General features: G+C 41.5%; 1 protein-coding gene, 1 long non-coding RNA gene and 1 pseudogene across 3 annotated transcripts; 2 read left to right on the top strand and 1 right to left on the bottom strand.

The window, feature by feature from the left end:
• Positions 1 to 37,628: 37,628 nt before the first annotated feature.
• NPR3 (natriuretic peptide receptor 3) lies at positions 37,629 to 102,698 on the bottom strand. Of its 2 annotated transcripts, none has more exons than XM_036848710.1 (8): positions 101,417 to 102,698; positions 92,039 to 92,161; positions 78,152 to 78,318; positions 49,721 to 49,856; positions 44,234 to 44,328; positions 42,263 to 42,398; positions 40,640 to 40,724; positions 37,629 to 39,631 (listed from the first exon to the last, which is right to left on the bottom strand). In XM_036848710.1, the coding sequence occupies exons 1-8, from the start codon at positions 102,171 to 102,173 to the stop codon at positions 39,520 to 39,522; spliced, it is 1,611 nt and encodes a 536-aa protein (XP_036704605.1). In that variant the 5' UTR covers positions 102,174 to 102,698; the 3' UTR covers positions 37,629 to 39,519. The 2 variants fall into 2 exon arrangements, with proteins under 2 accessions (XP_036704605.1, XP_036704604.1); XM_036848709.1 differs by having other exon boundaries at positions 40,640 to 40,727; positions 101,417 to 102,697.
• On the top strand, positions 55,857 to 72,307 carry LOC118891925 (annotated as a pseudogene).
• Positions 102,699 to 103,192: 494 nt separating the features above from the next.
• On the top strand, positions 103,193 to 103,998 carry LOC118893309. The gene is made up of 2 exons (XR_005019449.1): positions 103,193 to 103,570; positions 103,682 to 103,998. It is a non-coding gene; the product is annotated as an uncharacterized LOC118893309 (long non-coding RNA).
• Positions 103,999 to 144,179: the final 40,181 nt, after the last annotated feature.

Genomic DNA, 144,179 nt, shown 5'->3' with positions numbered 1-144,179 from the left:
ACCTTGTAAATAATGATAATTTTTCACTGGGTTGTTTTGAAGATCAAGTGAGGTTATGTCTGTAAACATTTACTGTAAATGCTGTTTTGGGACTCGTGTTTTTGAATATATGAAATTAAAAAGTTATGTCATTTTTATCCAAGAACCAAGAATAAGTACTGTTAATCCAAGCCACTTTCAGTGAACATATAAACCAGGAAGGCTAATATTTAAACAAATTAAGATAAAAACTAACGTACTTGAAAGGGTATTTTTTTAAAAAGACAGGTTTAAATTCTGAAATCAGCTGTAAAAATGACTTAGCATCTGTTCAGGCAGTTACGTACAAGTAAAAATAGCCCTTTTTATTCTTTATATCCATTATTATGAAGTGTCAACTATTTTTAAATAATATGACATCAAAAACAAATAATATTAATAAAAATCATCCTTTTTTCTCTTCTTAACTGAAAAGTTACCAAAACACAATTACACAGAACAAAGATTTCATTAAAGATGCTAGCAGACAAGAGTAACATGGGAAGAGGAAAGTAAATACGTTATATACATACACGGTGATAATGAAACAATGATTTTTGAGTGATTTTTTTTTTTTTTTTTTTTGGCTGCATTGGGTCTTCGTTGCTGCGCACGGACTTTCTCTAGTTGCGGCGAGCGGGGTCTACTCTTCATTGCAGTGCGCGGGCTTCAGTAGTTGTGGCACGTAGGCTCAGTAGTTGTAGTTCGCGGGCTCTAGAGCGCAGGCTCAGTAGTTGTGGCGCACGGACTTAGTTGCTCCGCAGCATGTGGGATCTTCCTGGACCAGGGCTCGAACCCTTGTCCCCTGCATTGGCAAGCAGATTCTTAACCACTGTGCCACCAGGGAAGTCCCTGAGTGAATATTTTAATTTACCAACATTTTTCAGTTTTTTGCTCAATTCTTGCTTTTTACACAAGTCTTGTTTTTTTAAGAAACCTCCTTCATCCTGTAAATGGGAATTTTGACTGTTCTGTTCAGAAGGAAACATTTTTCTTGAAAACAAAGAAAACACCTCTGAAGAAAAGTTAATTGAACAGAAGACTCAAATATTCAAGTTGGACTGATCAGCAGAGGCAATCTCTTCCCCAAAATTCCTTTGTAGACCAGTAGCCCTCAGTCTGATGAGGGTTAGACTATTTGAAATATAACTTCTTCTAATAGAAACTTCTGAAAGAGTTTTAAGAAACTCTAGGGAGTTTGAAGAGAAATGATAGAGCTATAGAGAAGAGGGAAGTAGCTGAAGCTGGTGGACCAGAATGTAATCTTGTGGCTTCAGAGAGTAGGCAGCTGAGGAGATAGGGTTGTAAGGAAGAGAATATAAACCTTGTGAGGCAGGAAAATCTGAATTCTTGTCCTACTTCCACTACTAACTTGCTGTGTGATGCTGGGCAAATCACTCAGTTCCTCTGAGCCTCCATTTTCCTATCTTCAAAATGCAGATGGTAATACCTCACAGGGATATTATGAGGAGGAAATGAGATCATGTGGCATAAATGTACTTATTTAAAGTTGATAAACGGTTGTTATAAAGAGTGTTCTTGCATTACTTATAAGGGAGTAGAACAGGAAGCCTAGATCCTCAGGAAAGAGGGGATTCAGTGAGGAGAGAGATAAGAGGCAGAATTCAAAACTTTATAGAGTTCATGTGGGTACAGGGAGAAGAAACTGAGGATGAAAACATAGATGTAGAGGCCAGAAAAAGAATTATAGTTCCTGAAAGTTCTGATGTTAACTGGGACATAGACCTGGAAATTGTTGTAACAACCTCCACTGTCTGTGCACTCATAACTAAAGTCATTGTACATGTAGCTGGTCCTACAAAATCACTTCACACAATAATAACTCCCATTTGTGCTGTGCCTGAGGGTTGAGTGGAGACAACCCAGAATGGGAGCAGTGACTCAGGAGAGTAGAGAAGAAAGGTCATGAGTTTGAAGGAGAAATACATGATTGGATGCGATAGAGGAAGGTTTCCCAAGTGTCAGCCAAACCAGATAGATGCATTCTGCCTGGATGAGTCATGTTTTGCATCGGTTCCAAATTGGAAACAGTTGGCAGTCAGAGAGGAAATCAAGTCAAATCAAATCAAATTATGAGTTCAGTTTTGCTCTTTCCCCTGCTGCCCTGCAGGTAGGAATGAGGAATTAATGAGGTACCAGATACCACGTCCCCCAGATTCCAGTGGATGCAGTGAAGGTCATCGGAGTGATTTTCTTGAAGTCCCCTCCCCCCACTTGGCTTAGGGTGAAAGGGAGTGTTCCCTGCCGCCACCCCAGGGTCATGCTGAGAATCTTCTCCAGAAATGTGCTCCTATTAATCTTGTCAACCTCCTCATTAATTCATAGCCTTTAAAAAAGATATAGGCTTCCCTGGTGGCGCAGTGGTTGAGAATCTGCCTGCTAATGCAGGGGACACGGGTTCGAGCCCAGGTCTGGGAAGATCCCACATGCCACGGAGCAGCTGGGTCCGTGAGCCACAACTACTGAGCCTGCGCGTCTGGAGCCTGTGCCCGGCAACGGGAGGGGCCGCGATAGTGAAAGGCCCGCGCACCGCGATGAAGAGTGGCCCCCACTTGCCACAACTAGAGAAATCCCTCGCACGAACCGAAGACCCAACAGAGCCAAAAAGAAATAATAAATAAATAAATAAAGTAGCTAAAAAATAAAAATAAAAAAGATATAACCTCTTACATGAGCTAATAACAGCAGATCTGGATCACTCACTTTGCAAGTCCTGCAAAAATGGTCTGATAATCTCACTCCATAATATAGGTATTCACACTTATTGGGGGTTTTTTAATATAAATTTATATTTTATTTATTTATTTTTGGCTGTGTTGGGTCTTCGTTGCTGTGCGCAGGCTTTCTCTAGTTGTGGCGAGCGGGGGCTACTCTTCGTTGTGGTGCACAGGCTTATTGTGGTCGCTTCTCTTGTTGTGGAGCATGGGCTCTAGGCGTGCAGGCTTTAGTAGTTGAGGCTCGCGGGCTCTAGAGCACAGGCTCAGTAGTTGTGGTGCACGGGCTTAGTTGCTCCGCGGCATGTGGGATCTTCCTGGGCCAGGGCTCGAACCCGTGTTCCCTGCATTGGCAGGTGGATTCTTAACCACTGCACCACCAGGGAAGCCCACACTTATTTTATCCTTGATTTTTTGTGCCTCTAGAAAAAGTGAGACATCAAGAAAATTCTCAGTTAACATCCTACTTCATTAGTGTATTGATAGAAAAATCTAAAGGAATATGCACAAAACCATATAGTATCATGATTTTCAAGGAAGTGGGAGTGATCAAAAGAGACTTTAAATTTCTACAAGACACAGTTCTTCTAAGTTCAGATTGGTATGTGTATTTCTTACTTTTGCAAAAAGAAAAAAAGTCATTGATATAAACGTCCCCAGGATCTTAGGATAAGGTATTCACAGGGAATGTTGAATTGAATATGAAGTCCATGGAGAGAGCAGACTCTGGCTTCAAGTCATGGTGAAGCTCTAGATTCAGAAGATGACATCAGCTCCCTGCCCTCTCTCCCTCCAAAACTTGGCTTTGCCTTCCTCTGAGTTGGCTTCATTCCCGGGCAGACTGTCTCCATGTGGAAGGAAATATACCTCCCAGAAGTTCCAAGTTCATCTGTGAGCACCAGGGGCACCAGGTCTCTTGATGCTCACAAAGTCAGGAATAGGGAGAGTCTCTCCTTCATAGAGTTCATGTTGCTGTCTCCCACCCCGAAGATTCTCAGTGGCCCTGCTGGGACCAATCGCTATGTCCAGGGAGTAGAACACTTTGATTGGCCAGCCTGGGTTAAGTGGCTACCAAGTGACAGGTGAGATAAGATCCACTTGATTATTGGCCCTATCTGTAATATAAGTTAAAACAAAAAAAAAAAAACTGATGTGGAAAGAAATCAAGTCAGATGCAAGAATTTCTGGATTGTGGAATGAACAAGAGTTACTAAGAGAGATACTGAAAAACAAACAAACAAAAATAAATAAATAAAATATACATAAAGGGGAAGAGCATGTCCTCTAAAGTGACGTAGGGCAGAAGAAAAAAAGAAAGGAAGGAGAAGGAAAGAAGGCAGGAAGGAGGGGAGAGAGGAGGGAGGAAAGTAAAAGATGACTACTACCTCAGAGATGCAGCATCTATCGGGAACATTTATTGACTGCCTACTACATGCATAGTACTGAGGATCCTTGGAAATCTAGCATTTAACTTTGAAAGTTTTAGCTATAAGGGACTTCAAAGATCCAATATATGATAGCATATAATAAATTCTATAGTCATAATGTGTCCTACATCAGTGGTTCCCAAACTTTAGTATGCATCAGAAGCACTTGGAGGACTTGCTAAAATACAGATGGCTGGCCCAGTAAGTCTGGGGTGGGGCCCAAAGATGCACATTTCTAGCAAGTTCTCAGGTGATGCTGATATTGTGAAGACCATACTTTGAGAACCACTGCCCTACATGAAAGGGTTTCATGAAGACAAATTAGATAATGTAAGTAAAGCGGCTACCACTGATTTGAATCTCTGGTTCAGCAAGAGTGGTAACCTTGTGTGAAGAGCAAGTCAATTCAACTTCTGCATCTCAACTAGTGGTGTTCATGAGATAGAAAAACCATAAATTCTATTAGTATATTCTTCACAATTACCAAAGGTTTGGTGTTCAAAGAAGCTTAACCAAGGGCACACCTTGGATAACAGTGAGATTCCATGTCAGATGCTAGTTCTCTGACTGAAGCTAAATCTGGAAGCAAATGGCCCCCCTGACCTTTCCCTGTTGCTGCTCCATCCTATGAAAAACAGTGCACGTCATGGCCAAGTCAAGGGCACCATCAGAAAGAAACCAGCAAAACAGGCAGAAATGACAAGATGCTTTAAACTCAAGGTGCTTTCATCTCCAAAACAGCATGTTCTTTCTCTTTGGTTCACCCACTCTTTCTGACGGAAGTGAAATGCTTCTCTGGCTTCCAAGAAAGATTTATGACTGAAAAAGAACAGATTTTACCTGGCAGCGGGTGCATGCGAGGTTTGCTCTCTTTTATGGCAGGCCCAATTGCTCTTTATTTTGCAGATGCTAATATTAGACTCGGTTAATCGTTGCACATTCCTTTTATTAGGTGAGGAGCTACATTCTTGAAACCACTCTCGGGAAAACAATCCGTCACTTCCAGACCACCCTGAGTTGTAGGCTTGGGGTTTCGGCAGCGGTAGCACTGCTAGGCCATGTGGCAGACGTCTGGGCAGCCCAGAGACATCTGTTCCTCAGCCTCAACCCTTTGCAAGTGGTTCAGGAACTTCCTCTTTTCTTGTTCGCTTGGTCCAAGGTTGCTCCTTCTATAAACATCCAGAAGGTGTTAGTACCACCAGAATATCAAACTTTATTGCCTCTTTCCCTATGAGCAAACCAGCCTGTAATGAGGGCAAGAATGTTGGAAGAGGATGTATTCAATCTACTTTATTTGAAGGCCCTAATTCAGACAAGTTAGAGCCATCTGAGTTTTGTGCAAAATCTGAAATAGTTAGGTTAGCTCTCAGTGAATATGTCTTGATTCTAAAAGTCATTTCTAAGTTGATTATTGGCAAATTAGTAGTCAATTTGCCATGGAAACATTGTGGTTAGATTCTGAGCCAACCCCCAGAATGCTTCCTTAACTCATTTTGTGCCTGGAGTGTAGCAGTCCACTAAGAGTACCATGAAATCTCATCACCACTTTCAACTCTGCTTTTGAAATTAAAACATTCCAAGTTCCTACTCAGGACATCAGGAAGTGGTTGCTGGGACTGTCCTGTTCCAGCCACAGTAGTCTGCAGGATTCCCAACAGTGAGATGGGGATCCCAGAAAGCAGAAAGAGGGTTCCAGGGGGAGACTTGGGGTGATGGCAGCAACAGAAGCTGAGGTCTTCACTGAACATCAGCAAGCAGTAGCAGCTGTCCACATTTCACATGGTGGTCCCCATCCTTGCTGAATGACAACAGTGGAGGAAATGGGGAGTCAGGAAACAGGAGGAGGAAAAGGTGGCCCCTCACAGAAGCAGTGATGCCCGTAGGGAGATGAGCCTCTGGCTTGGCCTCCAAAACAAGAAGTAAATACTTTAGAGTCTTGAATTAGGAAAGTGGTCCATATGAAGACCACAGCAGAACAAAAGAACGTGTTGCCAACAAGATCCTGTTTCACATTAAAAAAAAAAAAGAAAAAAAATGATTTATAACTGGCACATCAATTCAAAACATAAATGCTTCCAATATGCTTGAAAGTAATTTATTCCCTTAAGTCTTTTAGCACCTACTTCTCTGCCTACCCCCAGTTTCCATCATCAGACCTCACCCAGTGACATTTACAGACTACCTACTCTGTGCCAAGACCAACCTCATGTATCTACTATTAGTTTGCACAACGTGCAAAACATTTGCTGTGCATCGGAAATAAACTCACTTGCTTCGTTTTTTTCCCGCCTAACACCTCTGGGCCTTTTTCTCTCCTTTGCTTCTTCTTCTTACCTCTTTAAATTCATTCAATCTGACCAGCCCTCCTAGGGGGACTTGTGGGTACTGCTCATTCTATGAATCCCACTCCTGGTCATATCCCAGATGGACAAGATCCCTGCTGCTCCCCGGACAAGGAAGCAGGCATCAGTCCTGGCTGCAGCCTAATGGTCAAACAGGATAAACAAAGCCTGCCTCTATTTCTGTCTGCATTCTCTTTTCTAGGCTCTAATAGGACTTGCTTCTTTTACTTTCTTTCTTTTCCTTCCTGCCATTTTTTCCCTTGTATCCCTTGCCTTGTACTCCCTTTCCCTTCCCTTTCTTTCTTCCTTCCTTCCTTTCAGCCTTTATCCATAGAACCCCTGCATCCTGCTAAGCAGTGTGGGGAAGTGGGAGAAATGTTACATATACACATATCCAACTCACAGAGAGGAGAGATGGACAGGTTAGGCTCCCAGTGAAGAAAACAAGAATGCAGGATTACATTCCCAAAATAATCCACCTTGAAAGACTCCTCACAGGCATTCATGGAAGTCTTCAGCCTCTTAGACTTCATTTACATTTCATAGCTTTTCCTGAATTTTCATCAACTGTCTCTCCGAACACGCTTCTCTGGTCCATAAATCATTTCCAGGGAAACTTGGATCATATTTGATGTAATTCCTGTAACTTTGCTAGAACCGGAGACAGACCATTCATTTCTAAGCAAACCTCTACTTAAAAGATCACCTTTGCCATTTCTCAGTCAGCATTGTTAGTCACTCCATCCTCCCTCCTGATAATCATGATGGTCTGTATCTCCCTAAAATAGTGGTTACTGCGACCCTTGTTGCCACTTTTAATTTCATTGCTTCTTTATAAACATTTATTTATTAAACTATGAAACAAGTCTTTTCAAATTGCATGGGGCCAAATGTGAGAGAAATGCTGTAACATTTGATATTCCCAGCCTTCCCCAACCTTGTCCTTTTAAGTAAAAAACCTTTTATACTAAAATTTAGATAACAGGTAAGGCTCAGAGGTGACTTCTTCCAGTATATGAAATTTTCATTGGGGCTAATGTAAGGTGGAACTCCAGGGAGAGAGCATCCAGGCTATGTTCTGAAGCTCTTGAAATATTGATATTATAGCATTAAGGTAAGCACTTACTCCCCTGGGTCTGAGGGCTCTGAGAAGTCAGAGGAATTGCTCACTGTGCCACTGCTACCTGGAGTTTCACTGTTTTTTAAAAATGTTTATTGGAGTATAGTTGACTTAAAATGTTGTGTTAGTTTCAGGTGTATAGCAAAGTGAAACAGTTATATATATATATATATATATCTCCATTCTTTTTCAGATTCTTTTCCCATGTAGGTTATTACAGAATATTCAGTAGAGTTCCCTGTACTATACAGTAGGTCCTTATTAGTTATCTATTTTACATATAGCAGTGTGTATATGTTAATACCAATCTTCTAATTTATCACTTCCCACAACGTTTCCCCTTTGGTAACCATAAGTTTGATTTTGTGATCTGTGAGTCTGCTTCTGTTTTGTAAATAAGTTCATTTGTATCATTTTTATTATATTCTACATATAAGTGATATCATATGATATTTGTCTTTCTCTGGCTGACTTACTTCACTTAGTATGATAATCTCTAGGCCCATCAATGTTGCTGCAAATGGCATTATTTCATCCTTTTTATGGCTGAGTAATATTCCATTGTATATAGGTACCACATCTTCTTTAGCCATTCCTCTGTCAATGGACATTTAGGTTACTTCCATGTCTTGGCCATTGTAAATAGTGCTACAATGAACATTGGGGTGCATGCATCTTTTTAAATTATGGTTTTCTCCAGATATATGCCCAGGAGTGGGATTGCTGGATCATATGGTACTTCTATATTTAATTTTTAAGGAACCTCCATACTGTTCTTCATACGGTTGTACCAATTTACATTCCCACCAACAGTGTAGGAGGGTTCCCTTTTCTCCACACCCTCTCCAGCATTTATTGTTTGTCGATTTTTTGATGATGGCCATTCTCACCAGTGTGAGGTGATACCTCATGGTAATTTTGATTTGCATTTCTCTAATAATTAGTGATGTTGAGCATCTTTTCATGTGCTTTTTGGCCATCTGTATGTCTTCTCTGGAGAAATGTGTATTCAGATCTCCCAGCCATTTTTTGATTGGGTTGCTTGGTTTTTTGATATTGAGCTGCATGAGCTGTTTGTATATTTTGGAGATTAATCCCTTGCCAGTCACATCGTTTGCAAATATTTTCTCCCATTCTGAGGCCAATATCACTGAGGAACATAGACGCAAGAATCCTCAACAAAATACTAACAAACCGAATCCAACAATACATTAACAGGATCATACACTGTGATCAAGTGGGATTTATCTCAGAGATGCAAGGATTCTTCAACATATGCAAATCAATCAATGTGAAACACCACATTAGCAAACTGAAGAGTAAAAACCATATGATCATCTCAATAGATGCAGAAAAGGCTTTTGACAAAATTCAACACCCATTTATGATTTTTAAAAAACTCTCCAGAAAGTGGGCATAGAGGGAACCTAAATCAACATAATAAAGGCCATATATGACAAACCTACTACTAACATCATTCTCAATGGTGAAAAACTGAAAGCATTTCCTCTAAGATCAGGAACAAGACAAGGATGTCCACTCTCACCACTTTTATTCAACATAGTTTTGGAAGTCCTAGCCATGGCAATCAAAGAAGAAAAAGAAATAAAAGGAAACCAAGTTGGAAAAGAAGTAAAATTGTCACTGTTTGCAGATGACATGGTACTATACATAGAAAATCCTAAAGATGCTACCAGAAAACTATTATAGCTCATCAATGAATTTGGTAAAGTTGCAGGATACAAAATTAATACACAGAAATCTGTTGCATTTCTATACACTAAAGAGGAAAGATTAGAAAGAGAAGTTAAGGGAAAAAATCCCATTTACCACTGCAACAAAAAGAATAAAATACCTAGGAATAAACCTACCTAAGGAGGTAAAAGACCTGTACTCAGAAAACTATAAGATGCTGATAAAAAAAAAAATCAAAGATGACACAAACATATGGAGAGATATACCATGTTCTTGGATTAGAAGAATCAATATTGTCAAAATGACTATACTACCCAAAGCAATCTACAGATTCAGTGCAATTCCTATCAAATTACCAATGGCATTTTTCACAAAAATAGAGCAAAAAATTTCACAATTTGTATGGAAACACAAAAGATCCTGAATAGCCAAAGCAATCTTGAGAAAGAAAAATGGGGCTGGAGGAATCAGGCTCCCTGTCTTCAGACCATACTACAAAGCTACAGTAGTCAAAACAGTATGGTTCTGGCACAAAAACAGAAATATAGATCAATGGAACAGGATAGAAAGTCCAGAGTTAAACCCATACACCTGTGGTCACCTAATCTATGACAAAGGAGGCAATATACAATGGAGAAAAGACAGCCTCTTCAATAAGTGGTGCTGGGAAAACTGGACAGCTACATGTAAAAGCATGAAATTAGAACACTCCCCAACACCATACACAAAAATAAACTCAAGATAGATTAAAGACCTAAGTGTAAGGACGGATACTGTAAAACTCTTAGAGGAAAAGAGAGGCAGAACACTCTCTGACATAAATTACAGCAATATCTTTTTTGATCCACCTCCTAGAGTAATGAAAATAAAAACAAAAATAAACAAATGGGACCTAGTTAAACTTAAAAGCTTTTGCACAGCAAAGGAAACCATAAACAAAATGGAGTTTCACTTTTTAAATGATCAGAGTGTAGTTAGGAAGCAGCCTGATCCGTAAAGACCACCTACGACAGGGAACTCCACCGTAGGAGAGGCATTCACTTTGCCCTCACCCCTCCTGGAACACAGAGAACACACAAAGGCAAGCTCCTCTTTAAGTCCCCTGGAAGAACAAAGTCTCTCTCCTGGGAGTCTAACCAAAGAAAAGAGCACTTTGTCAATCATTACTCATCATCAGTTTGGCCAAAGAATTGGGGGTTGGGGGGAGTTGTGGTTTTTTGTTTTGGAGTGAGTTTCAGGGGGTTTTATTTGGGGGGGGTTGTTTGGTTTTCAGTTTTGGTTTTTTTGTTTGGTTGGTTTTTGGGGGGGCTGTTGCATCTGGGTGGCACAGAATCTGGGCAAATTACATCACGTAAACAACCAGTTTACAATTCTGGGTGGTTTCCCTGAGGCAGAAACTCTCAAACGTGTCCTTCTAAATTTCCAGTGGGATCTATATCACCTTAAACCTAATAGAGTTAGCATTTTCAGTCATCCTCTTGACCTGGTGAAATGGAATTCTCTGTGTACCTCTTCAGAGCTCACGAGGCTTCTCTGGAAAAAAAAAAAAAAAGTTTCTACAGGCTATCATTTCCAGGTGCATTTACCTTAAAATAGAAGAATGAATAAAAACACTTCTGTGCATTCTTCTTCTCCCATCACCTGGTGCTGTAGACTCAAGAGCTCAGCTTGCCTTTGCCTTTGGGGACAGGGGAATGCTTTGTGATACTCGTAGTGGGTCTAGCTTTTCTTCCTCGAGATTAGTTATTCAGTGACCTTGTTTGATTTAAACAAGCCCCATTGATTCTTTTGCCTTCGACAAATGGAAAAGTCCAGTAGGAAATCCATGTTTACTCTTGCGGATGGTAGATATGCATTATTGACTCTAATCTTCAAAGGCTCTTAGAAACACTGAGTCAAATTTTCATTTCTTATGATGGTCCCTGGGGAAATCTCAGGCAAAAATCATTTGCTTAGATAGTCAGGAAACAATTGTTAGTATTTCATTTTGATTCATTTCCTGAGAGGACTTGGAAAAACTGAGAGACTTCCGCTCCTCTGATACAGGACATAGAAAAAAATCAAAATATTCTGCTTAGAATCCACAACAAGGCAAGCTGCACTAGCCAAGACTGTCCCAATTCTAAGAAAAAGCCAACAACTCATTCAAACAAAATCAAATTGTAGTTTCTAGAAGGTAAATCTAAGACAGCATTTTTCAAACTTTTGTTTTTACTATAACCCACAGCAAAAATATATTTTTTTACATCACTTATACACACGTATATATTTGCCTGAAATATATTTTGTTAAACATAACTTACCCTTATTACATGCTGTGAACTCTGATATTCATCTCCTTTATTCCATTCTATTCAATTCTTTAAAAAATGCTAGCTGTGACCCACAAAATTGATTTCCCAATCCACTACCCACAGTGTGAAAAGAAACTCTCAGGGTGGGGGATAAAGAAGTTAATCCCTATCACAAATCCTCTTAATCCTCTCACTTCTGTTAGATATGTTCAAAATTTCCCATTGAGGATGTCACTGGTTTGGCTAAAACTATTCTCTCTGATTAAAATGTAAATGAACACTATATGGGTAAGAGATTAAATCTGGTTCATCATGTACATCTTTACGATTCTGAGTCTATTACATTACATCATCTCACGGCCATCACATCACATCCCACAGCAGATGAAGGAGGTCAGGTTGGAGAAGGGAGGAGGTGGGAGTGAGGACACGAATGCTCCAGGGAAGGAGTGGGTAAAGGGCTTCTTCTGAGGGCACCTTGGTGATCCCAGACCTTTGCACTCTCCCCGTATGAAGGTGAGGAGAAACCAGGCTGAAGGCCTCCTCAGCACATCCGGAGTTCCCTGGCTGCCCCGCTCCTCTCCAGCATGCATCATGGGGCAGGAACGGGAAGTGCAAGGCAGAAGCGGAAAGAGCAGAGCCAGCGCGCCGTGGGGGCTGCAGTGAGGCTTCCATTAGGCTGTGGAGCAGCCCAGGAGCAGGCGCCACCCACCCCACCCGTGGCCCCACCTCCTTCCCTTCGCTCCACTCTTTCTCCCTCTGGGAATGTCCTTCCCATTCCTCTCCACCTTGCTTACTTTTTCCAATAAGAAGTTTCCAGCTCTGCCAGCCCTTCTCTGGGCGCCAGGAGCACTTTCTGCCAGTACCAGTCCTCTGCCCTTTCAAAGCAGCACGTGCATACCTCCACCAGACCGCTGTGTGCAGGGCGTCACCACTGTTTGATCAGCTGCCTTGGTTGTGAGATTGTCAGCTCGGTGAGGGTCCTATGACCATCTCTAGTACCTGGCTCAGTGACCACACCTATTCGCTCATTCATGTATTCTTTCATTCATTTAACAGATATTAATATAGTGCTAGCACTCTGGGCCAGGTATAGGTAGTACAGTGATGAGCTGCCTTGTAGAACCTGTTGTCTATTTGTTAATGTTGTCTGTTCGTTAATGAATAAATATTTGCAGAATAAATGAAGGGTCGAAGGAGCAAATAAATGAACCCCATACTGCCTTATGTTGTTGTCTCACTGCTTCATCATATACCCCCAGCCATCCGGGACAGCTTTAACTGTGAGGAAGTCCTGATGTTGAATCAAAGTCTGTTGCCCTGAAGCTTCTATGTATTAGTCCATAAAGAATAGGAGCAGGGCCTCCCTGGTGGCACAGTGGTTAAGAATCCGCCTGCCAATGCAGGGGACACGGGTTCGAGCCCTGCCCCGGGAAGATCCCACATGCCGCGGAGCAACTAAGCCCGTGCGCCATAACTACTGAGCCTGTGCTCTAGGGCCCGCGAGCCACAGCTACTGAAGCCCGTGCGCCGAGAACCCGTGCTCTGCAACAAGAGAAGCCACTGCAATGAGAAGCCCGCGCACCGCAACGAAGAGTAGCCCCCGCTTGCTGCAACTAGAGAAAAGCCCACGCGCAGCAACAAATTCTCAACTCAGCCAAAAATAAATAAATTTATAAAAAAAGAAAAGAATAGGAGCAGCTGACGACAGCTGCTATGTCCCTGGGCCTTCTCCTCTCCAGTCTACACATCCTCAGTGTCTTCAGGGGCTCCTTGAGATAGCTACAACAGGAATAGCATGGAATGGATTGAGTTGCCCCACTAGTCTCCTTGCTTCCCTCAAAATTCTCTCCACTTGGTCTACAAGCTCCTCTGAGCGTGATCCCCATAACAGAACCCCCGCCTCCAGGTGTGCTGACAGCTGCACCTGCAACTCCACATTCACAGACCCAGTCTCCGGCCACATCAGCTTCTCTGAAAAACACATTCTCTTGCTGACTTAATATTAACAGTGTTGACCACACGCTTATGCTTAGACTATAGGGGGCTGTTTATCCAGAAACTCCCTTTACTTCTTGAAATTTTGGAATTTCAAGGACATTTAAATGGCTCTTTCGAGAGCTGCCCTTTTTTATATGGTTCTGTTTCCCTGGTTACAGGAGAGATCTTACCAGGTTTCCTATCAGAAATCTTCCACAGAATTTTTCTGAGCCTCTCTCAAGTCCAATAGCAAAAGTCAGAAGACGTGAGACTCATAAGCATTTAAGGGCCATGACCCTGCCTAGTGCAAAAGGATGGTCTGTAGTGAGAGAGAAGAAAACCCAAAGGAGAGAATGCCACCCAAAGGGAAGCTGAGACTAGAATGGAGAGAGCCCCGGGGCTCTTGTGTCCCTTGCCCCATTTACCCCTGAAACCCAGCAGCCTCCTTTCCTTCCCTCGGTCTGGTTGTTCTTGGATTCCAAGAGCCAATCAATTCCCTTTCTGCCCTTTTGCCTAATTCCAGTTGGGTTTCTGTAAGTTTGCAACCAAAAAATTCCTGACTAAAACAACCCCTAATTTTTTCTTCCTGAGTGCTGCTGTGCTGTTCCTAAACCAAATATTCACAACCTGTACTTACAGATTTTTGAACTCAAAAGCAGGATCTTACATTCACTGCTATGGAACATCATCTGGTTTTATTTGATTCATAATTCTAGTGTAGCTGGTCACAAATTTGCACACACTACCTTCAGTTGTGCTAAGAAAATGTGGCTTTTGTAAACTTGGTAACAGAGCTAGTCACCCTCATAAGACCCTGCTGGGTGGCAGGAAAAAAAATAAATTTTCCAGTAATGATGTCTCATTAAAGAAGACTTTTAAGCCAGAAGAAACTGACTCAGTTCTTTTGAGTAAATTTTCAGTCTGTTGGGGCACTCCAGCCCTTCTTCTCCAAGATGTCAACTAGCTGAAGGAGGGAATCATGAGACCTCATGACGATGGAAAAGGGTCCCCAAATCCAAGTGGCATCCTCTGGTTCTCACTGGTCTAACCATGGAGCAGCTTGTCCAGTCTCATCCCTGAGAGATCAATGGCCCCAACTGAGCCTTGGGTTATCATACTGGCACCCACGGCTGGATCAGTAGCCCTGGCCATTTGCCTCTGGTCACAAACTCACTGTATGCTGTTGTCAAATAAAAACAAATCCAGACTTAATAAGATGAGACTTTATCCAAAGGATTGTTGCAAAAGGGGGAAAGGCTATTGCAGAAGGAGGAGGGGCTATTGTAATAGGAGGACTCTGTGACCATAGGTCTGCCAGCCTCTCAAGAATTCAGCAAAAAATAATTTTTCTTTTATAGAGAGGAGTAAACAGGGCTAAAAAGAACTGGATGTGGGGAAGTAGGATGAAAGGATGGTGTGATGGAATAGTAGAGCAGAGAGAGTATATTGTACTCTGAGACCAGCCTATTCTTAGGAGGGGTTGTATGCTGGCTCAGGCTGAGGGTAGGCCAAAGTTCAGAGACCTGGGAGAAGGAGAGAATCCTAACTCTAACTAAACCAGTTTGCTTAACAAGTTATTTTGTTCCAATTGATCAGTATACACAAGCAGTTTAGGTAATCATTTATGAGGCAAAAATGGGAATTTGGAGACTGTGTGTCTGGTCTTGTCATAGGTAAAGGAGGTGGCATCAGAAACTCTTTTCTAGGTCCTATGAGGGAGGGTGGTTCTTTGTGGTGATCCCTTTCCTGGAACACAAAAGGATGGGGGATTTCTTATCCTTCACTTGTTTTCCAGGATCACAGGGTTCGGGTAAGGTCTAACACTATAACTGTGAACTTTTGTTTTCATTCTAAGTCCTCTCAGCTTCTCCATGTGCCCTCCTTGGGGCACGGGAGAATGTCTGGGCTCTAAAAATGAAATAAACAGATCATAGGAGGCCGGAAGTGGTGTGTCTGGTCCTTCCATCGACCTGCCTCTCTGTCAGGGATACACCACATTGGAAACTGTGACTGCCCAACCCATTGAGAGGCCAGTTCCAGAATTTTGCAAGTTATCTCAGTCTGCATCTAAGGAAACTGACCAATTATCCCAATATGACTGGGTTTATGGAAACCTATCTGGATATTTCTTCAGCCCTTGCATTTTTGGTCTTGAATAAAGTCCCCAAAGCCCTTACGCCTGACTTCCATATCTTACTCTAGCTCCTTCCTCCTTCCCACAGCCCTCTGAGATTGCAAGGGATGAGCTTTCCTTCCTTCTCTAATGGCAGAGGCTTCTGAGACATCATACCTAAGTTCCCTCTGCTCTGTTACTTATAATAAACCTCAATGGTCTGAGACCAAAGAGGAGCAATGTACTCCTAGTTATATATCCAGGAGAAATAAGACATATGTCCACACAAAAACCTGTTCAGGAACATTCAAGCAGCATTATCCATAATAGCCAAAAGTGGAAACAACTGGAATGTCCATCGATTGATGAATGGATAAATCAAATGTGGCCTGTCTTACAAAGGAATATTATTTGGCAATAAAAATGAATGAAATACTGACCCATGCTACAACATGGATGAACCTTGAAAATGCTATGCTAAGTGAAAGAATCCAGTAACAAAAGACCACATGTTGTATGATTCCTTTTGTATGTAATGGCCATGATAGGCAAATCTATAGAGACGACAGTAGTGGTTGCCAAGAGCTAGGGGAGGGAGGAAGGGGGGTTGCCTGCAAATAGGTACAGGGTTTCTTTCTGAGATAATGAAAATATTCTAAAATTAGATTATGGTGATGGTTGCACAACTCTGTGAATATACTAAAAGCCATTGAATTGTACACAGTGTTTTGTGAGCTGTCTTCAATATATTTGCCATATTGTAGTGTAATCTGTAACCTTATTTACTAAAGGTGAGGATGGCCTCTAGGAGCTGAGGATAGCCTCTAGCCAGCAGCCAGAAGGAAGCTAGGGCCCTTAGTCTCACAGCCACAAGGAATAAATTCTGCCAACAACCTGAGAGAGCTTGAAAGAGGATACTTTTCCAGTCAGGCCTCCAAATGAGAACACAGCCTGGCTGATACTTTGATTGTTGCAGCCTGAATCCAGAGAATCCAGCTAAGCCTTGATCGTATTCTTGACCCACAGAAATAGTAAGATACATATTGTATAGAATATATATAGTATGTAAATATATACATATAATAGTGACATAGTAAATGTATACTGTTTTAAGATACTATGATTGTAGCAATTTGTGACATGGCACAGAAATCTAATACAGGGTCACACAGTGAGGGAACAAACTGTTCAGACATGTGCCTTTGTTCTGCTTCAGATTATATTGCCCCTTTAGTCAGGTGGCTGAATCAGAACTCAGAAGAGCTAGGATCCCATTAGACAATTTCCATTAAATTGTGACCAGCAATTTCTTTCCCTTCTCTATGCCTCATTTTTCTCACCTGTAAAATTAGGATATCATAGTGGTTGAACTCTAAGGAACATTACAGCTCAAGTATTTTTTGCCCTATGGCCCAAAAAGAGGAAGATACCCTTGAAATGCATTTGAGCTGAGGTGAAGCAGAAAAGAATGAAGTTTGGACATAATGGAACAGAAATGAGCAAGTATTGAAGACTAAAAGGAAATTCAGCAGAGAATAGAAAGTTTAAAAAGCCCATATACTGATGGCTCCATAGAAGTCAGTGAAACGACCCAGACCAATTACAGACACGATGCTGGCACATCCCGCCAAGTGGGCAATGGGACCATTAGTACTTCCCACCTTTGGTTTTATGGACTTCATTCTGAAGACATCCATCGTTTGGGTGTTTTTTTAATCTAGCTCAAATCTTTTCCAGTGAAAGAAAAAAGAATTTACCTTTAACCCAACTCTGAGAAACTCTGTGGAAATCCTCTTCATGTTCTCCACCCCTAATAACAGGCATTACTCAGTTATTAGACCACTGTCATGACTTCTTGTTAGTCGGAAGAGCAGAGCCAATGTTCCTAGAAGTAAACTCATGTGAAATAGTTTTGTGGGTCTCCATTTTCTAATGCTACATAAAGAAAGGCTTTGAATAGTGCCGGATTCTGGGAAGAACCATGGTGAGTATTTTCTAAGATTTCAAAGTCAATGGGGGTAAAACTGAGAACATAAATGCTAAAACCATCATAAGCTGAATGTTGGAAAAAGAGAAGCAAGTGTTCTTTTCAGTGTGAAAAAAAAAAAAAAGCCCTGCTCATTAAGGCCTTAGCATGAATCTACTCTTACAAGTCTAATCCATGAATAAACTAAGAAATAGAACTTTGCTGAAAAATTCCTCATGGATTTACAAGTTGCTATGAGTCCCCAAGGAGTAGGGTTTGAGCTATAAAGTTGCCTGAGGTACACAAGTCTGTACAGTGTAGTGAGAATTTGGAAACTGACATCTGTCCACAACAAAGACACTACTGATACCAAAAACCAGACCTATCTGGCTTTCTGTCCCCTGTGTTACATAGCACTTAGTGTGGGTTTAAGAGTAACTTAATGGTTGTTATCTTAAGAAAGAGGGAATTTTGAGGGATTGTTGGATGTATGAAAGCAGAAGAGCCAACCTAGATTTCATAAAAATCTAGGACTTTAAATCATTTAATTTAATTTTTATCTTAAATTTATCATATAATTGGTCTAATAATATTCAAAATTCTTAACTACTTAGAAACATATAGGTAAAACCAGAAAACAAATGTACATATACCTTTATTCCTCTTGTCAAATGAAATAACAATATTAAAGAGCCCAGCAAATAGAAGGTATCAATAAATGTAGGTTTCCAACAAGGATCTACTGTATAGCACAGGGAGCTATATTCAATATCTTGTAATAACCTATAATGGAAAAGAATCTGAAAAAGAATATATATACTTATATATATCTTATATATTCTTATATATATTCTTGAATAAATACATATGTACCTTTGCTGGACGCCTGAAACTAACACAACATTTTAAATTAACTATACTTCAATTAAAAAGGTTAAATTTTTTTTAATTTAAAATTAAAAAGTAAAAATAAATATAGGTTTCATTTCATCTTCCATTCTGTGCTTCATTCAAATGTCCCATGATAATGGATGAATTCTTTGCCAACTCTTAGATTTTGTAATGAACTAAGCTGAATGTTAAATGTGTTGTTTTGGATGAACATCAGTTAAAAACACAGTCACAAAACTGGACTATAGTAAGACTAAGCTGAGAATATTGACTATCCAATCTCTGATGCTACAGCCATTTGTGAAGCTTGCTTTGGTCAAATGCAGCATTCCTTTCTTCCTCAACTGAGGAAGGATCTAAATTGGAAGAACTATGGGAGATAGGAAAATGAGTAACTTTGGGGACATAAGAATGCCTAGTCAGAGTAAGGATTATTTTATCTTCTGTATATTTTGCTAATTAGACTGAATCAAAAATCTGGAAGGGGCTTCTCTGGTGGCGCAGTGGTTGAGAATCTGCCTGCCAATGCAGGGGACACGGGTTCGAGCCCTGGTCTGGGAAGATCCCACATGTCACGGAGCAACTAGGCCCGTGAGCCACAATTACTGAGCCTGCGTGTCTGGAGCCTGTGCTCTGCAACAAGAGAGGCCGTGATAATAAGAGGCCCCCGCACCACGATGAAGAGTGGCCCCCACTTGCCACAACTAGAGAAAGCCCTCGCACAAGAAACGAAGACCCAACACAGCCATAAATAAATAAATAAATAAATAAATAAATAAATAAATAAATAAACCCAAAGTTAAAAAAAAAAAAATCTGGAAGTCAGTGATTGGTAGTGATCTTACCACCTTAAACAGATAACTGGATGCTCATCAGATGGAGGACTTCTGGGAAATGTTTCGTGACCCTTAGATCTCTTCAGGATGGGCTTTTTACTTACCTTGGAGTTCATTCAGACTTCCTAGTTCACATTCAAGAATTCAATAAAAGAAAACTTTTAGTAATTTAACTCAGTGTATTTAATTACATATCAAATACTCATCCACCAAAAAATGTATTGGTGTCCAACTACATTCAAAATGTCTTGCCAATTAGGGAGAGCAGTTTGGAGAGAAACATAGGAAATAAATAAGACATAATTCCTGGCCTCTAAGAATGCCTAGTCCTGGTGGAAGAAATGAGACATAGTCACGTACAACCACAATACAAGGTAAGATATGCCATAAGAGGAATACAGGTAATATAAAATGTGAGTTTGAAGGCAGAAGGATTATTTGGGATTGGCAGGAGTCAAAAAAATATTCAGTAGTATTTGCCATTGACTTCACAATAAGGAGCAATCAGATTTATCTTAGAGTCAAGAATCTCTGAGAAATCTTCAAGTCCAATCCTTTATCCCATGGGTTCTTAAGTAGAAATCCATGGACTGACTTTAGGGTATTTAGACCTTCTACATTGCTTCTCATTCTCTGTCTGCTTTGGAGACTCACCCTCTTCTACCCTGTCATTAAATATTGAAGTCCCTCAAATATTCATCTCAGGCCCATTCATCCATACCCATGACTTCAGTAGCTATAAATATCAATGATTCCTAAATTTATCTCTCTAGTCAAGATCTCATCTCTAAGTTCCATATATTTCACTGCCTACTAGGCATCTCCACTAGGAAAACGCAACACTTCCAAGATGTACCTCATAATCTTCCCCCTTAAACCTGGTCCTCCTTTATAGTTACTCCCTGCATCCATCCTTAAACACCTACAACCCTATCTCCACACACTGAAATTAGATCATCTTTTTTCCAACTCAGAGCTGACCATGTCACACTTTTGTTAAGATCTTTTAACAGCTTCTCATTGTTCATTAGTTAAAGACCAAACCCTACACAAGGCTTCATGATTTTGGATGCTTTTGGATGCAAATAACAGAGAACCCTCACTCAACTAGCTTAACTAATAATGATGTCACTTAACAAGAAGTCCTTAAAATGGTGGCTCCAGATGGATCATCAGCATCTTCAAGGACCCAATTTTCTTCCATCTTTTTTCTCTGCCATTGAATTTTTTCAAGATTTCTGGTTTATGTTCACCATACTTTGGTCATGAAGGAAAAATTTTCTTCCCATATCAATCCTTCATTGAACTGTTATTTAAAGTGTCTTCATTTTGTCTTTTAATTATGGTGAGGGCATTTTGCAAGGCACTTTCAAGTGTGATTAGGTAGGGTCCATGGGATACGTTGCTTCACCAAGGGGCACATTTTTGAGAACAACCACCCTGGTCACATGACCAAAAAGGGTCATGGTCCCATACTAACTTATCTGTAAAGCAGCAGCAGCCAATGAGTTTCAAGGTCAGAAGCATTCAGTTGTATTGGACTGAAATGTTTAACAGTGTTCAGTCATGAATAGGTTGGCACACTGTGTTTCCTTCAGGCTACCTCCCAATAAGAGAAAATATTCATTGATTGTGAGTCATAAATTCTCCCCTTGCCATGTACTTTGCTGTGTTAAATGGGTACAGGGCTGTAACTCAAAAGATAATAAGGAAATAAAAGGGAATGTAAGAAGTACAATTTCTTATTTTAGAGCCATGCTCTGAGGAGAGGCACACCAGGCAGAAATGCACCATGAGATACCCTCTTTGGGAATGGCATAATGCTGACAGGAACTCAGCTTGCAAAGCTAAATACACCGGGTTCTAATCCAATATTAACTGCAAATAAAATCTGATGAACAGAAAGTCATTTGCAGTAAAAGTTCTATGTTGCTTGTAGTCATTAAAGGTAGTCAAGGCAACCTTTGCGACCTCCAAAAAGAAGCCAACCACCCTAGCTTGAGGAGAGACCGAGACTGAAAATCAGAAGGGAATGGACTCCTATAGTTCTAGTCTAGTCTGTTCCAAGCATATAAAAGACATGGCACAATGACCCTAGCATGAGCTCACAGAAGAAAAGCAGAAGCCAAGATGAAGTGGTCTTTCCATCATTAGGAAAACACACAGAAGGCTTATAAGGAGAGCTCTATAAAGCTTATGTAATGAACCCAGGTGGAATTTGGTAGTGAACATTAATTGAGTGATAATTTTGGATGGAAAGCAAACATGAACTTTCTGGATGTTTTCTACTCTTGATCAGAATCTTAATTTGTAACAACTTCTTTTAATTTTGAAGATCATTTGAATACCCATCGCCATTGAAAACTGAACTAAGCAACTAGAGATTTACTGATGGGATATTTTCAAAACATCCATAATTCCAGGAATCTTATGAAGAAATATAAGAAAGATATTACCATCTCACATCCATTAGGATGGCTACTGTCAAAAAAACAGAAAATAACAAGTGTTGGCAAGGATGTGGAGAATTTGGAACCCTTGTGCCCTATTGGTAGGAATGTAAAATGGGCAGCTGCTATAGAAAATAGTACAGAGCTTCATCAAAAAATTAAAAATACAACTACCATATGATCCAGCAATCCCACTTCTGTGTATATATCCAAAAGAATTGAAAGCAGGATCTCAAAGAGATATTTGCACACCCACGTTTATATCAGCACTATTGACAATAGCCAAGAGATGGAAACAACCCAGATGTTCATCGACAGATGAAACTAAAAACAAAATGTGATGTATTCATACAGTGGAATATTATTCAGCCTTAAAAAAGACAGAAATTCTCACACATGCTAAAACATGGATGAACCTTGAGGACATTATGCTAAGTGAAATAAGTCAGTCCCAAAAAGGCAAAAATACTGTATGATTCCACTTATATGAGGCATCTAGTAGTCAAATTCATAGAAATAGAAAGGAGAATGGTGATTACCAGGAGCTAGGGGTAGGGCGAAAGGGGGAGTTGTTTAATGGGTAAAGAGTTTCAGATTGGCAAGATAAAAAACGTTCTGGAGATACATTTCACAACAACGTGAATATGCTTAACACTACTGAACTGTGTACTTAAAAATGGCTAAGAAGGTAAATTTTATGTTATGTGTTTTTTACCACCACCATAACAAAAAAGACACTGCCAATTCCTTCACTGGCAATTAACTTTCAGGAGAGACTGGGTGAGAGACTTCCTCACAGGTAATGGGAAGATGGATGGGAGAAAGAATACAGAGAGTTTAAGGGGTCTGGATTTGTCTGTCCTTCCCAGTAACTTGGGAACTATTGAGGCTGCAGAGCGTAAATGAAGAGAGAGCTGAGATAATAACCTTGGGATACAAAAGGGATTGAAGAGGCTTATGCAAGACCTCCTTCCTGCTAACTTCAGGTCTCCTCAATTCTGAATCTCTTGATAGATCTGCATATTTTGATAACACACACCCACTCACTCTGTGCTCCTAAGAATCTGTACTACCTGAAATTCAAAGCAGAGTCTTCATATGATTTGCCTCTATCGTGCTGGGGAGAAGACTCAGAGAAAGTACTGCATCCTGAGAGCTACAGCACAAGAGGCAGGTGAGCCATCTAAGGGTGGAAACACATGGTTCTTTAGGTTGGATCAAGGCAATAGTTCAAAACCTTCAGGCACAGGCTAACACAATAAACCACAGGATTACAAAGAAATGAAAAGAAGGCCAGCCAGTGGGTCAGAGCCTAAGAAACAGAGACCAGTAGTCTGGACCATAGACATGACTAGGAGCCTCCCTTCCCCAGGTGGGAAGTATGACCAACAGAGGTTTAGGGACTCAGTCAGGTGGTCCAGGCAGCAGATGCAGAAGCCCTGCAGCAAAATGTAACTGATGCCCCTGTCAGAGAGCTCTTCCCAGGAGTAATACAAATCACCCAGCACAGAAACTCACCTATACCCCTGTCAGGAAGATCTTCCCAGGAGTAATACAGACCACCCAGTACAGAAACTCACCTCACCTCGAAGACCCTGATTCAGGACTTCACCAATGCCTGACACTTTCTACTAAGGGTAAGAAGGTGCATCTGTTGTTGATCTGTTTCCATTCTTTCTACATTAGATTTCAAAGACTTCACTTCTGGCAGTATGGAGGATGGGATTACCTAGAAACTGCCCACTGCAGAATAGCTAGAAATGCTGGATAACTCTAACAAACATTCCTTTAAATGCATACCTGAGCTCACCAAAAAATCAATGGAAAGCTCAGGAACCCAAAATGCATAAGGAACGAAATGAACACTAGAGCAGTAAAAGCATGAGCCCTGGTTCAAAGCAGGTGGGGATTTGTCAGTTTACAGAAACCAGGACTTGGGTTTTAGCCAGACAGGAACAGAGAATGAATGTTTCCGAGAAAATGTGCCATGACTAGGTGTCTCTCTTAGGTGACCCTGGGTGACTTCTAGCCTTCTAGTTAGAACCAGTGCCCAGATCTTTCTTCCCATTGACTGGTCCTGAGAAAGAACCTGGTGAACTTTCTTTGGTGGTTCTTCTGGATATGTTTATCTCTATCAGAAAGCAGAGGACACTGAAGCTACTTAAGTACAATTTTAAAAACTCTGGAGACCCTGAGAGTCCTCCAGCTCTGGGCATTTAGTCACCTGAGAGCCTTTAGCTCCTCATTTTCTCACCCAGGTTCACAAAGTTTAGGGCTACATCATCCACTCTTCCTGCCTGCCCCACTCCCAGGCACCTAGAGTCTAGAATCTCTAGCCCAGAGGATCCTGAGTTCAGAGCCTGCTTTGCCTTAAAATGAGCAGTCAAGCCTAGAATGTTCTTTCTGAAAAATTAAACAATTATTCCTTTTAGAAGGCGGGAGCCTGTCTTTTTAAAGCCAAATATGATGCGTTTACTTTAACAAGTCTCCATAGTGACAACTTTGGTCATGGCCACCTCAAGTCTGGAACCAGCATCTGGGAGAAAATTTGGAGGTCTCAGGACATGGCACCAAACTGTCAGGTCAGGAGACCAGTAGGCACCTTGGAAGGAAAAAAGGAGCGCACAGTTACAGTAAAAACAGAACTCCTTATCGGTGATGTTCGTTTTTAAACAAGGAATTCCGTGTTTTCCTGAGAAGGTAAACATGAGAAGTTTATTAGCCCTGAGATGACTCACTGAAACGCACCCAGAGTAGCTGTACGTTCACTGGGAGACCCCCACTGGCATTGCAGGCTGTAAATTATGGTCATTCCTAAGAGGTAACAAGAGAGGTTCTGTCAGCTGTGCAATTACTTTGTTTTGGCAGGACACTTTGGAGTCAAGAAAACATTGGCTGGAGTTCAAGGCCAAGATTTTGGATCAGCTGCCTCCATAATTTTTCAGAAATGTGATGACTGTTCCTCAAGAAATAGTTTCCTAAGAAAGCTGCAGGAATGTCTCCTGTACATGTTCAAATGGGATTTAAAGAATGAAGCCCTTGGGGACTGACCAGTTCAACTGAGTTGCCATGGGCTTCTCAAGCAAGGGGTGAGAAGGCCAGGTCACATCAGGAATCCTGCTCACCAAGTGGAGTGAAAGAATTAGCGATTTTCATTGAGATAAGGCATGCCTGGATTCTGTATCTTCTACATGATATATGAGAACAGCAATATAAAATCTATTGAGGTTACCCAGATAGATCTTCTCTCTTCGAGTTCTGTGTTAAACTAACAGTGTACTACGCTTCCTACGCTTCTCCATATCCTGTTTGGATGTAATAATTGTAAAGAGGAGAATCATGTGAACATCTACCTGGCCCCCAGCCCTCCAGAGGGCCACTGGATGCACTCACTCTTTCTTGCCTATTCATAGTCCTTGATTTATATAGCAGAAAGAGTCATTCATACTTTAAAAATTCAGGTAATCATTGCAATTTGAATACCTGAGTCTATGGCTTGGTGTGAAGAACATTCCCTGCTCTTTTTTATTTAGCATAACATTGCATCTATGTAAACACCGTATTAACACTGTATATTGGGTTCATCAACAGAAACATTTACAATGTATCTGAGTTCCTAAGATAGAAAAGAAGATAAAGTTTGGGTTGTCGGAGGTTAGGTATGAAATTGAGAGTCGAATATTGAGTCAGAAATTCCATCATGGAAGCATAGATATGATGCCTGAGGACTGAGCATGCTTAGCAGTGAGGACAGAGAGAGGAAAATGCCGGTCCTTTGAGGCAGTAGCTGGGCCATGCAGATAAATAACCTGAAAATTAGCTTATTATCAGCTATTACAGTCATTTTATTGATTTTATAGGAGTAAAATTAAGTGTATTAAAAATACCGTTTGCTCTCTAAGAGATTAAAAAAAGATGTTAGCCGGTCTCTGAGAGTTTATATAGTTCACACAAATGGTTTCCAAGATGGAGGCTGATGATGGATTTCTCATTCTATTTAGGAAATTATATTCATTTCTCTTGGGGAAGCCTGTAAAAATTTCTCTGCTCTACTATGAGTGTGCTTAGATCGTTTCTACATTAGAATACAATATTTAAAATGTCACAAGATAGTGTTATGCAAATGGTATGAACTGAGATCTTACTTGGAAGGCCTACTATATTTCAATTTTTTTGAATTGAGTTATTTATTTATTTATTATTTATTTATTTATTTTTGGCTGTGTTGGGTCTTTGTTGCTGCACGCAGCCTTTCTCTAGTTGCGGTGCACAGGCATCTCATAGTGGTGGCTTGTCTTTGTTGTGGAGCACAGGCTCTGGGCATGCAGACTTCAGTAGTTGTGGCACAAGGGGGCTCAGTAGTTGTGGCTTGTGGGCTCTAGAGCGCAGGCTCAGTTGTGGTGCACAGGCTTAGTTGCTCCGCGGCATGTGGGACCTTCCTGGACCGGGGATTGAACCTGTGTCCCCTGCATTGGCAGGAGGATTCTTAACCACTGTGCCACCAGGGAAGTCCCTTGAATTGGATTTTTATTTTCTATATTTTTTATCATGTTGCCAACTTTACCATGTGTGCCATGTGGTGAGTGGGGTTGGGTGTACATTTAAGGAGGTGGGAGAGTCTAAAAAGTTCAACAACGAAGCTTCCAATTATCAGATCCCCAGGGATTCTCATCCTTTTGTGCCATTCTCCCTTTGCCATCCCACAACTTGCAATCCATACACAAACCTCACTAAAATACTAAGGGTTTCTTGTGAGACAACAATTTGGGAATATTAGCTGAGGCCGCAAAAACATTTTCATGTTTTAAGGATTTCTGTTATAAGAATCGAAATCTTTACTCTCTCAGCAGACCCTTAGGGCAGAACTCTCTCCAGGTCTCTTGTTAAGCTGGGAAGTTCATCCTAACACTCAAGATTCTTTTTAGGGTCTGAGGTGTCTTTCATCCGCTAGTATAAAAAAAGCACTAGACTTTTGAAGCCCTGGGTTCTAGACCTGAGATTATTGTTTGTCAGCTGTGAGATTTTGAACAGATCATTTAACTTCTCAAAACATCAATTTCTTTATCTGTGAAAGAGAAGTGTCATTGCTGGGTTGAGTTCTGGGTTCACCTACTAGGAAGACAAGAATGGCAGACAGTGGTATGCTGGTGAGCATTTAACAACCGTGTCTCTGAAGGGAACGTGCCATGGTTCGCAGTGTTTGTTGATTTCCGTGGTGTAAATACTCGTACCATGGCCCATTTCTAGCTACCTGTGTGACATCGCTGAAGGTGGAGCTGGGAAGAGATGTACATCTACTGGAGCTGGGAAGAGATGTACACCATTATTCTATATTTCCGTACAGATACCTTACAGATAGAGTAATGTAAATAACCTCAAATGCATAGGTAATGGGAAAATGTAGTAATTAGAAAGTGATGGTTTGAGTCTTTATTTCCTTTGCTTTTAATAAGATTTATTTAATTGTGATCTGGTTTTTAAGAATGGCTTTGTTTACCAACCAGCTCACAGAGTTCCTGAAAATGTAATAAATTGTTCTTACAAGCCAGTAGGAGCCAGCTCCAACACACCACCAGTGGGTTTGGTTTCTTTATATGACAGAGATGAACCAGAGAATGGCAATTAATTCTTAAATAAAATCTAAGAAAGGCTTTCAGCCAAGGCTTACTTGAATGAGAAGATGGGTAGAAATGAGAATAAAATGCAAAAAAGCATCCACAGTGATATGCAGGACTTGGGCATCAGGGGCTATTCTTTTTTCTCTTAAGTCAGAGCAGCTAAGTTTACAAGGGCTTGAAGTAAGAAAAAACAGTTTCAGTGTGATGGTTTGGAAGGACACACTAAGTGGAGGTCTCTAATGTGTTGTCACAGTATTGTCACTATCCTTATTGTTGTTATTATAATAAGCTGATAAGTAGTGATCTGTCTCACTATAGAAGCTGCTTATAAGGTAGCTAAAAGTTCAACATTGGGGACTGGTTTTGAGAAACAGCTATGAAATCTTTGAAGGAAAGAGCTTCAGTCTGAGATGTTTGTTCTGCCAACAGTTTTGGTTTGAAGATGACTTAATCGTGACTAGTCAGAATGTGAGGGATCGCTCAAAGAAGGGCAAAGATAAACTATTAAGAATCTGGGCTGGGACACAGGTTTTGTGTGGCCCTTAAAAGAATCAGCCAGCAGGGATTTACTCAAAAAATATCTCTAAGCTCCTGGGATACACAAAGGGGGGAAGGCTGGCCCAGAAGACAAGATACAGTCTCGTGTAACAATGAATAAACAAGCGGACATTTTGTAATTCCATCAGACAACAGACTATGTTTCTAGACTGGTGGATTTCAGGAATTTCAACCATTATTTGCCAACTTTTTATTTTGTCTAATAAAGACATTAAACAAAACAAAACAAAACAAAAAACCTGGGGCTTCCCTTGTGGTGCAGTGGTTAAGAATCTGCCTGCCAATGCAGGGGACACTGGTTCGATCCCTGGTCTGGGAAGATCTCACATGCTGCGGAGCAACTAAGCCCTTGCGCCACTACTTCTGAGCCTGCGCTCTGGAGCCCTTGCGCCACAACTACTGAGCCCGCATGCTGCAACTACTGAAACCCGTGCGCCTAGAGCCTGTGCTCTGCAACAAGAGAAGCCACTGCAATGAGAAGCCCACGCACCGCAACGCAGAGTAGCCCCCGCTCGCCACAACTAAAGAAAGCCCGCACGCAGTAATGAAGACCCAACACAGCCAAAACAAACAAGCAAACAAAAAAAAACCCACTACTAGTGTCACTACCATTTTATAATAGAAAAGGTATTTTTTTCACAACTCAGACACAAAATCACTAAGTTATAATCTCAGAAAAAGAGCCAGTGCTTTAAATACTGAATCAACTTGTATTTATGAACATTTCCCTATTATTGCCCTAATTTTTCTTATTTCAGCACAAACTGGTAAAACTCCATGGATTGACACCAGTCTGCAGATGGTATTGATACTTGGGAACCTCTGAGCTACAGTCCTAAATTCTGCTATAAACATACTATCCTTTTCTTATCATAGTGATTGATATGTGGTAGGACAGGAGGTGACAGAGAATTAAAGGTGGAGGGTCTTTGGGGGTCTTGTAGACATACTGAGGACATCAGGACACCGAGTGTGCCTCTGGTGTATTTCAGAGGGAGGAGAGCTCGGGTTCTAGAACCAGATTTGCTACTTTCATGCCTTGGTGCTGTCATTTCCTGACTGGGGATCAGGGCAAGGTGTTGAAGCACTCTGTGTCTCAGAGGTGACCACAGTGCCAGCCTCGTAGGGCTGTGGTGGGATACAGGACTGCATAAGATACAGGACTTAGAACAGCCTCTGGCAGAGGGTCTGTGCAACAGACGCGAGCTATTGCAGCTGCTCTGCGCCAGGAACCTCACAGCCACAATCTTGGTACCCCCCCGCATCCTCATCTATGAAATGAGGATAAGGTTAGAAGGATGCTTGTCTATCACAAGGTTCATGGCAAAAAGACCCCACGTCCTCTGTTTGGGACCAGGCTTGACACCAGGAACCCAAGAACTTGAGGCAATAAGTAAAGCTGCCTCATGAAAATAGTAACAGCTCCAATTTATTGAGCTGCTGCTGCATATCAGACATCGCTTGAACCCTACAAAGTAGTTAATATTCTCCTGATTGTACAAAGGACGAAACTGAGGCTGGGAGAGGCCTGTGGTTTGCTGGGCCCCAGAGCTAGTAAACAGAAAAGCAGTGATTTAAGTTCTAGAGTCCTCCTTGTGGGAAGACATTTAAGAATATCACAGTTTTAAGAAAATTTCACAAAGCAGAGAGATTATGGATTGAGTATTAACATTACAAAACTACATGGAGTCTCTTTGGGTAATAATTCCCCTGGGGCGGGAAATATTTTATTTTGGAATCACTTAGCACTTGACAAAGATGATAAAGGAAGAGAAACAAATCTAAAGTGTCAGAGAAATCTTTGAGGACCAGCAGCTTGGAAGTTATGATGTTGAAAAGATAAGTAAGGTGGCAGTAGAAGAAATGGGGCAAAGCTCCACGTGAGATCGTCCAGTTAGCTGTACATGCAGAGTTTGCAAGCCCCAAAGCCCTGATGTAAATCAGCCCTGATGTAAATCAGAAAACTGGGTGTAAGAACATCAAGAGTGTAGGGATCTGGCAAACTGGAGAGCATTTGCCCCATCCAAAAACATTCAAATTCCTTTTGTTTTTTTTTCCTTTCTAAACACTGGCTGACCAAACAAAACACATCTGCAGACCACCCATTCATAACCCCTGCGACAATAAATGCCACAAAATAGAGCAGCGCTCATCCGAGACGAGGGTGGATGAGGAAGCTTACAGAGGAGTTGGGATGTGAACTGCAGATAAAGGATGGATGGACCTGATTAGAAAGCAAAGGGTTTTCCAGGTGGGAGGAACAGTGGGAATAAAACGTTGCTGGCAGGAAAGTGCCGGGGATGTTTAGTGGATGACAAGTAAATCAATTTGAGTAAGTCAATTTCAGCATAATTTGACTGAACAAGGAATAGTGAATAATAAGGCAATAAAGGAAGACTGAGGGGGTAGGGCTGTGACACCAGGAACCGAATATGGAAGCTGACCTCTGAGGATTGGGAGTCATTATAGGTTACTGAACAAGAGAGAAGCGTTATCACAGCAGTATTTTAGGGAGACTGACACGGCAGTGCTGAGACAAATGAGTTAAAACAGGAGAGCTTAGAAATAAGAGTTAGGAAGCTGCTCCCTGCTAATTTGGGGTGAGGTGATAAAGGCCTTGTTTAGTGGCAGTAAAAATGGAGAGGGAGAGATGGATGAGAATCTGACTGGATGTGGAAAGTGAAAAGGGCGCGAGGTCTACTGATAGAGACTGAACTGACCACGAGCCACGGGATTCAGCAGTTTGGCGTGGTTGCTAGAGCCACCAGTCTGCCTTCAAACCCCAGCCCTGCCGCCTAGTAGCTGGGAGGCCTTGGGCAAGTTACTTAGCCTCTCTGTGCCTCAGTTGGCACACCTCTAAAGTGAGGAGGATGACCGTAGTCCTGCTCCGTAGGGGTGACGTATGGATAACCACGTCCGGTGAAATAAACGAGCACAGTTTAGGTGCTGGCGCAGTCTTGGCATGTAGGGAGCTCTCCATAAATAGCCACTGGGATTGGATTGAGGTGGGCACACGCTCCTTCTCATTCTTCATTTTCCTTCCGAATAAAATGCTGAGAATAGTCCTCAAGGGTATACGACTAAGATACCAGGTGGCAAGTTCTATTCAGATAGGGCCTCTTGCTGGATTTTTGCCTGAAAGCATAAAATACCTTTGACGGCACCCAAGACGGCCACTGCTGGGGGAGCACAGCCCTCACGCACAGCTGGTGCTTCTCAAGCATTTTATGGAGCTGGTCCACCCCCGCCAGAGGGTGCCCAGCACTGGCCCCTGTGAGAAGGGATGTGGAGGAGGGGCCACAGCCTGGAATGCAGCCTCCCAGACCTGCCTCACCCGACCCTCTGCACTGTGGCAGGCTTTCCAGAAGAACGCTCTGTCTTCATCTGGTCTCTGGGGCCGCTAGGTCCCGTGGGGAGAAGCCCCACAAGCACCAGGGATTTCATGGCTTTGATGAGGTCACTTTCCAGCAGGCTGCATAATGCCTGGTCTCTCTTGGCCCACTGGAGTGGCCGTGGAATAAGAACCCCCTTTTGTCTACACTGGAAAATCCCCCCCATCCACTAACACACTTATGAGGTGCCACTGTTGCATTTGGGACAAAATCCCAGCATTCTCAGGGGAGGCCTGGGGTGAGGGCAGCCCCGGGTGGGAAAGATGCTCTTTAGGGCACACGAGAGTCCCACATGTTGCAGGGGAGAATGTGCTGCTCTGACTGATCACAGCTGCTAGCGTCGTTGCCCAGGGGGGATGAGGTCCAGGGAGCGGTCCTTAAGGTCCTCTCAGCCAACGGCGGAAATCAGGATGTGTGTGGCAGGTGTGACACACTGGTCCAGCTGAGGAGAAAACAGATTTGAATGAAACTGCTCACGCCCTCTGAGAGCTTCGGAGGCAATGTGGCCATCACTGTCCCCTCCTGGCCCTTGTCTGGACCTTTTGGCAGGTGGGGGAGACAGTGTACAGAAAAGGGACCTCTTTCTCTTCATAGTCTCTCATTTCATCCTCTAAGAAGGCAGGACTAGGTGTCATCAAGCCAAATTGTCTTGAAAAGGCTCAAAAATGGCCAACTGAGAGTTTTGTCTCCTTATCCAAGGAAACAGGAGAGTGTGGTAATCGTTCTATTGAATGCTTCACTGTGTGGCAAGTTTGAAGTCCTCCCAGCAGCCTGATGAACTCGGCACTATGATTATCCCCATTGTCACACAGGTTACACAGCCGCAAGGATCAGAGCCAGGATATAAACCCCAGGAGTCTGGCTCCACTGTGTCATCGTCTATGAAATGGGAATGATAGGGCTTTGGCAGCTATGACAGTCAGGGATGCACAAAGCCTGCAAAAGGAATTATTTTTCTTGGTTCTAGTTCGGTGATGATAGATGGTTTATTAAATTGCTATTTTTTTAAAGACCCGCAGCCATTGGTACCTCTCCCAATAGTAGATGCTATTTAAGTCAACCTCATGCCCATGATTTAGGGTTAGGGTGAGGCCCTAAATCAATGGTATTTGGAGCTCCCAAGGGTTCTTCCAGGGACATACCCCCCGCTAGTCACAGTCATGAGGCATCTTTGGCCTATTGTGGGGTGTTGGGTGTTCATGAAGAAATTCAAAATGGGTAGGATGTGGAATGGAAAGATTCAGGGAGGCCATGGTCCCCAAAGTGATGTAGGAAAGTAGTGATAATACTCTGTGCTATGGACTGAATATTTGTGTCCCCCTTAAAATTCATATGTTGAAGTCCAAACCCCAGTGTGGCTGTATTTGCCTCCAAGGAAGCAATTAAGGTTAAATGAGGTCATAAAGATGGGGCCCCATCATAGGATTAGTGTCCTTATAAGAAGAGACACCAAAGAGCCTCCCTCCTCCTTCTCTCTCTCTCCCTCCCTCTCTCTCTCCACACACACACACACACATACACACACACACACACACACACACACACAGGACAGGCCATGTGAGGATGCAGGAAGAAGGCAGCCATTTACAAGCCAGGAGGAAAGCCCTCACCAGGAACCAAACTTTCTAGAACTGTGAGAAATAGATTTCCGTTGTATAAGCCCGAGCCTGTGGTATTTTGTTACAGCAGCCCAAGTAGACTGAGACACCTGTGTTTCCTGGAGGTTTCCTGGCCCCGCCCTTCATTCCTGCCAGGACTGCCCACATTCTGCCCCCCACTCCAACCTGCAACCCTAGAGTCAGCATCCTGATGCAGAATCTTCTCAAACTCCAGTACCCAATGTGTCATTGGTGGTATTGCCAGGGGACCTCACTGGCAGTGGCAGCAGCAGCAGCAGGGCCCGGGGCACCTTGATCCAACCCTAAGGATTGGTATGTGTTTCTTGGGCTTAAAGTAAATCATGACTAACTTCCCAGAGAGTTAAGCAGCTTTTTACAAGCCAGAGGCACCTGTAGATGCTCCAGGCTATTGACTTGTTTAGTACCCTAGAAACTGAGGAGCTCTTTAGAATGACAAAACTGACTTAGGACCTCTTCAGAGTGGGCAAGGGACATAATAATATGAGGCCAACGTGTAGCTACATGGTGTCCTCAAGCTGTAGAGACTCAAGATATCATTCACAAAGATTTCTCCCCTTACCTGCCAATTCAAGGTTTACTCCTCATTTTAATAATATATTCTTTTCTTATTTCTGCAAATTTCCCTTTCCTGGGAAGAAATTCTTGAGTCCTTTCATGGGTACCATTCAGACAGCACAATTCATCACATCTGCTAATTAATCTTTTACTTAAACTGGTCCTAGGAGAACAGAAAGTCCTCGGAGAATATGGATATGTGCAGTGTATGTTGGTTGAATTAAAAACAGGAAAAGGTTTCTGTGGGATGTATTTTTTTAATGAGAACACATTGTTATACTGTGAGCATGTGGCATTCTTGCTTAACAGAAACATTTACAAGAACACATACACATTTATATCCAAACACCAAATGAAGATATCTTAAATGACCAATTTGCACCAGAAATAAAATATATTATACAAAACAGGGGTTATATCCATAGTCATTAATTCTCATTTTCTACACAAAACAACAATAAATTAAATCACATTATATGCAGATAGTTCTACTTACATTAGAATAATAAACTGTATGTAGTTGTCAGCTTTTACTTTTACTTTTCTACCAGACTCATGGTAGGTGTGTATTGTTCGGTAGTCCTATATGTAAATTATCAGTGAATAATATGGCCCAGAAGACAAGGGCTGCAGAAGTAATCCCCCACGTGTCTGTTCTGTGTCCTCTTGGATTCAATTATGCACCATGCACAGGGAACAAAGCTCAGATTCCCAGGACCCAGCAGAAAGATGTGCAAACTCACAGCATCTCCAGGCTGTTACGGTCACCTCATTGCTGTCTTGTAAGACACACCACACTGAACATTTTAAGATCTTGGCATTGAATAATAAATAGGACATCCTGTCTCAAAATCCAAATTTTCCTCTTTCTCAACCTTCTCTGTGTAATTATTATGTGCTATGACAGCTTTGTTCTCCTAGCAAATAGAAAACACTTTGGTAGTCTATGTTGTGACTTACCCTGGTGAATGGGTCCTTTATTCCTTGCACGTAGAAATTTAGGTCTTTAAACATGTGAATCAAAGCAATGCAGCACTTTTGCTAACTCTTAATTCTGCTTGTTCAAATATGTCCCCTAGGAATCATCCCACACCTGATACATCAAAGAGCTATTGTAACATACGGATTTTTACTTCTGAGACTCAGCTCCCACTGAAACCCTTTCACTGTGCTTGAAGTGGCTTAGAATATGCACATTAACAGCATCAGCTGGTTTAGAATTGCTTTGCCTTTGGTATGAATTAACATTAGTGGTTAATGAGAAATTTGAACAAACTCCAATCCAGCACCTTTTGAAAGTCGATTTAATCCTGGAGTCTAGCTATGGGGGCACACCTGCAAGCTCTACATGCTGCAAACCGAAGCCAGGTTTGTTGGAGTATATGCACATCAGAGGCTTGAACTGCCCTGGGAGCATGTGGTCAAGTTAGGTGAGGGTTCTGATCAAAAGCCAGCTACATTCTTACAGCCAGCACGTTGTCTTCTTCTCCCCTGAGGAAGCATGGAGGCTCTACTCGCAAGCTGCTACCTGCGTCGGCACGATGCTGATGCATCTTTGGAGCCATGGTGGGCAATGGATGGGGGGTGGGGGGAAGGGTGGCAAAGATGCTGGCAGCTGGCAACACTACCCTCTTCTGTTTCTTTCGGAAGAGCTTGATCCTGAGTCTTCTTGCTGGGTGTGTCCCAAGCTTCTCACTGAAGAGGAACTAAATTCTAGGTCATTCTATAGTTCTAAAGATCACTGAAAAAGAAACAGATTCCTCTGAACAGCACCATCTCATTCTCTGTGCTTCCGCACTGCCCCCAAAACATAAGCCATGTTATTAGTTTCCATTTTTTCTACTGAAGAAGAAACTCAGCTCATCTTCAGCTTCCTTATGAAGCACTGAACCACACGGCATAACTAAACAAAACCCATGAAATGTAGACCGAGGGACCTGATTTTGGTTGTTGTTTGGCTTTATGACTGCATCCACTCAGGATCTGAATGCTTTGTGTCCCAAGAAACATAGGTATGTCTTTCTTTCAGTTTATAAACACTCCCTTAATACCAGTGGCATAATATTCTATTTGGTCTCCTAAGAGACTTCCACAAACAGCTACTTTATGCTCGCTCACAAGAAGGTGGTAAGCCCACTGGACCTACTCTGAATCCCTGTCTCTGTCTGTATAAGGTCTATACAATGGCCTTACTTTCACGGTCAACAACAAATCTCCCACTCCCCAAATCAGCGGCAACCAGAAGGAAAGTGGTCAATTAGGGGAGCAAAGGGCACAGGTGCCTTGAATAAGTGAATGATACCAGGAGCATGTGAATAGGGAGAAGTGCCTGACATTCCAAAGCAAAAGACTGAATTTAAGGAAGAAGAGAAAAGGAGGCATTAACTTTCCATACCTTTCTCCCCTTCCTCCATTAAATATAGCTTCTGAAGTGTAAAGAACCATTTTAAAGCCTGTGGAACCATGTCTGCAGTTCAGGAAAGGACAAGCTGATGGTTCTTCCAAGAAATGTAGTGCTTACAGGGACTTCCTTGTGGAACCTGTGGTCATTCTGGGGAAAGCTCCACACTCTACACAGAAAGTTCTTCCTGGATAGAAGTGATCACTTAGAGAAAGCTTTTATTTCTGAGTCCAGAAAAGAAAAGATCTAAGATGATGATGATGACCATAAAAACCTATACTTATTTCCAACACCAAGAGTATACACACAAAAATATATACTCATTCTGACCTGTATCAATGTCAGCTTATGTTTGGCCAGATAAGAAAATCCTGATAAAGTATCCCTTTTGAAATCTGAACGCCCTGGATTTCAGGATAATAATTTATAGAACGATTTAAGAACTAAAGTCCTATTTATTTTACCATATGATATGTGGCTACTGGCGAAGTTGCCACATGAATAACTAGTTGTCAAACATGTTAGCAGTTAAGAGTTTCAATCCCGAGTTATAATCTCCAGAAGTCTTAACCCAGGGTAACCTTGGGCCAAACACCTACACTTTTAGCAAAGGTTTCCCAACTTAAGGGAGCTTTCAAAACTTAATAGAGTTTTGTAACTCATGTGACAATTTCAAGGAAGAAAGGATAGAAAACAGACATGTAAATAAACAATCTTAAGAACCCTAGAATAGCTTTAAGATTGGAAGAGAATGGCGTCCACATATCAGAAACCTCATGATTTGCTCTACCATTTTTAAAAGACTAAATTCTCACTTAAAATTTTTAAGATTTTACCTGGGAATATAATATTAAGTTTAGAACTATTCCTCTACCTGAAGTAGAAATAAAAGATATTTGCTTTAAAAAGGTTAGAGTTAACAGCCCTTATATAAATTCTAGAAAGGTTAGAAATGTTTCTACCCAAAGACTGCAGCCAGGTAAGAGTGTTTTTTCCCTGTAATAAGCACATAGGCTCAAATTTTTAATGTTTTTTACAAACACAAGATAATAGAGAATGAGTATCTCTAAAATACATGGAAAACATCACTGAAAAACATAAATGAGAGAGAAATAGTCTGTCAACTCACAAAAATAAGATGGATGCAACTCTTCCATTCTGTTTTCACATTGAGGAGTCCTGAGATGTTACACGCGTCACTTTCCTGGATTTTACTTCCCAAACTGTCTTCCTGTGTCAGAATTTCTGGAGCTGGCCTCTCTTGCCTTCTTTTTCCATCCTGTTTTGAATTCAGCACTTTTTTCATTCACGCCCAGCATGGAGAACTGCAACTCTTTGAGTTGATCAAAGTTCATTCTTTTATCATGTTCTCCAACTGCCTGCATTCCATTCTTCTTTTTTTTTTAATTTTATTTATTTGTTTATTTATTTATGGCTGTGTTGGGTCTTCGTTTCTGGGCGAGGGCTTTCTCTAGTTGAGGCAAGTGGGGGCCACTCTTCATCACGGTGCGCGGGCCTCTCACTATCGCGGCCTCTCTTGTTGCGGAGCACAGGCTCCAGACGCGCAGGCTCAGTAATTGTGGCTCACGGGCCTAGTTGCTCCGCGGCATGTGGGATCTTCCCAGACCAGGGCTCGAACCCGTGTCCCCTGCATTGGCAGGCAGATTCTCAACCACTGCGCCACCAGGGAAGCCCTGCGTTCCATTCTTAAACAATGGAGGGGAAATATGCCTCACGCAGAAATAAGCCATTCACTTTGACTGGCTGAAGTAGGAGTGGCGGACGCCTCCAGGGAAGCAAGCTCAGGCCAACTTCCAGGACACGCGGCTCTCACTCGCCCTGCCTCACCTCCACCATTACCAGTGTGAGCCACAGCCTCCATCACTACCTAGGAATTGCTCCAATTCCGGGATTCCCCTATTTTCTTAAACTGCCCTATTTTCCTCCTATAGATGGTCTTTTCCAGACATTAAGATAATTTTTAAAACTATTTTCCAGCTGCTCAAAACATTATTGAGGAAAGACCCTCGCGACGTCATGATAAGGTGGTACACTGATCTGGCAACTTCCCATTCTTCCCTCACTGTCTATATTCTCCACAAATTATACATGAAAGCAGCAACCTGAGTTTAAACCTATGAGCAGAGAACTAGGCACAAAGTAGAGATTTGGTATATACTTATTCAACCCTGGCCAAATTCCTCATATCCCTACCCCTGTTACATGGGTTATTAGTGGACGACTGCGAGGCTCTCTGGAGTTTACTAAAAGGGAATATAGTAGCTATTTAGATTCCCTCTTTTAACCAAAATCATCATTGTGAATTTTAGTAAAATGTCATTTATTAAGTGTGTCGTTTCTATGCTTACTGTCAAGTTCTAACTCTAGAAAGTTCTTCTTGAGAAAAAAGGACCGCCTCCCTTTTATAAAACCTGACTTAATTCTATTAAATTTCATCCTTGGTCTTGATACTCATCATTGGCCAGAACTGGAAGGAGTCTATCCCTAAAACAAGTTGCATTTAAAACAGGTAAATTGATGTATTCCTGTAGAGTCTATAATCTGAATACATTTCCAGATCTCTGTAATTAAAGCAGCAATTCGTATTGGGCTACAGCCACGGGGAAGAGGAAAACAGGGAGAAAAAGAGAGGCATCTTTCATCATTACTGGTTTGTTGTACACTTTACCCATGCTTTTAAAATATAAGTGAAATTTAATCTTCAAAATGAAAAAATAGACACATTTTCTAATAGTAAAATATAAGATTAAAATACTTAAAAATAAAGTGTTAGTGTGAAATAGGGCTTTTTTATATTAAAAAATGAAACATCTTAGATTTGCTTTTCTTGTATAAATCCTCTTAACTTATTAATAGTTACAACTTTCCAGAGTAGCTTTTATGAGATGCTGAAGGAGACAGGGGGCAGAGGGGGATTCTTTTTCGAGATATGAAGTCAAGACCTGAATGTATACATCGGACAGAGCAGTTTTCAACCTCAGATCTGTCCACCAGCGCTAGAGAAAGGAATGATGTATTTCCTACCTTGAGATTTTTCATTACGTTTTCTTCTTCTTGGGGTTAAATTCTTTTCAAGAATATTCTACTTGTAAAAATTATTTTATTCTAGCTATAAAACATTTCATTTAAGAAAAACACATTTTATAGCCTTGCATAAAATCCCCCCAAAAGCCATCAAGATATGGAGACATCAGACCTTCAAAACATAAATCTGATCATGTGCCCTTGAAACAGTATGAACATTTAACAAAGTGACCTTATATTCTTATATTTGTTTGTCATGAGATGAAAGGCCGGGAGGCATACGGTGATTAATAACAGTTCCTGAGCTTCTAAAGAAGTTTTACAACAAAATGACTAACTGCTTAAAAGAATGAGTTTTTCAAGAGCGCCCCTTCTGTTCCATTGATGTCTTTCATCCCATTTATCTCCTCAAAGAATCTCAAGCCAAAAGAATAGGCTTCCTTTTAAGCCACCGAAAAATGGGATCTGATGGAATCTTCCCGTAACTCCCGATGTTTTCCAACGTTGCTTTCTTCTTGCTGGTTTCGCCTCTCAATGGTTATTCTGTATTTCTTCCTGGGTAAAGGGAAAGTGAATGTAGTAATAAAACCTCGCTTGGCTACAAAATACTATGGTTTCTCTTACAAAGAATGCCCTCAAGGGACATCTGGGTTTGGGTTAATAAATGAGAAGTGACACAATATGAAACCCTGGTCAAAGATTAAAGTAGTGTGCCCTAAGGCATTGTGCCCTTATTCAAGGAGGAAAATTGGCCTGCTTTCCCAGATGCCATAGAACAAGCCTTCCCCTTCTTCCTGTGTGCCTCGTGGGTTAAGTCTTGTCTATTCTGCCACAGAGGCTCTCCCCAGCTCCCAGGATATGCCCTAGATAAAGATCAGATGAAGCGTACAGGAATACAATTGTCCCCACAAAGAGTCACATACACCCGGAGTTACAGTTCCAGGCAGAAATGAAAAAAATCATGGTCCACTGACTTAAGAATAAGCCACAAACTCAACCACCAAAGATTGCAAAGGAATGAACTGGTCTCAAGATGCAAAACTATCGGTATCTTGAACACACATAAATATTACAACTTTACAAGACTCGGTGCTTAACCACAGTGGTCACTAAGCATGCGGGTTCTCAAATACTGAGCACAGACGTCCTGAGAGCATAGACTGCTTGGAGCCACTATGTCCTCTACAGTAGGTGAGCCCAGCACCTGTTTCTAAACTGGAGGAAGCCTGAGACTGGGGAAGCTGATTCTCCCTTTGTCCAGATTCCCTCTCCACTTACGCATGTGGTGGGTGGTAGGAATTGGGTCAGAATATTTGTGAGCCAAGGACAGCAGTGGCTCTGTGCCCATAGGGGGAGGCAATAGAAACCCTGACCCACTGCCTGGTATGCTAACCCACTGACCACCAAACCAGCGTCACACCAAAGGAATGGCTCAGTTCTTCTCACCACATGCTTTTTGGGTAAAAGCAAGATAGGCACAGGTCACAAGGAGGATCGTTCAAAGGCAAGTGGCAAAGGCAGTTAAGGGGAGTGAATTTTAAAACTTTATAAAGTGGTCCTAACCTGAAAAAGTAGAAGGCCATTAGCAAACCAGCTCCTAGTAAAGCTCCCACAACAATTCCTGTCACCGCTGACTCTTCTAGGCCACCTGCTTGAAAAAGAAACAGAGATAATCTGAGTTCATTTTGAGAAATAGCTAGAAATCCCTCATTCTGACGTTTCATTCATTGAAAACTTTCATTCATTGGAAGGTGTTTCTCAATTTCCCACTTGGGGCAAATTTTCCAATTTTCCTTTCTTTTTCAGAACTATTTTCTAGGGGATCCTCTTCGTTGTTGTGGCAGTGGTGGTTGCGGTTTGGTTTTGGGTTTTGGGGTTTTTAACCAAGTGCAAAGCTTAAAAAGCACTTAAGAAAATACTAGATGAATGACTGTTACAAAAACAAAAAGTGAGCACAGTGGGAATAAAGCAGGTTCAAGGAGGATTTGAAGAAAACTGGAAACTGAAGTTTTCAGATCTAGCCACACTCTTTTGAGTTTACAGTCAGAGAAGACAACCATGCGGACCATGGGACTGAGCGGGCTCTTCTCAATTTCAGTGTCACTTGGATGGTGACACTTCCAAGTGCTGGAAGATTTGGTGAAAAAATTCATTGGGTTAATGTTCTGTTTTTAGATGTTCTCTCACCAAAGCCAGAGTTTCATGTCAAAATGTCTTATATAGCTTTGTGAAAATGTAACAGTTTGAAACAATCAAGTTCAGTAGTGTCCCAGTTATTATATAAAAATGATAAATAGCTAGCTTGTGTAGAAAGAGTTTAGGACACAGTCTTATATGCATTCGTGTTTAATCCTCAAAGTACCCTCCTAAGAGTGGGGTACATTTCTTTCATTTCACGTATGAGAAAACTGAGGCTTAAAGAAATGGAAGGAACGCTCCTGGGTTCACAAAACCAGTAAGTGACAACGGTGGGATTCCAAATCCAGGCCCAATAACTCCAGAGACTGTGTTCTTAACATATTTCTGCCTTATGCTTTCCCATAATTATTGAATATACACAAATACCTCATAGTTTAAAGAATGTTCCCAAAACATAAGGAGCACACATACATTAGCCTAAAGTGAACAGGTTCCCTGAAAGGTCTATACTCACTTTGCCCTCCCTCAATAGCTTATCAAAGGGTCTCGCTAAAGCAATGATTTCCAACCATTTTCCTACTTTTAAGCTCCTTATGAGATCCTCCACTTGCTTCTATATTTATGACAAAGCTGCTCATAAATAACAGATTTCACACTTATTTGCCAATTTGTAAATTTTCAGGTGCCTAAGGGAACACTGGTTCTGAGGGGTAAGAGGATAAATACAAACTTTGAAACTAGAGATGAATAAGTGAGTGACATTTAGTATTTGATATTTTGATCTTCCCTAAAAGTGTAAACCTCAAATACTAAGAAATTATAGTAAGAGATGTAAAAATAGGGAGATGCCTTCTACCATTTTGGAAAAGGATGGAAGGGAAGAAGGCTCTGCTGAAGCCTCTGCTTTAGGCAGATGCCAGTTTGTGAATTGTTCCCATGGGTTTTACCACATCAGAAACAGGAATCTGCACTTTCAGGGCATGACCCCTGCATTATACTGATACCATAGATGATGAAACACAGAGCGAATTAAGTCTCTACACTTACATGCTTTGCAAGGAGAGCTGCTTGAGTGCTCCACCATCCTGGTTTCATCTATTCTCAGCTTTAAAGGCCCCCAAGGGTATTTGACGTTCGGCCGCATCTCAAAACGACCTTCTTTTCCAAAGTAATCACCAATAACCTATATAAAGGCAAAAAATATATACATATACACACTGAAAGGTCAAAGTTATCCGGTTCCAAAGGAGGCACAGAGTGGGCTCCCCTGTCCTTCACACTGACTACAATGGTGTGTTTCTGAGGACTTTGTAAGTCAAGATTTGCAGGCGCCAACAGCGCTCCTAAGGTGAGCGTAATTTATGGAGAGCGGGCTCCGCATGGCAGGGAAGGTGGTTATACAGAAAGCAATAAGCAGGGAAGGCACGGCTTTTCCCTTGCTCGCGGGAGAGGGAGCTGCTCCTCCCACCTGCCGCAGAGCAGCCCACGTGGTCAGCCATCCGTCAGGCCCCAGTTCCTTTCAGGGATGAGTGAGGTCAGGACCCATCTTAAGGGTCCCAGGCTAAGTGGGCCTCACACCACTCAATGAGCTTGGCATCTAGTTCAAGCATTAAAGAGGGTCTTTAGGAACTGCCCACTTCACCCTCCGCTGGTTGCAAAATTATTCCGCATCCTGACTTCGGGGGTTACATTCTCCTCTCTGATGAATTTACCCTATTTATACCCCACTTCCAAGCTGAACTCCTTTTCAGTTAGTTCCTGTGGCCCCTGAAAAAAATCAGTATTCTTTTATGGGTCAGTTCAAGGTTCACGCTCAGTTTCTGGTTCAACAGCCCTTTCATCAGCTCCCTGAGCCCTGACCTAGAAGTACCCTCGCACCCAGCTTCTCGGGATCCGTCTCCCTTTTGTCTGGGCACCGGCACCCTGCTCCTGAGCGGCTGTGACACTCCCTCCCCCTCTCTCTCCTGAAGGAGGCCCAGCAAGCTCTCGTAGCCCATTTCACGTCAGAATGAAAAGAATTCTAGATAATCGCCAAACTAACAATCACTGGCATGTCCTGAGCACATACCAAGTACTTTACACACATGCACTCCTGAATCCTCACCACAGCCCTATCTATAATAGACTGTTACTCTCCACCTTTTATAGAGGGGGAGACTCGAATATACACGAGACCCAGACCATCGAAGAGTAAAAAACCGTGCAGTAAATGCAGCAAGTGCGGGTCCTGCCGGCTCAGCCCCTCCCACAAAGGCCAAGTATGTGTGGACTAAGAGAAAAAGAGCCAGTCCTTTATGCAGGGTCGCATGAAGTGTGACAGGAGCGTCAACTCTGGGTGAGAGCCTTCAGAGAAGCAGAGAGGGAGCAGCTTATGTGACCTGAATCACTGCATATTCCTATCATCTTTATTTATAGATTTATCATGTAAAGTTTATATAGTACTTTTCTAGGTTCCATTTTATCTGGTGCTCATGATCGCCACGTGAGATCAGCAAGGGAGAGATTATGATTTCCTCATTACAGCCAAGGAAGCGGAGGCAAAGAGCTTGCACCCCAGGAAGTATCAGAAACTCATCTTGGTGTCCAGGGCCCCCTTTTCTCTTCGTGATGCTATCCTGAAACTCCATCATCTTTTGCAATACTAATGCATGTCCAGTTTGTACACACCCCCTGCCAAAAACAATTTTTTTTTCAAATTTTTAGGGAGGAAATAAATACACAATTTCACTTTACGTCTCTCAGCTGTTGATGCTGTCCTGCATCTTAGGACTGAGGTGTGATTCTTGGCCACTTTTGAAAGGTAGGATTTCCCCACTTAGGATAAACGTGGAACCATTTCCTGAAGTCTTCCCTGATACCCTCAACCAGAAGGAAGCCCTCTCTTGGAAACGCCCTGTGTTCAGCTCATTTTTATTTGGAGGCTGCTTTGGGGGCAGCTATTTGGACACCAGGACAAATACATTCCTTGGAATCTCAACAAGCAGAGGAGCGGCTGTGGCAGAAGTCCTGTTTGCTTACCTCCTGCGTGCCCGCTTCCGTGTCGGTCATGGCAATCACGGAGAAATCCCCGTACCGGTCTCCGTTGGCATCTATGGACACCTGCCCGGCAATACCTAGAGGATGAGATGTAAAGAACCCAGTTGGTTACTTAAAATGCCTCTGTCCGCCAACAAAAACAAGAAAATGAATTGACGGGACTTTTTTTAAACAAACTCATGCCGCAGGGAATCTCATCAAACTCGGAGCATTTTTGTTGGCATTTGAAAAGACATTGTAATTTCATCTGTGTCTGCATTCCTAAATTCTTAACATTTCTCCATTTAAAAATGAAAAGAAAAAGAAACAAATGACCTTCTTTGGGGAATATGTTAAAGAAAAAAAAAAGATTAAGGCTAATCCTGAAAGCAGTATGCTTATCCCAGAGTTTTGTATTCATTTTTTTGAAAAATGCAGAGCGAGAAGTGGAGTTGTAGTACAGTTCCTAGACTTGTCATGGGTTCACATTATCACTGGGCAAACATTATAAAAGAAGACCCATTCCAGGCCCAGGACTCAGTGAATGTGCTTGCCTATGGGCTCCTTGGACGCCCAGGAGAGCAAAGGGCCTGCTTCGCAGGTCATGGGAGCCAAGAGCAAAGACGATCGAGTTTTATCGCACTTGTGTTCATTCATTCATTGCTTGGGGGGTTTTGTTTTTGTCTTCCAGTTTAATGGAGATGTAACTGACATATCTCACTGTGTGAGTGTCAAGTGTACAGCATAAAGGTTTGACTTACAGATACTGTGAAATGAGTTTAACATTCATCACCTCATATAGATACAATAAAGCATTCATTGTTTACCCAGTGATAACTAGGGGCTGAATTTAATGCTAAGGCAAAGATGATCTGGACACAGTGTCTGCTCAAGAGAGAGGCAGCCTGGACAAGGGGTTTATTTTGGTGGCGCTGGAATCCAACTGCCTGCATCTGAGTCCCAGCTTTCACATTTCCTAGCCTATGACCTCGGGCAAGGATTTAGCCCACTGAGCCTCGGTCTCCAGGGCTGTAAAGGAGGCATAAGAGTACCTCCCTGCCAAGAGGCTGCTGAAAAGATTAAGTGAGCTAAAAGAGGTAAAGTACTTTCAACATGGGTTTAAGAGAAGTTGGTCATCTTCTTATTTTGTTATTACTTCTATCGCTATGCCTGGAATCTGGGAGAGGACATCTGACTATGCCCACAGCACTCAGAGAAGGAGCTGGCACATCTAGCTGGAGACTCCTGGACGACTCAGTAAAAGAGCAGGTCTTTTATAGGAATGTTGGTGAAGCCTCTGATTCGGACAAGCAGCCTGCAGAGTGCGGGGGTGTTCTAGGCAGAAAGGCAGCCCTGTTAGTGTTTACAGAGACACAAAGCTGAAAGGTACCCAAGGGATGGTGAGGTTTTGGGGGAGGTGGCCCATGTGTATGGAAGGGAACGGTGAGATGTAAAGCTGGAACAGCTGGAACAGGGTGGCCAGAGCATGGAGGGCCTTGAGTGCCACACAAAGGGTTTGGATTTACTTTGGTTAGCAATGGTGGCTTACAGCAGCTAATCAATAAAAGCAAATACGTATATACTATTAGTTGATATTAAATATGTCTATATTGCAATTTTCATTAACTGAGAGAATTTACATGTCAGCCACATTCTAAGTATTTGTTTTCTTTCAAGTTAAACTGTGGCAAAGTTCAGTGTAATTCTTAATTGGCACCTCTACTGATGTGGTTCTCTCCGGAAGTAAAATGAATGTCTGGGAAAAGGGATCCCAAGGGAAAGCTCCATCCTCTAGTGTGGTTTGGAGAGGGCAAGTATTTGGGTTTACTGTCCTCTGGGTTGCTGTTTGAAGGCCCACTGATTTTTCCAGACTTTGGTCTACTTTGCCGGAAATGGAATGGAGCTACTATTTATCTTGATTTCTTTGTCTTCTTAACGTAGACTGATTACAAAGGATACACCTATCTCAAGCTAGCTTATCCTTGACAGTCTAAACAACTTTTAAGTAATTAATGTCATTTAAATATATATACATTTATCTCCAAACATATTGGCTGTCCAAAACCATATGCCATTCTGTTCAGAGGTGTTTATGATGGTGTGTTCTGCTACGTGTTTTGCAGAGTATTTTATAAGGCAAGGTGGCCCTAGTAATCCAAGACCTCATTACACTTTAAGCTATTACAATTCTGCCAAGAAATGGAGTGTGAACCCTCAGGGTGGCCAATTAGCAAGTGAAACTTCACCTGAGCATATTGTACATAAGGTGAGATCGTCAGGCTGACAGCAGAATTTTCCTGTACATAAGTAATGAGACTTTCCACCCTCATTTCTATTGGCCTGTAGCAGAGCTCAAGGTTTGAGCCACAGTCCTATTTACCTTGTCACTCTGACCTCTCACACAGAGAGGAAATTCAGCTTCTTCCCAGGCCATTTATTGAAAGCCTTGAGATTTGGTCATAGGTTTCACGGTAATAAAATCCAAATCTGTCAAATAACGTCCAGAGTATTTTTCCCTTGACAACTTTATGGTCACTTACAGTGACCATTAAAGTTTAAATTGTTTTTAATTTTAGAACAGTTGGGGATTTTTTTATAGTTCTTTTGGGGACTACCCTCAGATTGATCATTGTTTAGCAAATAAAATGGGCTCTTCAAACAATTCAAGGTCAAAACTTACCTTGGCTTCAATTATCTTTACATTTGGACAAATGAGATTCTAAGTTTAGACTGAACTATACAGTTGATTGTTTTGGGACTCATTTCATATTGCCTGTGTAGACCCAGCCCTAGAATGGAAGCATCAGGTTGGCCTATGGGAAAATTTAGTCCATGCCCTCTAAACAAAACTGAGTTCCAGCCATTGTGGGCACCTGCCCTTCCCTTAACAACATCCCTCAGATGACCAAGAGCAAATGACCACGTCGTGTAGTGAGGAGTAACTAGGAACAGGATGTGGCCTACCAAGGTCGTGTCCACACATGCCGGCTTCTCAGTGCACAGGACACAACTTCTGGGAAATTTGACTCAGTCCTAATATGCCCCCGACTTATCCTATTTGATTCCAACTCCTCAGCTGAAGCAGTCAGAGGTTGAGCAAGATAATCCTGGAGGCTTATTTTATTCGTTCACGTCCTACAATCTGTCCAAAGTTAAAGCAGATGTCACTCTAGTTTGGAGTAAGACGTGGCATCCACTGAAACCACCAAGGAGAAATGAAATGCACCAAATGTCACCATAGCTGCTGCCCAGACAATTCTCGCTGGAACTTGACCTCTCTGTACCGTCCTACCCTTTCTAATAACCAAGGGCAAGACGAGGCAGTGGAGTGGATGGGAGTCCCAAAGGGAAAAAAAAAAATATGTGCCCCAAATCTAGTCTTGATAAATACATATAGGCATAGCCCCAGTGCATTAAAGGGCTCAAAGGACGAGTTGGCATGATGCAGAACTGATAGGGTCTTTGTCAGTCATCAGCTAGTCCAACCCCCTTAGTACTGGTGACAAAGAAGAAGCCCAAAGGACTGAGGTCACAGCCAGTGGCTAGGTTGTGGGTTTCCTGGCCTCTGGTCAGTGACCTGTATGGCAGTGGTCCTCAGATGATACCCACCAGCATACTACAGTTTATTTTCCTCAGCCCCCAGAAAGCCCCCATCTAAAAAAGACTCAAGACAGATCCTGTCCCTCGACACCCTCTGGTGGCTTTCCATCTCACTCAGGTGGAAAGCCAAGGTCCTCAGTGCAGCTTCCAGGCCCACAGGATCTGGCCCCTCTACCTCTCTGACTCTGGCTACCATCACACTGAGGCTCACATACTGCTTCAGCCACACCTGCCTCCTTGCTCTTACGGGGGCCCTCAGCACTCTCCTGCCAGATACACTCAGGGTCTCTGTGTTTGCTGCTGCCTCTGGAATATTCTCTCCTAAACATCTACATAATTTCTTTCACTACTCTGAGGTCTCTACTCAACCACCGCTTATCAGAAAGACCTTCCCGGACAACTCTATTTAAATTAGCAGTCCTACCACACCCCTCCCATCACTTTCCAGCTCCCTAACCTGCTTTACTTTATAGCCCCTGAAGTGGTGTATTTATTCGTTTATCGCCAGTTCCCCCTACTACCATGGAAGCTCAGTTGATTGCAGGGAATTTCCTTAGTTCACTGCTGAATCCTCAGCACCTTGACCGGTGCCTGGCACATAGTAAGTGCTCAAGAATATCTGATGAACGAATGAATGAGTGAATATGAAGTTGATATCCACAGGGCTCCAGCAGCTGGATCATTCTCATATTGAGTCTCATGTTCATTTTTTTTTTTTGACTGATGGGGAGGTGAGAGGAAACTAGCACTCCACATGCTGTTAGCAAGAATATGGACTGGTAGACCTTTCTGGAAGATATTTGGCAATACCTAATGCACTTTAAAAGGTACCAACATACTTTTGGACCCAGATAGGCCATGACTAAGCATGTTCCCTATTGGATGTACTCACAAAAATTCATCAAGATGTGTAAGATCATAATAGCATTTTGCATAATAGCAAAAACTGTAAACAACTGAAGCGTCCATCAATAGGAGACTGGCTAAAGAAATACTTGTACAGCCAAACAGTGGAAAACTATGGAACCATCATTTAAAAATGTGCTGAATCTATGAGCACTCATATGGAAAATTCTTCTACTTGACATACAAGTGAAAAAGCTAAGATGAGGAATGGCATTCATAGTATGACCCTTTTGTGTAAATTTTTTAGATAAGATATACAAATGCATGTGTGCTGGCAGAAGGCATAAAATATTTTTAGGCTGAATCATAGGAAATTGTTAATAGTGATTACACTGGGGACAGGGGACTAGGGTGTGAAGGGAAAACTTTCACTTTTCATTTTGTACATTTTTGTAGCATTCAAATTTTCCAGCCAAGAATGGTCTCATTCTTGTACAATGTTTAAATGTCAATGGAGATTGCTTGAGTGATGAGATGACGAGCCATTTTGTTGTTGTTGTTGTTCTTATACTTCTCTGTTCTTAAACAACAGCTAGTATTCACCATTTTAAAGAATAAAATATAAGCAGAGAGCTCAAATGGACCTGCTTATCATCTCAAACCTCCCAGTGTTGAACAGAGGAATGTATATCTGGGATTATTCCTTTTAAAATTGATCACAGAACTCTTCACAAACTGATTATTTGCTGTGCATGAGGCTTGTGATTGATATTAAGAAGCCTAGAGTTGTCGTCTAGTAATCAGGAGACAAGGCACTTCCTATTTCAGTGGGACTCTTTCAAAGCACTTTCACAAGCTTTATCTCATTTAATTTTCACAACAAGCCTGTGAAGTGGGTTGATCTTGACTTATTATCCTTCTTGTACAGCTGAGAAAAGTAAGACACTGGCAAGGTCCCAAAGTTGTAAGAGAGAAAAACAGAACCAGGAAAGAAGCAGCTTGATCAGCTGCAGAGTGTTGTTGTCTTGTAGACTGAAACCTCACCTTCAAATGTTCTGTTCCAAGTCTGCTGGATAATTTTCCCTCCATCCTTCTTACTGTAACCAGCTCTGAGTACTTCATGTAAAGCCAGGACGTAGAGGAGAATGGCATCGTGGAATCCTTCAACAAACATGTTAACCTGGAAAGGAAAGCCCAGCTGGGTGAGCCTGGACAACAAATGACTCACATTCGGGAATAATGTGGGCAAATCCAAGTTAGACTCAAGGCCTGTAAGCGATGGCAGAGGTGTGCAAAAGAGTAGCTAACAAGACTCATGCCACAATTTTCCTGGCACTGGCTTAGTCAGGAAAACCCTTCCCCCGTTTGGGAGTTTGGAGAGCAGACAAGATATTACAGAAGTCAAGAACATTGTACCTGTGGGCCAGGTTAAGTATTCCAGGTGCATCAGCCTTTGCCCATAGATGCCTCTGCACACGTGCCCTCCTTCTTCCCACATCTGTTCTCTACCTCAAGCCAACTAGAGTCCAACCTTCCCCCTGAGGTCTTCTCCATCTTCACCAGCCCCTGTGATCTCCATGCTCTGAATGTGGAGCATGGCTAAAAAAACAGTAGGGATCCATTCATTCATATTCAAATACTACTGAACGCCTAGTAGAGCGCAAAGGGGGCAAAGAGGAATGGACGCTGCCATCCCTGCCTGCCCAGCATTTCTGTCCTCTCCTCTACCAGCATCAACATCTCATCTCAGTTTCTCTTTCCAATTTGTGTTCTGAGTAGTTCCAGGGCATCTGACCACTCCCTACCTCCAGTCCCTGCCAAGCTCCAAGGACAAGAATGGAAACAGGCCCTTGGTTTATCTCAGTTGAGTCCTGGCTCAAGTAAGATAGCCCTTGCGCTCAGAAACATACAACTTCATGTGAAATTGGAGAAGTCACTTAATCCTTCTGAGCCTTGTGTCCTTCTATAAGCACCATTTGGCAAGTTCTGACACCACATTTAAACCCACTGTAACGTTCATTGAACATGAACTGAGCAAATACAATCTTGAAACACTTAGTAGCTTACAGATTAGGTATAAGAGTACCCCCAAATTCCAGCCTTCTTATTTCAGAAGAAAACATCAAGAATGGAATTCCATGCAGCAGAGTGAATTGGGCATCCCACAGACAACCACGGTGAGGCATTGAGAGAGGCATTCCTGCCCCAGTCCTAGAAAGAGACCCCGGAGGAAGAGAGCCACCTGGTTCAAATACACAAACATTCACAGAAGACATGGCTCAACATCCAGTTCTTCTTGGCCTCATCTCACCCTGAAGGACAATAAGACCTGTTTGCATCAGAGGAGCGAATATTTCAGAATTGCCAAAGCCTAGTGCTGAGAGGCAGGCTAGAATAATGGTTAAAGAGCCTGGGCTCGCTACCCAGCTCTGCCACTTCCTGGCTGTGTTTTTGCACCACTCTGGGTCTCAGTTTTCCCCATCTGGAAAATGAGGGAAATATTCGTGCCTATCTCAAGGGGTTGCTGTCATGTTTAAGTGAACTAATAGACGTAAAATCTGTAAAAGTCAGCACTCACTGTTAGCTTTTGTTGTTATTGTCTAGAGACAGAGAATTATAAACCTAGGAATCCTGCTTAGCTTCTAATTCCTAATAGCAGTGTTCAAAAAAATAAGGGATCTACTTACTATTACAACATATCTTACTGACCCACTTTACACTTAATGGAAACTAAGCCTCCTTGTTCATGCTTTCATATTCCAAACAGTTCTCTTCCAAAAAGTCACGTCCTTAATTCCACCCAACTGCAATGGGTGCAGCCCAAGCTAGTCAATTCCACTGACCCTCTGGGAGAGGCAGAGGACAGAAGAGTATGGTTTACAGGAGACCCCTCAGCTAGCTGCTAGACCCAAAGTCTAATCCTGGCCCTGACATGTTAGTTGATCTCTTTAGTCTTCAATTTCCTTATCGACTAAATGGGAGTTTAGTATCTACTCATCTCATAGAGGTCTTCTGGGGATTAAGTGAACGAGTGCATGTAAAACATCTAAAACAGTTCTTGGGACTGTGAAAGCAAATGGTAGACATTAGCTCTTACTGTTAGCCATCAAGCTTAAGTCTCAGAGTCATTATTTTTTTAGGCAAAGCAGAATGGTGTAGAAATAAAATCTACTAGTCAAAGATAATTTTCTGCTGATTGTGCTATGCTAATTCAATTTTCCAGAGGAATATGAAATTTTCACTTAGGACACGAAGTCATCATGACTTGAGAAAGTAGCATGCTGATGAGTTAATGAGTTTTAATGAGTGGACTTTAGCTGTGTAACTTAATCCTCAGGCCACAATAAAAACTATTTTTTCAAAAGATCAATCTTCCCTTTGATAATTGTATAAAAACCACCCTGCTACAGAGAGAGGCATCATAGAATTGTGGAATATGGGAAACATACGATGCCTTTGAAAAGCCCTGGTCCGATCCACTCCTTACTTTGAGAACCTAAAGACATCGCTCACGTGCCATCTCCCTGCATTCTGTAAGTGAGAGTTGTTCCATCTATATTCCTTGTTCTGAGGGAGCCTAAGACAGCCCCTACTTAGACTGTGAAGTACCAGCTGCTGGACCTCACCTGTCCACCTCTTTCCCTCCTCCTTCTCAAAATCCTAACCCTGGGCCGCCACACTGCCATTGGCCACCCAAAGCACTGGACACGTGTCCCAGCACCACCCCCTGTCTGGCTCTTGAGCTTCCTTCCTTCTTGATATGCCCTCTGAGCTGCCCCTCTACAATCAGGATGGGAAGAGTAATTATCTGGCTGAAAAACATGAACTTGGATTACTTCTGTCCTAACAGGCTTAATGGTAGAAGAGAATAGATAGGCTCTCAATACATGCCCGCGTCCGAAAACTCATTTTATCTGGGTTTGCAAATGAATCACAAAATTTACCTTCTTTCCTCTCAAAGTGGCTGAGTGTCTCCCTCTCCTGCCAAAATTAGCAGGAGAGCTGCTGGCCCCCACTGAGGTTCACTCACACCCCAGCCCGCTGTGGGGGACGTTTCATAACATCTACCTCATAGGACCTCAAGCCAGAAGCAAAACCCCAGAGACCGTCTTTTCTCGAGTAGAACATTCTCACATCCACACATGTTTTTTAATGGGAGGAAAGCCCATTAGCACATTATAGACACTGAAAATTGGAAGTGCCAATTTTTAAAAAATGAGGGAGAAAAATAAATCCAGAGTATTAAGTTGACTTTGGAACACTTTCCGCTGACCCCCAGGCTGAAAGGAACGAGGTCATCTGGTCCGTCCCCCTGCCTCTGGCCAGAACAACACTGGGACCTCAAACTCCTGCCTGACAGATCAGGCGGTGGTCACTAAAGGAAGAAAACAGGGTTCCCTCTTCTGACCCACCTGTTCTAGTAGTAAGCCTCATTTCTAGCCGGATAGCCCTTCCTTACTGTCACTAGCCATGAGTCTTCCTTAAATTCCTAAATGCAGCCATTCCCCTGCTCGATGCCAGAGTTAAGAGAACAAATACAGTTCATGAGCCCTAGGAGTTTCGTCTCCACCAAACAGCACCGCCGCCCCCCACTGGCGTGTAGATGGACTCCACACAAGGCAGCTGGTGAAGTCGACCCCCATGAGGGACCAGCTCCAGGGTGATAATGATTTGTGCTGTGCATCAAAGTGTCTATCGTTCAAGCAAGATGGAAATCGTTCACCATCTTCCGCTCATTCTGGGGAGTTTGCCCAGAACAAGGAAGCATGCTCTCCCGCCATTTCATCTCAGTTCCCTTGATTTTGTCCTCTGGTGCTGGCCAGTGGCAGCTATTCCACGTAAAAGAAAGCCATTTTTGCCTTTGGTCTTTCTCCCTGATAGCACCTGTCAGCCATGTCTATTTGTTAGTGTGGTTTCTTTTTAATTCTCTATCATGGGAAAAGCTGAATACAAATCTAGTTCTTTTCCAAAGCGGACTCACAGATATAGAGAACAAACCAGTGGCTACCAGTGGGGAGAGGGAAGGAGGGAGGAGCAATATAGGAATAGGGGATTAAGAGGTACAAACAATTAGGTATAAAATAAGCTACAAAGATACATTGTGCAATGTGGGGAATATAGCCAGTATTTTATAATAACTATTAATGGCATATAACCTTTAAAAATCATGAACCACTATATTGTACACCAGTAACTTATATAATATTGTACATCAGCTATACTTCAATTAAAAAAAAAAAAAGAAATCTAGTTCTTTTTTAACTGAGCGTAAAGAGTTGCCATTCCTGACATGGCTCCTATCTGTGACGGTGAGCAGAGTCTTTCTCATTTCTCTTTGGGGAGACAAATTTCTCATTTCTCTTTGGGGAGACAGATTCATAGGTGAATTCCTCAATGCTTGTGCTCCAAACAAGACAGCAGAGAATGCTACATGCCTCAGCTGTTCTTGTAAAGTAAGAGTGGACAACCCGGCAGTAATCTCACCACCAGGGTCGTCTGGCTATCTGAAAAAGCCTGTAAAGCTCTCAGATGGAGACTAGTGGGAGAAAGCTACCAAAGTTAAGCACAAGGCTAGGCTATCCCAGGGCTTCACTGTGGTATTCACATGTACTCAAGCATATCGTAAGGTGGTTCTGTCTTTCTCACCACAAACCAACAGTTCCAAATGCAAATGAGGAAAGCAGAGGGTTTGGGGCAGTGTTTCTCAAGAGTCTTTTGAAAAGACATGACCCTTAACGTCCCCATCAGTTAAAGGGGAGATCAGGGACAAGGACATTTTGATGGCAGGCAGGTAAGAGGAGAGATGGTCCAGGACCTGCCTCTCCCTATCACAGCAGAAACAATGGCAGCTTCATCTTGAATGATTAGTAATAAGACCCTGAAAATGAACCTTGTCCCACCCTTCTAGGCCACTGGAGATGGTAGACGCAGAAGAAAGTGGCCTGGCCATGCTGCATGGGGAGGCAGAAGGTTAAAGGACATTATGCATTTGATGAACACTGCACACATGACCTCCATACAATGAAAATATAGATCCTATCTGTTTTCATTCCATTTTCTTTTGAATCATAAAATTAAAAATCTACAATATAGAGTAACAGCAGGAACTTCCATAAATCAAGTGATATCACCAATTCTTCAGCAACAAAAGAGGGGTTCTCACTCTTACGGGCATACACCCCAATGTCTGCTCTTCTATACTGGGCCTACCTTCACGGAATTCACACTTGGTCACTTGCTGACTTATTTTAGCCTTGAGGAAAGTGAAGTTGAAAATTTTTACCCTTATCCTAGTAACTCTGAGGAAATGCAAAGGGCAAGTGGCTTACCAACAGTCAGGCAGGAGACCTGGGAGAGAGCCAGGGTCCGGCCCTGTGCTTGGCCGAAGAATTGCCATATCGTCTGGCAGACTTCTTTGGGGTGGGGATGGGCCCTAAGTTGCCCAAATGACTGTCTGCATCCCAGGCTCAGCTCTGCCCCTATAGTAATGCCCTAGACTGGGAAACTAACTTGGGTCTCCTAGCCTAAAGTGTGGCTGCCTGCAAATAGAAGCAGAATTTTTTCTCTCTCTCATCACCTAAAACAAAATGGATCATTAAACAAAAGCAGTCCTGGGAAGATCATTCAGTCAAGTTCTGACCCCTCAGGTGTCTCCCATTCTACTGCAATCGGCTGCCCTTCTAATGACGGGAATGGCAGTGCAGGCTGCGCGCAGGTGCCGCGGTGCTGGTGGACGGCATCCACTTACATGAGGCAACCTCAGCCAGGAGAGCCGCCCCGAGAAACGAGGTGGAGGAGAACTCCGTGGAACTGGACTCCTGGAATTAGTGGGTGTGGAGCACAAGCACGAGAATGACTTTTTAAAGTTCTCCCAGCGCTCACACAGGGAACTCGGTCATCTGATACATGTGCCCTTTGAATGTGTCCCACACACACGTCACATAAGGATGCTTCTCATCACCTATCACTCTTGAAGGCTTAGTTGAGAAATGCACATACCTAATGACATAATCGTCTCTGGCTTTCAGATGATCAGGTGAGCAAAGTCTGTCCTTGGCCTTGATGTCCCACCAGTGCCCGACCAGATGTGCCTCCGGAAAGCCTGGGGACCCGACCCCCATAGAATGCTCTGGACACTTGCTGGCCTTCTTTCCAGGGGTCTATGTTCCTGTCGGGCACAATGTCGAGGTGGGTAAACACACACACCAAACCCAAGGGGGAAGGGCCGAGGCAGGCAGCAAGTGCCCTGCTCACTCTGCTGGACGGTGAGGCAGCCCCAAGACTGCAAGTGGGGTGACCAAGCCAGAGTGAGATGGAGATCGGGGAACACAGGGGGACAATTTCTGGCCTCACTCCTTCTGAAAGGCCAAAATCAGAAGACGCATGTAGACTCTACTTTATCCACCTTGACGACATCCTTGAAAGCTGATCCTGAGAACTTCAGATAGCTTTCCTTAAATTTCTTGAGTCACCTGGAGATGTGATTACAAGGAAGAGATAAACAAAAATCTAGGCTTTGTATAAGGATGACTTTTTTTTTTTCATTTCTGTCTTGTGTCATAAAATGAAACCTCTCCTTCTTATTCAAGCAGTTTCAAGGTGTGGTGAGGACTGAGTTAAGATCCAGAAGCCCAACTCCCAGTTCAAGCAGCACTGGTTTATTCACTCACTGTGAACAGTCAGCAGCTTAATTTTGTTCAATTCTTAATTCAGAGTTTCCGAAGCTGCATTCCATACAGGAGCAGCATTCCCTAAAATATTAACAGATGGCTCTAGAAATAGCACTATCATGGTTAAACAGGTTTACAAAATGCTAGATTGAACAAAGTCAAGCAGTTCTCTTTACTTCCAGGTATTAACTATAATATTGAACATCTCCTATATTCTAGGAGCTGAACTTAATAGAATTTAAGTTCTACTGTGTTTAGTCCTTACAAAACCTTCATAGATGGACACTGTTATTATCCTGTAAGAGACACTCTGACTAACATCCTAAACAGAAATGAGAGATCTTTGTCGGTGGATGGGGTCAAAACTGCAGAAAATGTTGGGTGGGCAAGTTCTTAAGTAGGGGTCCAAACCAGGCTTGCCTAGTTATGACGTCTATCCAACTGGCACATGTGTTCAGCCAGCTAAGGTTGTAAAACAGCTTTGTGCTCTGGTTTCTGCTTCCAACTGGCTAATAGTTGGGGAGTTCTACAAGTTGAGCACATAGGCTGGAAAGACCAGCGAGGGTCTATAAAAGAGAAGACTAACAATGTACTTGAAGATGAGGGAGGGACAGAACCCGCACCTAGAGATGGAACTAGAGGGCAGAAGATGGAAGAAGAAAAGAGGAGACGGGACGTGAGGCAACACGCTAACTCTTAAGCAGATACTTAAACCAGCAGCTCAGATCAAGGGAATCAGGATTTCTGACTCAGCTAAAGTGGCCCTTGCCCCATCTGTGAATAAAAAGGCCTATTAAACCTATTAATCCCACTTCTGGATATATATCTGAAGGAACTGAAGTCAGTGTCTGGAAGACATAACTGCACTCTGTGTTCATGGCATCATTACTCACAATAGCCAAGCTATGGAAACAACTGTGTCCACTGGCAGATGAATGATTAAAGAAAATGTGTGAGAGAGACAGATAGAATTTAGTCATAAAAAAATATGGAAATCCTGCCATTTGTGACAACATGGATGAATCTGGAGGGCGTTATGCTAAGTAAAATAAGCCATACAGAGAAAGACAATACTATATGATCTCACCTGTGTGGAATCTAAAAAAGTCAGATTCATAGAAAAAGAGAGTTCAATGGTGGTTGCCAGAGGCTGGAGAGTGGGAGAAATGAGGAGATGCTGGTAAAAGGGTAAAAACTTTCAGTTATAAGATGAATAAGTCCTGGGGCTCTGATGTACAGCATGGTGACTATTGTTAACAATACTGTATTGTATACATGTAATTTACTAAGAGAGTAAATCTTAAAATGTTCTCACCACCAGAAAATAAAAATAGAAAAGGTAACTATATGAGGTGATTGTGTTAACTAACCGTATTGTGGTAATCACTTCACAATGTATACATATAGTAAATCACTATGTTGTACACCTTAAATTTATGTGACTTTATTTGTCAATTATAGCTCATTAAAGATGTGGGGGGAGGAGAGTGGTTGCTTATGGGGGTAGAAACTGATTGGAAAGGGACATGAGGAAACTGCATGTGGTCATGCAATCTCCTATATCTTAACAGGAGTAGTAGTTGCATGGACATACACATTTATCAGAGGTGATCAAATAGCACAATCAAGAACTATGGATTTCATTGTGTATAAATTTTATTTAAATAAAATAATAAACTTATCTTTGAGATACATATTAAAATGCTTAAGATGAAACGAGGATGCCTTAGGTTTGCTTCAGAATTACCAGGGCCTAGGGGTAAGGGTGGGAAAAAAGTTAGAGATGAAATTAGACTGACTTGGTTAATTATTGAAGCTGAGTGATGAGGACACAGAGTTTCACATACTGTGGTCTCCATTTTTGTATGTACTTAAAATTTCCCATAATAAAAATTTTCTTTATTAATTCCCTAAATGAATATCCCAAGTCTGGAAAATTGTGGAAAACTTTCCACAGTAGCTTCTATAAGAACATATGAAAATACATAATCATAAGGTCAACATTCATGTCTTGTCCAGTCCAGTTCTGTTTTCTATCATTGAACTAAATTCATTTTTAATTTTTAAACGAATAATTCTTTAAAGGTATTTGTATATCTCAAATATCAACTTTAAAGAATAGGGCCTCACACCAAAAGATCAACACGCTCTGAATCCCATTTGGGATCCAGCATAATGAACTGAACTAAATCATTCTGGAACCCATGTTAAGACAGCCTTTGGAAACTATGCAAGTAATGAGTTTCATATGCTTACTAACTACCAGGAAAAATAGTCATTCCTTGTCATTATCCTGAAAGTATCCCTTCAGGTCTACAGATTGAGAATTCAGTTAAGTCTTCAGATTTCAAGAAATGCCCCATGGTCTTCACAAGGTTGGATGGTGCAACATTTCAAAGAGATTGATCTTTTTAAGTCTATTTCGTAAAAAAATTGTTTCACTCCCTTGGGCAATTAAAAGATACTCTATTTCTTTTTAAAAACATTTAGGGCTAACATATTCTACTAATGTGAGGAAACTTGTTTCTCTTAAGAAAGTTACCAGAACTATGCAGAGTACTCTAGATGCAGATGTATCATGATTTTGAATCATGGATAGAATGACACTGAGCTCCATAAATATATTGGCCACAATACAAGAGAGACCCTTGGGTACACATCTTAGGGAGATTCATCATTTTAACCTCACAGGCATTCTTAACAGCCTAAAAGAATTACAGAATCACAAGTTTACAACTCGAAGAGAATTTAGAGCTCATATAGTCCAACCAGCATATTGTGTAACTGAGAAGCTGAAGCCTGTAATAGTTGCCTGATTCACTCAACGTTGCACAGATAGTAAGAACAGAGCTGCGACTGGAACTCAAGTCTCCTGGCTCCAAATCAGTACCTGCATCATCAGTGTTGATCTGTCTATCAAGCAAGGCACCTCCTTAAAGACCAAACTCACACCCAAGGATAGAGCATCAATATGAGTTCTCTAACATGTATAGGACTTCCAAGATGTTATATGCACATCAAGAGAGAGAAAAAAAGAACGAAGAAGTTTGCCCTAGCAAACACATTTTTAATTAACTGTCTGGAAAGTATAATCAAAGGAGGGGGGAGAAAAGGTGATATTGGATACCAGATTGTTTAAGTTAGCTCCAGGTTCCCTTTAAAAAAAATGTAAATTGACCAAAAGGCTTAATCTGTTTAAGCCCACTGCTCGTAAAGTCAATTCATCATTATTTAAGGATCTGCTATATCTTTTTTAAGAACTGAGGCACAGAACTTAAAGGGGAAAAATCCTAATCAGAGGCTCCGTTCTCAAAGAACTAAGATGTCAAAAATCCTGTCAAATATCACTGTCATCTGACGCAAGGACCCTCCCTCACTCCCAAGGCATAATGAATGCATTAAGGAGGTTGGCAGTCAGCTCACATTCTTCCTCTCCACCCACATTATTGCATTCGTACTGAACCATTTCAATCTCCCTGTGCATTATCCATTCATTGAACATTGTAGCCTCTTGGTTCACTGACTGCCATTATTTGATGAATTTCATCTCCGCTGAACTTCATCAATTCACGCTCATGCACATACCCTAGGCCAAAGCTTCTCAGAACTGTGCACACAGTTCACCTGCAAATCTTGTTCAAATGCAGATTCTGATTCAGCAGGTCTGAGGGATAGAGCACTACACCTCCTCATTTCTACAGTCTCCCAGGTGATGCTGAAGCCACTGGTCCATAGACCACCCTTTGGGTAGCAAAGATCATATCATCACCCAGAACTGCTCTACTTTCAAATCCTTGAAAATCTCTTTTTTTTTTTTTTAATTTTATTTATTTATTTATTTATTTATGGCTGTGTTGGGTTTTCGTTTCTGTGCGAGGGCTTTCTCTAGTTGTGGCAAGCGGGGGCCACTCTTCATCGCGGTGCGCGGGCCTCTCACTATCGCGGCCTCTCTTGTTTCGGAACACAGGCTCCAGACGTGCAGGCTCAGTAGTTGTGGCTCACGGGCCCAGTCGCTCTGCGGCATGTGGGATCTTCCCAGACCAGGGCTCGAACCCGTGTCTCCTGCGTTGGCAGGCAGATTCTCAACCACTGCGCCACCGGGGAAGCCCGAAAATCTCTTTTTGACTACAGTCTCCTACTTTCTACTTTCTTCTGCGTGCAGAATAAGTTCTTTGAACTCGGAGTTCCATCCTCCTTGACTCCCCCTCTAGGCTTGGTCCAGCAGAGCTCAGAATGGAGCAGTTCTGAATGAAAGGATGAGGCAGGTAGACACAGTGTTATTCAGGCAGAGGTGCCAATGGGCAATTGGAACTCGGGGCCTGCCACTCAGAGACAGGCCGGAGTTGGAGATAGAAATTTAGGTGTTATCCACATCAAGATGAACATCCCACCCAGGCGAGTGGATGTGCTGCCCAGAAAGTGTTTAGAGAAGAAAAAGGGCCAAGGAAAGAATCTGGGAAACACTAATATTTGTGGAGCAAGTGGAAAAGGGGAGTCATGAAAGGAGACCAGGAAAGTCCACAATGTAGGCAGAGAACTTAGACACGGTGGTGTCTTGGCAGCCAAGGCAGGAGCAAATTTCAAAAAAGAGAGACCTTTCCAAACTCCTCCTCTACAAAATCCCCTCATTCAAGCCAGGTGATTTTGCTCACTATTCCCTAAATGTGTCTACTGCCTCCTTCTTCTAAGCTGGGATTCCCTATATTGGCCTCTCTGAGGAGGCTCTTCTGTACCCATCTCTTCTTACCCATCCTTCAAGAGCCACCCACACAAGTGATGAATTGTCCTCACAGGACACAGTGCCTTGCCTGAAGGAGGCGCTCAGTAAGTGTGCAATGGTGGGCATACAGCTTCAATGAACAACTGTCTGCAGGCTTAACTGTATGCCTGGTGATACATAGGGTCAAATGATCAACAAAAACGCATGTGCATCTAGAGGGCATATGTGCTGTATCTGAAATCTGTTCTACCCAGGAAATTCTTAGACATAGGGTTGCCATAAATATACTGTTGAGTATATTTCAGTCACTGCTGAGTTACGAAAAGAGAAAATGGCCCCAAATTGAAATGAATGTAGTTTGTAGAGCAACAATGGGCAAGTTAGAGTGCCAACCTGATGCAGGACTATTTACCAATAAATGAAATCTCTTTAAGAGCTTTAGGATAGGGTAAAAACAGAGCTGGCTTACTTCAGTGATTTAGTAATTATCCCACATAGAGATAACGGTAAAGGAAATTACACAGGTCCCCAAATTTAGGCCAATTGTTAAATTGTTCATTATACACACACAAATTTTCTGCTCACCTCCTCCTTATCTGTAAACCACAGTCTGTGGGAGCAAGATTTTTAGAACCAGGACTTCCCTGGTGGCGCAGTGGTTAAGAATCTGCCTGCCAATGCAGGGGACATGGGTTCGATCCCTGGTCCGGGAAGATCCCACATGCCGCGGAGCAACTAAGCCCGTGCACCACAACTACTGAGCCTGTGCTCTAGAGCCCGCAAGCCACAACTACTGAGCCCGTGTGCCACAACTACTGAAGCCTGTGCGCCTAGAACCCATGCTCCTCAACAAGAGAAGCCACCGCGATGAGAAGCCCGCGCAACGAAGAGTAGCCCCCGCTTGCCGCAACTAGAGAAAGCCTGCGCACAGCAATGAAGACCCAACGCAGCCAAAAATAAATAAATAAAATTTTTTAAAAAAAGAAGAGAGAGGGACATGGTGGCTGATGCCTCTTGTTTTAAAAAAAAAAAAGATTTTTAGAACCTTATAAAATGAAGCAAGTTCTCTCCAGGGGGGAAATCAGATGATAAAGACTAATCCAAAATAATTTCCTACAACTTAAGCCACTTTCGAATTTCATAACCAGGAAGGGGTTGAGCCCCCAGCAATATATTATTCTAGTTCCTCCCTTTTAACAATTGGCTGGACCCCAGAAAGGATGCTATTTGACACTGCTACTGCACACTGCTCACAGGGCCACAGAGATGCTCTGCTCTCTGCAGCTGGGGCTGTTTTCTTCCGACACTATCAGTCAAAGCGCTTAAGCTTCGAAAACCCCTTTACAATCATTTTTCATAACTTCCAAGAGCAACCTGGTGTGGTTTTCTCCATTTCACAGATTAACGTCTTCTGCACACAAGGTGGCATGCCCCGGGGTCAATCGATTGTTTTTAATGCCTATCAATTAACATTTACTGAACCACTACCTTGGGCTCCTCCGCCATATCCACTCATACGGACAGAAGCATCAATGGCCAGGCCTTACGAACCCGACTCTGCCCACGGACTTTCATAACTGTGGCTGCAGTCAGCATCAAACACCAGAGTCCTCTGTTAGCACAGCGGCCAACGAAACCGACGGGGCCCATCGGCCTCCCTCCCGTCTTCCAACTTGGAAGGCTGAACACATGGGCACTCCTTTCTGGTTCCTGTTAAATTATGTGAAATGCAGCCATTTTGCTGCTGCTCTATTAGTAAAATGCAAAGCTTCATGTAAGTTTAGAAAGTACCACGCTGCTCTAGCCACAGGGTGGCCTGACTCAATAAATGTTTCCTGAGCAGAGCTCTCCGGTAGAAAGATTAAAGCCTGGCACTTGAAAGACTCACTCATCTCCTCCACGGAACAGAAAAGTATCACCTTTAAGTTTACTTATGTTGTCTTCCTTTTCCAGGTTCCTCCTTTAAATGAAATATCCTGGTAAAGCTAATCTACTGAACCCCCAATATCTTTGTGGAAATGAGTTCCTCACCAAGTGGAGAAAGAAGGATGCTGAGGCCCCCAGAGCACAGAGATGTTGGAAGGGAGGAGAAAGGCAGAAAAAAGAACTCTGAGCTTTCATCCTCTACAGTTCTGCCCCATGCTTCTTCACTTATGCTAATGGGTATAATTGTTCAAGCTGATGTATGTTCTTTCTGCAAGCTGAACTGGTAATGCATCTCTAGTCCATATTTTAAGTGACCTGACTCTTCTAGAAAGAATGTGCTTCCACTGTAAAGAGTTTGGCCAAATGTGTGAAATGCCCTTCTACTCCATTCAGTGACGATACAGGAAGAAAAACAAAGGAAAATAGCTTGGCCTTTGGATTGTGAAACTTATTTCCACACTGCATTGCTATTTTAGTCATGCGCATTTGAGTATATTGTCACCATTATTGCAAAATATCTTTCTAACTGAAACTACATCACCGCACATAATGGGAAAAAAAATGCAGTGATTGTCTTTTGAAAGGTCAAAATGAAGTCTACTGCTTGGAAAAATCATTTCTCATAGGTGCTGTGGATCCTCCTTGAACATTTTCCAATTGCACCAGTTCAACAGCATTTTTGCAATTAATAAATCCACACCTGCCAATATGTAGAAATCACAAGCAAATGGATACCTATTTACAATCAAACAAAACTACTTTAGCCAGGACATTCTCAAGTTTTTTTACTATTCTAATTTAGCACAACTAAAGCTATTTAAAAGTTATAGAAATAAACAATTTTAAAGCATTTTTCCCTTTTATGTCAAGAAAGTGACATTGATGTATTTTTTTAGATTTCAGTACATCTTTATTTAAATGCGTTTTGAAAGCCGACTGATATTTCTTTAGCTAGAAAATAAAAGAATGGCTTTTAAAAAGCCATTCCTCTTGCAGTCCTTATTCTGCCTGATTACATTTTCCTAATAAAACTAATCTTATTAATATGTTGGTATGTGAACGCATTACTCTTCTGTTGTTAAAAGCCAGCTTGTGGTTTGCTTTGATTCTTTCAAATACAATTAGCAAAGCCCTCCAGTGCCTGAAAGGGCCTTTTCATTTGGACAAATTATTCCCTGGCTGACTTTAAAGAAAGGGGGTGAGGGCACAGGGCAGGGTGGTGTTGGGGGGATTCTCCTATTCTGATGCAGCTCTGGCAGACACAAAAGGCTGCCTGTGCACACCCTCACCAGAAGTGGGGCAAATACTGCTTGGTCGGCTGCATTTTTTTTTTCTCTTTCATTGGTTTTACTGAAGAGCTAACTGAAAATTTTCAGTAAGAGTATCCAGTTCCAATTAAATGATATTATATAAGACAATAAGGGGGGAAGTGCCCGGCCAGAATTTCACTGATGAGCTGATAACTTCTCAACTGATATCACCTCCCACACTGCATCTGTGCAAAGCCAGTGTCAAAACACAAGCTGGATTAGGCAGCTTTACTGCTGGGCCTTCCCCTCATTGAAGGAAATGAGAGTGTTGTTTTTCAACATTTTGGACTTTCCAAAATGTAATGCCTGGCCTATCTAAACAATGCTTTATTAAACCTTGTCTCTGTTCAAATACTGTGGCTAGATACGCTGCAGGCTCCAGGCTCCCAATTCATTTTTGAGTGTCAGAGGGAAACCTGGGAGGGAGGGATGGCCCAATACACATCCTACCTCCCTAACAATTCTGCTGTGCATCAGACACTGCCGGAATATTTGTTTAATTAGTTAAAATTTCAACTTTTAAATAGGAGAAAAAACAAGCTATGGGTGGCCTGCTAACCTCAAATGAGCAAATATCCAAGCTTATAAAATCACCCCCTGCTCAGAATACCTGGTTAGAAATAAAAACAGCATTTACCAAATTCTACCCCAAGTCAAGAACAGAGGTCGCATTAAGAAGTATGAAACTGAATTTGAAAGCCAGAGTACCAAGGATGCAGCATTATTTCATTAAAAAATGGACTCTGCACATTCTCTATAACTAAAACACCTTTCTTTAACAACAACATCAAAAAGCCATCTCTGAGATTAACTGGAAAAATACTTTTTTAAAAAATGCATCTAAACCACTCTTAAAAACCAGGCTCTAATTTTGTGTTTGCAGAACGACACTTGCAGCTGGATCCCTGCAAATGCAAATTGGATGCAGAACATTGCAATTACTTAGTTTGTGTACACAAAGATGAGTTTTGCATATACAAAGGGTTTCAGGCTGCAGAATGGTGACCAGTCTGTAGCTGAAGAAAAGTTGGTCCTTTGTATTTTAAAGCTGGAGTCATGAAAATTTCCAAGAGACTTTTATGATGTAATGTTATAAGCAGCAGAATACTTTATTGGAATAAAATCCTCCTAAAATGGGGGTGGGTGGGTTGTGATGATTGTTACATTGTGATTTTTCAATAAAGGGTAAGTAAATTCCATATCCAGATATTGACAATGAAATACAACATCTAAATTAAGACTAAAGTTAGAAAAACACTTTCAACATATAATAACAGAAACCTGGGAATAGGAAAGCCCCTTGAGGCGGTGACCCCAATCTCTGGTTTTACAACAGAGGAAGCCCTAAGAAGTAAAGGGACCCAGCCAAGGGCCTTCTCAGCCCAAGTCCAGGGTCAGGAGCTCTGCCTTCTCTCCTACAGCTCCTTCCCCAGCTGGATTGCCTTTGGTTCTAGAATAATGCTGTCTGCAACATTGGAGATTACTAGGGAACAGATCCTATTCAGAGGAGATGGTCTCTACTACCCAAGGTTGCACTGGAAGGTGACTGAGTCCCATGCTGGAACCCTCCATACAAATTTATGTCTTCCAATGTTTTCACTTTTTTCTGAAGTATTTTGTTGTACAATAAGAGAGTCCTAAGAGATTCTAGAAAGGGTGCAAAATTGCTACCACTGCATTGTGATAAATTACAAATAACCCACCAGGACACAAACAGGTCCAATTATTTTTATGTAAATACTCCATTTTTTAACCTTAAATCTTAGCTTTTTAAAAAATCCACTTTAAAACCTAAACTTCTACCTACACTGGCAACAGGATTCCTAGATGATATTCCTATATGTGTTCCTTTTTCAAATGACACTGGCATAAGAGCTATATTAGAGGAAACAGTTTAGCCCTGGACATAAAGTAAAATAAAGTCTTCATACACTAGTATGACAAACCTGTAAAAGAACAAGCCTTTTCTTAGTGAGTATATATTATTGTTAATGTATGTTGCTTCTGTACAAATGCTTTTGAAGAATCACAGAGGGCAGGCATATCTGTGAGGGTAAGAAAGAAAGCACTGAGCTAATAAACCAAGATTAAGTAGCCACTAGAAGAGAAACTGTAACCAAATGGGAAATTCTAAAGGAGCAAGAGCATTCTGGACTAAAAGAAATACACTGAATCCCTCTCTCAAACACACACTCTCTCTCTTTTCCTCTTCCTCCTTTGCTTTGAATATAACTAGATTACCACAACCACAACCTCCCCCAAAAAATAAAGATGGCACCACCATCTCTGCATACTTTCATGGTACTGAGAGACTTCCAGTAAGTCACAACCATTGAAACATATATTCCCTGCAAAATCCCCACTAAAATGACAATGAAATTTTTAAGATGTAAATTTACAAGTTGAAAGAGTACAGGAAGGAAATCGTAGATGAGGAAAGTCAACAAAATTTTGGAAGTTGGAAAGGGGTGACTCAATAGACCCGAGAAACCTAAATCCAAGTGTGCATGGGCGCATGACAGGGAGCTCCAACAAGAAGCAAAGAACTCCAGTCCAGAGGCTCTAGAATTGGAGACACTAGTTACCTCTGGAGGTAGGGATGCAGTGGGGTTGGAAATACTGGGATTAGTTGAAAATTTGTACAAGAAGCACTTAAATGTCAGATCCCGCACCCCCCAAGCCTTACACAGAGAAGAAACTGTCCCTTCCTATCCAGGCAGAAGACAGGAGATTTATTGTCTGAATATGTTGACACAAAGATCCGACTGGGAGGGTACAAGTCACAGCTGGAGATTGGGTGAAGCATAATACTGAAAATTGACGTGTAAGTGAAAAGTCCTCAATCCTAAAGGTGAGAGTCCCCCCTTTCTAGGCTCCCAGAATGTAGGGCAGACTTATGACTCTCAAGAAGTTATTTGAAGGAGAATTATTTATTGAAACTGACCAGCCTAAGAGAAACAACCCTCACATAATCATATTTGGGATAACCCTTTGAAAAAGCCAACTTGACACCTTATTACCCTACAATAAAGTCCTCCACTAGACAAGTTCCCATGCACACAGAACTTAGATAAGGATTACCAACAGTTTAAGAAAAGCTTATAATATGAAAGAGAAAGAATTCAAAATGAATATTTTTAGAAAGGAATTTGAAAGAAATAGGCAAGCAGGAAGTAAAAGAAAACAATCTCAAAAAATATGAAATACCTGCAATTATATGAAGCACCTTTGTTATATGTGCCCTTAGAAAGAAAAAATTATGACAGCCCACCAATTATAAAATGAATCTCAACTTTAGATAAGTTAAAATGTGAAAGAAGTATATTCTAGAACTGATGAAAGAGTATACTCAGGAAAAGAAGATATTGCATCCAGGAAACAAGGTCATTGTTTTATTTTTTAAAAAGAGACTCACTCAGAGAACAAAAAAGAGGTCTTGTAAATTAAAAATATGATATCAAAAATTAAAAATTCAATAGACAGGTTGGAAGATAAAGTTGTGGCAATCACAGAAAATAAAAGAAATTGGAAGAGTTGAAAAAATGGGGGAACCCAAGGAGAAACACTCTGAGACACCTATTAATCAAACTAACAAAAATTAAATTCAAAGAAAAAATATTAAAAGCAGCAAGGGAAAAGCAAAAAGTAACATACAAGGGAATCCCCATAAGGTTTTCAGCTGATTTTTCAGCAGAAACTCTGCAGGCCAGAAGGGAGTGGCAGGATATATTTAAAGTAATGAAAGGGGAAAACCTACAACCAAGATTACTCTACCCAGCAAGGATCTCATTCAGATTCAATGGAGAAATCAAAAATTTTACACACAAGCAAAAGCTAAGAGAATTCAGCACCACCAAATCAGCTTTACAACAAATGCTAAAGGAAATTCTCTAGGCAGGAAACACAAGAGAAGAAAAAGACCTACAAAAACAAACCCAAAACAATAAAGCAAATGGTAATAGGAACATACATATCAATAATTACCTTAAATGTAAACAGATTAAATGCTCCAACCAAAAGACACAGACTGGCCAAATGGATACAAAAACAAGACCCATATATATGCTGCCTGCAAGAGACCCACTTCAGACCTAGGGACACATACAGACAAAGTGAAGGGATGGAAAAAGATATTCCATGCAAATGGAAATCAAAAGAAAGCTGGAGTAGCAATACTCATATCAGATAAACTAGACTTTAAAATAAAGACTGTCACAGAGACAAGGAAGGACACTACATAATGATCAAGGGATCCATCCAAGAAGACATAACAATTATAAATATTTATGCACCCAACGTAGGAGCACCTCAATACATAACACAAATGCTAACAGCCATAAAAGGGGAAATCAACAGTAACACAATCATAGTAGAGGACTTTAACAGCCCACTTTCACCAATGGACAGATCATCCAAAATGAAAATAAATAAGGAAACACAAGCTTTAAATGATACATTAAACAAGATGGACTTAATTGATATTTAGAGGGCATTCCATCCAAAAAGAACAGAATACACTTTCTTCTCAAGTGCTCATGGAACATTCTCCAAGATAGATCATATCTTGGGTCACAAATGAAGCTTCAGTAAATTTAAGAAAATTGAAATCATATCAAGCATCTTTTCTGACCACAACACTGTGAGATTAGAAATCAATTACAGGAAAAAAAAACTGTAAAAAAACACAAACACATAGAGGCTAAACAATATGCTACTAAATAGCCAAGAGATCACTGAAGAAATCAAAGACGAAATCAAAAAATATATACAAACAAATGACAATGAAAACACGATGACCCAAAACCTATGGGGTGCAGCAAAAGCAGTCATAAGAGGGAAGATTAGAGCAATTCAATCCTACCTCAAGAAACAAGAAAAATCGCAAATAAACAACCTAACCTTATACCTAAAACAATTAGAGAAAAAGAACAAACAAAACCCAAAGTTAGTAGAAGGAAACAAATCATAAAAATCAGAGCAGAAATTAATGAAATAGAAACAAAGAAAACAATAGCAAAAATCAATGAAACTAAAAGCTGGTTCTTTTTATTCTTCAATTTGTTAATATGGTGTATCACATTGATCAATTTGCATATACTGAAGAATCCTTGCATCACTGTCCTTCAAAACTAAGGTGAAATTCAACAAAGAAGGAGATTTGATATCCAAGAAAAAGAGGATCCGGTACAGGAGAGAGCTAAAGGTTGATATTGAAGAAAGCAATTACTCTAAACTAGAGCAGGAAGACAAAGGGGTAAAAAAAGAAACATTATCCAAAATTTTTGGCTGAGGGAATAAGAATGAAATAGTGAGAATTACATGGAAGCAAATAAAAAACCAAGGAAATCACTAACTGCAGAAAAAACGAAAAGCTAGGTAGGAAAGGAAATATAATCATAGAACACTACATGATTCAGTTGTAAATACATATACATATATATGCATGTCATAATAATAAAAGCTCTATTTTTTTAGCTTCAAATTTTATTTTGTGACTATACCTTTAACTAAAAATTATGTCATAAAATATTGGGAGGATGGGAGGAAAAAGAAGTATTGGTAGAGGAAGAGTGTATAAAGGAGCTAAATCTTTTTCCATTTTACAAAATCACAAAATAATATCAAAATTTTTAATATTCAAAACATCAATATAAATAAGCTATTTTAGAAATATAAAGGGAAACAGCAGAGGCCAATAAAAACGTTAAGGATTATGGACTTCAAAGAATGGGAGTCAGGAGTGGAGAAGAGCAGAATCGGAGACTTGTGTTTGTCTTAACTCTCAGAGTATTATGAATTTATTTTTAATTCAGTGTGGGTCTTCTTTCATTGTATTCAATCTAAAAAATCATGTATTGTTTTGATTTAAACAACTACAACATCAAGGAAAGAGGGTGAGCTTCACCCAAGGGCAGAGCCAACTGTTAAAGGGCCAGCCCGTGAATGGGTCTCAGAAGTGCCAAACACAATAGGAGAATGGGGCAAAGCCAAGAGTGGGATTTACAGGACCGAGAAGTCAGAGCAGCTGCCAGAGGGGAAAAGAGGTCTCCAACATTGGCTCAGTCTAAACTGAGAAATAGTAGCTGGGACAAATTTAAGTCTACCTCTTAAAGACATCATGTGAAAACACTGGTAGTTGTAAAGACTGGACTGACTCCCTAGTTCAGAATGAAGGAATAAATAAATGAATTAGTATCTCTTTCATCTCAGAAATAAAACTAATGGTTTTAGAATATAAGATTAAAAAATATTAGAGCATTCAGGTGTCTCTTCATTTTCTTCCAGGGGAGTGACTTTTCAATGCAGCCCTGCTTGCACAATGTTGTACCCTATCCATATGAGTAGATAGGGCTTGGGACAGTAACTGCTCAAATGGCATGCTGACCAACCCTGGTCTAGTTCAATGATTCTTACCTTTTTGTGACACTGGCCCCATTAAAAATCAGATGAAGGGTGCTGGCCCCTCTCTCCAGAAATATACACATGTGCACTTACATACAAAATTTTGCACAGAATTATAAAGAGTTAATGCACCCTAATTCAGGAAACCCTCATCCACTTAAAGAGGTCATGGGAAGTTGGATGAATTTGGAGGGAGCCTCCTACTAAAGAACTAAGTGAACCCACTCCACCGTGTTTGATTTCATTTCTCTAGAAACATGGATATTTTCACACATGTGCCACATTTGGTCTACTGCAAGATAAACTGTCCAGACTTGTGTGAATGCCATCAGTGTGTCAGAGTGCTGACACTGAAGTGAATGATGTTTCACATCCGTGCTGGCACAGGAATGCAGCTCTTGTAGCCTCCCAGAGCTCATGGCCATGGATATTTATATACTTGCTCAAGTATTTTTAGGTGATGAAGATCCCACCCAAGATGGGACCATTACATGGTCCAGGATCAAGTTCACAGCCATGGTCCCTGGGGTGCTCAGTAAACAGCATCTGCTGTTTTAGGAAATGGTGGTTTACACTTCAGAAGAAAACAGGCAAAATAGATCGCTGCAGATGGAGAGGAGACAGAGTCCTAGCTGGACTTTGTCAAGTATGTGAAAGAGTAAAGAGAAACTGATATCTTAAAAGTGTGTGTTTGGGCAGGTAAAGGAAGTTCTCCTGCCTGTGCTGCCTGCCAGGCTCACTTGTAGGGCCTGAGACACTTAATCTTCGGGTCATGGGTTTGCCCCCATCTTGGGCACATTGTTGTTAAAAAGGTCAGACTGATGTAGTGGATAAAGAAAGCCACTGACCAGGAGTCAGGGGATGCAACTAATCTTGGCTTGGCCACCACACAGCGCATTCTAAAACCAAATACCAGTGCTCTAGAATTGTAACCATTCGGTGGCAGAGGCCAAACAGCTCCATCCAGACACCCTGGAGTGAGAGCCACTGCACATGTGGGTGACCCAATATAAACCACCAGAGAGTGTCCAATAATGACTCCGGGAACCTGGCAAGTAACGTGACTAAAAAGAAGCTGGAGAATCTGGGCATCGCTCTAGAGATCGATGGGCTGGAGAAGAAGCTGTCACAACGTCGGAGAGACCTGGAGGCTGTGAACTCCAGGCTCTATGAGGCGGAGCTGAGCTCAGAGGCCAGGAGGTCTCTGGAGAAGGAGAAAAGCCACCTGATGAACAAAGCCTCCAACTATGAGAAGGAGCTGCAGTTGCTTCAGCAGGAGAACCAGAAGTAAATGCTGCTGTCTGTGGCCATCTTCCTCCTTCGGACCCTCATCTACGCCTACTGGACCCTGTGAGCCTGAGATTTCTCCAGTCAGCACAGGCTTCCCCTCAGCTCCGTGGTCACAGCCAAGCAGGCCCGTCAAGCCTCAAGAGGACCAAGGTACAAGGGCCATTTCTGCCTGACCCAGACATTGGAGCAGGGCTTCCTGTCAGCCCAGCCCCTCTCACCTCCCATTCCTGCTGTGGGGCTTGAGTCTCCAGAAGGACTTTGTGCTGGCTTAGCCCAAGGGAAAGGCAATAAAGACCACCCTGACTACAAAAAAAAACCCACCAGAGGAGGCTAGACAGACACTTGGCAAGCACTTGTCTGAGCCATGCTGGGAGTCCCACTGATATTTGAGGGCCTCTCCAGTAGGGCTTTACTTCTAACTTTAGATTTCTGATGACCCCTGCTAGATGGTCTTCAGAATCCCCACCGTAAAAACCCATTACTACCCCCCAGTACCATCTCCCACAGTATAAGTTGATTTGAACGCCTGGCTTTGTGTGCTTGATAAGGTCTAAGCACAGGACTCTGTCACCACCCAACATCGTTGTACTGATTGCAATATACTGGTTACATTTGGAAAAGCCACCTCACCTCCCTGGGCCTCAGTTTTCACCACTGTACAGGAAGGGGGTTGGATTTGAGGTCTTCTGGTCCAATAATAACCCCAAATAATAAGCATAATAATAATAGCTTACATTTGTTGGCTGCGTCCTCTGTGCTAAGCATACAGTAAGGGGGATGTGAGAGTGAACAGAAACAGACACGGTTGCTGCTGTCATGGAACTTACTGTCTGGCAAAGGAGTCAGGTCTAGTTAACTAGGAGTCAGGCCAAGGTTAACTTAAAAAATCCCACACATAGACCTGTGGTTACAACCAGAGAGGCGTGCTATGATAGAAAGGAGCAGAGTGTGTGAGATTCGTCTGGAGTGTCAGGAAAAAACATCCTGAGAAAGTGGTATTTGAGTTAACATCTGAGGGATGAGCAGGGGTGCTGGGGAGGACATTGACATGCAGGAGCCTCATATACATTGGTTACATGGGTCTGGAATATGAGAAACAAAAGTAAGAGAAATAATGGCTACCATGTATTGAATATTTACTTAGTGCCTGGCATTGTGTTCAATATTATTTATATACAATGCTTGAGTTCTTTCAGTGACCTTGTCAGTTAAAAATTATTTATCCCCATTTTAGAGTCAGTAAACTAAGGCACAGTTTCAGAAACATGCTCAAGACCGAAGCAGTAAAGACGCAGAGCTAGGTCTGTGAAACCTCAAGCCTGCACACTTAACCATTAGGCTATACCATCTCCCAATATAATGGGCCCTATTAAAAGATGATGCATTAGAATAGATTAGGTTTCCACCAGGTTCACTAGTAAAAGGACAAATATACTTTTAAAAATACTATTATAGTACCCCTAGGAATGGCGGAGACACTGTCATAGATACATGTGGTAATAATGAGACAATTACAGTACATGCAACACCCAGAGCCCCAGTGATAGGTCAGCCCTAAGCAATCCTATTTTCCATCGCATCACACACGTGTACCCACCCAACTACCCACCAGAGATGAGTGAAACAGGAGTGAACTTCCAACCCAGAGAGCCTAATCTACAGGCTGCCAATAGCCTTTGAGACAACCCAGCATGGAAAGTTCCACCAAGCAAACTTGTACAGGTTCAACCACAATTATATTCTCCAAGATATGAACTGGGAAATCGAGGAGTTCAAGACTTGGTATAGAGAGAGAGCAGAGTTATTCCAGGAGTGCAGAGATTATTAAAGTTAGAAAACTCTAGTAATGAAGGTGGTTCAAAGATACAAATGTCCAATTATAAGATAAATATCAATACATTCCAAGGATGAGATGTACAGCAAGATGACCACAGTCAACAATACTGTATTGTATATTTGAAAGTTACTAAGATAGTAGATTTTTATAGTTCTCATCGCCAGAAAAAAAAATTTGTTTGTAACTATGTGAGATGATCAATGTTAACCAAACTTATTGTGGTGATCATTTCTCAATATATACAAATATCAAATCTTTATGTTGGGGCTTCCCTGGTGGCACAGTGGTTAAGAATCTGCCTGCCAATGCAGGGGACACGGGTTCGAGCCCTGGTCCAGGAAGATCCCACATGCCGCGGAGCAACTAAGCCCGTGTGCCACAACTACTGAGCCTGTACTCTAGAGCCCGTGAGCCACAACTACTGAGCCCATGTGCCACAACTACTGAAGCCCGGGTGCCTAGAGCCCGTGCTCCACAACAAGACAAGCCACTGCAATGAGAAGCCGGAACACCGCAACGAAGAGTAGCCCGCTCGCCGCAACTAGAGAAAGCCCGCACGCAGCAACAAAGACCCAGTGCAGCCAAAAATAAATAAATTAATAAATTAAATTAAAAAAAAAAAAATCTTTATGTTGTACTTACACTTATACAATGTTATATGTCAGTTATATCTCAATAAAACTGGGGTTCAGGGGGAAAACCCTGGTAATGCAACTCACCACATTATAACAGAATAAAGAAAAATATCTGATTATTTCAATAGATGTAGAAAACACATTTGATAATATTCAAACACCCCAACCTACACAGGTGATAAAATTCCACAGAACTGAATACCCACACACATGCACATACACACATAAGTACAAACCAAATTGAGGAAACGTGAGTAAAATTAGTGCATTGTATCAGTGTCAATATCCTGGTTGTGATCTTACATATAGTTTTCCAAAGTGTTACCACTGGGGAAAACTAGGCACTATATATGAGGAATGTCTCCATATTGCATCTTAAAACTGCATGTAAATTTGCACTCATCTCAGTTAAAAAGTCACTTTAAAAAAAGAGAAGGAAAGAGTTGGAGATGAAGGTAGGGAGAAAGAGAGAAGGAGAGAGAGAAGAAGGGAGGAGGGAGAAACAAAGTAACATTAATAACAAAATTTAGTAAGTTTAAAATATATAATAATAATTTTATTTAAAAACACCATTGCCATTCCATCCTTCTAATGTTTCAGTATAACCTTATAAAATTTTTTAAGCTCCAAATTTTTGCATCTTGAGAAGATCCCAAGCTTTCCAAAGACGCCAACCACATGCTAATCTGGTAACTGTGATACTAGCATACACGACATGGGGTCAAGGATATCATATAGTTTACAATGCTTACAATCAAAAGCTGTATCCTGACATAGAGAACAGAAATGTGGTTGCCAAGGAGGAGGTGGGTGGGGGAGGAATGGAGTGGGAGTTTGGGGTTAGCAGATGCAAACTAGTATATATGGGATGGATAAACAAGGTCCTACTGTATAGCACAGGGAACTATATTCAATGTCCTGTGATAAACCATAATGGAAAAGAACATGAAAAAGTATATATATATATGTGTGTAACTGAATCACTTTGCTGTACAGCAGAAATTAACACAACATTGTAAATCAACTATACTTCAATTTAAAAAAAACCTGTGTCCAGATCCTTTCCTAATCTACATTATGTGAATCTTTATGTTTTCTGTGCTATTTTTGTTTCAGTTATCCTAATAAAGGGTATCATTTTGCCAGAACAGAACTTCACCAACAAATAAAAACAAATAAAAGAGAACTTCCACAATCTAATACAGACTCTTTCCCCAAAACCCCACAGTAAACATCACACTTAAATGGTGATATGAACAGATATGAAATCTTTTATATGCTCTTCACTTTAAAGTTCAGAACAAGGCAAGGACGCCCACTACCACTACTTATATTCAATACTGTATTGGGATCCTAGCCAGTAGCATTAAAAGTTTTAATTTAATTAATTATACTTAATTTAATAGACAATGTAATTAAATATCTCTTAATTAAGCATACTTAAAAGAAGAACTGAAAAGAAACAAAATTGTTACTATTCACAGGTCTTGTGGTTGTTTAGAAAATGCATGGTAAAAATTTAGAATACAGTCCACCAAAGTTGCTGGATTTGAGATCCAGTAACGAGGACTGAAGAGCTCACGATGGGTGTCACTAACGGAAATTCTAAGTAGATGAGACAACCTATTAGTACAAACAAGAGAAGCAGCAAGAACGAGGAAAGAACTGAGGCTTAGGATGAAGACCACCAAGTCTTGTTACTCCGCTCCAGCATCTCCCGCTGCAGGAGATCAAGCTCTAGCCTCTGCGAGGCCCCATATCTCCTTCTTCCACGATACTCACCACAACCACCTGTCTAAACTAACCTGATAAACAGCTGCAGTGGCACTCAAAAGAGCACAGCTAAAACACACATAACTATGAAAGACAGAATAAGTCATTATGAGGAGCTCCAATTTCTACTTTACATTATCATTTTTATTTATAAAATCCGTTTTAATGATCCCACCATCAGAGGGAAGCGATATTGTAATCTACAACTACAAATAATCTCTAAAGCAGCAGTATTTGGTTTGGAATGTATTATGGATCTTTGTAGTAGGTACCCCTTCCAGGGAGATTTTGCCTAGACTACCATTAAAATAAGATTTAATATTCTGAACACAGTATAACTAATGACCAAGAAGATGTACCTGATAGTGCAATGGAATGCCAACTTTTGCCCACTAAGTATCATCATGTTGGACAACCTATACTGGAATACTTGAACTTCAACAACCTTAGGAAAGAGGTTAGACAAAATGACACCATTTTTGAGTTTTTAAACCAGAAAATTAATATGAACCTAGTAAAGTAAAATAACATACAGTGGCATAGGTAAAAGACTTGTATGTTTTCAATATTGACACAAGCCACCTCTGGCAGAACTACTGAAGAGAACTACAATGTCCTTTGTGTCCTTTCACATTCCTGAGGCAAAAGATTCGGAAGATGACAATACTATCATAGGTTTCTGTAAACTTGGGCTCTACTTCTTTCATAATTAAGAACACCCTGTCCAACATGGCAGCCACTGGTCATGTATCGCTACTGAGCACTTGAACTGAATTAAGATACTCTGTAAGGGTAAAATACACACTAGATTTCAAAGACTTCATACAAGAAAAAAAATATACAATCTCAGTCATAATTTTACATTGATAAAATGTTGAAATGATTTTTTTCTATTTAAGTGAAATAAAATGTATTATTAAAATTAATTTCACCTGTTTTTTTTTAACTTTTTCTAATGTGGCTACTAAAAACTTTTTAATTACATTTGTGGCTCACATTACATATCTAGAAGACAGTGTTAATTTAGAAAGTCAAAAGGTATTTTAAATGATATGTGTATAATATATAAATCGCAATTAAGACATTAATACATGTTTATAAGACCCTCTGTATGTCGTTTATTAGCAAATTCCTATAAAGACAGGTATGATCTTATAACAATAGTACAAAAGAGGCACCATTCATTGAGTTCCAACTTTTTGACCAGACAGTGCCGAAGACTTCAGCTAGATTATCTGTAATCCTCCCATCCTCATCTGAATGAGGGAGACAGAGGACTCTGCCCCAGATCACACAGTTAGATGTCCCTCTACTTAATACTGAGCCTGGCCTGAGCTCCTGACTCCTGTCCACTCTTGGAAGATGCATGAGTAACAACCGCACTAATGGTGTGCGACGCTCTGGAATCCTTCAGTAGGGAACAGCCTGCAGCAGAAGGAGGCGACAACACGGCCACAAAGGAGAGAAGCAGACCGGCCACGAAGCTAAGACAGATTGCCAAACGAAGGAGCCTTCTAGAATCCAAAATACCTTCCTCCACCAAGCTCTGGAAAAATCAGGCATGCAAAACTTTGGCAATCCTTCATCCGTCTTCTCCCCCAACACGCTCCTAGCAGAATAGGTGATGGAAGTCTCCAGATCTCTGCTCAGCATGACCACAAGTACCCACAGAAAGCAATTTCCCTTCCTTCAGCAGCTGGCAAAGTGTAAGTGAAGCGTGGGGTGATGGGCGCCTGGTGGGGAGGAGGGAGGAGAGCTGGCCAGAAAAAAAAGAACACACACACAGGAAGCAACAGTGACATTCAGACGTGAACCTAGGAATGGTTCAGAACAGGATGCTTTATCACACCTGATTTAATTCGAAGACTGTTTTCAGGATGCTGAAGGTCTAGGCTCATAATCAATTACTTACGTAATCCTCCTCACTGAGCCCTTGCTTCTCAACAGAACTTTTCACCTCCATGGAAAACTTCTCAAACTCAGGTTTCACTGTCCTCAGTAGAGTGATTGTTTGGAGGGATGAGTACGCTTGCTTAGCTTCAAAGTCGTGTTTGTCTCCTCTCTTCCACGAGCCATCTCCTACGGGAGAAGTAAAAATATTTGTAATTCCAAGCCAGTCACCATAAAGGGGCCATTCTCCCTTTTCAACTGCGATGTGTCTCTACATGTTTCTTTTGGTGGCTGGGGCAGGAGGTATTGTCACAGTGTTGCACTTGGATAGAAAGTGACAATGTCAAGATCCTCAAAGGAGAAGAAGGCCCTTTGGACACGTGTTCCTTTGAAATGTGAGGCAGAAAGAAAAGCACTGTTCGGTTAATTGCCTTATAATAACCCTGTAACTGTAATTTTCAGCCACCAAGAATTGCAGCACTGCAGGAGTAAGCAGTAGGTCTATTCCTTTCCATTCACACTTAGTTTTTAATATTTTTTAATCAACTGTGGAGGTCAACCAAGATGTTACTGTGCTACAGTAAACCCGACGCTACATAGATGTGGAAGGCAGGGATGGCTACGTACGACAACACATTTACACAAGTATTATAAAGTTGGTGCTAAAAGAAAAAGGTTTGAGATTACTGATATTTCTTGAAATGTTTCTCGAATCTCTTCAGACTGAAAAGTAGCTTAGGTGAACTTGAGTATTTCTATCTCTCTAGTGCTGGCAACATCAAAAAGTTTATTTATTGGACAAGTCGATCTGTGCATCAATAGTAATAAAGTAAAAATTGCTAACATTTATTGAGTATATATATATATTATAATAATAATAAAAGCCTAGTTATTGAACACTTTATATTTATAAACTCATTTAATCCTCACAAGATCCCATGACTGTGGGTACAATTATCCTATTTTACAGATGAGGAAACTGAGGCACTCAGAAGCTGGGTACCCCGCTGCTTCACGGCTCTCCCTTTCACAAAAGCAAAGGCAAATTACATGGATAAGAATCATTCCTCTTCTCTTTATTATTTCATTTTTGAGAAAACATGTGGCTTGCAGGACCCCAAAAGGAAATATGGACCTCTAACTTTTGACCATAATAATAATAATTCTGTGAATTATCATTATGATTCCTTGAGATCTCTGAAAATACCACAAGGAATTCAACCAGCCAGAGTCCAACATCACAGTCATTTGTTTGCCCTGAGCCCAGATGCCCAGAGCCCAGCGGCTAAACAGAGAGGATGCTTCTGGAATGTGTAGCCAGGGCTCCGTGGCCCTTGCTCTACTCTTACAGAAAAAGTTCAGTTAAGAGCTGGTGGTTTTGGAATTTCTATCATAGCTTAAATCAGACAAACATGGATTAACTGAACTACGTGCAAGTTTCTGTGACAGCTGGAACAGTGGGCATCATAAATGTTTTGAACAGTCTCCACCACCTTCAAGAGAGGGATTTAGAGATGGGCATGTAAACACCTGAAGTCATTACAGGGTAGCAGTTAGCTTACTATGCGGGGCGGGGGGTGGTACATGGAAACCACGCAGAATAGAGAGGAAGAGGTAACCAGCTCCAAAGAGGGAAGTTTCATGCCAGGAAGAGGCATCAGCTTGGCCCTAAATGTGTGAATAGGATTTTCATAAGAGGAGAAGAGGATGGAAAAGCATGCTTGGCAGAATCTGCGGCACGGGCAGAGGTGCAAATGTGTATGACATCCAGTGGGCAGCTGGGAACCTCTGTCTGGAGCATGAGAAAAGGCAGAGACAAAGAATTTTTGCTTGTGGAGGCATCTGTTTAATCATAATCCTAATAATAGCAGCCATTTATTAATTGCTTAGTATGTGCCAGGGAGCTGTTAAAAGATAAATAAGACAGAGCCAAGGACAGAATTCATTAAGGGCTAGATCCATTCGCAATGAGCACAAGATTAAATTTCAAGCCACTGAACAAAACTTGATGAAGTCCTCCTCCTCCTCCTCCTCCACTATGAAACCTCCCAAACACCAGTGAGGCCACAGCTATGCCGGTGCTTGCTCAGAGGGCAAGTGAGCTGTGTGGCACTGTCATCGGCCAGGGCCAACCCCTCCGGGTGCTCAAGTCATGGACAACGTGGCCTTTTGTCAAGGGGCCAAATCCATTAGCCAGCAAGACCCCAAATTCTAAGAATGTCCATCTTCAACCCATGAAAGAACCCATTTCTTCTAGGTTTGCAATCCATATGTATTGATTCTTTTTTAACTGACCCGAGGTATCAAGAATCAGCAGGAATGGTGTTTCTTAGGCAAAGAGGATCAGAGTTTCTCAGCTTTGGGTAAGAGTCCCCTCCGGGCACAAGAAAGGAAATAACCCTATAGGGTATTATGCTGTGTAATTAGAAAGTACACATAGAACTGGAAACGGCAACTATCTTAGTTACTAATATGGAAAAAACTCTTTTTTTTCATTTTGAAAGAAGTGAAATACAGTACAATAAATCTGTCTACCACAATCTATAAAAGGTAATGATCTTGGAGTTTTGTTTTCTAGAAAAAAGAATGAAGGGACTTCCCTGGTGGTCCAGTGGTCAGGGGGCATGGGTTTGATCCCTGGTCGGGGAACTAAGATCCCACACTGCCACGTGGCATGGCCAGAAAATAAAAAACAACAAAAATTTTTAAAAAAAGAGAGAAAGAAGAATGGAAACAAAAGTGCTTAGTAAATGTAAGCCAAACTAAATAGGTATCTAGTCACAACCATAACCAATACTATGACTTCCTGCTTTGTGTTTGTCTCTTATTGTACCGTGTCAGTAACCTCTCGGGGCCACTGAACCCTAGGAAAAGCAGAGGTCGGCTTGGCATGATGCCCCATCAGTGGGGACAAGTTTAATTCAGCAGACACTGGGTGCCTCTGGAGATTTACGAGCGGAACAGAAGAATGACATGATCAGACTCATGCCTTGGGAAATAGCAATGGATTAGGCTGGGGAGACACTGAGGGTTCACAGCCACAGTAATCCAGGCAAGGGGTTACCAGAGGTTATATGTGGGAAGTCACACCCCCAAAAAATTGAACATGGTTCTCTGGGTGGTTAGAATTACAGGCATCTTTTCTTTTCTTTTCTTTTTTTATTTGTTTTTCTGACTTTAGCAAATTTTCAGCAGTATATTTACTGCTTTTATAATCATAAAAAGAGGGAGGGCCCTTGAGAATGAATGCAGAGGGCTGTGCGAGAGGAATCTGAAGACTCTACAAGAGTGAGGGAGTGAACGACAGCCGAGAGGGACGCGCGTCACCAGTGATGCCAGAGAGGAAAAGCAAATGGTTGTCAGAAGAAATAGCAGAGCCAGAGGGAGGAGGAGGGGTTAGGTGGACACGGAAATGACAGTGATTTCAGTTAGGGTCATAGTCAATCCAAGGTGACTGACTACAGAACACCCAAGTGGCAGCACCAGGCTGGGGTTGGAAAGAGGGGTCTGAAGCCAGCAAGAGGAGGGAGGGCTAGAGAGAGTGCTGGGTGTCACGTCCATATGTCTTATACTTCGTACCCGGAAGAAGAGGGCAGAGGGTGAGCACACACTTTGGGGACGCTGTTTTTAGTGGGCAAAGGACTAAGAGGAGACAGAAGAGCTAAGAGAAAGCCCGAAGAATGCTGTGCCACCAAAGCTAAGAAAAACAGGGTTTCCAGAAAGAAATGGACGGAAACAATATGGCAAGGACTAGAGCTGTATATAGCTCTACTATAGCAGCCGCTAGCGCCATGTGTGACTACTTACATTTCAATTACTCAAGATTAAATAAAATTAAAATTTCAGTTTCTCACTCGCACTGGTCACATTTTAAATGTGCAATAGTCACATGTGGCCAGTGGCTCCCATCCTGGGCAACACAGAGTAGAACACAGCCAGCATCATAGAAAGTTCCCCCGGACAGCACTGCTTTAGAGGCATGTAGGCACGGTCTGCACTAAGGCTGATGGCTTTGGTGATGGGAAGGTCAGCGGTGACCTAACACTCTCAGAGGAGTGGTGGGTCTTGTTGTCATACTCTTACAATGGTCCTGAACAAGGGATTAAGAAGAGGAGAAAGAAGTCAGCTAATGAGAAGTAGGGCAGAGAAGGTGATTCTTGCAGTTGTTTCAGGAATAAGGGAAAGTGAATTTGCTTTCTTTGTTTTGTTTGGTTTTAAACATCATGGAGCCCCAAGCTTGCATTTAGAGTGAGAAGGGTACAGAATATTTGTGAAAGAGGAAATAAACTGCTCAGCACCAAGCCCTGTGCTTGGCAATCCTGGGGCCAGGGAGCTGGTGAGAGCCGGCGGTACTGGGACAACTGTGTCATCCTGTAGCTCTCAGTACTTACCAAGGACCCAGCATATAGAAAGCCTTTGGTAAATGTGCGCTGAATGACGAGCTGAGACATCACAGACTACACCCAAGAAGTGATGCCTGGAGTACACCTGGGCTGGCTGCAGAGTACGTGGCTCTTGACCTCTGGAAGCCAATTAAGTGAGACAAAAGCATTGGCCACGCTGCCTCACCCCAACCTCTCCAAATACCCAGGAGTTACATGCTTGCCTTGAGCTAGGCTGGTCCAGATTCTCCCATCAGTGATAACAGCACCACTTACTGAGCGATGCCATTGTGAATGGCTTTGCCTGGAGCATTTCATTCTTTAATCCTAATGAAAGCTCTATGAGGAATATTTCAGTATGATACCCATCTGACAGATAAGGAAACTGAGGCTCAAGGAGATTAACATGCCCGAAGTCACTTGGTTAATGAATAGAAGCAGGATTCAAATTCAAGCCAGCCTCCAAACTCCAGTGTTGTGTCTGCTGCTCATTCATCTCATCCAAGTTTGGTGTGTTCTAAGATTTAAGACTTCAAATTCAGTGGAGGACAAAAATGTTAAAAATAAAAGTAACAGAGGAAGAAAGATCAGAAGAAGAAGTGTCTAAACGTGGTTTAACAACTGTTACAGGTGAAAGATTGTGTGAGAATTCCTTTTCTTTTCTCATTACCCTAAACTGACTATAACATGAATATATCACTTTAATAGCAAAATATAAATCCAATCCTTCCCCAGTTTTTCTGCCATTTTTCTACTTTTAGTGAGTCAAGTAATTTATGTGTATTACCAGCCCTGGAATACTCCCATCCTCACCTTAATGAGTGCCTCTGTGTTCTCAGGAAGTCAGGAAAGCTCTACAATAACCTTACAGTCCCAGACAAGATTGCGCAAATGATTTCCACCTAACTTACATCCAAAGAACATAATGCCAGTGAATGAAAATGCCAACAGGTGCTATTCAAAACTCTGCAGCGCAATATATATCATCTTCACTCTGGATTTTTTTAAAACCTATCCTTTCAATCTTATTTTCCATCACTTGAATTCCCTCATAATATATTCAGAACTCCTGTAACAATATAATTGGGGCAGATCTGAGAATTTTTTTGAGTGCTCACCAAGACAATCTAATAATCAGTAAATATGGACATGCTATCAATATGTTTTCTTAAAAAACCAATCTCAAGTATTATTTAAAACAGAGTCTTTTTCTAGAACTGGTGTAGACTTTGATGTGAGGAAGCACAGGGAGAGGAGGATGTTGGAGAACTTTTCATGAACATATATCTGATTCTTAGAGTATAAAAATCTCAGAGGAAGCCCTTTATGAGCGACAGACACCAGAACCTTGGTCTAGGTCACTGTGCCTGCCATAAGATTCTATTTACTGCTTCTACTCTGAAGAGGAAAAGTGCTTCAGGGTCTGCGGCAAACCTCCCTACATCCATTCTCCCATCCATTCTCTCTGTTACTCCCTTAGTAACAGATTCCTGAATTGATGTGAGGTAGCAGTGAGCCCAGCGAAAAGCACACATTTCCTGGCCCCCCTCCCAACCACGGGTAGCAAATGATACATAAGCGAAAGTTAGTGAGTGGGGTTTCCAGAGAGCCCTTCAAACAGAACTGAGTCAACTGAAAAGGATCTCTTTTTGCCTCTCATCTTTCCCCTTCTGTCTTGCCTAGAATTAAGACACAATCCCTGGAATCCTAGCCATTATCTTATGATCTTGAGGATGGATGCCATTCACTAGGATTGAGGGAGCAGAAAACAAGAAGACGCTTGGATCCCTGATGACATTATGGAACCATCATTCTGCCCCGGACTGCCCACCTCTGCACTTCTTACAGTTGAGAGAATAAACCTCTACATTTGTTTAAATTACTATAGCTGGAAGTCTTGGTTATTTGCAGGCAGATATAATTCCTAATGCACCCAGGTCCTTAGGATGTACTAGATAAAAGTTGACTTATTTGGTAACAAAAAAATGTATGGCCTAAATCAAGCTATAAAACTGCACCACAAGAAAACGTACAAACTTAACTTATCATTTTTAAAGTACTATATGTAATGGTCAAAGTAAACTAAAATTAGTAGTAAATATAGTGAACATTTACTAAACACTCATCATGTTCCAAGAAGTTTTCTGTGTCTCTCATATACACCACCTCATTTATTACTCATCCTGATGCAATGAGATAAGTACTATTATTATCATTAGAAGAAACTGAGACTTGCAGGGGAAGGGCAGGGTTATGTCAATTTGCCAAGAGCTAGTACATGGCACAGACTCTCAGGCAGGCTGACAGCCGAGAGCAAAGCCTAAGCAACCAGGCAGTAAAAGGGAAAAGAAAGGGGATATAATCAGAAAAACCCTCACACCACAGAAATACAAAGGATCATGAGACACTACTATAAGCAACTGTATGCCAATAAAATGGACAACATGGAAGAAATGGACAAATTCTAAGAAAGGTACAATCTCCCAAGACTGAACCAGGAAGAACAGAAATATGACCAGACCAGTCACAAGCACTGAAATTGAAACTGTTATTTAAAAACTCCCAACAAACAAAAGCCCAGGACCTGATGGCTTCACAGGCGAATTCTATCAAACATTTAGAAAAGAGCTAATACTTATCCTTCTGAAACTGTTCCCAAAAATTGCAGAGGAAGGAAAACTCCTAAACTCATTCTATGAGCTCACCATCACCCTGATACCAAAACCAGACAAAGATGTCACCAAAAAAAGAAAATTACAGGCCAATATCACTGATGAACATAGATGCAAAAATCCTCAACAAAATACTAGCAATCTGAATCCAACAATACATTAAAAGGATCATATACCATGATCAAGTGGGATTTATCCCAGGGATGCAAGGATTTTTCAAAATCCACAAATCAATCAGTGTGATACACCACATCAACAAATTGAAGAATAAAAACCATATGATCATCGCAATAGATGCAGAAAAAGCTTTTGACAAAATCCAGCCCCATTTATGATAAAAACTCTATAGAAAGCGGGCACAGAGGGAATACATCTCAACATAATAAAGGCCATATATGACAAACCTACAGCTAATATCATACTCAATGGAGAAAAGCTGAAAGCATTTCCTCTAAGATCAGGAACAAGACAAGGATGTCCACTCTCACTACTTTTATTCAACATAATTTTGGAAGTCCTAGCTATGGCAATCAGAGAAGAAAAAGAAATAAAAGGAATACAAATTGGAAAAGAAAAGTTAAACTGTCACTGTTTGCAGATGACATGATACTATACATAGAAAATCCCAAAGATGGTACCAGAAAACTACTAGAGCTCATCAATGAATTTGGTAAAGTTGCAGGTTACAAAGTTAAGTAGTACACAGAAATCTGTTGCATTCCTATACACTAACAACAAAAGATCCGAAAGAGAAATTGAAGAAACAATCCCACTTACCATCACATCAAAAAGAATAAAATACTTAGGAATAAACCTACCTAAGGAGACAAAAGACCTGTACTCTGAAAACTATAAGATGCTGATGAGGGCTTCCCTGGTGGCGCAGTGGTTGAGAGTCTGCCTGCCAGTGCGGGGGACACAGGTTCGAGCCCTGGTCTGGGAGGATCCCACATGCCACGGAGCGGCTGGGCCCATGAGCCACAACTACTGAGCCTGCAAGTCTGGAGCCTGTGCTCCGCAACAAGAGAAGCCACGATAGTGAGAGGCCCGCGCATCGCGATGAAGAATGGCCCCCGCTTGCCGCAACTAGAGAAAGCCCTCGCACAGAAACGAAGACCCAACACAGCCAAAAATAAAATAAATAAATAAGATAGGCTATAACTAATCTTAAAAAAAAAAAAAGATGTTGATGAAAGAAATCAAAGAAGACACAAACAGATGGAAAGATATACCATGTTCTTGGATTGGAAGAATCCATACAGTCAAAATGACGATACTACCCAAGGGAATCTGCAGATTCAATGCAATCCCTATCGAATTACCAATGGCATTTTTCACAGGACTAGAACAAAAAAATCTTAAAATGTTTATGGAGACACAAAAGACCCTGAATAGCTAAAGCAATCTTGAGAAAGAAAACGGAGCTGGAGGAATCAGGCTTCCTGACTTCAGACTATATTACAAAGTTATAGTCATCAAAACAGCATGGTACTGGGCTTCCCTGGTGGCGCAGTGGTTAAGAATCCGCCTGCCAATACAGGGGACACAGGTTTGAGCCCTGGTCCAGGAAGATCTCACATACCGTGGAGCAACTAAGCCCGTGTGCCACAACTACTGAGCCTGTGCTCTACAGCCTGCAAGTCACAACTACTGAGCCCGTGAGCCTAGAGCCCATGCTCCACAACAAAAGAAGCCACCGTGATCAGAAACCTGCACACTGCAACGAAGAGTAGCCCCCACTCACCGCAACTAGAGAAAGCCCATGCACAGCAACAAAGACCAAATGCAGCCAAAAATAAATAAATTTTTTTTAAAAACAGTATGGTACTGGCACAAAAATAGAAATATAGATCAATGGCATAGGATAGAAAGCCCAGAAATAAACCCATACTCCTATGGTCAATTAATCTACAACAAAGGAGTCAAGACTATACAAAGGGGGAAAGACAGTCTCTTTAATAAATGGTGCTGGGAAAACTGGACAGCTACATGTAAAAAAAATGAAATTAGAACACTCTTTAACAACATACACAAAAATAAGCTCAAAATGGATTAAAGACCTAAATGTAAGACTGAACACTATAAAACTCTTAGAGAAAACATAGGCAGAACACTCTCTGACATAAACTTCAGCAAGATCTTTTTTGATCTGTCTCCCAGAGTCATGGAAATAAAAACAAAAATAAACAAATGGGACCTAATTTAACTCAAAAGCTTTTGCACAGCAAAGGAAACCATAAATAAAACAAAAAGACAACCCACAGATTGGGAGAAAATATTTGCAAATGATGTGACCAACAACGGATTAGTCTCCAAAATTTACAAACAGCTCAAGCGGCTTAATATCATCAAAACAAACAACCCAATCAAAACATGGGCAGAAGACCTAAATAGACATTTCTCCAAAGAAGACATACAGATTGCCAAGAGGCACATGAAAAGATGTTCAACATCACTAATTATTAGAGAAATGCAAATCAAAACTACAGTGAGATATCACCTCACACCAGTCAAAACAGCTATCATCAAAAAATCTACAAACAATAAATGCTGGAGAGGGTGTGAAGAGAAGGGAACCCTCCCACACCGTTGGTGGGAATGTAAATTGGTACAGCCACTGTGGAGAACAGTATGGAGGTCCCTTAAAAAACTAAAAATAGGACTACCATATGATCCCTCTATCCCACTCCTGGGCATATATACAGAGAAAAACATGGTCTGAAAGGATACATGCACCCCAGTGTTCATTGCAGCACTGTTTACAATAGCCAAGACATGGAAGCAACCTAAATGTCCATCGACAGAGGAATGGATAAAGAAGATATGGCACATATATACAATGGCATATTACTCATTCATTAAAAAGGATGAAATAATACCATTTGTGGAAACATGGATGGACCTAGAGATTGTCAAACTGAGTGAAGTAAGTCAGACAGAGAAAGAGAAATAAAATATGATATCGCTTATATGCAGAATCTAAAAAGAAATGATACAAATGAACTTATTTACAAAACAGAAACAGACTCACAGACTCAGAGAACGAACTTATGGTTACCAGAAAGAAAGGGTGGGGGGAAGGGATAGTTAGCGAGTTTGGGATTGACATGCACACACCGCTATATTTAAAATGTATAACCAAAAAAATAAAAAAATAAAAAGTAAAATGTATAACCAACAAGGACCTACTGTATAGCACAGGGAACTCTGCTCAATACTATGTAACAACCTAAATGGGAAAAGAATTTGAAAAAGAATAGGCACATGTATATGTATAACTGAATCACTTTGCTGTATACCTGAAATTATCACAACATTGTTAATCAACTATACTCCAATATAAAGTAAAAAGTTTTAAAAAATAAAATAAAATAAATAAATTTTTAAAAATTAAAAAAAAGAAAAACCAAGGATACTTGGTAGATTGTATCAGAGCACGTTGTATAACTCCATGCAATTCAGTTTTCAAGAATCAGAAAAACTGAACTAATGGAAAAATAAGTTTTAAAAAGTTGTCCCAAAAATCACCAACAATAAGTCATATATACATAAAGCCAATAATAAGTCATATACATATGTATATACATATACATATACATGACTTCTTATGCACTCATATTTTGCATTGAGAAGGACACAGCACCACTTTTGTAGTATTCTTGACAAAAATGTGTAAACTCAACTTATCATTTGAAAACACCAGATAAATCCAAATTGAGAGACATTCTACAAAATAACAGACTTATCCAAAGTGTCAGGTCATAAATAACAAGGAAAGGTTGAAGAACTGTCACAGACTGGAGAAGATTAAGAAGACACACAACTAAATGGATTGGATCCTGGAACAGAAAAAGAGCATTAGGAGGAAAGGTGGTAAATTTCAAATAAAGCCTGTAGTTTAGTTAGTAGTATTGTACCAATGTTAATTTTCTTATTTTGATAATTGTACTATGCGCATTTAAATTGTTAACATTAGAGGAATCTGGGTAAAAGGTATACACGAACTCTATTTTTTTTTTAAAGTTCTCTGTACATCTAAAATTATTTCAAAATAGATTTGTTTTTTTAATTTTCCAAAAATTACCTCTGAAAAGAAGTTAGGTCCAGATAGAGAGTTGAATTGTTTCCATATTTCAAGGAATATTCTTATGGTATATAAACTGCTCTAGAGCATAAAAACAATGGAAAGTGTCCCAATTAATTTTATAAAGCTACTATTAACCTGATATTAAAATCTGACAATACCACCTAAAGGCAAGAAAACTGTCCAATCTCATGAGTATAGATTCAAAAATCGTAAATAAAACACTAAAAACTTAAAATCAGCAATACATCTAAAAAAATCATGACAAACTATGCTTAATTCCAAGAATACTATAATGGCTCAATATTAGGAAATTTATTAAAAGTACAGATAAAATGTATTTGATAACACTCATCACTCACTTCCAATTTTTAAAACCACACTTAATAAACTAAAGAATATTTTAACATCTACTTCTGACAAGATATTAGAAATTAAGTATCACCATTGTTATATAATATTATTCTAGAGGCTACTGCCAATGCAGTAAGAAAAGAAAGATAAATATAACATTCAACTATCAAAATGGAGGAATAACTATTGTTATTATTTGAAAGTGATTTTTAAAAATCTATTAGAACAGAGGATTTAATATGTGGAATTCTTGTTTTCTATATAACAACTACAGTTACAAAATGTAATAGGAAAAGATCATGAACATAATAACAACCAAAAAACATAAAATGTCTAAGAATGAACTCAGCAAGAATGGTGCAGAATTCAAAAAAAGAAAACTGCAGAACTTTGCTTATGGACATAAAAAGAAATTCAAATAAATAAAATAATTTAAAAGTTAGATGATACAGGGTTGACAGAGATGCAGGAAAACAAAATATCTCATACACTGTTGCAAAAATGTAAATTGGCAAACCTCTTTAGAGGACAACTTTGGCAATATCTATCAAAATTTAAATGCATATAACATTTGACCCAGATATTCTACTTCTAGAAGCTTGTCTTACAGATTACACACACATACATATGTGTGTATGTATGTGCACACATGAATGCACATGGCAAGGCAACTCAATATAGCATTGCTCTTATAGCAAAAAGCTGGAAACAACATAAATATTAAAAAACAAAAGACTGATTCAGAAAGATGGCATATCAGCATTATAAAATACTATGTATTCATACTATAGATAGTATGATCATTTTATTGAAATTTTTTTCATAAATATATAATTTGTAATAAAATAGACAAGATGGACATCTAAATATTATCAATGTACCTTTATCTGCATGGCAGAGTTTCAGTAACTTATTTTCTTCCCTATGCTTTTCTATGTTTCTCAAATTTTCTATAATACTTGTGTATTGTAATGAGCAGGGAAAAGTAATGCAAGCTTATCCGTGGATGAAAGGAATTCCAGTACCTAATTTGTACTTGCTCACTTATAATATGCATTCACATGCATTGCCTCAAAATGCTATGCTTGCAGTAGCCAACTTGCAAAACTCAGAATAAATTTTTTTCATTTTTCGCCAGTCTCTACCACTATCTCAATGAATTCAATACCGTAACCAATGATGTAATTACATTCTGATCTTGGGTCAAGAAGCAAAACTGCCACTCTGCTTGTGTAAAGATAGGGGGAAAGACAGTGATGGGAGCAAGCAGAGGAAAACTGGGTGTTTATCCTGCAAGCCTCAAATCTTCAATTTTATTCGCTACAGGAAGCAGAGGTTACTTTTGCTTCAACAACTTTGCTTTATTCCCGTGAGAAGTGTGATTCATTACGTTTATGCACAATGATCTACTGCTTAAGTAAGCCAGGAGCTTATCAGGGCAGGAAACTGAGGCATATGCTTTAAGGTTTAGATCCCATCTAACTATATCTCGACCACAATAACTGAGAAGTGGAGCTCAGCATGAACATGATGTTCGTGATACACACGCTTACAGTTCCCCTGTAACTGCCAATGTGCAGTACTGGAGAAAATGTTCCATAGCCCTACACTGTTTACTTCAGAGAGAGCCCTAACCACATTTGGGAAAAATGTTTTATGCCTGCGATCTTGATGACTTCCTTGAACACCCACCATCACAGGAACCCTGGGAACTTCCCCAGATCCATTTTAAGGAGTTAAATACTTTCAATTGTAACTGTTAGTGGCTTCCCAACTTTTTATAAGAGAAGCTAAGAGACAGTAATCTGGAAGGAGGAGGGGCTGGGAGCAGCAACTTTCAAAATTTTTTACCTCAATTTACAGTAATGGTTATTTTATTTATTTCACATTGTGGCCCATTACAAATACATGTGTAACATGCATAAATATATACACACAAACATGTAATCATATTACTAAAATAAAAGTTGTATGAAACCATACATATGCTATGTGTGACACACTTTGACATGTTCTATTCTATTATGTTGATGTGTTCGAGTCTATTCCATGCTACTAAAAATTCTGCCCAAATCTCTCTAAAATTATTCCAGCAGTCCATCATGGTGGCAACCCAAAGTTGGAAATGCACTGGGGAGGGGTCCTCAGGGCCTGGATTTATGATCCTTTGGGGCGCTGGAGTGAGCTATGTTCTCCCCAAGTTCCTTGGCATCACAGGTGGTGGTAACTTTTTGCTCTGAGTTCTCAGAGAAGAAAAGCTTGAGAACTTATGAGAAGTGGGAGTGTTCAGAATCACAAATTTCTAAAACCCTATCTATGGAAATCAAATCCACTGAGATGACTCAAGTTATTGGCCCTGTCTCACAATCCCTTTTGGACACCCTGGCAGCGGGAGGGGAAAGCGGAGGCAGAGTTACCGTAGGAAGAACTGTTGAAGAGCTCGATGTTGAAGAAGGCGTAGTCTCCGCTGGTCATCCCGTGCCTGTGCGCCGCCAGCATGATGCCGCGGATGGTGTCGCTGCTTGCACACATGATCACCACTGCGGGGGAGGAACAAACAGACGCGTGAAACGCCCCTGCACGGAGGACAGCATCTGACGAGGAACAGGGCACGGCTAAAGTCCTAAAGAATCCTCACAAATTATTCATGAATTACAAAGGGCAGAATAACAGCTTGACAGTGGAGAAAGCTATCCATCGCCACCATCACCAAGTGATGGACGTCAACATCACCCACCATGGGAGCAGATTCAGGAGTCCCCTGGTGTAACACACCCCGGGCCCCAAACCTCACAGTGGGCGACCTGAATCTAATCAGAAGGAAGCCGCTGCAAACCCAGCTTGGGGGACAGTGTATAGAATAGTGGACCTGCGCCCTTCAAAAGGGTCACTTTCATGCAAAACAAAGATGGCCTGAGGAAATGTTCTAGACTAAAAGAGACTTAGAGAAACAGAAAGCTGACTGCAGTGTGTGGTCCTGGATTGGATCCTGGACCTTAGAAAAATAATAATAAAAGTTTTTCTATAAAGGGCATTATTGAGACAACTGGAGAAATTTGAATAAGGTCTGTAAATTGGGTAATAGTATTGTGTTTGTGTTAAAGTTCTTGCTTTTCATAATTCTACTGTGGTTATATGACTGAATGTCCTTGTTCTTAGGAAACACACTTCAGTTTTCAGGGGTAAAAGAGCATGGTAGCTGTATTTACTCTCAAATGGTTAATAAAAAGATAGTAATATTTGTGCATGTATATGTACATGTGTATATATTTGGAGGGGCAAGGGAGGGAAGGGAGAGATTAGAATGACAAAGCATAGCAGCAGAATGCTAACCATTGGTGAAAATCTGGGTGAAGGCTATACGGAGGTGCTTTATACGTTCTTACATCTTTTCCAAACATACACAATTGTTTCAAAATGAATTTTTTTTAAAAAATACTTCAAATAAATTCCCAGATTTGCCCAATATAAGATAGTGAGGCTTGTCAACTGCTTTTTATGCTTTTACTAGCATAGTACACACATTTTCCTGAGAAAGCTTTCATTTGGCAAATCAGAGGATGCAGCGAGTGCTACAGGCTTTCTGCAGTCTGAATGTAGAACCCTTTTTCTCAAGCTGTCTCAACAGATATAGGAAATAGTTACCAAGATTCCAGGTCCCTCCCCATGTGCTCTCAATTCACAACCACACTGTCAGAGCTGAGAGGCTTTAAGCAGCTGCAGAATATTGTTGCCTGCCACGTAAGAGCTGCAACGGACTAGAGGGAAGTGGGGACCTGGCCTTCATCCAGTTATTTTGATCATTGTTGATGGCCCCTGGCCCCCGAGACAGTGCCCGCTGTGCTTTTCTGCACACATGGAGGAGAGGAGAAGCCTGGGTGCCATGACCACATTATCACCATGCGTGCCAGCCCTGCAGGTTGTGTATGTTCTTTGTAAAAGCATGGGTGCTGAAAGATGCAGAACAAACTTCGGGCTGTGCCAAAGCCTCCTTGGCAGCCTGCAGGAAGGGCCAGGCGCTTGTTGACATTTCGTTTACTGCACAGGTTAATTCAGAATGTTAGATCATGACTCTGACATTTCTTACGACAAAAGGGCTCAGAGGACAGGCTGAAAGTCTGCAGAACAAGTTTTTAAAACAATACAAAACTCCGAAAGATTTATAACTGTGGGAATAGGTGTTGTTTGTGCCTGGAAATATAGCTATATATTTGGGATACATAGTCAAATTTCAAGATGTCTCAGTAAGGAAGCTTTTGAAGAAACTCCTCATTACTCACTATGACCTAGACACTTGTTTTAGCTCCGATTTGATTCTAGTCCTTTAAATGACAAAAGAGCCAAGGTGTCTCACGAACAGCCTGGGCTAAGGCTGGACAAGTTTGAAGAGTGTGGCTTCCCAGGGTGGGCGTCGCCAGGCAGGGCCAGGAGGCTCCGGCTGACTCTCCGCTGGCAGAACTCGTCATTTTTTGATCACTTGACCATAGTCCAGAGTCTGGCTCTAAACCTTAAGACACAGAACCTGACTCTGTCAGCACATAAAGAGTAGAGTCATTGCTTGGGGGAGCAGAGTCCCGACAACCTAACTCAGATATTTTTAGATAATCCGAAGTGAAGATTAATTTCAATGGGGACCAAAATGGTCACAAACATGTTTGTGCCGACAGAGACCTGGGAGTGCTAATTGAGGAGCCAAATTATAAGCAGAAGGATGTTAGTGAGGATGAAGTCAGAATCAGGGAGATCAGCTGCAGGGTTCAAGCATCCAAAGGCGTCAGGTCTTGATAACCCAAAGCATCCGTCTAAGAGCTACACCTGGCCCAGGCCTGAACAGGCTGTGTCCTCAGGCTGGAGCACAGGCTTCCCCAAGACCTGGGTGGGCTGTGCCCAACACTGGCCTCTCTGTCACTTCTTTTCTATTTTTACAGCCCTGGCCCTTCTCTTTCTCTCTCTTCCCATCACCCTTAAGACCAACCCCTTGTGATAGACACATTCTTTCTTTAAATGTCAGTACCTGCTTGGACCAAAAGAGTGACCCAGAGCAGCACTGGGCCTATCTGAGCAGACTGGAATTATTGTAGATCTCATCTGTTTTGTGTGGACAATGTGGTCCAACTCTCAAAAGGAAATCCTAACTCCCATCTTCATGGGCCAGGTGTTGTTTTTCTTCCACAAAACTAACCCCTAGTGCACATTATCGCCCAGTTTAAGTTGGAGCAAGCACTTAAAGACACTGGCTGAGCAGTCAGAATGCAGAGTCCTTCTAGAATGTTCCCTAATCTCTTATGGCTTTTTCATTCATGCCTAATTCAACAGCAAGTATTTTTAGCAACATGCCTCTATACAATCTTTTGGAAGGTTTAAAATAGTTTTCACTGAAACAGCTTTCTCTTCTTACTCATGTTTCATCAGTTTACATAATAACTAATTAAATTGCATACTTATAATAAAAAGTACAACTGATATAAACAGATTTATGAGAAATGTGCTGGCAAACATGGGAGAAGTATACCAGCTACCAGCGTTCACCAACAGCCAATAAAGTTTATAGAGAAAAGGAGAGCATCAGCTAATCCTGCAAGCTGCTTAAGTGGAGGTCAATTAAAATAATTTCTGCTATACTTAAGTATATTTAAATATATAAATATTTAAATATATTAAGTATATTAAATATATATTTAAATATATAAGTACTAACTTTTTTGGTCAAATTGTTAAACTTCTAGAAGAGGAAATGATGATGCGATTCCAAGTTTCTGGATAGACTTTTCATCATTCTGCTCTATTTTTTCCTCCTTGCCAAAGAACTTGTGATGTTCCATGTTACCCTCCACTATCTGATTCCCACAATGTCTTCTGTTAAGTGGCTTCTCCCTACTGCAACGTTCTTGCAATCACTCTAAGAACAGCAGAGAGAAGTACAAAGGGGTGGCTAGAGAAGTCAATTCAGAGACCCCGAAACAATCCAGGAAGCATACCTGAGTTAGGGTGATACCCTTTCCCCCTTTCAGGCTTACACTTGGAGCAACCTCTGACAGAAGGACAATCTTCATTTCCCCATGTGCCTTCATTTGTCCCTCTCCCCCATTCCCCTGGGGGAGGAGAAGGAGGGAATTGTCTGATTGCTGAGTCTGGAAAAGACAGCTGGGCATCCTGGACTCAGCCCTTTCTTCTTTCCTCTTTGGGGTGTGTCTGCTTGCAGAGAGTACACATTACAGGCAACTTTCACCCTGTAGTAAGGGGCCTGTCCTGGATGGGGGCCTGCAGCACTACCTGTGATTTAGTGGATGACCCTGGCTAATTATGAGGGGAAGTAATAGCAGGCAGGCCCTTTTGGCAACAGATCTAAACCCATGTTCTCCAATAGGTTTTTATCAATAATAAAAATGACATTTTCATATTCTCCATCTGACTCTTGCATCCGTCTTCTATTTAATTCTAAACTTACAAGGGAAAAGAGAGGTTATTCCATGGAAGCAAAACAAGATATGCCATGTGCTGCAAACTGAAAATATGACAGCAGAAATTTAAAACTAAAACTCAATAGTAACTGTGGGAGTAGCCAAAGAAACATCTAAGTAAGAGGAACTTTTTTTTAAAAGACAGGTGGTAAATAGGAGAAAAGGGATAAGAAAAACAGAGTCCCAAATCAGAAAGCCTAACATCCAGATAAAACAAATTGTAGAAAGAGAGAACAGAGAAAATGAGGGGATATAAGAAATAATTTAAGAAGTTTTCCCAGAACTAAAAGACATGAGTTTGTGAACGGAAGAGACTTACCCTTCAATACCCTAAAGGGCATATGGCAAAATATGGGCACAGAAGTACAATCAGAATGAAATGTTAAAACACTGGGAGAAAAAAGGGATTCTAAAAATTTACAGAAAAAAAAAGCAAATAGCAAACAATAGGTCAAGAATCCTAATCAAATCAAGCTTTCCAATAGCACCACTGAAATGTAAATGACAATTCTTCAAATTTTGAGGAAAAATTATTTCCAACCGAGAATTCTATAATTATGTATAAGGGTAGGAAGAAGAAATTTCAGTCATGAAAGGTCTCAAACTTTAGCTCTCATCCATCCTTTCTCAGAAAGCTCCTGGAGGATGTGCTCCACCAAAAGAAGGGCATAAACCAAGAAAGAGGAACACATAGGGATCTAGCTCAAAAGGGAGAGGTGATAGAGTTGCAGAGGATGTTGAAGAAAGAATCCAGAGTGGCAACCATGTGGTATGCTTAGAAAATAACCAAACTGGAGCAACTCAGGAGGCTTAAAATAGAGAATTGGTAGATGATTTAGTTATAAGTTCATAGGAAACTAAGCAAAAATAGACTATTATTTTAACCCCAAGGAAAACAAGTAGGGCAATAAAGAAATACCATTGTAGTAGCTATATGGCTCAACTACATATAGCATTTACAAGGTAATAATAATACAGACACTGAATACTGAGCTAACCAGAAAAAAAACCTGACACAATCATATTGAAAGGATGACTGGAAGGAAAGCTTGAGTGTGTGGTTAACAGGCAGTAGAAGAAAACTAAATCACTACCTTCCCCTAGGATGGCAAGAAATAAGACCTACACCTGAAAAAAATAAAAAATAATGTTATTTAGAGGTATGAAGTCAAATACCTACAGACATAGCTACAGGAGTTGAAAATAGTTGCCTCTGGGAGGTGAGATATGGGGAGCAGGGGATAGGAAACTCTTGTTCCTAGTAAGACTTGTGTAGTTTTCTGACTTTTTAAACTACATAGCTGTATAACTTTCATAAAAATAAAATCTATTATTTTAAAAAATATATTTCTCTCTGGCTGTTTTTACTTTACATAAGCAATAGGTTTCATTTGCAAAATAGAGACTGCACCTTTATTTTTTTTGTTCACAAAGTTCCATCTACTCCAAAGACTTTCAGAATTTCTACACTGCAGCCTGCAATGCTTCTTTTACCCCCTGCTGTGAATTAGTTATTTTACATTTATCATGGGTTCTTTGCTTAAAAACTCTGATCAACCTCTCTGTCATTTACCCCAGCCTAATTCTAAAAATAAATGACTCTTCTACTGATTAAATACTGTTATCACTACAGTTGTTATGCAGGCCAAGAATAATGACATATTAATAACTAAAAAGATAAAACTACAGTTCTTCATACAAAAATGTTGTGTGCACACACTTCTAGCTCTGCATCTTATGAGATGTATCAACAAAACAACTGCTGGCTTTTATTGCTTAAAAAAATATTTATTTTTAAACTTCCCTTTTTAAAAATAAATTTATCATTGAGTATAGAATATTGAGGGTAGTAGTTGACTTTTTAAAAATAATATATGCTCAGGTGTGTGTATTTTAGTGATATATGTTAGCTAAAAACATGAGAGAAAAAATGTTAATTATTGATTTTGATAGTAAATCCCTAAGAAGAATAAATAATACCCCTCAGTTTTTCATTCTATAGCACACACATAGCCAAATGAAATTTTAGTCATATTATTATTAGAGATGGTGGCATTATCAGTTTTACCCTTTAAGAGATTAAAACTTTTGAGACTTCCCTGGTGGCGCAGTGGTTAAGAATCCGCCTGCCAATGCAGGGGACATGGGTTCAAGCCCTGGTCCGGGAAGATCCCACATGCCGTGGAGCAACTAAGCCCGTGCGCCACAACTACTGAGCCTGCACTTTAGAGTCCCTGTGCCACAACTACTGAAGCCTGTGTGCCTAGAGCCTGTGCACCACAACAAAGAGTAGCCCCTGCTCCTGCAACTAGAGAAAGCCTGCACACAGCAACGAAGACCCAACGCAGCCAAAAAATTAATTAATTAATTATTTTTTTAGAAAAAGAGAGATTAAAACTCTTGTGATCTGGTTTTAAAGATGAACTTAAGTCCGAAAAGGTGCTAAAAGCATTATCTTCAAAGGAGGGGGGGAGACTCTCTAGTTCTATGATATTTAATATGGAATTTTCAAAGACAAAAATAGAGTCAGTTCCATTTTACACTTGAGTGAGCAGAAATCAGAACCACCAAATACCAGTCTGAAGAGGCCTGATTGTCATCCCACCTCAGTTTCACAGAGGAGGAAATTCAGCCTCTGAGAAAGTAAGTGACTTGGGCAGGCCCTGCAGCAGCTGAGTGCAGCCGTCAGATCCAGAGGGTCTGCTTCTCACGCTTGACATCGTCTCGCCTTCTGGTAAAGGAGATTATCACCATACATATAAAATAATTATAACGACTATAATAAAACCTAGTTTTATTGAGCACTCAGTAGGCATCTGCACGGCTTCAGGGCATTCCTGTAAGGTAGCTCATTTACTCCTCCCAGCACCCCCCCACTTTACCTGAGAAGCCTGAGGCACAGAGGTGTATAGCAGCCCAAACTCCCTCCCCAGTGAATGCCTCAGCCAGGCCAAGAGCTCTGAAAATTCAAACTCCACTAAATCCTTGTACTGGACCCCTATTTAACCCATTAACCACTTATTGTGAAGTAAAGGTGATTAGTAAAACTAAAAGACCCCCAGAGAGAGCTTTGTTATCAAGCAGCTTTCTCTCCTGAGAGTAGGGAATTTCAGGGGAGGGAGGAGGGCTTAGGGGAGATATTATTTTGTTTTACATTTCTGAACAACTGCCAAGTCACTGTTGGAAATGTATTTTAGAGTAGGAATGGTAACCTTATCACCTGTAAAACACACCGGTCAGTCAAGCAAACTTTCACCACTAGATTCAAACTTGGAAAAAAAAAAAAAAAAAAAGTAAAGAGGCTTGGGAACATCTACGAGGCTTTCGGAATTAAAAAATAATCAGCAGCAAGACTGTAGCCCAAGCTCTTTGAAGCCCCCTAGGGCCCTGACGCCCTCCCTACCCTCTGGCTCAGCCACACCCTTGCGAGGCTGAGGGGCCCCCGGTGGCCTCGATCTGCCCTCTTCTGGGCTGACCTCGGCCACGAATCCCAGGCCACGTGCGAGGAGGTCACCGCCGGCATTGAGACCTTCAGGGCAGTAGCATCTCGGACGCATCGGGAGACCGCGGATCTCGCCCGTAGGGGGAAGAGACTGACTGAGTGAATAACGTGCTCGGTTAAATAGCAAGGACCAGCCCAGCTTCCCGGGGACACACCCCCATCCCCAGCCCAAGCTGGGAAGTCTCCAACTCCTCGCTCCAGGCCCTCGAGAGTGAGAGCTGAATAATCAGGTTCGGGGGCTAGAGCAGCCCGAGGTCTGCAGGGGTCTGCAGTAACCTGGGGACTGGGTGTGGGAGAGTACATGTGGCTTTCTCAGCCTGGCGTGGCGAATCCGCAGCCATTGTATACAAGTGCCCTTTTTCATAATCAGCAAAGCCGGCGCCCTGCCTGCTTGGCTGGCAGGAACTCGGCGCAGACAGCCTGGAGTTCGAACGCTCAAAACTTGGCCGTGCATCCCCACTCTCAACACTTCCCGCCGCTTCGCTCTAAAGAGTGCGTTCACGCCGAGTCCGAAGTAGTCAAACTGGGAAGGGGGATGACCGCAGCGCCATCCTCTTTGGAACCTTTACCCACTCTCACCTGTTCCTGAGGCCCCCTGCCTCCGCTTGCGCTGTCTCCCACGGCCAGCGCCCAGGTGCCCAGCCCTGCCAAGTCGCGGGCTAGCCCCGCGCCCGGCTCGGCCCCTCTCACCTTCCGTCTCCCCGCGTGGGGTAGTGGGGAGCTTTGCTGGGGTTGCACCCCACTGACAATCGAGGCGCGTGCGCGCCGAGCGGGAGCAGGCAGGATTCCCTGAGCGTTATGCACCCCAAACCTGACATCGGTAAGGAGGGAGCTGCGCTATGCTGGGATCTCCGCCCGCCATCCCGCAGGTCTACTCTGCAGTACAATGAGCCAGGCGCACTGGGGGGGGGTCCGCGATTATGTATCCGTGACCAGCCGCTTCTCCTCCCATTCCCTGTAGCCATAGACACTACCCTCAACCTTGAGCTCTTTGGCCAGTTGGGTGGTTATTCAAACCCCCAAAGACCCGCGGAGAAAACTACAAGGGGGCGGGGGCGGGGGGGACGTGGAAAGGAGGTTCAGCGCCCTCTTCTCCAGCGCGCGCGCTCTAGCAAAGCCTGGCTGCCGGCGCTTTAGACCGCGATGCCGAACGCGCCGGGGGCAGTGAGTGTCGCCAGAGTCCAGACACTGCGAGGCATTTTTGATGGAAACCACAGAAGCCCGTTCATAAAGGGCTGGAGGGGCCATGGAAGGAATGAGAAGGGCGATACAATGAGCCTTTAAAAGAAAGCTGGGATCTGTGCAAGGAGCAGCCGGGAAACCCGGAGACCGGAGCGGCCCGTGAGGCGGAGCGTGGGCTGTAGAGCGTACGCTTCCGCACTCGGAGGGGGCGCACGTCGGCAAAGACTGGGTAACAAGTTCTTTCGGCCTCGTCGAGCTTTCAGACCCTGGTTGGAGAAGGGCACCCGTAGTGAGCCCCTAACCACAAGCCCGGCGCCGGAGCCAGGGAAGCGAGAAAGAAAGACCCCAGGAGGTTTGACAGCACCTGTTGGACCAGAGCACTAGCGAGTTGCGGGCTCACGTGCCCCTCCCCCAGGCTCCACCACCTCCCCGGGACGCTCTACGTACACCCCACCACAGCCGTGAGTGATGGTCAAAGGTCTTCGCAGCCAGCCAGCGCACAGCCCGGCGAGTCCAAGCGCACGCGCCCTCCCCGGGTCCTCAGTGCCGCAGCGGGTAGTGGGGTCCCCAGAGGAGCGGACGGGCGTGTAGGGAGAGCCGCGGAGAGCGGCTGGGTTAGGGCCTGGGGCCCGAGGCGCACTCCCGCTCACCTCGCTCACTGGCCTGGATGTAGCGCACGATGTCGTCCACATCCAAGTCTTTGGTCTCATCAAAATTGTAGGCGGACGTGTGCAAGCCTTCCTCCTGGAAGACCTCATGGACCCCCTCGAGGGTGAAGTAGCAGTTCCGCTCCAGCTTGTCGTCGCTGTAGACCAGCACGGCGCGGCTCCACTGGTGGTGGCGGAACAGGGCGAGCATCATCTCGCCCATCTTGGCGTACGCGGGCGCCACGCGCGTGAGGTGCGAGTACTCCGTGTCCTTATGCCGGAAGCCGGCTGCCAGTGCCCCGGCCGACAGCATGGGTAGGTCCCAGTGCGACGCTAGCCGGGCCACCGGCGCCGCCGCGTACTCGCACACAGGCCCCAGGATGAGGTCGGGCTTGGCGCCCCGCGCCGCCGCCACGCGGTCCACCAGACTGAAGAGTGCGCGGTTGCCGCAGTCCGAGTCTTCGTAGGCCACCTGGAAGCGAGTGCCGGGTGGCAGAAGCCGCCGCCGGGTCCCGTTGCCCTCCACGCTGCGCAGCGCGTATTCGATGGCCGGCCGCACCCGAGCCAGGGAGAACAGGTACGAGTCGTCCTGGGGCAACAGCACCAGCACCTCGATCTTCTGCGGCGGCAGCGCCTCTCTCTCCCGGCGCCCGCCGCCCGGGCCCGCGCCCCCGCCGACACCGCCACCCGTGCAGCCGGCCAGCAACGCCCAACCGAGCAGGACGCACGCGGAGAAAGTGAGCACCAGCAGGGACGGCATCGTGCCGCAGGAAAGCGCCTGCCCTCGCTGCGGACTCGCCCTCTGCCCCCCACCGACCCTTCCTCTTTCCTCCCCACTCTTCTCTCCGAGGTCCCTGCACCCCCTTGGGCGCTCTAAGAAAACAGAATACCCCCTTCACTAACTCGCCAAAAGATAGAGAGGAAGAGTCCTCCTTTGCAATGCCACTCGTTTAAAAAAAAGAAAAAGAAAAAGTTCACCGGGTGTAAACCTGTACGCCTGTAATATATTTATATATATACTTTTTATAAATATATATATTCGCCCTCCCTTTATATAGACTATTTTGCTTAGAGGTGGCTTCTTATTTGGGCATTGCTAAGGTTGCTTTTGAAAGCGTATTTGTAAAAGAAGAAAAAGTTAGACTTGTCCAAGTGCTTGTAATTGACGGTGCATCTCCCTCGCGTTTGATCTCATTGATTCGCGCCGGTTCCTGGATCCATAACCCGCGTTTAAATAGCGTGGCAGCGGCGGAGCGTGTTACCACACAAGGCGCGCCGAGGCCCGGCTTGTATTTCCAGCGGGTGGGGAGGGTGGGGGGGGGTGGCGGCTGGGCTAGGGGAGCCTCTCATTAACATTCTTACATCAGGACTCCTCCCCGCACCCCTACTCTTCCCACTCCTCCCCTGTCCCTAACTCCCGCTCCCCGCCAGACCTGGGCCTTTTCCTTAAAGCCACAGTCGCTCACTTCTGTACCGGCGGGAGCCCCCAACGCGCTACACCGCCACCTGGGTGTAGCGGGGTCCCCGCCTCTCCCTGGCTCCGCAAGCGGCAGCTCTCTTTCCAGTTCCGGGCTTTAAAAATGGAAATATGTTTGAAAGTAAAGAAACGCGCGCAGGCACACACACACACACACACACACCACGCCGTGCAAAAAACAACAGGATTAAAGGAAGGGGGTGGCCCTGGAAATTGGTGGTTTCGTTGCAAAAAAAAAAACAAACAAACCACCCTAGGTCCCGCTGACTCTCACCTCTTTCTCACTCCAGCCACATTCCCTCCTGACGCGCCCACTCGGGGCGTGCACTCGACCTTCCCGGTCCCTTGGCGCAAGGTCAGGGAACAGGGACCAAGGTCCCGGGGCAGACGGCTCGGTCGCGGACCTGGAACGCCCAGCTAGCCCGGACGTCCCCGCTATCCCTCCTTCCCGCGCTCCCCACCCCCGCCGGCCTCCTCCCCCTGAGCCGCGCGAGTTCGCGCCAGAGTCGCAGTGCTGCCGGGCATCCAGTGTCCCCGCGCACGGACACCTCCGCCGGCGCGCTGAGAGCAGAAAAGCTAAACTTGTTGCTTCCAAAGGCGAGAGAGCAGTTCTTCTGAAGGTGGCAGAAAGCTTGAAAAGCATCTCCAAGGCGTCCTCTGGGCTTTACTTGCTAAGCCAGGTAATTAAATAAAGAGACCTTCTCCCTAAAGCTTTACCCCGAGGGTCCCCCGGATGGAGGCGCGTCCTCCGCTCCAATTCGTGCGCTCGGAAATCCCACCGCTTCTCCTAGGGGCAGCGCGAGACCCTGTGCTCCGGCTTCGGTAATGCCGAGGAAGGTCCTGCATCCAAGACCCAGTCTTGACACTTGTCACAGGCACAGCAGCGGTGGAGACGAGAGTGGAAACGGCCGTGGAGAAGTCCGTGGCCAGAGGAGCCTCGCCGGAGTCCGCAGCGCTGCAGGGCAGGTCCGAATGGAGCTTGACCCTCTGAACGTGGTAACATACCGAGGTCATTTGCAGTGGGAACGTACTACACTGGACGGGTGAATTCTGACACTGAAGTCCCACAAATTAAAATAAATTGAGAATGTTTTAAAATGGTCTTTCATTTGGGCGTCCGTGTCCACAAATTTCTATTAGTCTTAGACCAACGCCCTCTTTCGGCAGAAACTTGTAACCGACTTGTAACCCCGATGCCACCACCCCAGGCGCTGAGTTTGCTTTTTGGTCTTTGTTTTATTTTTCTTTGTTTAACGCCGAGGCCTCAAAGAGCAGTCGCTCTCATTTGTGACGATAAAAAGGCATATTGGGGTTTCCGAAGATGTGGCAATTTCAGGCATCAGCGCTCGTCACCTTTAACAGCACCCTCCTTATCGCTCTTTCTGGCACCGTAAATGTAATTATGAGTAACGTCTCATCCTCCGGGGCATTTAGAGTTCAGATTATGCACTGTGATCCCTGAATCTTCAAGTAGGACCTTCTTACTCCTGCGAAAACTTTCATTTATTTTATTACAGCTGCTAACCAGTAGCAAACGAGGCATCTGTATACAATTTAATTCCACACAAAGGGTAGTCCTCACATACTGGAAATTGAGATTTAGAGCTTCACAGCGATAAAACCCCCCTTAACTCCTAGGAAGGAGGGAGGGAGGGAAGGAGGGAGGGAGGGAAGGAGGGAGGGAGGGAAGGAGGGAGGGAGGGAGGGAAGGAGGGAGGGAGGGAGGGAAAAAGAGAGAGAGAAACAAGCTAAATCCCGAATTCCAAGGGTCTTAATGGATTTCGAAACTGGTTGCCAGGAGACGTGAAGGAACCAAGGTTTACTATTACTGCTCGCTATGCCCCGTGTCTGGGGAACACTGGCCAACGGCGATACGATTCCGCACACTGTGTAACGTGGGCTTAGTCGGAAAGGCTGGGGTTTCAGTGGCACCGGGTGTGAACGCCTCTCCCCTAACAGGCGCTGCCCGTTCGCGCCAAGGGTCACGGGCAGGGTAGTCAGTGCATTTATGTTAGGGCGAGTATCGCAGCCTCTCAGTGGCCTTTGGATCAAAGCTCTCAACTTCCAGTTTGTCATTCAAGAGCACTGACAAACCGTGTAAGGGAGAGCCCCCAAACTAAGCAGCAGAACCAGAAAAGCCAGTGTTACCTCTCTTGCTGATGCTCAAAGCACCCCTTACATTGTTCCATTGAGCAGGATTTTTTTATGGAGGTATAATTGACATATGGCATTATGTTAGTCTCAGGGATATAACACAATGATTTGATATTTGTTTATATTGTGAAATGATCACCACCGCAAGTCTAGTTGACATTTGTCACCATAGAATTACAAAAACTTTTTTTCTTGTGATGAGAACTTTAAGATCTGCTCTTAGCCACTTTCAGATATGCAATACTGTATTATTAGCTATAGTCACCATGCTGTACATTACATCCCCATGACATCATTTTATAGAAATTAGGATTTTTGAAGAAAGTTTTTCAAATGAAAATAGCCACAAGATTATAGGAAGACCTGCCAAGTAATATATGTATATGGATTTAACATTACCAGTTTATTCACTTTCCATCAAATTAGATTTTCCCAGGCAGCTGAAAGTGTGCGTATCATGAATATCATGAAGTTCTCCAATCTTAGGGCTGGAAAAATTTTAGAAGTCACCTAGCCTGAGCCCCTTCACTCTCTACGTGAAGAATCTAGGCCAAAGAATATAAATGGCATACTTAAATACCTCTTCATCCCCAGAGAATATTTTTAAATGGGATTGGATTAGAAATAAATATTTATTACACCATGTAAAAGAGTGTTGGGAACAAAGTTAAATTTCATTAAGGAGTAACATGCTTTATATCAAACTTTGATTTTATATGAAGCTGTTTTGAAAATATGCAGCATAGTAACACAATTACTAATAGATTATAGTATAACTTTTGCAGCATCGTAATCACAAAGATGAATCAAATCAAGAAGGTAGGAAAAAAGAAAAAATAAAAATAACTCATCCCTTGGACTCAACTTTTCAATACTGTTCCCTTCAATTCTGTAAAACTTGAAATGGGGAAAAAAAGAAGCACTTTTTTTAACATTCAAAAGATTGCTAACCTTTTCACCGAGTGCATTCTTTCTGACTACAATTACTGAATGAAAACAAAAGAAAGTTACAGGGAAATGCTGCAAAATAAAATAAAATTAGCCAAATAAAAAGCAATGTTAGCCCTAAATGTGATATTACAGAAAATATCAATAACGGACTTTTAATAGGATTTAGAACTCTCATCAATATCCACAAATCATATTTTTTAACTTTGTTACTAAAATGCTTTCCATCTGTGAAATGAAATCACGTCTCTATGGCATTCCTTTGCCACCAGGGAAGACAACATTCTATAGTGAACCTCAACCAGTGATTCTTTGAAATGTGTTAGAAATGCTATCAGAAGGAAGTTTTCTCCACCAACTGTCACAGTCTGTGTGATCTCCCTCAGAATCCAGGCCCGAGTGCCGTTCAAAGAGTATCTCCTCTCCCTTGTTAAGCCAGCCCTGAAGTCATATTGAAGAATAACCCTATGAAGCCTGTAGCCCACAAAGAAAGTGTCCTCTGGGGACAGAATTGTTGAAAACACACTTCCCCCTAGAGGCAGAAAAGATGAAAGAATATTACACATAATTCAAGAACATTTCTGTAATTCAATAAGTGTTGAGATTTTGTTTTTAACATATAGTTGATCTTTTAGAGGGAACCATCCATTCAAGACATGGGAGGAAAATCAATAAAGGGCAAAAAATTAAATTGAAACCTTGCCTCTAGGTTTTAGCTTTCCTTAGCAGGGACTCTGTTAATTGATCTCTTTTCTTCTTTTATACAAATCTACAATTTTTTGCCAGCACTGTAAGTAAAAGAAATTACGTATTTTTTCTATTTAAACTTATGATTTAATTTCATCAGAAAATGCAGTTAAATGTGGCCTCGAGGGATTCTTTTGAAAATGCAGCTCTAGCAGATTTATCTCCTTATGATCAGATTTGTTTCTGTATTACTGTCCTTCTAGGTTTCCATCAACCGCAATCTCTCTTCATTTCTTTGGAGATGTTCTGAGATAAAATGACATTAGAAACACTTCCGAGAAATGTAGAACTCATCTGTGATTTAACCTGAGTTGCTGGCATGAGGTTTTCTAGGATTTGTGAGCTACATCAAGAATTCTCACCGTTGATTTATAGACAAGTCATTTAATATAAATCATTAGATTCACAAAAACAAGTGTATGTGCCTCAACTCTATCCATAACAATTCTGACTCCATTTAATTGGTTTATTCAGTTGTACATGGCATTATTCCAAAAAGGACTTAAGAAGGTATGTAAAAATATAAAATGGAATTTTAGAGAATTTTTCTCAGGGCAAAATGCACAGCCATTGCATCCTACTCTCCTACTTTTTTTTTTTTCTTAAGGTTTTACTAACAGTTGCAAGCCTCAACAACAGTCACCTCTCCCATCTGAGTTCCCACAGCATCCCTCGGGGTCGTGATCACACTCAATTTTATTTCCATTTACGAGGAAGCAGTCTGGATAGGGATCAAGTCCTCAGAGCGGTGTCCTGCGGGAACAGCACGCATTTGGAAGCCTCACAACATGTCCCGAGATTATCTCCTCACCTATTTGCCCTTCAGGTTCCTCATTTCCCTCAGTTTTCTCCTTCTAACATGGAGATAATGGTCTTGCCCTGGTGCTGTAGAAGTAAGAGAAAAAAAATATTGGCTTCCCTGGTGGCGCAGTGGTTGAGAATCTGCCTGCTAATGCAGGGGACACAGGTTCGAGCCCTGGTCTGGGAAGATCCCACATGCCGTGGAGCAACTGGGCCCGTGAGCCACAGCTACTGAGCCTGCGCGTCTGGAGCCTGTGCTCCGCAACAAGAGAGGCCGCGATAATGAGAGGCCCGCGCACCGCAATGAAGAGTGGCCCCCACTTGCCTCAACTAGAGAAAGCCCTTGCACAGAAACGAAGACCCAACACACCCATAAATAATAAATAAATAAATTTAAAAACAAAAAATATTGATAGACGCACAGTGCGTCGTATACAGTAGGCAATTAATAAATGGCAGCTCTTGCTATTACATTCCCTTCAATGCCTGGTGAAGAGTACTATACCAAGTAAGTGTTCGATCAACGTTCCATAAATTCATTATGGAATGAGTGAATGAATGAATTTAAAACCCAAAACCAAGATGGTTTATGCGTACCTTGTTTGGAATTATCTATTGCCTGATCACAACAGACTTTATTTAATAAGCCTTCTTTTTCAACTTTAACAGTGGCTTTTTTGGAGGAAACGTTTTGTCAATCACTTTGATATTCGCCCTGGATTCCCAGACTCAGATATTTCCTGATAAGCTTGAGGCAGGAGCTTGTTCAGTGTTCTTTCCTCTGCATAGTGGGGCCAAGAGAGCAAGAGCTCATGCCCACAGCTGCCCTTCACAGCTTTAAGGCTCCTCCAGAAACTCAGGCTAAAGGGAGCAAGGGGAGACTGGGTAAATCAGAGAGCAGTTTTAAAAATGGAAGAAATAGAAGTGGCTGATGCCTGCAAGGGGCCAGACCTTCAAGATAAAGGGGAGCAAATGCAACCTGTATAGAAGCACAAAGAGGATTGTACTGGAAGGAATGTATTTAATTTCTAGATCATGGATATTATCATAAGTAATGAGAAAAGAGTAGAATGTCCTAATGTATTAAAACCCAGGCTGTAAAAAGGTCAGACCCAGGGCTTAATGCTCTTGTCCAATTCAAAAAACCTTTTTAGACATCTATAGTGTGTCAAGGACAATGGTGTTCTATAGCTTAAACCTATTGCATCAGACATTCACTTGTTTTATTTGGGGATATGATTTGACCCAAGTTATATTTGAATCTATGTGATAGTCAATCATGTTATAATAGTCAAATGTGCAAAGTTTAAGAGAAACATTGTCAGGACAAAAATATATCAAATTTCATCTTATAAACATAACATTTTGTAAAAATCTTATAAAACTCATTTTCCTTATGTTATTACATCACAATATTGAGCAGTTTATACTCCAAATTAATCAGCATTAATCCACTATAATGTAAACTCCATGAGAGCTGGGATATTTTTTTTTCTTTAATCCTGCATTCTGTCCTTCAAGAATGATGTAGGGCTTCCCTGGTAGCACAGTGGTTGAGAATCCACCTGCCAATGCAGGGGACATGGGTTTGAGCCCTGGTCTGGGAAGATCCCACATGCCGCGGGGCAACTGGGCCGGTGAGCCACAACTACTGAGCCTGCGCGTCTGGAGCCCATGCTCCGCAACAAGACAGGTGGCGATAGTCTTGTTGCTCCACAACAATAGAGGCACGAGCACCGCGATGAAGAGTGGCCCCCACTTGCCGCAACTAGAGAAAGCCCTCACACAGAAACGAAGACCCAACACAGCCAAAAATAAATATAAAAATAAATAAATTAAATAAATAAATAAATAAATAATGCAATAAAATTAAAAATAAATTAATTAATTTTTTAAAAAAAGAAATGATATAGTAGGCACTTGAAATTTCATTCACCAATGATAAATCCAAAAATGCAAGTTTCCTATATAAAACAGAATTTAGAAGAGAAATAATAAAGCAGTGAAAGGAAAAAAGATAATTCAAAGAGAAATTAGCTCATATATATTCATATACATAACTTCTAAAATAACTTTTTAAATATTTAGATATCATGTTGGAGTTATGATTATGCAAACAATATCAGAAGCCAAAGATCCTAAATACTAACTTCAAGAGAGCTTAACACATTGACATACCAGCACCTCATCACTCATACCTAATTCTTGATTATTTCCTTGCTAAAATAAAAATGCAGTATTCTAAAAAAAAAAAAAAAAAATCAGTACACTATCTTTTGTAATGCTGTGAACAGGAATTAAAGATTATGAGGAAAATCTGTGTTACCACCATGTACAATGTTGTGAGATATAGTTTTTTATTTCTTTCCAGCAAGTACATTCCAAGAGGTATTAAATCTTGGAAAGCTGATGCATGAGACTAAAATAGAATAGGATGCCATGAGGAAAACATCAGGAAAATTCTTGACATTTGCCCTCTCGTATTTTTGGTGATCATGTTGTGACATCAAATTTCGCCCTGACATTAGTGGAGAAAACTGTTTCATCAAGCTAACATTGTTACTTTTCAATTGTTGGTAATTCCTCTACATTAAATGCTCTTCTTTTCTCTTCATTCTTCCCCCCAAAATATTCCCTTTTCAGCCTTTATGTTCTTTTTCCCTTTACTAACTGCCTGGGGAAAATAGTAAGAATTATTTTAACATAAACCCTGTTGCTTTGCAGACTTTTGGAAGTCTGGAGGTGAGATATGGAAATGACTTTCCACTTGAGCAAATTGTCATATTCAAGTGTATATAAGTGTACAAATTGTCTCAAATTGCAAGTCATTCATGTTCTAGTGAATCATTTTGGGGTTTTTGTTTAACCTCAGGTACAACTGTTTTAATTAACTATATCCTCAATTCTTGGCACATTCATGATCAATCGGTATGGTTCTTGTCTTATTTTAAGCTCTCCTCTTCATTGCTCCCTTCATATACCTTTCACTCTATAAGATCCTCTTTATGTGTTTAATACATGCTGTGGATAAGTCTATATTCTTAAAAAAGAGTGTGTCTTGTGCATACATGTGTTATTCTAATACAGAAACTGTATTATGTTACTTCTTATTTTCACAGAGAGTATCAAGGATTGATCTTAACAAAACTATTAGGGGGAAAATCTACATCATTAGTTTCATTTTGTTTAGTTTTTAGAACTGGTCATCTCTTTATCGACAAATAATTGTCAAATATAATTATACATATTTAATGTACAACGTGATGGTGTGATATACATTGTGGAGTAGTTACCAAGATCAAGATGATTAGCACATATATCACCTCATAGAGGTAACTCATTTGTGTGTGTATGTGTGTGTGTGTGTGTGTGGTGAGAATGCTTAAAATCTACTCTCAGCAACTTCCAAGTGTACAATACCAGACTGTACATTTGATCCTCAGAACTTATTCTTCTTGTAACTGAAAGTTTACACACTTTGACTGGCATCTCCTCAAGCCCCCTCCTCCTAGCGCCTGGCAATCACTATTCTATTCGCTGTTTCTCTATGGAATCAACCACATATAAGTGATACCATACAGTGTATAGTATTTTTCTTTCTCTGGCTTATTTCACTTAACATAATGCCCTGAATTTTCATCCATGTTGTCGCAAATGGCAGGATTTCCTTTTTTTATGGCTGAATGATATTCCATTGTATATTCATTGTAATACATACATACATATATATATACATATATATCACATTTTTGTTATTCATTCATCCATCGAAGGATATTTAGGTTGCTTCCATATCTTTGCTATTGTGAGTGATGCTGTGATGAACATGGTAATGCAGATATCTCTTTGAGATACTGATTTTATTTCCTTTGGATATATACCCAGAAGTGGCATTGCTGGATCATATGGCAGCTCTATTTTTAATTTTTTAAGGAATCAGCACACTGTTTTCCGTAATGACTGTACCAATTTACATTTCCACCAAAAAGTGTATGCGTTCCCTTTTCTCCACATCCTCACCATTTGTTATCTCTTACCTTTTTGGTAAGAGTCATCCTAATAGGTATGAGGTGATAATCTTATTGTGGCTTTGATTTGCATTTCCTGATGATTAGTGATGTTGAGCATCTTTTCATATACCTATTGGCCAGTTGTATGTCTTCCTTGGGAAAAAAAATGTCTATTCAGGTCCTTTGTCCAGTTTTTAATTGGATTATTTGCTTTTTCCTGTTAAGTTGTATGAGTTCTTACATATCTTAAATATTAACCCCTTATCAGATATATGGTTTACAGGTATTTTCTCCCATTCCACAGGTTGCCTTTTCAATTTATTGTTTCCTTTGCTGTGTAGAAGCTCTTTAATTTGATGTAGTTCCACTTGTTTATTTTAGCTTTTGTTGCTTGTGCTTTGGTGTCTTATCCAAGAATCATTGCCAAGACCAATGTCAAGGAACTTCTTCCCTGTTTTCTTCTAGGAGTTTTATGGTTTCAGATCTTACATTTAAGTCTTTAATCCAGTTCAAGTCACTATTTGTGAGTGGTATAAGATAGAGTTCCAATTTCATTCTTTTGCATGTGGATATCCAGTTTTCCCAACACCATATATTGAAGAGACTCTCCATTCTTGGTGCCCTTGTCAAAGATTAGTTGACCACATATGCATGGGTTTATTTCTAGGTTCTTAAATCTGATCCACTGATCTATATGCTTGTTTTTATGCCAGAACCATACTATTTTAATTACTATAGCTTTTTAATATAGTTTGAAATCAGGAAGTATAATGCCTCCAGCTTTGTTCTTCTTTCTCAGAATTGTTTTGGCTATTGGGGGTCTTTTGTGGTTTCATACAATTTTAGGACAGTTTTTTCTATTTCTGTGGAAAATGCCATTGGAATTTTGATAGGCAGTGCATTATATCTATAGATTGCTTTGGGTAGTATGGACATCTTAACAACATTAATTCTTCTAATCCAAGAACATGAGATATCTTTTCCATTTATTTGTGTCTTCTTCCACTTCTTTCATCAATGTCATAGTTTTTAGCATACTGGTCTTTCACCTCCTTGGCTATATTTATTCCTAAGTATTTTATTGTTTTTGATGCCATTGTAAACGGGATTGCTTTCTTAATTTCTCTTCAGGTAGTTCAATGTTAGTGTAAAGAAACATAACAGATTTTTGTTTGTTGATTTTATATCCTGCAACTTTACCGAATTCATGTACAGTTCTAACAGTTTTTTAGTGAGCCTTTAGGGTTTGCTATATATAAGATCATGTCATCTGCAAACAGAGATAATTTTACTTCTTCCTTTCCTATTAAGGATGCCTTTTATTTCTTTTCCTTGCCTTTGCCTTGTGAGAGTGGCCATCTGCTGTTCCTGATCTTAGGGGGGAAGTCTTTTTAACTTTACAATGTTGAGTATGATGCTAGTTGTGGACTTGTCATATATAGCCTTTATTATGTCACCACAGTGACAGTTTCAACCCTGGGGAAGACAAAGCAGTGGGGACTCTGGGCAGCTCCATTAGCTGGGTTTGGCGCTGGTGAAGACTGTGGGGTCCTCAGTAGCAAACGTCCACAGCAATGAGGCTTGCTGGGTTTCTACTGCTTTCCCTTGCCCCTTGGGGTAAAATCCCTCCAAGGGGATCCCACTCAGTGCCAAGCTGCTTTGGACTGGGGGATGGGTGACACAGGTAAAATGCTTCCTACTCTTTTCCATGTGGCCATCCTCCATTTTTGAGCCCTGTAGAGTTTCTACTGCTTCTTCATTACAGTCCAGATCTTTCTCGGAGCTATTTTCATCAGTTTGTAGTTGTTTATTTATTGTTTTGTTGTTTTTGTTGAGCAGGCAAGCGTTGAGACCTCCTAGCCTGCCATGTTGCTGGCCTACATCATTACTTTTGAATACAGCATAGTATTCTACCATATTTTACTTGTTCACTCCTCCAGTTTCTTTTTTTTTTTCTTTTTTTGGCCTCCCTGTGCAGCTAACAGGATCTCAGTTACCCGACCAGGGATCGAACCCTGGCCACTGCAGTGACAGTGCCAAATCCCAGTCACTAGGCCACCAGGGAACTCCCATTCTCCTAGTTTTTGATACCTGTGTCCATTCTCTGCTACCAGAAACTGCTCTGATGAAGATCTTCATCTGTGTCCCCTTTTGGACTTATATTAGAGTTTCCCTGGGGTATATTTTGCTGCATCAACGTGTATATGTGCTTTTACTTTACTTATTATGGCCAGATTACAGCAGAATGACAGCATCAATTTACACCCCCTCCAGCTCTACATGAGGGTTTCCTTTAGGAACTTCTTTACAGTAAAAATTCAGTATGTTTCTAGTGGCTATTTGGTATGTCTCCATTACCAAAGAGGAGGGCCAAGCCAGTTTCCTCAGATCTTTCATAACTTCAGAGTCTGCTTTCTAAATGAAAAGAGAGTTTGAACAAGTCCTGGACCACATCTTTAATTGTCTGAATTAAGTCACCTACTTCTACCTGTCTAAACACTGTGGCCAAAGGAATCACATGTGAGAATTGAATAATTGATTGCCCTGAGTAAAATCCTAGTGTTCTTAACAAACGAGGGAGGAACGGATGCTGGGTGGCCAAAAACAACACTTGCTTACTGAAGAGCACATTCTTAAAACCATAGCTTTGTGGTTAGGGGATATGACCAACCCATAACCCTAACCCTAGCCATAACTTCTCTGAGCAATTTCCAATATGTCTCAGTTTTCTGTTTCTACGTAAAGGATCACCTCAAAATATAATGGCTTAAAACAGCAACCATTTATTTACTCATGATTCTGCAAATGAGCTCAGCCGGGTGGTTCTGGGGTTTTTCTCATTTATGATTTCTCACGTGGCTACAATCATCTGGTAGTTTATCTAGGGCTGGAAGATCCAAGAGGGCCTCACTCACATGCCTGGAGATTAGCTGGAGCTGCTGGCTGTTACGTCTCAGTTCTCATCCATGCAACCTCTCCAACAAGATGGCCTAGGTTTCTTACACTTTCTTACAGGTGATCCAAGAATACAAGCCCCAGTACAAAAGCACATATCAAGTCTCTGGCTTGACATTTGCTGATGTCTCATTGGCCAGAGCATGTCACATGGCCAAGGCCAGAGTCAGTGTGGGAAGGCGATACATAAGGGAGTGAGTACCAGATGCATGATTCATTGGCAGCCATTAAAATAAGAATCTACCATGCTAGAGGACAGAAAATTCCACAACATACTACCCTAAAATGGTGAGTTTTACTGAGAGTCACCTAGGGAAGAGGTATGACTCCCTGGCCAAAAACTGAAACCAAGTAGGACAAGCCAAGACAAAAATTTGTCTCTTCTGGCTTGAGCCAGCCTGGGAGACTGAGGGAGCACTGAGGTGATGGGTTCTAAGATGAAAACTCCCCATGGATTCTGGAGAGGAGCTCAAGGTACAGACAAAATACAGGCAATGTGGCTTTGGATTTTTCCCAGCTCTTTAAAGCTGAAGGACATCTACTGAATATAGCTTCTGAGCCATGGATGCCATCTATGGCAATGGCAGACAGGGCTATTGTCCATCCAATGTCCATTCTCCCCTTTGTCCTTAGAACCCCACTTTATTCAAGGAAACAATCTTCTCTGCTGATAAACTATTATTGATCATCCTCCCTTGACACTTGGCATGGCCATGTGAAACGAAGTTTGGCTAATCAAATGTAACTACAAGTTACATTAGAAGTTGGGTAAAAATTTCAGCAAGGCTCTTTTTAAAGGGAGGGCATACACTAAGGCCCTTGATCCTTTCTATTCTTCCTTCCTGGTATATGTACATGATGGCTGGAGCTCCAGCAATCATATCAGACTATAAAATGACTTTGAAAATAGAGCCCTCATGTTAAGGATGGTAGAATAGAAAAATCAGTGTCTGAGTCCCCTATGATAGACCTGTAGGCTTCTTTTACAAGAGTGAATGAATTCATATTTTTATGCCATTCTTTGTTTGAGTTTTTGGTCAATACACATGAACATAGTCCTAACTAGTACATCAAGGTAGGTTGAATAACTTGTATTATGTAAATTGGGCTGTTGTGGTTTCTTGAAACTTGGTATTTACTTTCCTTTTGTTCTTTCCTGTTATACAGAAAAGTCCTTTGAAGACTTTCCTCACTGGTGAGTCTATAGAACCCTCAGATCCACTGTGAGATGGACCTGAGTCAGGACTCCATTTATTACCTGGTCTCCCATTTGCCCCCACTATAAAAGTGGTCCACAAAAATGTTTTGGTTCCCTGGATAGCAATGTTAAATTGTACCCCAGGTCCAACAGTCCTTGTAATGTTTGGGTATTGCCTTTTCCCCAGTGATTGGTTATCTGTGTAAATGCCATAGGTGTCCTTGGGAAAGGACTAGGGGGATTGTTACCATATACACTTGCCATAGTATTGCAGGGTCCTTCCTCCTGGAGATATGGCCTCTCCCTTAATTCAGGGGTTCTAGGTCTTAAAACAGCTCGGGGTCTGGAAACTGAGCAAGGGATCATGACTTTTGGGTCTGGCTACATTCAGCCTTTTTATCATCCATCCTTGATTTCTCTTGATTGCATAAATTAAGCAATACCCTTACTGCCTGCCTTCTGTCTTGCTCCTAGGGAAGACATCTTGTATTAACTAACTCTGAGCCTTCTTAGAGGTCAAACCCACTCACCCCATGCCCCTCTGATTTTGTAGCCTCATTGCTTCTGATGATTAAAGACCAACAGGTCTTTATTATTTTAGAATCCTATTATCCCCTTGTTACCAGGAAGCTCAGTTCTATATCAGCATCTCCTATCATCATGGACAAATACCAGTGAGCATTTCAGTGAATCTGGTGCCCTCTCACCAGAGCATTTTGTTAATACATTGATAAATAGACTGTTCTCTGAGCCCTTTCCCAGAACATAATCAGCTAATGGGCTCGCTGACCTTAGATTGTATGTCTATTCTAGCATGCCCTCTTCTCTGAAACTTCTGATCTGTTTTTCACTGCCTACCACAGCAGCTCTGGAATTTCTATTTCGCTTGGTGTGAGCCTTCCCTTTCTTTTCAGGGTCATTGCCAATATTGTTAAATCACGTATCATGGAAGCGTGTTCCCATGATAAACACCTTTATTATGTTCTAACTTCCCTTCATGCAGCACCCTCAGGACCCAGTTCCATACACATCCTCCCAGCAGCAGCTACCATGTTGGTAAGATCTTGCACCTCCTTCCAGGTAGAGTTGCTATCCTTCCTTAGCAGGCCAGCACTTCCACAGATGAGTGTTATTGTGATTTTACCCTAATTATTGACCTGGTAGCCAGGATATGAGGTGGGTGTGGATCCCGAGGGGACCTCTTATTGTCTTGCGTGGCAGAGGCTTCCAAGTTGTTTTCAAGCAAGAGGGTGGGAGGGAAGGTCCTTTAACAGGGAGTAGTGTGCCCTTTCTGCAGCCCTAGGAAGTTCCAATTTCCCCATTTCATGTCATAGGCTACTACTCTTTCCCAGTCAGGGCCATGGCCTTGGTGTCACAGACTTTCTAATGTTAAAAATTCAACCACCTCTGGAGCACTAGTATTCTTATATGCACTATGCCTGATCCCTTTGATTTTTCTGCCCTCCAGCTGCAGGAGGCGTCTGCTTATATGCTGCCCAAAAGGCCTTCTGTCTTTCATACTTAACCTTTAATTAATAATTAATATCCCTCAGTTTTCATTGTCTTACTCTATTTGATTAATTTTCCCCAGGAATAGCCATCCAATTCCACAGTTCTTATAATTACTACTTCCACCCAACTTCTCAGACACCTGTGGTATTGCCCCTAGCTCTGCATTCCTTTCCACAATCCACCCATAAGTTCCTTTCCATTGGTAACCCATCCCAGTACACCAGCCATGACAGTTTTAATGAATGCATTGCTACAAGCCTGGGGTGATCCGTGTTCCACTTGCCACGAGTGATGCTGTCCTCAGTGCCAGTCAGCTGGCAGATGATCCTGCTCCAAAATCTCATTGTAGGGTTGGCTTCCTCATACCACACCTGGCACCAACTCTCATAGATGTGGTTCTCTGGGAAACACACTCTAAGAGAAGATTTGTATGCAGAAAGTTTACTGGTAAATGTTTTCATGATGAGAACATCTGTGGGAGAGTGAAGCAGGAGAATTAGGCAGAGAGAGGGGTTGAGTTGCAGTACAATCCCACCAAGAGTTCTGGAGCTAGGATGCCCAAGTTTGAAGCAAGGTATCCAGCTTCACCTTGAAGTCTGACCCCTACGAGAGGCATGACCGTGGATGAAGTGGCTTTCTTCAGCTTATAAAGGCAATTCCTGGAGAGCAACTCAGCTGACAGTCCTCAGCTACCAACATTCCCAGCAGCTGATGGAATGAGTGTGTCTCTGCCCTAAAACGAGGATCTGGAAAGCACAGCACACATTCACCATAGCCGGGGAGACACCGCAAGTGAAATGGTCTCTTCAGTATCAACAGGAATGAATGAATCCAATGTGTTAGAGATGTTGGAGACCCAGAAGCAGTACATAGCAATCCAAGGTAAAGTAGAAACACTTGATTACTATTCTACAGGCCTGGGACTAGGGCGAGGCAATCAAGACACACCGGACACAAAATTTAAGGAGACATTCACTCTCAAGGTTGTGCCAGTGAAGGGCTTAGCACTCATGTTACCCCCGAGAGTGAGTGCCTCCTTAAATTTTGTATCCTAGGCACCTTGCTTGCCTTACCTTACTCCCCTTGCTGCTATTATAGACAGTAAAGTCATCATTGTAATTAAAATGTTCTGATCCATGTGAAACTTTGGTGACTTTTAATTTATTATTTGGTCCCTAGAATAAAAATATAAAGTTAAACTGCTAAGGTCCTACTTGACTTGAATAAAAAAACACAAAGTCCTAAGAGTAACAACGCTTTGCCCAATTTTCAGTCCTGAATCCATTCACAGAGTTGGTGAAGAAAAGTCTGGGTTCCATTGAGGAAAGAAGGAACCTGAAGTAACACCACAAGTGGGTACTGTGACTCTTCTTCCGACTCTTCTCCAAAGGGACCTTTAGCTAGTCATCAGTATAACCATGCACTAGGAAAAAAGGGAAATACCCAAAATTTTGGAAAACTATTGTTACACTGAATCAAGGGTAATTCTAACTCCCAGAGCTCCCAGATATCACTACAGCCTACCAATCACAGTAGAGATAATAAAGGACACATGATATGCTGACCTTTTCTTTAACTTTATCCACCTCACCAGAGGTCCAATGGGACTGCCATACTATCCATGATTATCAAAAATATAGATGTCCTCAGCAACTCAAGAATACTTTCATTGCCTTCTAACCCATAGAGTAAGGACTATTTTAGTAGACAAGACCAAGTGGAAACTCAAGGATTTCCCCTCCTTTCCAAAAGTGAAAGCCAAAAGCAATTCTGCATTTCTGAGAAATTACCAAGATTGGGGGCATCAAGAAATATTTTTTATATGTGAGGGAAGAGGATGATTCCTATCTCATGTCCATTTATATGTCCACTTCGGCAGGAATGAAAAGAGTATAATCTTGGGAAAATGACAGTGAATTATTTGATGTTCAATCTGGTAGAGACAGCATTTGTAGTCATCTAAACAGATGTGGGCAAACCAAACAGCCCCCTCGAAACTGTTATGCAACTACTGACTTAACAAGTTATTTCTCCAACCCAGGATTTAGAAAATTTTCCAATAAAGATGGTAACTATTTCAGACTTTGCTGGCCATATAGTATGTCTCAACTACTCCACTCTGTCCTTGTAGCATGAAAGCAGCCATAGACAATCCATAAATGAATGCATATCACTGTGTTCCAATAAAACTTGATTTACAAGAACAGAAAGCTGTAATTTGCTGACACCAGCTCTAGCCTAATAAATTAAAAACCCCAGATCAAGTTTCTTTGACCTGGCAGGGAAAGCAGTATACTTTTATGACAGCACCTCAGGTGTATTTCAACTCATTAGCTTGAAACAATTAATTTTGCAGGGACCTTGACTGTCTTAATATCTCATAGGTCATCACACTGATCAAGTACTTTTGTAACATATTAAGTGTACCTGGAAACATAACATGACAAATACTATTCAGACCATTTAAAATATATGCTTAGGTGAAGACAGAAGATAGAGCCCATGAAAATACATGTATTTGCACTGTAAAATAAAGGACAAATTTATGCATCTTATACTCCATACCCTTAAGAAAGAAAGATACATTTCACTTGCTGGGCCTCTTTGAATTTTGGAGGCACTGTATACTGTGTTTGGGTTTGCTACAGTGACCCAGCTAAACTGAAAGACTGCTAGCAGTAGCAGTACCCAGTCTGACAACAGCAGGGACCAACCCTGAGATAACCATTCTCAGGGTGAAACATCCACCTCTCTGAAGGGAAGCTAACTACACTGAATCCCTTCCTCTGGGTAGCAATGTAATATTTTCACTGCAATGTATACTTATTCTGTACTTGGATTGATTTCCTTATCACAATGCTTCTGCCAGCTCCATCATCTATGGAGTTACTGTCATGGTATCCCACACACCATTACTTATGACCAAGGAATTAACTTCACAATGAAAAACGGTGGGTAATAATCTCATTCCCATGAGATCTGCAGGTTTTATCACGTACTCACTATCTGTCAGAAACAGCTTGTTTTAAAGAACATAGGAACAACCTATTTAAGGTTCAATCAATATACGTCGCTGTTGCTTCCACAGCCAGAATACATGGCTCTAGGAATGAAGGGACAGAAATGGGATTGTCACATTTCATTATTACTCCTAATGACCCAGTTTCAAATTTTATGCTGCCATCTCTGTGACTCTGGGTTCTGCTGGTTTTGAACCCAGGAAAGAATGATTTCACAATTGACAATGGCTACTTGGGAACTGTGTACCAATGAGTAAATAAGCAAAAAATAGGATGAGTCCTAAGTTGGCCCTATATTGTCTAGAAGGGTTAATCCTAACTATTAAGGGGAACTAGGTGTGCCGAAACACAGCAGGAGCAGGAGAAATATGAATGGAATTAAAGGGCTCCCATGAGGTCCTCCTTGCATGAAAATACCAGCGATAAGCCGACAGGGCTGACTACCAGAACCCCCAGAACACAGGCAGCATATCTGAGCCAAGGAATCAGACTCCAGTGGATTAAAGGTTTTGGGGTCAATTCATCAGGTGAAGAGCACTAACAAGCTGAGATACCGGCTGAAGTCAAAGGATCCACGGCATGGCGAAGTCCCTAAACCCAATTATGACCTCCTGATTTGGTACAGATTTGAGGGTTCTAATCTCTACTCATGTTTCCATCCTCATTCTATCCCGTGTATGTTTGTATATTTTACCTACTTTCTCTTTTTCCCTCTGTTTGCTCCACTGTCACATTGATAACTTTACAATGTGGTCCATCAGCTGTGGAATATTGAGATGGGATCACCACAGAATTAGAGAAATAATGGACCCTATCGAGAAATCCTGACCCAGAATCTGGTCACTATCACCAGTGTGATTTGAGTTGTTCTTCCTCAGGAGAAAGAGTGAGTGCCTTTTTAGGTACATGAGGAATAACTTATCATGTTAGGTGATTTTCTTGTTTGGCTGTGAGGTATGGGGATACTCTTGAGGGTGAAAATCGAGAGGCCAGAGTGATGGCTGCAATGAATATTTGTCAGGCTTTTCTTCCCTTAGCCTCCCCAACCTTCACCCCTCCCGATTTTAGGGTGATATGGATGGGGTTCAGAGCTCTGCCTCTTGCTGTGGAAATCAGGTCATTTTTCATTTATTACAAAATGTAAGTTCATGCATCTATTTTTCAGCATATATCAAAAGTGTTAGGTACTGCTAATAAATTAAGAGGAAAGGTCTCTACTACTGGGGGCTTCTATTTTAAGACCTAAAGATGGGCTTGGAACTGTCATAGAACGAATCCCAAGTAAATTATTAACATGTCAGATTTTTAGAAGAATTCAGCCAGTCCCATCTTTTCATTTCACAGACGAAGGAGAGCCTAGAAGTTCGGTGAATGGCCAGTGCCACCAAATGAAGCCAAGCCAAGAAGCAAGACATCACGACTCTATCATCCCTCAGTAGGATATGTCTTATTGTGTTATCATACATTGTTATTAAGAACTTTGGAGATTTTTGTTCTGAGCCTGAAGTGTGTGGAGGTGTTACTCGGTGATTGTTTAGTATTTGACCTAATTTTCTAAATTTTCTATATTCAGCCTTTTATCAAGTAAGTCATTTTTTAAAATCTACACATCTTATTTTTCAGGAATAATGGTTTTAATAGGGTTATATTTCTATTTGGTTTATCCTCCTAATGAATCACTCATTCTTAAAAGTTCCTGTGTTTCCTAGTGTCATCATGAGTAGACACTCTTCTATTTCTCAACGGGAGTTATTTTCAAGCTGCCAGAGCCACAAAGATCAAACGGAGGCTTTGGCTAACACATCTTTTACATGACTAGTTACTGGACTTTGGGGAAAGATTCACATTGTGTAAAATTTGCATTTGGGTAGCCGTAGACATATTTTCGTCATAGAAAATCCAGGGGGCCTCTTGTTTCATTCAGCTATTCAAAGATGATGAAGCAAAATAATAGATTGTTTTCTTCTTCTTTTGAACAAGGAAGAACCATGAAGACCCAGTTAAAAAACAAGAAAAATAAAAAACAAATTGCAATATCCCAAAGGCATTCTGTATTATGGAAAAAACTTTGCCCACACAGTGTGCAGAGCCTCAGGGCTTGGGCAATCCTAAAACCTCAGATGCACACTGACCCTGCCAGGATGTTGCTATAACCTGGGAAAGCGTGCTGAGGATCGGCATAGAATTGGGACCCCAGGCAGCTTTAGAGTGTTTATGGTTAAGAAGAGAAAGAAGGTGTTCTAAAATGTACCCGGGATTTGTTTTAATCAGGTATGCTGAAGTGACAAGTGCCTTTGAAAGAAGAATTTATTGCTTACATTTCCCAAGAGAAGGGGGCTTGACACACCACGCAGGGCCACGTGGGGAAGCACCGAAGTCGGTCGGTCAGGAGGCAGAAGGAGAGAAGGAAAAAGTATGGCCAGAGACTTTATTGTGGTTTCTGAGGGAAGGAATGGGCAAGGCAGGGTTGGCAAGTTTGAACAAGCGTAGAATTGAATCATTTGAATAATTTGTAGGGCTATGGGCTGTTGGAGTGGTCTCCAGTTGTCCAGTATCTGATTTTGAGGGCAAGGAAATTGGTTTGGTGTGTGAGTTAAACAAAGGAGGTGGCCAGGGACAGGATCTTCGGATGGGTTAGTGTGCATACGAAAGTTAAGCTCATGGAAAAGTTGTTTGCTATCTCTAGGAAGCAACTCATCCTGGAGGGGCAGTGTCTCCCAAGCCAGCAAGGGCTGCCAGAGATGTCAAAGCAAATAAAGATCATGATCAATACAAAAGGCAACCATTAGGCAAGTTGTTCTTTGGTGGAGTTAACCAGAAACAAAATAGCATGGTAGAACTGCTCTTTGATATTCATTAAGTCTTACGGAAAAAAAAAAAGAGGAAATCTATACAATCTCTGGATTTTATATGTGGTTCTGTCCCAAACATTGATCACTGCTGGTAGAATATATTACTGAACTTATCACCTAAATCACAGAAGTGTAATTAAGTTCAGGAAGTTTTACATTATTGTAAGGATAGATGGATGCTTTACCCTCCTCCTCCCCAATTTAGAATGTATATATGGATAGAGAGGCAGACATTGGAATGAGGCTGCCACCAACCAAGGAACGCCTGGAACCACCAGGGCTATAAAAGGCAAGGAAGGATCCTCTCCCTACAGCCTTCAGAGGGAGCATGGCCCTGTTGACACCTTGATTTTGGACTTCTAGCCTCCTGAACTGTGAGAGAATAAATTTCTGTTGTCTTAAGCCAAAAAAAAAAAAAAAACAAAACTGTACATATGTACATATTTCTTTCCACATTAATATTTTTTATTTAAAGGTATATTACTTTTCCAATAGCAGTTTTCCTTCCTTTCTAAGCTGTGGTTTAGTTGAATAGAATAAAAATTAAAATGTGTTTATCAGCAAAACCTATCAGAGTAACTAGAAATTGAAAACAATCTAAATACCCAAAGCTAAGAGATTAAGTAAATCATGAGATATCCATACAATGAAACATGAAACAGGTATTTAAAATAATGTTGCTGAAGAACAATGAATATTTTCAATATACTTAATGAAAAATGTAAGTTACAAAGTTCTGTGTTCTGTGTGATCTGCTTTTCTGAAAAAAAAAAATGTATTTACATGCATTAAAAAAAAAAAGGCTGGGAGGATACAGAGAATATGCACCAAGATGGGATCCACCATAGATATGGGCTGTGAGATGATAGTTAATTTATTTTCTTCTTTCTCCATATTTATATTCTTAAAATTTCTATAATAAGTATGTATTATTTTATAAAAATGAGAAAATAATGAGAAAAGATGAGACGATAAAAATATTTATTTTAATTTTTCTTTTATTATACTGGAGTTTCTTTTCCCAAAGAAATTTTCTCCTACTGCTGGTTCTGCTGGGTCACAAGGCTCCAGTGGCAGGGCAGCCAGGGTCAGCTGGGGTCAGAGCCTAGACCTTCTGCAGAGCCATTTCTTATTCCAGGCCCCATTCAAAACTGTTGCCCTATGGAATATGCCTCCAAAATCCACAGAAGCTCACCAGTTCTTATTGGTGAGCAAGGCATGGTGCAACAACATGTCTCCCACTGTAGAAAGAATATCCCCAAATACCCAGATCACTGGACTCTAGAAATTCACCAAGATGGCAAAGCCCTAATCTTTCTCAGGGTTTATTTTTCATGTTGGGGCATGCAAAGGCATCAAAAGAATTTTCTACTTCCTGATCACCAAGTCCCATTAGCATAATTCCAACTACTATAGGAATATCAAAATGACCACTATTTCTCCAAACTATACTGTGATAGCAAGAGAACTGATATATACGGGATAGCATATATATTCCAAACACCTTGGACAATACACCATGCTGCCATACCATGGTTGAGTCTAGCCAGCACGTGAAATCTGGAATCCTGTAAGAATGCTCCAATGTTCATAAATTCAGGCCAAAAGAGCCTTAAATGTTGTCTTATTTGGTCTAACACCTTTAGAATCCACTCTCATGTATGCTCCTCAGACTCTTGCCAAGCCTAATCAGTGACATCTTGTAACTCTGTACAAACTCTCTCTTCCAAGACTGGCCTTTGTGCCTCTCCATCAGGGCTCTGTTGGATTTTAACTCTTGTTACAGGCCTCAAGGCAATAAGTGGTGACATTAGCTTAGGAGGCAATCACCAGATGTTTCCATTTTAAAGGCTTTTAGCAGAGGAAGGCTTGTTCCCTCAGAGAGGGGTGAGGCTTTCTCTGTGGGCAATGGAGTCGAGGGGAATTTACAGGTTCCAAGTTCTCAGCCTTGCCCTAATGTCTTCAAGCCATGGCTCCTGTCCCACTCGAGCCCCACCAGTGCCCTTACCCTAGGCTAAGAAGCCTAGCAATTTAAGCATTTAATTGACTTACAACTCTTCATCCTTTACCCCTCAGCTGTATCAACCCTGAAGTTAGAAGGGATGGAGAATTCCTTCAAAGCTGTGTGGAGGCCTTCTGGTTCCCTATGAGTATTCTTAAGTCTATGATCATAGCTTTTCATTTCTCTCGTATTGTCTAGGGTTCTCAGAAGCCAAGTGACTCCACAGTCTTTACAAACACTACTGTCACTATAGCAACTAAGTCCCACGGCCACTTGATCTCCCCATGCCTTTCCTGCCACCTGCACTTCACTCCTGGATACCACGCAGTGATGACTGGAATAGTCATGATGCCACTCCAGGCCACGAACTACCCACGGCCCATACTCCCCTGGCCCCTGTCAAGGAAGTAATCTCTGTACTTCTTGAACATACACACAACCCAATCCCAAAATCTGTTTCAAGGATCTGTTTTCTATGTATAAAGTGAACGAATATAAATTATAATTGGGTTTGTCCCTTAGTTCAATAATCCCACATAGAACGCCAGAATTAAACACAGATGGCAACTGTCCCCTCGTTTTACATGGGCTGGATCATATTACATCACTTTTCAGTCTAAAATCTCTAATCTGTCATTCCCTAGCTAATGTCTCTTCTCTCTCCATGCTCACTTGACTATTAATTAAGCATTTCTTTGGGGGTACTTAATTCCTTGCTTTCTACCTGAAATAGAATATCAGTGTGCTGCTTCAAACAAAGTCAATGCTTTTTCCAAGAAGAATATGAGTGGATTTAATTTCTTTTATTATTTTTGCAGCCCCAGCATGTAGCTCAACGGTGGCCTCATAAAACACCTCTTATGATATCAAAATTATCGTAGCAATAATCTTTATATTTTGAATGTTTACTATATGGTTTATATACCTTGTCTCATTTAATCATCACATCAATTCCATGTGGTATACACCATTTTAATCCCCCATTTATCCATGAAGAGACTGAGGCTTAGAGAGTTTAACATAAGTAACATGCTCAAGGTCACACAGCTGGTAAGTGAAAGAACCAGCTCTTTGACGCTAAAGCCACAAGCCTCCATCGCTTCTTTCAGTAGTGTTTATAGAATGAAAAGCCAGATGAGGAGCCCCAGTAAATGCTATCCATAGCATTTCCACATTATTTTACTGACCCCGAACAAAATTTCCTGGAATTATTACTAACCCTTTATATCAGACTTCACTCTTACATCCCCATCAATGGTTGCTTGTTAAAAAGAAACCAACTCTGGCTAAATTTACCAAAAATAAAGGGATTTGTTGAAAGGTCAGGTTAGTCCACAGAATTTAAGCAGCAGCTGACCAGCAAATCTTGGAAAGGACAGAATCCAGGCAAAGCCAAGGAATAAGGTAACAGGAAGTAGTAGACAGACTCTTGGGGCCTCAACCATTGGGATGAATCAGCTTCAACTATTTTCAGTCCTTGTGTCACTCTGCTTCAAGCCTCAAATTCCAGGGAGAGTATGACTGACATCATCTGGATCCTCTGTCCAGCCCTACGCCAGGGGATGGGGGTGGAGGAAGGATGGGGCACCGTGACTGGCAGCTCCACCAAGACTACATTCCAGACAGGAAAACAGAGGGGAAGTAACCAAAAGGAGGCTTCGCGGGTGCTAGGCAAGCAGATGCAAAAGGTCTGCTGCAATGACTTTAACACATCCATGATCAGAGAGAAAGATTTATACGCTTGAAAATATTCAAAGAAATGCACAAAGAGGCAATTGCTAAAGAAAGAGTCCAAAACATTTAGAGCACTGTTTCTCAAAAGGACCACTTTTTAAAAAATACATAAAAGATTATAAAACAAACACCCTCATGGGTCACCTAGTGTTGTCTTCAATTACCTTTTTACTGCAATGTTACTTAGATGTGTACCAACATAAAACTAGGGGTAAAAATCTTTGGATTTATAGCACTTATAAAATTATAAAGCCACAACAAGGTTTAACACAACAAGCCACTCAATTCAAACAAAATGGAAAAACCAGTATAATTCAAATTACTTACCTAAGTTTAACTTGACAGGTGATATTTTTCTGAAACTGAGCTGCGACTCCCGACGTGAACGTAGTACTGATGGCTATACTGCGGGCATCCTGGAGCTCAGCATTGCTATGCCACTGCGTGCCTTATGATGACTCAATTCCCCCAATATTTATCCCTTCAATCCACTGGGAAACCTTGCAACAGCTGGGCCAGTTCATTACTTTGCCTTCGCTTGGTGTAAAAATATCTGTGCTCTCTTCCTATTAGCCCATGATAATTAGAGTGGTGTTACTTGCTGGTAATGAATTGAAAACCCAAATGCAAATAGAGGCGTAAAAATTCTTGGCACTTCTCAGTTATGAGTTGGTCACTCAGATGATCATAACTGAGTGCTGATATGAAATTTTTGAGATACCTTAGAAATATAAATGTGACTTTTAAACTATCTAATGGAGGATCTGAGACTATGTCCTTGGAACCCCAGGAATCATGACCCCCAGTTTGAGAAAAAGTGGTTTAGAGCAATGGCATCACCCTTCGTATAAATGTGTACCCTCCTAAGATAAACCCTTTGAAGTGTATGACAATGATTTGCTGCTATGAATTCCTAGATAGGTAACTGGTGTAAAATTTCCACATGCATTCTGATAGTTTTTAGGCCCTTGATATTCTGCAAGTGTATTTTAAAAAGAAAAATACCTTACAGCCTTCTGATAATCTCTATTAAGTAGGTGAAAGCTCTAATTTCCATGAATATATTAATATATATTTGTCAAATTGTATAAAAAAGCATGTAAATTGAGTTCATGAGTACAGTTTAAGATTCAGACCATTCTTCTAGTTATGAAATTGCTAATAATTAGCTATTCTCCTAAGTAAATGCACATGTGGAGAATTTCACTGACTAGTGATTGTGAAACACAGTACTTGATTTTGAAATATTTCTCATCCAGTAAGATTAAATGACATTCTGCTCTATTTAAAAAGATCAACTCAAATAACCAAATATTTTTTCATAATATTCTTCTTTTCATCCTGTTTATGGTTTCCTTTGTTGTGAAAAAGCTTTTAAGTTTCATTAGGTCCCATTTGTTTATTTTTGTTCTTATTTCCGTTTCTCTAGGAGGTGGGACACAGAGGATCTTGCTGTGACTTATGTGTTCTGCCTGTATTTTCCTCTAAGAGTTTTATAATGTCTGGCCTTACATTTAGGTCTTTAATCCATTTTGAGTTTATTTTTGTGTATGGTGTTAAGGAGTGTTCTAATTTCATCCTTTTACATGTAGCTCTCCAGTTTACCCAGAACCACTTATTGAAGAGGCTGTCTTTTCTCCATTGTATAGTCTTTCCTCCTTTATCAAAGATAAGGTGACCATATGTGCATGGATTTATCTCTGGGCTTTCTGTCCTGTTCCATTGATCTATATTTCTGTTTTTGTGTCAGTACCATATTGTCTTGATTAATGTAGCTTTGTAGTATAGTCTGAAGTCAGGGAGCCTGATTCCTCCAGCTCCATTTTTCTTTCTCAAGATTGCTTTGGCTATTTGGGGTCTTTTGTGTTTCCATACAAATTGTGAAATTTTTTGTTCTAGTTCTGTGAAAAATGCCATTGGTAGTTTGATGGGGATTGCACTGAATCTGTAGATTGCTTTGGGTAGTATAATCATTTTCACAATGTTGATTCTTCCAATCCAAGAACATGGTATATCTCTCCATCTGTTTGTATCATCTTTAATTTCTTTCATCAGTGTCATATAGTTTTCTGCATACAGGTCTTTTGTCTCCTTAGGTATGTTTATTCCTAGGTATTTTATTCTTTTTGTTGCAATGGTAAATGGGAGTGTTTCCTTAATTTCTCTTTCAGACTTTTCATCATTAGTGTATGGGAATGCAAGAGATTTCTGTGCATTAATTTTTTATCCTGCTACTTTACCAGATTCATTGATTAGCTTTAGTAGTTTTCTGGTAGCATCTTTAGGATTCTATATGTATACTATTATGTCATCTGCAAACAGTGACAGTTTTACTTCTTCTTTTCCAATTTGGATTCCTTTTATTTCTTTTCTTCTGTGATTGCTGTGGCTAAAACTTCCAAAACTATGTTGAATAATAGTGGTGAGAGTGGGCAACCTTGTCTTGTTCCTGATCTTAGTGGAAATGGTTTCAGTTTTTCACCATTGAGAACCATGTTGGCTGTGGGTTTGTCATATATGACCTTTACTATGTTGAGGTAAGTTCCCTCTATGCCTACTTTCTGGAGAGTTTTTATCATAAATCAGTGTTGAATTGTGTCAAAAGCTTTTTCTGCATCTATTGAGATGATCATATGGTTTTTATCCTTCAATTTCTTAATATGGTGTATCACATTGATTGATTTGCTTATATTGAAGAATCCTTGCATTCCTGGGATAAACCCCACTTGATCATGGTGTATGATCCTTTTAATGTGCTGCTAGATTCTGCTTGCTAGTATTTTCTTGAGGATTTTTGCATCTATGTTCATCAGTGATATTGGCCTGTAGTTTTCTTTTTTTGTGACATCTTTGTCTGGTTTTGGTATCAGGGTGATAGTGGCCTCGTAGAATGAGTTTGGGAGTGTTCCTCCCTCTGCTATATTTTGAAAGAGTTTGAGAAGGATAGGTGTTAGCTTTTCTCTAAATGGTTGGTAGAATTTGCCTGTGAAGCCATCTGGTCCTGGGCTTTTGTTTGTTGGAAGGTTTTTAATCACAGTTTCAATCTCAGTGCTTGTGATTGCTCTGTTTATATTTTCTATTTCTTCCTGGTTCAGGCTTGGAAAGTTGTGCTTTTCTAAGAATTTGTCCATTTCTTCCAGGTTGTCCATTTAATTGGCATATAGTTGTTTGTGGTAATCTCTCATGATCCTTTGTATTTCTGAAGTGTCAGTTGTTACTTCTCCTTTTTCATTTCTCATTCTGTTGATTTCAGTCTTCTCCCTTTTTTTCTTGATGAGTCTGGTTAATGGTTTATCAGTTTTGTTTATCTTCTCAAAGAACCAGCTTTTAGTTTTATTAATCTTTGCTGTTGTTTCCTTCATTTCTTTTTCATTCATTTCTGATCTGATCTTTATGATTTCTTTCCTTCTGCTAACTTGGGGTTTTTTTTGTTCTCCTTTCACTAAGTGCTTTAGCTGTAAGTTTAGGTTGTTTATTTGAGATTTTTCTTGTTTCTTGAGGTAGGATTGTATTGCTATAAACTTCCTTCTTAGAACTGCTTTTGCTGCAGCCCGTGGTTTTGGGTTGTCATGTTTTCATTGTCATTTGTTTCTAGGTATATTTTGATTTCCTCTTTGATTTCTTCAGTGATCTCTTGGTTATTTAGTAGCGTATTGTTTAACCTCCATGTATTTGTACTTTTTACAGTTTTCTTCCTGTAATTGATATCTAGTCTCATAGCGTTGTGTTCAGAAAAAATACCTGATATGATTTCAATCTTCTTAAATTTACCAAGGCTTGATTTGTGACCCAAGATATGATCTATCCTGGAGAATGTTCCATAAGCACTTGAGAAGAAAGTGTATTCTGTTGTTTCCGATGGAATGTCCTGTAGATATCAATTAAGTTCATCTTGTTTAATGTGTCATTTAAAGCTTGTGTTTCCTTATTTATTTTCATTTTGGATGATCTGTCCATTGGTGAAAGTGGGGTGTTAAAGTCCCCTACTATGACTGTGTTACTGTCGATTTCCCCTTTTATGGCTGTTAGCATTTGCCTTTTGTGTTGAGTTGCTCCTATGTTGGGCGCATAAATATTTACAATTGTTATATCTTCTTCTTGGATTGATCCCTTGATCATTATGTAGTGTCCTTCTTTGTCTCTTGTAATAGTCTTTATTTTAAAGTCTATTTTTTCTGACATGAGAATTGCTACTCCAGCTTTCTTTTGATTTCCATTTGCATGGAATATCTTTTCCATCCCTTCACTTTCAGGCTGTATGTGTCCCTAGGTCTGAAGTGGGTCTCTTGTAGACAGCATATATACAGGTCTTGTTTTTGTATCCATTCAGCCAGTCTATGTCTTTTGGTTGGTGCATTTAATCCATTTACATTTAAGGTAATTAACGATATGTATGTTCCTATTACCATTTTCTTAATTTTGGGGGGTTTGTTATTGTACATCTTTTCCTTCTCTTGTGTTTCCTGCCTAGAGAAGTTCCTTTAGCATTTGTTGTAAAGCTGGTTTGGTGGTGCTGAATTCTCTTAACTTTTGCTTGTCTGCAAAGGTTTTAATTTCTCTGTCGAAACTGAATGAGAGCCTTGCTGGGTAGAGTAATCTTGGTTGTAGGTTTTTCTGTTTCATCACTTTAAATATGTCCTGCCACTCCCTTCTGGCTTGCAGAGTTTCTGCTGAAAGATCAGCTGTTAACCTTATGGGGATTCCCTTGTATGTTATTCGGTGCTTTTCCCTTGCGGCTTTCAATATTTTTACTTTGTATTTAATTTTTGATAGTTTGATTAATATGTGTCTTGGCATGTTTCTCCTTGGATTTATCCTGTATGGGACTCTCTGTGCTTCCTGGACTTGACTGACTATTTCCTTTCCCATATTAGGGAAGTTTTCGGTTATAATCTCTTCAAATATTTTCTCAGTCCCTTTCTTTTTCTTCTTCTTCTGGGACCCCAATAATTCAAATGTTGGTGCGTTTAGTGTTGTCCCAGAGGTCTCTGAGACTGTCCTCAATTCCTTTCATTCTTTTTTCTTTATTCTGTTCTGTGGTAGTTATTTCCAGTATTTTATCTTCCACATCACTTATCTGTTCTTCTGCCTCAGTTTTTATGCTATTGACTCCTTCTAGAGAATTTTAAATTTCATTTATTGTGTTGTTCATCATTGCTTGTTTGCTCTTTAGTTCTTCTAGGTCCTTGTTAAACGTTTCTTGTATTTTCTCCATTTTATTTCCAAGATTTTGGATCATCTTTACTATCATTACTCCGAATTCTTTTTCAGGTAGACTGCCTATTTCCTCTTCATTTTTTGGTCTGGAGGGTTTTTACCTTGGTCCTTCATCTGCTGCATATATCTCTGTCTTCTCATTTTGCTTAACTTACTGTGTTTGGGTCTCCTTTTCACAGCCTGCAGATTTGTAGTTCCTGTTGTTTTTGGTGTCTGCCCCCAGTGAGTAAGGTTGGTTCAGTGTGTTGTGTAGGCTTCCTGGTGGAGGGGACTGGTGCCTGTGTTCTGGTGGATGAGGCTGGATCTTGTCTTTCTGGTGGGCAGGACCACATCTGGTGGTGTGTTTTGGGGTGTCTGTGAACTTATTATGATTTTAGGCAGACTCTCTGCTAATGGGTGGGGTTGTGCTCCTGTCTTCCTAGTTATTTGGCATGGGGTGTCCAGCACTGGAGCTTGCTGGTCATTGAGTGGAGCTGAGTCTTAACGTTGAGACGGAGATCTCTGGGAGAGCTCTTGCCAATTGATATTACTTGGGGCCAGGAGTTCTCTGGTGGTCCAATATCCTGAACTCGGCTCTCCCACCTCAGAGGCTTAGGCCTGACAGCCAGCTGGAGCACCAAGACCCTGTCAGCCATACGGCCAGGTACATGGGGAGTTTCTTGCCTTTTAGGAAGTCTGAGGTCTTCTGCCAGCGTTCAGTAAGTGTTCTGTAGGAGTTGTTCCACATGTAGATGTATTCTTGATGTATTTGTGGGGAGGAAGGTGATCTCCACATCTTACTCCTCCACCATCTTGAGGGTCCTTGACATAACCAAATTTTACATGCATTGTCTTTCTAAATAAATTCTAACAATTATTCTAAATTACATGGCTGAGTTACACTATGAATTACAGCATCTTAAAAAAAAAAAAAGGACAGAGCACTGATAGCTGTGAAGAAATGTTTTCATATGTGAGATAAGAGTGTCCCAAGAATGTTTAAATTTTGCATACATATTTCTAAAATAATCTCAAAAAACTATATATTAGTATGTTATGGTTTATTTGGTTGATCACCTGTGTTATAACAATGAGAAATCTTTTTATTTTCACTGGTGAAATCACTCTCTTTAATTTATAATTATGCCTTGTTTACAAGTATATTGGAAACATGAACAGATAGCACTAAGAATATTTCGGTGAAGAATAGCTCTCATATCATCCATATAAGAAAAGGCAATCTTGTGTGTGCTGATTTTATTATAAATGACAGAATGATTCTGATGACATATTAACAGAGCTAACAATAGTTAAAGTGGTAGGTGTGTGAAGAGAGGCTATACAGAAATCTCTTCTTAATATTTAGTTTCATTTTATGAAATATAATTATCTTTAACTTCCAGAGTCAGATATTCAAAGAATTGGCCTTTATTAATAATATATTTAGGGTAAAATGTTCCACTGACATTTTATATCTCTGTATGAAAACTCCCGTGATGAAGTTGGTCATACTGAAAGAATGTAGGATTGGGCAAGTTTATTTGCACAATTCAAAATGAGTTAATAGGTAGGTAATAACCAAAAAAAATTCTCTAGAGGTTTCTATATTTTCTATCACTTTTACGGTAACTTATGAGTGAAAATTACAGTAACTTACAAGAGGAAATTAGGTAATTTTCAAAATACCAGAAAATCTCTGGCTTATCCCTGGGTTAGTTGTGAGTTACGGGTGGGGGAAACATCCAGCAGAAAGTATCAGGCATGTCAAGATCTTCATTTTCTAACTGAATGTGAATCAGCTTATGAGCACCACGTAATGAAATACAATGTGTAGGCTTTGAAACCAGCTAGGTCTGGGGCTGAATACAGGCTTTGTCATTTATGAACTGTGTGAGGTAATGCATGTCCTTAACCACTCTGAACTTCAATTCCTTTATCCAGGTAAAGAGGGTAATAAGATTTACCTGTAGGTTTCCTTTCTAGCTCTCTTATTTGGTCTGTAATTTCAACATGTCATGTGACTTCATCAGCCCTACCTATCTTCAAGTGAAAATGAAGGTTTTAATGGTTCTCAACAGAACATTATTTCCTCCCACCTCGGGGTCATTTGGAAATGTGTGGGGTGTTTTTCGGTTGGCACAAAAACTAAGAGAATCAAAAACGCTAAATGCCCTGTAACGGGGTGGGCGGATGGGTAGGGGGAATAGTCCCATGAACAAAGTTTTTGTTTGTTTTTGTTTTACGTCCGGAAAACCAACAGAGCCCTATTGTGGAACTAAACTAGATCATCTCTAAGTTCTTTTCACTCGGACATTTCATCACTTTATTTTCTGTCATTGTTTCTTTACATTTATGTTGGATGAACCAGATAATTAAATGCTGTGAGCCACCATGACACACATGAGCATGTTTATCAAAATAAAGAATGTGAAGTAAGGAGTTGGCTTTGGTTGGTTGGAGTGAAGGGCTCAAGGCAAGTCTAAGAGTCTGTGAGACAGAGGCTTCCCTGGAGATAGTTCCTAAAGCAGCTCATTGTGCAAAGTAGAGGAAACTCACATTTAATGAACACAGTTACAGGTGTTCTGAGGTTACCCCCACTTAATCCACACAGCAACCCTATGTGGCCTGTCGTATTTTCTTTAATTTATAGGTGATGAACTCTACCCATAGCTCCAGGGGTTTTTTTTTCCAACCTAGGTGACTTGAATTCTGTATGTATGTGTCTGTCTGTGTGTCTGTGTGTGTTTTCAAAATCACAGAAAAGAAGTACAACATAAAGAATAGATTCGAACACTTCGCCTGTTCTGGGTCCTTCGCCATCTGTGTTCAGGTCACATAGCCCCTCATACCCCACCACCACACAAAGTTGCTTCCACTTGTCAGCATGCAGGCCTGACTGACCCAAGGCCTCGGAGAGAAAGGACGTTCTTCCCCCTCCTCTTATGCTCCCACCTCCTTCCCCGGGACTAACCTCTTCTCAGGATGACTGGTGGTCAGACTCTCCATTCCTTTCAGGGGAGACTCCAGCCTCCACCCCCAGGACTGGATATTGTTCCTTAGCTCCGAAAGACATCAGAACACATTTCTAGATCAGGATGTTTGCCAAGTGGGTTATTCACTCTTTAGTAACACCATGTGGGGTCAGCCATAATCCCATCTGGTCCCTTTGCTCCCAGCAAAGTTCCTTGACACAGTCTCTCCTCCAGCACAAGGGAAGGGAAGATGTGGCCTGTGTGTGTTCCCAGGCTCTTCAGGATCTCCACTGAAGAGACCCTGAAGAACACACATTGTTCCAATATCTGGAGCAGCGACGTACAAAACAACACAGCCTGGATCTGGACCTAGAAAGCCCTCCCCTCCCTGAAGGGAAGAGAGCAGTGAGGCAGCTCGGCCCAGTAATGGCCCTTGTGTGCACGATTCAACAGATCATTTAGCGCACACCTCTCCATTCCAGAAGAGGGTCTTTGCTCCACCTTTCATTACTAAAGGCCGTTCTGACTGGTTCTCCCCAGAACAAAGGGACAACCTACTCAAAAAGTTAAAAGTCAGAAGACTGAAAATGACAGTTTTTCTAGTTTCGGCTCAGGTGTTGGAACATTGTGGGCTATAATATCAAGCAAGATCACTTGTTTTAATCCAACAAACATACACTGACTGCCTGTTATGTACCAGGTACAATGCCAAGTCTTAAAAGACAAAAACTATTACTTAAAAAAAGCTTCAGACTCAGGAATAAACACGTATAGAAATTCAGTCACGAGTTCCTGGTAGACAAATTCTAGCAACAAACCTTGACTGCTATCCATCTCTTTGGCAAGCCTGAGAATTTTGATTCCAGTAAACCCAAGTCATTCCTGACGGGCATATTTAGATAAGGAAGAACAGGGGTGGAAGTGGGATTGTTGAAAATAGAAAACGAAGGTAAATCACAGAGCATTTCTGCAGTGAGCCCTTAAGAAGATAAAGGAAGCTGAGAGAAGCCTACTTCCTTAGAATTGTGCTCTGGAATCGTACAGAAGGAAGGAACTAAGACATACATAAGAGGGCTTGACAGCCAGGGCTGAGCAGAGACACAAGGTGCCCGGGAAGGCCAACAATGTAGCACGTCTTCAAACCAATGCTATTTTTAAAAATGGCTCAACATTTATTTAGTGAGGTTAGGGTTAGGGGCTTTTTATTATTAAAAAGTGCATATAACTCCTCCTCTTCCTCCTCCTTCTGGTTCCCATCTCTTTCCTTCTCAAACAGTGCAGTTCTAAGGCTTTCAGGTGAAGCAGGACAAGGCGGCTTTGCACCAGAAGAGGAAAGAGCCGCGATGACCCAGAGCTCAGCAAGGAGAACACGGTACCCACACACGGGGACAGCCAGGGGGCAATCAGAGCTCTTGCACAGGGAGGAAAGGGTGTCACCGCAGAGGAGGTGCCAGGTGGGGCATAGGGGCAAGGGTGAGAAGGATGTCTTTGTGGAAAGGCAGCCCAGCAAGGGATGTCAGCACCAGTAAGGAGGGCCTCTGGGCAGGGGAAGGGATGGCAGCAGAGATGGTAGATTGACAATATACTGGAGGGTTGATCAAAGGAGTAAATAAAGATAATGGAGCCAGGTTTCTCATGTAGAAGAGAGGTGTAAATATGGAAAGGGCTGAATGAACTCAATGGTGGTGGATTGGAATTGGTGATATTTGTGTGAAGTCACGGTTTTCAATAAACTTAGATGGAAGTGTGTGTTTATATACATACATCAATTGAGAGAGAGACATACAGACAGGCAGAAAATCTATCCACTAAAAGGGCCTGGGAGCAACAACACCCCAATAGCAATGAGCACACCTAAGTCCCCAGTTCTTGAATCCTAAGCACCATTCTCCACTAAAAGGAACCAGGACTCTTTGAGGAAATGGTGACTCTAGGCTGGGGCAGGGAAAGTATAAGGTAAGCCTGGAGCATCTTATGCCAGAAAAGCAAGAAGTGCTCAAAGAATGAGGGGACATGCCAAAAGGACACAAAAGCCAGTTTGAATAGGGGGCAAAACAGGGATAATATATCAAGTTAAATTATGGTAGTAATAGATTATTACCAAAACACATGTACCCATATTCATATTGATAAAACAACCAATGAATTGTAAGTTTACAGGTAGAACACATTTACATAGTTTCAGATTCTCTCCCCACAAAATACTTATTAATTACAAAGGGGGAAAGAGAAGTTTCAGAGGTAAAGAAGTTCTCTGTGTTGTACTTGAAACTTTTCTGTGTGATTGTCCAAAATTATGTATATATATATGTGTGTGTGTGTGTGTATTATGTATATACATATATATTTCTTAAAGTGCATATAGAAACACTAATTCAATTCTGATTGAAACAGAGACAATGGTCTGAAAAAATTCAACAGGACATCTCCAGCTTTTCTTTCCTTTTGGAATTTTCTAATCCCAGCCAATTATAGGGAGGCATATTAAATAATAAAAGAAATCCATCACGTTTTCCATCCACAAGAAGCTCCCAGCGCCATGCTTTACTGAGTTTCAGAATTTCAGTTGCCTGGGACTGCTGACTTTCAACTGACTGGATGAGCCTTCATGTGGGCATTGCAAAAATATTTAGGAGACATAGCTTGGCGCTCAGGTTATTTTGTTTCTACTCAAGGGTGCCGTCTGTGTGCAGAACCAATTTACCATTGCACTACTCTGTTCCCGTGCTGCTTGAGCCCCATATGGATCACTGCCCTGAACACATGCCTGCTCCCACCGCCCCTCCCCAGGCTCTACTGGGGCCATCATGTTGGAACAATGGGTGAGTGGGAGAAATGACTCAACAGTCCTGACTCAAAGACCATTTGAATGGACATGCAGATGCAGAGGAACAAAAAGGCCTCTTACTGCACATGCTATCTCAGCAAAGCGAACACATTTGCATGCATATTGTTGCAAGTTCAGAGGAAAGAGACCCTAAAAAAATTCTGCCAAGCAAGGGGTTGCACATTTAAATAGTTTGTAACATATCCACGATTTTAGGATGTATAAAACACTATGGATAATCCCTCTCAGAGCTGCCATGTGTGGTTGGGCAGGTTGTGCACTGCACAAGGGCATGTGGCCAGTTGCGGCTGTGTCCACCCAGAGAACGAGTGCATTTTAAATTTTGCACAGAGGAGCTGTATGACCTGGCAACAGCCCTGAATGTATTATCTTTACTGCTCTAGTGAACAACACAAAATTGTATAAGAACTGTTACATGTTCACTTCTGACTACACTGTCTCAGTTCTTAAAATCTTGGTTTTCAACTATAAATTCTCCTTCCCTGCAGAGTGTCAGGAACCTCACCCTTGTAATTTGGGAAGACTGGAGAAATAGCACAACATGATACTCGCAGAATAAAGACTGTACAAAGTACCAGGTGACTGGAGAAGAACGGGCAGGAGGATTGGATTAAATTTCTAAATGACAGTTGCTTTTACACTTGCCAGTAGCATTTTGTATAAGGCAGAAATGTAGAACTGGTGAAGCTGGATTTTCATATTATCATTTGGATAAAGTCATATTCAATATTCAATATTACCATAGTGAAGAAGTTCTGTATTCAATATAAAAATTTTACCTAACATATGTCTGCATCTAATTCCATGGAGAAAATTAACATCTGTTGCATAAGTCCCTGGGGGTAAAATTCTGGAACATTGATTTACCCTGCTAAAGCAAGTCCTTGCTGGAATGACCATACTAGAGAGGTTTTCAGTAAGAATTACTGTTGATACAAAAAAAAAAACTTTATCCCCTTTTCACGTGGAATTTTGTATAAAAGGAAAACAAGAGAATACATTCTCACTGACCATGCTGTTTACAAAGACAAGTAGGCAAATTACTAATTATACAATAATTGAAGAGTTGAAATTTGAGTCAAATCAATTTTTAAGTCGGGTACAGTGTTGAAAAACTGTAAATCATTCATTGGTTTGGTATGTAGTTTGACTCCATAATGAAACTAGTTCAAATTTCTTTTTAACATTTTATTATAGAAAAAAATGTTGCTTTTAAAAATAACCCAAATAACTATATTGTGTCTTATGCTTAGATTTTTAAATTAATTATTGCTCTATTATTAAATATTTCAAAATATACAGAAGAGTATAGAGAGTGTCCCTACCACATGGCTATAACAAATATTTCCATTTTGCCATATTCACTTCAGTTTTTTTGTTAAAGAAGTGAAATTTACCTATGCGGCCGCTGTTCTCTGTGTGGCTTTATCCAATGCCATTTCCTCCCTCCCATCCAGAGGAAGCCACTATTCTGAAGCTGGAATGTTTCCATCCCAAGCATACTTTTACACTTTTACCTCCTATGTACATAAACAATATAATTCTATAACTTGGGGTTTTTTTCACTTAACATTATGTTTTTAATATTTTTCCATATCATTATGCATACTCCTAAGTCATTCATGCTGATTGCTGTAGGGTATAGCAATAGTTTATCCATTCTGCTACTGAAGGAAATTTTAGTTGTTTGCAGTTTTTCACCATTACAAACAAGATTTTGGTGAATATTCTCATGCATTTTTCCTGGAACACAGGCAACAGAGTTTTTCCAGAGAGATCTATCCATCCCATTTGCTTTTCCATAAAGGTTGCTTAAGTATGGCAATATATATGGCTGTAGCTAGCAACCAGAGTTTGCTGAGAAATTCTTCCCTTCGTGGAGGAGAACATAATGGTCCCGGAAGGCTCTGGGTAGCATGGGCCTCTCCTGTATGCAATGGCTGTTACAGAAGCCCACCTCACTGGGGGAACAGCATGGCCTTTCCAGCCCTATCCTCCTCCACAAGGAGACCTCATACATCCAGGGCGTGCAGCTCTCATCCTGCAGGCGCCCAGGCAGGTGCTTCTAAAATCTGCAAAAGACCAATGGAAGCACTGTGGCAATGACATATATACATGACAAACAGCCAAAGCTGTCTGGAGGTTTAAAGGTGAACATGACAGCTGTGGTAGGCTAATTAATACCCCCCCTGCCGAGACGTCCATATCTAATCCTCAAACCCTGTGAATATGTTTTCTCACATGGCAGAAGGGACTTCGCAGGTATGATTAAGTGAAGGACCTTGAGAAGAGGTGATTATCCTGGATTATCTGGAAGATTTGGGGTCCAAGGTAATCACAAAGGTCCTTATAAGAGGGAGGCAGGAAGATCAGAGTTAGAGTGACACTAGAAGATGCTAGGCTGCTGTCTTCGAAGATGGAAGAAGAGGCCACGAACCAAGGAATTCAGGCAGCCTCTGGAAGCTGAAAAGGGCAAGGAAAGGGACCTTCCACTACAGCCTCCAGAAGGAACACAGACACCTTGATTTCAGCTCAGTGGTTTTAGCCCGTTTTCCCTTCTGACCTCCAGAACCGTGAGATAATAAATTCATGTTGTTTTAAGTCTCTGAGTTCATGGTAATTGATCGCAGGAGCAGTATGAAACAATGACAAAGGTGGATGAGGATGACAAGGAAGAGGCCCCCCACTCCGTACTCACCCAGAGAACAAAGTTGCTGCGAAGACTGTCCTGAAGACCGCCCGCCAGAACCCAAGCCACTGGCACCAAGGGCCCCATGTGTATCACTATCTGGGATTTGACAACCCATCTCTACAAGTAGTCCATGGTGACCTGTAGAATTAGTGGGTAGAGTTGGTTGAAACAAATCAATGTGTTGTCTGTTTTGACTTTCCCTTCAAGGCATTGGAGGAAATTCTCTCTGGCATCACTTGGCTCTCCAGTGAGTCCCAGACTTTGGAATCTGCAGGATTGTTCTCTGTTTCCCTGTTCTACATCTGGGGACTGCTCCCTGACCTTCACCCACCTGACATCCTACACTCCAGCCCAAGTGCGCACATCCAGACCTCACTTTGGGCTGCCTGTGGCTCTCACTGAGATGGGATCTCTGGAAGCTGACTCCTGGCCTGTTTCCTCTGAGCATGTTTGCATTTTATGACAAATTTGGATCTCGCTGCCCCATTCCCTGGACTTCTAACCTGGTTTTGTTTGTCCTCCAGCTTGGCCTGACCTCTGAGACCTAGACCTTGACCTGACAGACACGTCTTGTTATAACACCATGGCTTTCATATGAAGCACAGTTGAACTGGCTTTTTAAAAAGCCAGTTGAACTTTATTCAACCCAGCACCTCCCAAACTTAATTAACATTTGTTCCTTTTTCTTTCCTGTGATCTTTTTTTCCTATTCTACAAAATTAGCAGAATACACTTTGGTATAAGGAACAGAACATAAAGATGAGAAACTTGAAGAATCTGCTGAGTGACAAGTTGAACCCAGATTTACTTAAATCTAAAACACTTCACAGCTAGTTCTTCCACCTGTTTAGTTTAGCATCATCGTTCAAAGGAGAATATTTTTCTTCTGCAACCTGCATAGAAGAGTAGCCACGATGAATTGACAACCTACTCCAGTGCCTAGAACTATGTGGGCAGCTCTACATACATCTCCCCTGTGATCCTAAAAGTTCCTGGGTGTGTCAGAGCTCAGAATGTCAGTGCCCCAGGCCTCTTCTGGAAAACACACCTTCACCTTTCAGAGAGCTGCTCCCATCACCCTGTAAAGACCATGTTGATATAGCGGACGTGGCTAATCGCGGTTCCTCACTCTCCTGGCCACAGTAGCAGCACATGAGCTGAGCTAATAGAATACCCCACCCACCTGCCCACCAAGATCAGGCACCTGACCTCAAGTCAGGGGCTAATCGCAGCTCTTCTGCAGAAGGTTTTTAATAGAACATTAAGGGGGAAGAGCCCTTTCTTGGAAATGAGGTGAGGGGGCAAGCTCAGAGGTGGGAGCCGGGTCTCTAATCTTATGGGGAGAGCTGAAGAGAATGAAATAGACTCAAGGACACAAGAGTCACACAGAGAGAATAAACTTTAACAGCATTTAAGTCCCTGGAGACACACAATGAATAGTGGTTCCAAGTGTGGGCTTGGAGACAGACTGCTTAGGAAACAACCTCTCTGAACCTGAGTTTCTACTTTTGTAAAAAGAAGATAATAATAGTCCTTAAATCACGGGGCTGTTGTGAGGTTGAACAAATTAATGCACATGAAGCATGTTGAATGGTGTCTGGCACTTGGTCACCCCACAATAAATATTAACTATTAGAAGCTGCTCCAGTTGGCCACGAGGCTACCTCCACCCACGTCCTACCTTCGATTTGGTTCCCCGAGCAAATGGTTTCTAAGTTGATGTTTGGTCTCTATTATTTGCAGCCTGAAGAGTCCTGAGGAATGTTGTCATTATTTCCCTGAATTCCTGAATTCCATGAGATGCTCTAGGAGAAAAAGTTTCCATAGATAAGTTTGGGCAACTCTTGGATATTCATCGTGCTTTAATTTATCTATTGCTCCCCTCTTTGATAGTCTCATTCTATTTTAATATATTAAAGGTTCTGAGTGACCCTATAATTAAAAAGCCAGTTGAGGGACTTCCCTGGCGGCGCAGTGGTTAAGAATTCACCTGCCAATGCAGGGGACACGGGTTCGAGCCCTGGTCCAGGAAGATCCCACATGCCTCAGAGAAACTAAGCCCGTGCGCCACAACTACTGAGCCTGTGCTCTAGAGCCCGCGAGCCACAACTACTGAGCCCATGCGCCTAGAGCCCATGCTCCACAACAAGAGAAGCCACCGCAATGAGAAGCCTGCACACTGCAACTTAGAGGAGCCCCCTCTCGCCACAACTAGAGAAAGCCCATGCGCAGCAACGAAGACCCAACGCAGGCAGAAAAATAAAAATAAAATTAATTAATTAATTAATTAATTTTTTAAAAGCCAGTTGAACTTTATTCAACCCAGCATCTCCCAAACTTAATTAACATTTGTTCCTTTTTCTTTCCTGTGATCTTTTTTTCCTATTCTACAAAATTAGCAGAATACACTTTGGTATAAGGAACAGAACATAAAGATGAGAAACCTGAAGAATCTGCTGAGTGACAAGTTGAACCTAGATTTACTTAAATCTAAAACGTACGTTCTTTCTACGGTTCCGTGCACATATACACACACAAGTACCATTAAATCATTTGGAAGGTAAGTGTTAGACATTCTGGTTTTTAGTTTGCGTTTCCATTTTAAGTGTTACTTTCCTAGAGAACAAAGGTGTTTTTTGTTTTTGTTTTTGCAATTGACAAGGAAATTTAGTTATTTCTGAGATATACATTTTAAAGTAATAGCTAGAATTATGACTTATAACATTATACCAGAACATATAAGATTTTTAGAAATTTCATGTAATGTCTGAAACATTTATATTAACATATTTCCATACAAATAACCCAAAGAAAGTTTAGTATTAGTTGTTTTTTGTTTGTTTGTTTTTTTATACTGCAGGTTCCTATTAGTCATCAATTTTATACACATCAGTGTATACATGTCAATCCCAATTTGGAATGTAAGTGTTAGACATTCTGGTTTTGAATTTGCTTTTATTTTAAGTGTTACTTTCCTAGAGAACAAAGGGTTTTTTGGGGGGTTTTTTGTTTTTTTTAGTGCTTGCTCTTGCAGATCCGTACATACCATGCAACATTAAGTAGGATTAAATCTTTTTAAGACAATTCTGAATAAAAATTATATGAGATATGCAACAACCTCTCCTTTGAAAAGTTACGAGAAAGATGGCTTTTCTTTTTTGGTTGCCAGAGCAAACTGTGGAAGAAACACTAGCTTGGGAGATGTTTTCACTACAACTGACGCTGTCAGTACCTTTGTCTTCATTTGTAGGATGGCCAAATTATTGCACAAGTACTCATATTTCCCTCTGGGCCAGATCAACTTCTGATTACCCAAAACTGTGTGTCTTGAACTGTAGGTCAAATCTGGGCAATGAATATTATTATCATTATCATTTTTATTGTTATGGTTTGATAGTGTTGGGCCCTAAGAATTGCCAGAGGGGACTTTTGGACCAAGGGAGAGACCTGGTTCCCTCTGGAAGCCTTACAATCTAAATTAGACTGAGTTGTATAACAGTTTTAGGCATCTGATATGGGACTTGCCAAATTTCATGGCTTCAGGCACACGGAATGCACATCCCTGTTCCAGGGAGGCTAAATATTTTTCCAAATCAGTAGATAAAACAAACTCCCTGACCTCAACTTACTTCCTGGCGCCTGGAGTCC

The sequence above is a fragment of the Balaenoptera musculus genome, chromosome 3, assembly GCF_009873245.2.
Source record: "Balaenoptera musculus isolate JJ_BM4_2016_0621 chromosome 3, mBalMus1.pri.v3, whole genome shotgun sequence".
In the NCBI taxonomy this organism is placed as follows: domain Eukaryota; kingdom Metazoa; phylum Chordata; class Mammalia; order Artiodactyla; family Balaenopteridae; genus Balaenoptera; species Balaenoptera musculus.
Note: the sequence above shows the minus strand (reverse complement) of the source record. Positions and strands in the feature narration are given on the sequence as shown.

Coding starts and splice junctions, on each gene's coding strand:
- NPR3 (XM_036848709.1), bottom strand. CDS start 102,173: ATGCCGTCCCTGCTGGTGCTCACTTTCTCCGCGTGCGTCCTGCTCGGT. Junction 49,857..78,151: donor GGCTCAGTGAGGAGGATTAC/GTAAGTAATTGA, acceptor TTTCCTTTCCAG/GTTAACATGTTTGTTGAAGG. Junction 40,728..42,262: donor CAGCTCTCCTTGCAAAGCAT/GTAAGTGTAGAG, acceptor TTCTTTTTCAAG/CAGGTGGCCTAGAAGAGTCA.